Source organism: Prinia subflava, chromosome 3 (assembly GCF_021018805.1).
Source record: "Prinia subflava isolate CZ2003 ecotype Zambia chromosome 3, Cam_Psub_1.2, whole genome shotgun sequence".
Lineage (NCBI taxonomy): Eukaryota > Metazoa > Chordata > Aves > Passeriformes > Cisticolidae > Prinia > Prinia subflava.
This window is the reverse complement of record NC_086249.1, coordinates 43,120,207-43,228,833: the sequence shown is the minus strand read 5'-3', so window position 1 is coordinate 43,228,833 and position 108,627 is coordinate 43,120,207. Positions and strand designations below refer to the sequence as shown.

General features: G+C 42.4%; 1 protein-coding gene across 1 annotated transcript; it reads left to right on the top strand.

The window, feature by feature from the left end:
* The first annotated feature begins 10,090 nt into the window (after positions 1 to 10,090).
* Positions 10,091 to 71,312, top strand: FOXO1 (forkhead box O1). The gene is made up of 3 exons (XM_063392000.1): positions 10,091 to 10,986; positions 65,320 to 66,676; positions 67,067 to 71,312. The coding sequence occupies exons 1-2, from the start codon at positions 10,387 to 10,389 to the stop codon at positions 66,661 to 66,663; spliced, it is 1,944 nt and encodes a 647-aa protein (XP_063248070.1). The 5' UTR covers positions 10,091 to 10,386; the 3' UTR covers positions 66,664 to 66,676; positions 67,067 to 71,312.
* Positions 71,313 to 108,627: the final 37,315 nt, after the last annotated feature.

Below are 108,627 nucleotides of genomic sequence, written 5' to 3'. Positions count from 1 at the left end.
GTGTAACCAATGTGCTGGTGATCCCTAGCTCATGTTTTGCAAACCACCCATTTGGCCACTGAGCGACTCTGGCTGCTGATACCACCAGCAACCACTGAGTCTCCTTTCTCACCTGCAGCTGGATCAAGCTGAAGACAAAGAGGGGATGAAAATGACCTGCAGACTCCTTCTGCAGAGGCTTTCTTCTGGGCTATGTTTGGCCACAGAATACTGTCTTGTCCCTGGAGAAACAAGAATTGAAATGAAAGGTTATAGTGCAAATCTGTGATGCTGCAAAACTGCAGGAGGACCAAGACACATTCCTGAAGACCTGTTAGAAAAGCAAATAAAACTAAGATCTGTTCTGGTGAGCTGGAAATATTTGGTCATCCCTGTTTTCAAACTACAACCCTTGATAACCAGTCAGCTACAGTGAAATTCAGTTTACTCAGTGGTGAATTTTACAATCTCTCTGCTCAGCTACCAGATTATGGTAGCTTTTTAGGAACACGATAACGTTTTGGGCTTCTTTGCCATTGTCCTCTCTCTTTCTTGTCTTCTTTTCTTGTCCTTGCCACCCTTCACAGAGACCTCTACAAGATGACAGAAGACCACCTTCTTCACTCTTTCTCCACCTCTTCAAGCTGCCAGCTGTTCAGCACTGGTTGAAGTTGGTGGCCTGGAGAGGTCTGGATGATGTACCATAATAGAAGAGGTGTAAAACACAGTTATTGTCCATCTGTCAGTCTCCAGGATGAAAAACCTGGAGACTCTTGGTGACAGTCTAAGTCATCTCCCAGCCTTGGGCTTCTACTTCTGCAGCTTCCTTCTCCACAGCTTTGGGGCTCTGGAGAGTGTAAGTCCTTTCCTTTCCTCTGTGCTTTTCAGCAGGCTGAGGCTTGGAGTCCTGCTGGTTTGGGGACCTGACTTTGAATGGGTCACACACTGCTGGGCAGGATTTGGGGTGTTTCTCTGGAGGAGACTGGACATCTGCTTTGTGCCCTGGGTGCCCCTCTGCTAACAGGGGCTTGGGGACGAAGGGCCTAGACACAGTCAGACTGGTGCCTGTGTTTGCACTCCTGATTTAGTTCCAATCAAAAAACCCCACTCATTAGATTCACATGATGGAGCAGCAAAGAAAGTGTCTTTTTATGGAGGCTGAGGAAAATCCACAGAGATGTGGGTTGCATTCATTTGTCTGAATGGCGCCTCCTGACATCACGAGTGGCTGGAAAGTCTTGCTCAGGAACAACAGAGAAGGCAGCTCTGCCCAGCTTTGTTAAAGCCCAAACACTTTCAGCATCTGGAATTGCATTTCTTGTTTTTCATTATCAAAATCTGATTTTGCAGGAAGTTTGATGTGTAGAGAGGGTAATGCTTTTTGAGGCTTGTGAGAAAAGTGTCCTTCTTGCTTGTTTGCAAGGTGACTGCATCACAGATATTTTACAGAGATTAAGATGAGGTGTGCAAGTAGAAAAAATGGAAAAGGTTTTACTTTAAAAAAATACAGGAAGATATCAGCTGAAAGGAAAACCCATCTGACAGGTCTGGGAAGTAAAAAAGGACTCCTGCTTTTCTGCACTCAATTTCCTGTAATGTAAAAATTCAGTTGTACAACAGAACTATGAGAGGCTCAAGTCTTTAACAAACCCATATATGTTAAGGAATCCTTTAAAATTCAGTTTCATCCCTTGTCTATTTTGACTCTTGAGTTATTCTTCAAGTGTGTATCCACATTCAGTGGCCATCTCTGCTGGGTCCTTCTGGGTAGACAGCTTGCAAGAATTGTTGAGGGTGCCTTGGCATTTGTTCAGGTGGGTCAAGGAGGGAGCAGCTGGCTGCCTGATACAACACTTCATCAAGAGCTGTCAGTCCCTGAGCCCCCCTGGGCTGATCCCTGTGCCCAGGATAGAGCATCTCTGGGCAAGGACTCCTTTGTCAACTCCAGATCTTTCCTCTTCTTTCAGCACTGCCTGACTTTGCTGGAACACCACAGGGAATTGTAGTCTGGGGGTGCTTACTCCAGACTTGTGAGTGCTGCGGGGCCACGGCAGCCGTGCCCCAGGATTAAATGGAAAGGAAATGCTGACTGGCTCTTGCATGGCAGAAAGAGAGGCAGGACCAGCTTCCCAGCACACACTCGACCATGTGAACTTCACTGCAGGGCAGACTTTGGGAAAGCAAAGTTACTTCTGAGTGCACCAAGGGCAGAAGCTCTGGCTCCATTTGCCCACTAAATCACAATGCACACTGTGGTGGGGACATGGATGTGGCCAGGGTGAGCCCTCTGGAGGACACCCCTGCAGACCTGCCCTGGATGCCTGAGGAGACTGTCTTGTCCCTTGGAGCTCTGGAATGATAGCCCTTCAGTATCTTTTAAGTATATTTGTGGGTTTTTTGTTTTGCCAAAGTTTCAGTTTGTGGTGCTCTGATACACATTTTCTTTCTTCATACAAGGGACATTTCTCTCCTTGTGCCATGCTCATTTTCCTCCTTTCTATTTTTTTCCTTTTCCTTTTTGATAGTTTTTCCCTCATTGTGACTTATTTTTGTGATTTTCTAATCTTCCCCCCACCCTTTCCTTCTTCCCTTTTTTGCTCTGTTCTCATTCTTTCCCTTCATTATATTTCCCATTCTCCAGTGGCTCTGGTACCCTTGGAGGGGAAAGTGTATCCCTTGTGAATGCCTCAGTGAAGAGATCCCCACCCCAGCAAAGTGATACCAGAGAGTCCAGGTTCTGTATTAGACTCGTTTTTTGTTTGCTTATGTCTTCTTTCTTTGAGGTTTTGGATGGATATTTTGTTGCAAGATGTTTCATCAGCCAGCAAGGTTCATAGCCACAGTGGGAGCAAAGAGTGAAAGTTGGTGGCTCTTAGGGAGCCACTGCACAGTTCTGTGCAGCTGGAGCAGCATTTCTGTAATGTGTGGGTAGATGGATCTGAATAGCCCCACCATTTTCTCCTTTGCACCCCACACCTTTCTCTGTCTCAATGCCCCTCCTAAATATCATTGGAGATCCCCATCTTTAGGGATAAAACGAGAAGCCACCAAACTGCTGCCCAGCATGTGCCTTCCCATTAATGATCTTGTGGCAGGAGCTTGTCTGGTCGTGGTTGAGGTTCACTCTTTGGGGCTTGGCAGATGTACTTGTAAAATTGAAACTGCTGGTTGCTCTTCTTATCTGTTTGCAGGCCGGTGCGTGGTGTGCCTCTGCCTCTAGGCAGAACCTGCCGCTGGGACCGCGCCGGTTTCGCTTTCATCAGTGCATTCTCCTCCCTCACAGGCCAGGCATAAGCAAGGGTTGCGTTTGCAGCACCAGATCTCAAAGCACTCACGCAGTTAACCATCAGGGTTGCAGTGGGTGGACATTTTTATACCCGTTTTATGGAAAGGTGGAGGAGTGAAGCTGCCTGGGGTTGCCGTCTGTGGGCTGTGGGCATTTGCCCTATGGACAGGATTTGCTCACTACAGACCTTACCCTCTGAGTGTCCTGCCCAAGATTTGCCTTCTGTGGTGTGCTAGTCACCAGCAGCGTAGGAACATATGCATACGTGTCAAAATACTGTCTTCCCATTATTGCCTGGGCAAGTGTGCATCTATATAAATCTAGCATAAAATCATATAATGTTATCATGCATATGTATTTGTGTAGCATATACATAATCACCTCTTGTATGCAAATACAGTTATATCCATAAGTAAATGCGCTTTTCAAGCACAAATTCAACAATGGAAAAATATTTGCTTTTAAAAGTAAGCCTTTATTATGCCTTCATGCCTGTGAATTATTTTTCTTGTTGATAACAGGTAGCTATCAGTTTTCCAGGGAAACAAAGGAAAAGAAGATGAAACAGTTGTCAAGCATTGCATTGTGCCATGCCATGAATTTTCCTTCCTATGGGCTGAAAAGAAACCGCTGAATTATATCGTTACTGTCAAGTGTCCTGTTTTTAGTTTGTTGCTCAAACACAATAAAATTATTTAATATACAAAAGCTATCATGCGGAGCCAGTCAGTCTTTCCTTCAGCATGATATAGAGGAAAACAAGGAATGAGAAATGCACCTGAAAATGTTGAAACATTGACAGTAGAGTATTGGAGAATATTGTAATAGATCATATTTACGACAAAACAGAAACTCAACACCCTGGAAAACACACAGAGCACTTGAACTGTGTTTACTTCCAGGCACATTGGCCTTTGCATAGGGGTGGGCCGGGTGATTCAGCTGAATCTGAAACCTGATAAACTCTTGCCTTCTGTTTTTACATCACAGCCAGTGATTGCACATGACACATTAGGAGCAGATACCGCTATGCAGACACTACCTTTGGTATTTATTGTATCGATCCTGGGAAGGATCATTCCTTGGTCATGCTGCACTTCAGTCTTTCACTTATGGGGGTGTGTATGTGGGTGCCAGAGGATGTATCTTTAAATGGAGGGTCTTGAGCCTGGATTGTGAGTTGAAAGAAGAGCTTGTGTGAAATATTTTTTTCCTGTAGAGCTTCTGTTTACAAACTGTGACAGCAGACTCTGGTTCCTAGTAACTTATGCCTCATTTGAGCTCATTCAGAGAACATGCTTTTGCCCAAATATTAAGAATCATGCCTAGTAGGAATTTGAGCTGCATTAATAGCACCAACCAGTAAAGTTGTCTTATTATTTATTTTCTTTGATTGGAAAAACATGCAACTACTTCTGGCATAAGTGCTAGCACAAGAGAATTTTAAATTAAATTCTGATTCCTTATAAAATTCCCACTTAGAAATGGTTCTGTGAAACCTTGCCCTCAAATCTTCATTGCTTACATTTTTGCAGATATTGAAAGCAAATGAGGTATGAACAACACCAAAGGAAACTGTTCAAAAACATATTGTAAATATTTTGCTATCTATTTTTAGGAAAAAAAAAATTTTTAATACTATTTTTTTTTAATTCTGTAACTAAATATTTATTTCGGCACTTCTTTTAAGCCAGGGCCATCCAACGTCAGAGGCCTTTTAGTCTGCACCAAGATTTTGGTACCCAACACCAGCAGCTCTGTCTCCTAGCCTGGGAAGCACAACCCCACCTTTGTCCCGCTTGACAAGCCCTTTTCATCCTTCCTCCTGGCAGCAGTGCCTGGCAAGCACTCTGGCCACTCTCTGCCACCAAAGCTGCTGCAGAGAAACTGGGGGAGGAGGAAGGAGTTGGCTGCAGGTTGTTGCTCTCTGGTTTGAAGACTCACTGTCAATTGCTGGTGGTGAAGAAGAGGAAGAGGAGGAGGAGAAGAAGGAGGGTGAGGAGAAGAAGGTGAGGAGGATGCGGCCAGAGCTGTGTGAATCCCAGTCACAGCAGCCCAGCTCCCTGCAGCAGTCCGTGGGGAGATGAAGGGGGAGGCATTTGGCTGTTTGGGCAGCTTGGCCACCACCAACCACAGTTCCCCATCTCCTCTGAAAAGAAGGGATGGGCTGCCCGAAGGCTGTCTGGAGGCTGGAGATGGACCACTTTGTGCAAAGGTCTGTCAGTTTTTCAGCTCTGAAATATGTCGAGTGAGGTGGGCAACCAGTGCAGTTAGCATGTGGTCCCAGTTCCAGCCATATGGGTGTAAATCCAGAAGGGCCTTGCTGCTTCTATGGGAGCACTCAGGATTTTTTCTTGTGTGTATGAATGGACCTAAGACAAGATATCTTCAAGCCCCTCACCAGCAAGTGCCCTGACAACTCTGTGGTGACATGAATTTTTTTTATTTTAAGGACCTGGACCAAAGTTGGTCTCTGTCTATGCATCCTCTGAGAGGTCCTCTGCACATCATGTGAATTCACAGTGGGCATCTTTTCCCTCTGCAAAGCAGGACAGGCCATTTTGCCATTGCTTTGTCATCTCTCTGCAGCGCCCTGTTAGCCGGTAACCCTTTGTGTGCACAGCCTTTTTCTCACTGCTGATGCAATGGCAGAGGGGTCAGAGATTGTGCATTTTCCATGCACTATCAAGTGGGATGAGTGGGATTTGCTGGCCTAAAGTCATCTGGCTGAAAGTGACTGTGAACCACCTGGAGTAAGAGCTTGGCACCTCTGTGTCCGATCAGCTCCATCATCTGGGGTGGTGAATCATCCACGGGAAGAACAGATTTCTCTCAACTGACCATGGAGTGACCCTAAATGTGACACCCACCTCTCCCTGGGCCAGAAAGACCCTGACCTGCCTGTGGATGCTGCTGTCTGAGGTGGGAGGCAAAGGGCAGGTGCAAGGGAGTGGGCTCACCAAGTTGTGGCGAGGGATCAGCAGATTTTTAAATTCCATCTGTGGTTTATGTGGTTGGTGGGGAAAGATGTGCAGCCCCAGGAAGTAATTTGCAGCAGTGAAGCTCCTGCTCTGAAATGCCATGCAAGAGGGACTGCCTTTCTCCAGTGGCTCTGTAAGGAACCTCAGATGGGTTGGGAGAGCACCAGATGCTTTGAAGTCCCTTGGCAGGGCAGTGTAAACACCTTGTTCAGCCAGGACATGTCCAAAACCTTCTGTGGGGGGCAGCCCTCAGCTACCCTAGGCTGGGAGGGGAACTGAGGTGCTGTGCCAGCCTTCCGGCAACTTAGGCTGCTCAGAAACACGCACTGCTAATCATGTCCCCTCTGAGGTTCAGGGGAGGAAACTGGGGGTGCTGAACTTCCTCATACTTCCTCAGGACATAGGATTTCTCCCAGCTCTGATGACACCAGACACAACTCAGTATTTCATTGTTGCTTTTTATGCTGTAAAAACATTTGTACTCTCTCACTATGCACATATATGTAGAAGAAAAGAGCTGTACATAGAGTAAGAGTGCTTTCAACTTCATGTAATCTCCTGCTGAATTTGATCAAAAGCTCAGAATGTGAAATATACAGACAGTAGTAAAAAGACAGCACAGAGCCTTTATTTTGGCTGCTTCAAACCCAGAATATGAATAGAAGGCTCTGCTTTATTTCAGTGATGATAAAAAGCAATCTTCAGGTCTTAAACGAGAAAAAAAAATACAAGTTGATGCTAAGGTTGATAGGAGATATTGTATTGTAGAGAAGTAGAAAATGGGAGCAGGAGTAGGAGTAGAGAAATGAAAAGGTGGAGTGTAGGAGGAGGAGGGTGGGAGTAGAAAATGAATTGTGGTGCATCCATCAGCATTTCAGCATCGTGGAAGATAAGATAAACCTAATGCTGTCATTTGTAGATGCAGTAAAATTTCTTGTACTGAGCCATCAGTGTGCTGAGCTGTTTTAGGAGCAGGAAGCTCCCCTCAGCAGCTGAATGGGTTTGTTCACATGGCATTGCCTAAGGGTGGTCAGCAGTGTTGGAGTGCCCTAGGAGGACGGTACAGACAGGGTTAGACACTTTTATTGTGCATGGCATGTGTTGCTTGGACTCTACAATCTGTTGATTCAATCCCCAAATTCTTGATGGAGAGAAGAAAGTCTAAAAAGAAAATATGTCAGATCACATATGTGTGGACTGGGGCCCTACAGAAGAACTCTCTCACCTGGGTGGTTCTGGCAAAGTCAGAGCAAACTACCAGGATTACTCATCCCAGGAAAGGGCACAGCATTGTCTCATTGGCCTTCATCCCTCCTACAACCCTCAGCAGACCTGGTCCCAGATGTTGGCATGCAATAGCCAAAATCTCTGCAGCTCAGCTCTGCCTGTTGCATTATGAGTTATGGGTCCCCACTGGCTGAGCAAACGCAGCATTTGGAAGGTTCTGGTCTTATATTCTCCAGCTCCATGTCCCTCACATCTCATTGCAAACTGCTGTCTGCACTCTCTGTATTCGCTGCTAACTTTTGAGCTGCAAGAACATCAGTGACGTGGGGCACAAAGGTGGCAGAGCCCTGCCAAAAAGATTAGGGGAGCAACAGCAGTGTCATGTAAGGCCAAGAAAGGGGAATATGACCTCTATCCTGCAGAATTACCCCAGCCGAACTACAAATGCATCAGGCTTCCTAAAATCCCCCAGCAGTAGCTTTCGTCCCAGTTTTCACAGTTGGCACCTGACAAAAGAAAGGGTTTTTTTTCAACATCTGCATATACCAACAGAGTTCAGAGAATAGCATCTCTACTTTGGACAAAATAGAAGAGCAAGGACTGCAAGATTTAAAAAGAAACCTCCTTAGAAGAAAGCCTGGGTAATAAATCCACTTCCTTTAGCAGGATGGGTGCCAGTCTGGCTCTTAGACCTTTTTTTTTTTTTTTTTTCAGACACCAAGGAAAGAAAATGTTTCTGTATTCTCAAGCACTTCTTTTGTTTTGGCTCCCATTTAAACACATCCATTTGCTGGCTGCTTCTCACTATTATATAACCTCTGCTTCTCCAAGGCAGGGTGCTCTCCCTTAGTGCAGGGCAACTACTGCAGCCGAGTTGTGTAACACTGCCACATAAAGCTGTTCCAAGCTGAAACGTGGCATGAAAGTTATTAGGTTGAACTGGGACTACTTTGCTTTCTTTTCTTTTCTGTTTTTTTCTTAAACTGAAAAAAAAAAAAAACCACCCTGAAAAAAAGGTGTTTCCCAAAATCTTCGGGCTAAATAGTATAAATTTGTGGCTTGAATCTCTTAAAGGATTTACAAAACATAGAAATGACTTAAAGGCAAAGTAACTCTGAAATCTGATGAGCAGCCAACCAATAAGGTATAATCACCTCTGGCATTTGGTAAATAAACATCACAAAAACAGTGCTTTAAAATGCGATCAGTTACTATGCACTTATGTACATTTTGCACAAACTATATAGTTAGGTGTCACCGCGTATCTTAAAAAGTGTTTTCATAATAGACAGCATGAGTATATAGATGTGTGATCTGACACTAAATTACATGCCATGGCCTAAATCCAGTCTTGTGTTCTCTCCCCTTCATTATTGTTACTCATTTTCAGAAAATATTTTTATAGGAACAATGAACTGCATTTAAATAACATTAACACTTTCCGCCTTGATGCAGAGAGGAGGGAAGGGTAACAGGTTTTCTGGCTCAGCTTTGACAGTTACCCAGCTCCGGTGGTTCTTTGACAGGCAACGTCAAGTGCCATGGCTGGTTGTGAATTTTGTGACTTACGAAGCCATGTCTGAAATATGTTTTTTAAAAGCACTCCTCCTACTGAAAACAAAACAGATTTTCTAAAATGTAGGGTTTGCCAGTTTGAACAAGGTGTTGAGTCGTGTCTCATCCTTGGGATTATTTCCTGAGTTTAAGCAAATGTCTTCCTTTTAAGTTTAAACGGACTAACACTTCAGTGTTAAGTGGAACATATATATATATATATATATATACACATATCTTTGAATGTTGATAGACAGAGGAGGCAGAGGCGATGTGTCCTGTGCTGCCAGTCCAATGCTGTCTCATTGAAAGGGAAGAACACAAACGTTAATGAATTGAGTCGCCCTGGGGTTTGCCGGGAAAACTATAAAGTATGTTCAGTAGTTGACTTAGGATGAAATTATCCCGTGCTCCGTGCCTGCTCACGGAATAAAACACCAGTTCACGGTATGAAAACATGCTCAGCCGAAGGGGAGATTTATCACTTCGGGAGGTGCGGACACTTTCTGGCGAGGAGCCGGCCAGGAAAGGAGGGAGGGAAGGGGGGAGCGAGTCAGGGCAGCTGTCGCAGCCCCGGTCCGGTGTGCAGAGCTGCCAGGGCCCCCGCGGGGCGGGCAGCCGGACGGCAGCAGCGCTCCGCACGGAGCCAGCGCCGCCGGGATGCCGGTGGGAACGGGGAGACGCCTCCCGCTCCCGCGTCCTCCCCCAGCCCCGCTGCAGCCGAGGGATGCTCCCAGGTCCCCGCTCATCCCCGGCGGCGGGATCCCGCCGAGAGCGACTGAGGTAGAAACCCTGGCGGAGGGGTTTCCCGTGGCCAGCCCCCCGCGGCTCGCCGTGCGAGCACTTACTGCCTTTGGGCAGCCCTGGCCGCGGGGGGCACCGCCGGCTGCCCGCTCGCCGCTTCTCTCCCCGCTGCGCCGCCGGGAAACAAAAACCACCCAGAAGCAGCGCGGGGGCACCGGCACCCGCCTCTCGGAGCAGCCCCGCGGCGGGAGGCGGGCGGCGGCGCGGCCCTGCCATTGGCGCGGCGCGGGCCGGCCCTCCCCGCCGGGAGGAGGAGGAGGAGGAGGAGGAGGGCGGCCGGAGGCGGGCCCGCGCGGGGCGGTCGCTCCAGTCGGTGCGCGCCGGGCGGCCGGGTCGCTGCTGTTGCAGTCGCCGCGGAGGGCAGGGATCCGGGAGCCGGGCAGGGTTTAGGGCGGCGGGGCCAGGAGGTCAGGCCGGAGGTCTAGGGCGGCGGGGCCAGGAGAGCTGGCGGTCGCGCCGTCGGGACCGCGCCGATCCGCGCCCCGAGCCTGCATGGGGCGGCGGCGCTGAGCCCAAGCCGCCCCGCTCTCGCCGCGCTCCCGCCCCGGCCTCGCCATGGCCGAAGCACCGCAGCTGGTGGACATCGACCCCGACTTCGAGCCGCTGCCGCGGCCCCGCTCCTGTACCTGGCCTCTGCCGCGGCCGGAGTTCAACCCCCCCAGCTCGGCCACTTCCAGCCCGGCGCCGTCGTGCGGCGGGCAGCCCGATGGGGCGGCCGGAGCCGCGGCCGGGGCCGCCGCCTCGGGAGCGCTGAGCGCCGACTTCATCAGCAACCTCAGCCTGCTGGAGGAGAGCGAGGACTTCGCGCCGCTGGCCCCCGCCGCCGCCCCCCCGGAGGCTGCCGCCTGCCGCTGCGGGGACTTCCCGGCGCCCGAGGCCGGCTGCCGCCTCCACCCGCCGGGACCGCCGCCGGTGCCGCCGGTGCCGCCGCCCGTGGCCGGTCTGTCACCGGGCCCCGTGGCCGGGCAGCCCCGCAAGAGCAGCTCGTCGCGGCGCAACGCGTGGGGCAACCTGTCCTACGCAGACCTCATCACCAAGGCCATCGAGAGCTCCCCCGAGAAGCGGCTCACCCTCTCCCAGATCTACGAGTGGATGGTCAAGAGCGTCCCCTACTTCAAGGATAAGGGCGACAGCAACAGCTCGGCCGGCTGGAAGGTAAGAGGCGGGTGGTAGGGGACGCCCCGTCGGAGGGGGTCCCGGGAGGTTCCGCCGGCCTCGGGCAGGAGCCGCGGCGCTGCAGGCGGCCGGGCTCGCCGCCCTCCCCGGCTGCATGATGCCCGCTGCGCAGCCTGCAGTGCTCCGGCTCCGCGCGTTCAGTTTAACCTCACATTTTTACTTTTTTTCACCTTTCCAAAGGGAGAACTCCTAAGGGAGAAAAGCGATCTAGCCCTCCCGCCGCTGGAGGGACCGGGGCCGCCCCCCCGCTCTCCCCGTCCTCCAGCCCTGCCCTGCCCCGCCGAAAGCAAAAGTTCACGCGGTGTCACGGCGCCGTCCCCGGGCAGAGCCGGCAGGAGCGCCGCCGCCTCCTGCTCGCCCGCGGGGCCCGGGGTCAGCGCCCGAATGCTGCGGGTGCCGCGGGAGCTCCGCCGCGGCCCCGGCGCTGCCCGGCCCCGGAACGAGGGCGGTCCGTGCCGCCGTCCGCCCGGCGCTGCAGGGCTTTGCCGTCGGGCGGCGGAACGGGCACAGAGGCAAACAGGGATGGGGAAAGAGCGGAGGCAGAACAAGGGTTGCAGAAATACCGTGTGTTTAATGAGTAAGCCGCAGTATTTGACCCGACGGCTTTGTTAAACTTGGGTTGCGGGAGCGTCTTTCTTGTGTTAGGTGGGGGGACGGAGCTCCCTCCTTCCCTCTCTCCCGCAGCGCAGTCCCCGCCGTCTGAGCGGAGCGGTGGCAGCAACCTGTTGGCGGCCGGGATTTGTGCTGAGCCCCCCGCCGGCCGGAGCCGCAGGCGGTGCTGCCCGGAGCCCGGTGGGATGTGCTGCCGCCCCAGCGCCCGCGGGAGCCGCTCGCCGGGTCCCGGGGGCCCGCGGGCACCGGCGGCCCCCGACAGCTGCGGGGCGAGCGAGGGGAAGCGGCGCTTGGGGCTGGGTGGCTGCGGCGCCAGCCCAGGGTACCCTCCAGCTCTGCATCCCGGTGGGTGACAGAGGCTTAGCGCTGCTGCCAAGGAATTCTCCCTCTCCGAGGCCTCCGAGGAAGCGTCACCCACCCGTGTCCCCGTGCGCGGCGGAGGCACGGCGAGTTTTGTGACACTGTTGCGTGAGAACATTGTCGGAACGAGCTTGTGCCGTCTGCGTACGGGCAGAGCCTCCTCCGCCCTGTGAGGGATTAAATGATGGCAATAAATGCATGAGGTGCGCCCACCTAGCACGGCATCGGCGCACTCCAATGTGTTCGGGACTTAGTTCCAGTTAGGAGCAGTGAAACTCTTGAAACTCTTTGCTTTGCTTTCTAGTATTTGTATTATCTGTATTTTTTTTAATGTGTCAACTCAAATCCTGCATTTATGTATTTTTAATTGCACTGCTAGGAATGTTTGTTACATCAGCTTTTTGTAAATTTCTGGTTTTTTAGAGGTAAGCAACATCCTGCTAAGGAATTGCAGATTAATCTGTAACTCATGTTTAGCTGAAGACTTCTAGGGCATTTGAAAGTAGTTTGTTAATTTCTGTTGATGTGTTTGACTAAAAAATTTAAAGGATAATCGTCTGAAGACATCTGTCATGAAAAACTTTATTAGGAGTGAAGTGATTGATAGCTGACAGCTTTTAAGTAAGGTAACTTGTCACTTGAAAATGCCGCGCTTTTTTTCCGGTGGTATTTTTGTCTCCTTAAGTGCCTTTTCAGAATGAGTAGAAGAGAACTAAAAGCCAAACAAACCAAAATAAAATCAAATAGCTCCCAAGTTCAGGCGAGCAAGTAAGAAACATTGATAGCTGTGTAACTTCCTATTTTATTGCTGCTCGTCCCGTGGTGCTTCAGCAAGGAAGGAGTCTCGCACACCTCCTTCTAACAGACTGAGCACATCCTATGCCCACCTACCTCTGCTGTGACAAGACAGCCACTGCTGCTATGTTTTTTGGCTGCTCTGGTAAAGTGCAGTACATACTCTGCCGCTGCTGGTGGGGAAATACACATGGACTTTCCTTCCATAATTAAATAGTCACTGTGTTATGCACTGGACACGTGTTGCCCCCATCCCTTTGGCTGCATGACTGCCAGGCTGCTCTGAAAGTTGCATGCTTGCAGGTTTTACCACTTGAGGAGAGGAAGTGCAGAGTTTCTCAAACACACTTTCAAGTTTAGTTTCCAGCAGCCACTGCGTGTCAACGCCGTAACTGACCTGGCTGAGGCGTGCAGCGTTTGCCTTGTTTATCACCAGTTCTCCACGGCTCCGCTGGAGTGAGGATTACTTTTATTTTTTCCCCGTTTGGGAGCCATTGGTTTGCCTGTGGTCTGGGGACCCGCTGTAGGTGCAGGCGTAGGGCTGGGAGCGGAGCCTGAGTCAGCCCAGGGCCCCGCAGAGGAGGAGCAGCGCTCCAGAGATGAGCACAGATTAGTGAGTGACTTTTCTGCTGACAGAGGGAGCGCGGGTTCGCCTCAGAGCCTGGCACTGACTTAGGGCTGGGAGTACACTGTGCACTGCTGACACAGGCTGGGAAACGGGGGATATTTTTTTTTCCTTAAGTAAAGCTTTGAGACAAAGTGTCTCAAAGGGAGCAAAGTTCCCATGACCCCCCCATGGGGTGTCTGCCTTGAATGAAGCACTTGGGATGTGCTCTGCCAGACTTGCTGCATTGTTGGTTGTGAATGAGTGCTGATAGTGACCTGTGTTCCTCAGAGAAAGCCGAACCAAGAACAAGATCTGCTGCAGAGATAACAAAGAAGTTGCTGTGAAAGTCGCATGGAAGAATGAGACTTTTCTCGTAGTATAGTAGTCAAGTAAAAGCAACATTTTGCCTTACCTGTGATAGTAGGAGACACAAGGCTTAAAACAGAAGAGGCAAAACCTCTACTACAGCTGTAGATAACTATTTTTTGACACAAATATGATAGATTTTTGGCTAATCAGCATATATAAAATATAAAACATCTCTGTGATGAGCATATTTCATGATGTCTTTGCTTTATGGCAAGTGTTGAGATTTATTGTAAGGGAGCTGTCACTGTTAAACTTCCTTGAATGGTCTCATCCTTTCAGTCTGCTTTTGAAAATAGGTTCAAATGAAAACCATGTAACTTTTTTGAACAGGAAACACGGAGGTTTGATGTGAATGGGTTATTGATTTTTCTCAGTGGCAAGTGTTAAGGTCTCATGGGCACATACACCTCCTTGACTTCTAGTCCGAAGGAAGCTGGTTCACCCAAATTCATTCACTGCCATTATTGAAGGAATGTGAATAGATACCTAGCTGCGGGTGGGGGTGAACGGTTGTAAGCCTGAAAGCCTGAGGACAAAACAGGCATGGGACAGGTGCTTTGAGTGGCCTTATCATAGGAGCTCTCTGTGGTCAGCACTGTTTTGTAGTGAATTGGTCTCCATGCAAAATGAATTCTGGGTTGTTCTGGTTCTTTTGTATTTGGTTTGAAAATCACAGGTAGTAAAAAATACTGGAAAGACTGAAAAGTCAAGAATAATTTTCACTGATTTTTTTCAAACCTTTTGAATCTAGATCAGTAAACAGTTTAAATTGTGGAACTTTAGATGATTTATTTAAATTGAAATGAGTACATAGAATCACAGAGTCATGGAATAGTTTGGATTGGAAGGGACCTTAAAGATAATTTTTGTGAGGTGTTTTGTTTTAGGTGGGAAAAATCACAATTGAAGATTGCCTTTAACTCAGCCTGTATATTCCCTCAGTACTGCTTAGACACCTGTGGGCATTTACCTCTGCCCCTTAAGATGCTTCCCCAGGTGATTTATGGCCCTCCCAGCATCGTGTTATACATTTATACAGCTCACACATGCATATGCAGAGGTGTGGCTTTCTGTCTGTGGATTCTGTCAAGGTCAATACTACAGTCATACTTTTTCACATGTGGCAAATGGCCTCAAGAGCTGGCAGCTGCAGTTGAGTCTGCTCTGCCACGACATCTGGCCTCAGCCCACCCTGTGGTGAGAAAACAATTTGGTGTCTTGCGTACCTGCTGACTGCCACCAAAATGCCTCGTGTAGCAGCCGATGTTGTCTGTGAGTCACCAGCTTGCATTTTGCTTAGTTTCAGGTGTGAAAGTTCAGCTTCATCTTTACAGGTGCTCTTCTCACGGCCTGAATAACTCACGGCTGAGCTGCAGCAGTGGTTTGGAGCTTCCCATCAGGCCTTTGAATATTATTTTAATTTTATCTTAATTTTCTTCGCCCATTTTCTATTTGCTATGGTATCTGTTCAGTTACTTGTATGATTATAGGTTAAGACTAAACACCAAAATGAAATGTGTGAGTGGCTTTGTACACTAACATAATGAACTAAATTTTCCTGAAGTGCCTGACTTTAAAGAACTTCAATACAAAGATGAGGTAACTGCTCTCTGCCACCATATTTTTTATGGCACTCTCAGCTGCTTCCTTATTATCATTATTTTTGTATCACATGGTTTTACAAGTAGTTGGTGAAGTTGATTGTTTGGGGAACTGGAACCTTTGCTGCCTGTGATGGAAAGGGGAAGCAATGTGGTGCAAGGAGATAAAGATATTTAGGTGAGATATGTGAAATTTTTTTCTTTTTCTCTTTTTCCTTCTTTCTTTTTTATACAATAAAATAGGCAATACTTTTGGTGGTTTGGGTTTTTCAGTAAGGCACCAGAAACTGTGTAGTCTTGAGATGTCTGCTCATATCTTTCTAGTTTCCAAAGCATGATGCTGCCTAAATACGTGTGTCTCTGTTTACTCAACTGGTGAATCATTTTGTAAAATATGTGCTTGGCTCCTGGAATAAAAATGCAGATATATTTTGCAGCCACAGATTTGTGAAATATTGTGGGGTTGTGGCTACAGAAAATCAACCCTCAGCCCCTTCTGTTTTGGGAAGAAGTTTGTATATGAAACAAGGATTTCTGATGGAAATTGTTTTAAAACCTTGAGTAATGAATAATAATCTAAGACATAGTCACAATAACTTGAAATGTAGTTTATTCTTTTCCTCTTTCAGAAATATGTAAAAGATGGATATATTTACTTCATTGTCAGCTCCTGTGAGAAAGGAACTTCAAATTCACTGATTCTGGCTGCAGATAGTTACAGTTAAGCATATGGTAGTGCATACTAATATTTTAATGAATTTTGTAGCATTTTGTTTGTCAGTCTGATTGCTGAAATGGGTTTTAAATATTGGGGAAACACTGCTCTTGGTGATGATAGGTTGTGCTTCAGAAATTAAGTGCATTGGAAAGAGTCACATTTTGAAGAACAGCATCTCTGCTGCTCCATAGAGAGCTTCAGCATGAGTTGAATTGATCCGTGAAGATAAGTGCTGTTGACATTTAAGTGTTATTTTTAAATCTACTTAATAAACATTAATTGTGTGTTCATCAAAGAAAGGTGCATCATCCCTGCACTGTTGTTTGTGATATGCAGATGTGTCAAGAGCAGTGCAGCATCATGAGATTTCTTGGTAGGTCTCCATAATTAACGGAGAAGGAATAAAAAGAACTAAGATGCTTTTACTGGATTGGTTATTGTCTTCTGAGAACTTCATTAAGCCTCATCTTGTTCTAGATTTTGATAGGGGACACTGGTCTTTACTAGATTGCTTAAAATGATACTTAAAGAGGCACATGTGTTAAGTTTTGAACCACTTCTGTAATGAATGGTAAAGGCGTAGCAATAGTTTGGTTTGTGGTAGATGGGACCAGATGTGGCTCTAGCTTTAAAAATGTAGTTACTCCAAAGCTCCTGTGACTCTGACAGCTGCTGCATCAGACAGAGATGAGGAATTGCTGGAGGAGTGGAGGGCAGCATTCAGTTTGCTCAGACGACTTACTGAGTTGTTAAAGGCATCTTGCATCACTGCACAGCATCAATGATGTTACAGTTCTGTTTGAAACTACGACTTATTCTAGAGTTAATTAAATTTACAGGTACGTGTTTTCTCTTGTTCTGGTCTTAGAAATCTAGTTTTTGGGAATGCATCTGGAAGTGGATTCAGTCCTGTTGCTGCTTCAAGATAGCATAACAGGGATGGCTGTGATTGCATTTCTAAGTAGCCCATATTTCTCCAAGTGCTTTACTGCTGTGTGCAATGTAGGCTCATGTTGGTGTGCATGTGGGACTCCTTTTTAGCTTTGTCAAGGCTATTGCTGTGTAGGTTCACGGGGTGTAGGTTGTGGGGCCTGGCACAGATGGACTTGGGGGACACGGTCTCTGAAATAGTACATATTCAGATTTACATTTGGACTGATTACCAGAAAAGTGCTTGCAGCAAGCAGAGGTGCCCTTAACCATAATATTTGCTGACTAAATTATATCTTCTAGCTGTGCTCTGTAATATGTAAGAATTCTCATTTTATTAGCATCCTAATTTTTTTTGGTATCTCTTTCTCAGATGCCACTTAGTGCCAGGCCTCCATGCTGCTTGTGCACCAGGATGTGAAATGATGAAGTGGGCTGGGCTCTGCTTCTTGCATGTTGGTGTCTCTCTTAGAAAATGTTCAAAATGCCCCTCCTTTAATTTAGTTCCTACCAAAAATAAATTTTCATCACATGCAGAAATCAGAAAATTAAAACCTTTTCTTAATGAAATGAGCAATGTGTATACATGCAGGAATGATACATGGGTGTTTTTTATTTGTTTTGTTTTGGTTTTTGTGTGTTTTTGTTTGTTTGTTTGTTTGTTTGGGAAGAGGAGCTCTGGAGCATTGGAATATGGCCATTAATTTTTGTAGGAGAAACTCAAAAGTGCAAAGTGCATGCTTTTTTTCCCTCCTGAATAAGGGGTATACACACAATTCAGAATGTGGACTCTCAAAACTGTCAATTTACTGTTGGCTGTCTCACTTGCAATGGCAAGGTAGCAACTTCTTGAGTTTTCTTGTGCTTAACTCCAGAAACTGTGATGTGGGTGGGGTTTCACTTACCCATCACTGACTTTTCAAACTGTGCAGTTAGATAAGACTGAAGCAACTTGCTATAAATGTGGTGCCTTGTTAAACCACATTTATTGTGCAAATGAGTTTACATCCTGCAAGATCAGCAGAAATGCTTGGTGTTTGCCTGCATGGAAATTAATTAAATTTTGGCGACTGAAATTAAAGGAATGGATTTGTTGCCCATTGTGTTATATGAATCTGCTTTTCAGTTCCCACAGTGGGAATTAGCACAGTTGCAAATGTTTTTTTGGCATATGTGAGTTTTAAGCTGGTGCTAAGTTCTGGCATCTGTAGCCTTCTCAGATTTTTATTGCCCTTTAATATGTGTTAAATATATGTAAAGTCACTAATGGGAGTAAGGATACTAACAATCCAAAAATATACTGTTGTGGTGGTGGTGGTGTAGACTCATTTGCTTGTAGCTTGCATTTGCTTAAAACTGATATGAGTTAATCTGCTAATTTGATTGTAATTGTTAGAATAAAAAAAAAAGGTACTGGTGCCATACATATCTTGGATATATCTCCAGATTTGAATTTTGATTGCCAAAAGCATACTTAGAGACTGAGATCTTTAGTGTTTGCCAACTAAATTATATCTTATAGCAATGCTTTGCAATATATAGAAACTCCTAATTAGATATTCAAAAAATTAAGATGCTGGTATTCAGACATGCTTCATAGCAGGCCTCCGCAGTTCTACCCTGTCAGAATGTGAAAGGATTACGTGCTCTGTGCTCCTGCTCACTGTTAAACATGTTGATTTATCTTTCCAAAAATATGCTCTTCAAATCTGAACCTTCAAATTAAATGTAATTATTTGCCCCCAACCCCTTCTCCCAGAAAACCTGACTCTCTGAAGGCATGCTGGTGGTGCTCTGGGGCAAGAAAGCTTGTTATATGTGCTGTTGTTGTCTACACCTGGGAAAGTGCAGTAAGCAGGTGTAATTCGGAGCTGGTTAGACCCTCTCTTCTTTCCTTGCCTTTGGCACTGTTCCCCTGCAGGACTGCCCTGGGAGGCTCCAGCATCCGAGCCCTGTGGGGCTGAGGGCTGCTCCCAGTGCCCCTGGCTGCCGTCCTCGCGGGTACCGGCGTTGGAAGGCGTGGGGAGAGGTGAGCACAGGGCAGCGTGGGGAAGCCTGGAGCCTGCCTTCTGCCCCAGCGCTGCTCTGCAGGTTGCAGGGAGTGCTCGAGCCGTGACCTGGCCGCTGCCTGGCGCAGGAGCAGAGCTCGCCAGCCGAGTCCCGCCAAAATGCTTCCGTCTGCCTGGCCCAGTTGTGGCTGCTCTGCTGCTTACTGCTCAGGTGTGGAGAAGAGGTCAGGGAAAGTGATCATATTTCCTCTTTGCAGTTACCAGAGAAGTTTGTAGTGATTCACTGAATAGATTTCGCACTAAGATCAGTTAAGGTACATCCTTTGGCCTCTGCAGAGGATACCATGCTGCTGCCTTTGCTCCTCAGTGAGGTCTTTCAGTGTCTCTGGAGGCTCAGGTGAGGAAAGCAATGCTTGTGCTAACTTGGAAGATTTAAACTGAGAGAGAGTACACTTAGATCAGATATTGGGGAGAAATTTTTTATTGTGAGGGTGGTGAGGCACTGGCACAGTTTGCCAGGAGAAGTTGTGGATGCCCCATCCCTGGAAGTGTTCAAGGCCAGGGACTTTGAGCAACCTCGTCCAATGGAAATTGTCCCTGCCTGTAGTGGTGGGGTTGAAACATGATTATTCTTAAGGTTCCCTTCCAACCCAAACCATTTTATGATTCTATGAAATGTTGTTTCAAGGAAAAGAATGTTTATTGATTAGATTCATCATTACTACAAATAATTTTTTTAGATTGATTATTACTACTACTAACTTCTTAAAATTATGTGGGGTTAAGACAGGTTAAGTTGCCAGAGTCAGGTCAGGCTTAGATATTTGCAGCTGCTGCTATGCTTGTCCTGCTTCACCCCTGCTTCTTTGATATGAGCTGATGGGTCTGCAGCTCAAACCAGAAGCTATTTGAAATTCAGGATGAGGGTGCAGCCTTATGTGTGATCTAATCAAATTGTATTACATAAATTTAAAATAAATAAAAATTCTCTACACACTTCAATCTAGCTAGATATATTTAGATTAATACCTAGAAATCTATAGTGGAGGAAGATGTAAAAAAACCCCACTTTTTTATTTTAATGTGAAAACCCAGGGTGTGGCTGCATGCTTAACTTAGAGCAGCTTTAATTTTTCCTATCTTTTATGGTATCTTGGCCCTGCCATCATTGGGATGATATTAAGGCAGAGCTGGAAGGCAGTTCAGTGTTTTAAATGCTTGGAAGCCTCAGAGATGGATGGAGAGGGTTGAATGAGGAGCTTTTTCTTTTGGCTTAAATTGGGGGATTAGTTTTGCCTTTTTCTCTTTTTACCTTGATGAATATGTGCAGCCTCTGAGTAAAACTATGGTGTCAGGTTTTCAACACCATAGTTTGTCAGGTTTTTTTATGGCTGAGGGTTTACCTTTGTGGCAAGAGCATCTCTTCTGACATTGTGTGAGAGTATGTTCTGGCTGGTGGAGTTTTAGTGCTGATCTAAGGTCTGGTCCCTGGTACTGTTTGTGTTTTGTGTCCTTCTTATGCACACGTGTAGTGAATCCACTAAATGCTGCCTTGAAATACAAATGAGGGTGGGAGTTTAAAGCAGTGTTGTAAAGCGCAACCTGTTGCAATTGATTTTGGGAAAAATCAAGAGATGCTATCGTAATGCAGACTTCTCCATGCTTGTTAGGAACTTGAGTCACTCTTGAATAATCCAGTTTGTACAGTCTATGAAAACCTGATACTGCAATCTTGCCTATTTCTTCTTTACAGTTCTGTGGCAATGACATAGTCATAAGCATTAAAAGGAGAAACCATAATCTTCTCTGCTTGCAGCCCAAGCCAACACTAGTCATCCCCTGATGCTATGAAGTCATTCTTTGCCTTGAGGTTTCCAACTAAAACTCTATTCCAAATCTCTGCTCTGGGTGAGCAGTAGAGGCATTAGGGATGGAGTCCTGGTGCCCTCCCCACTGCCTTCAACCTCTCTTCAGACTATCCTCCTGTGGTCAAGGAGACCACTCCTGCAAAAATCCACTTTTTCCCTTGACAACAATCCCTCCTTCCCACTTCTGGAGCTCTGGAACAGAAGATGAAAATGAATTTGCAATGATTGCACAACCCGGTTATGCAACGAGGCTGACGTGGTAGCGTATACATATGTAGAAAACGCCTTTTTGAAGAGATGACATTAAGCACAGTTTCACCACCTTCTCCCCAAAGATGAGGGCAACTGCATTACTGGCTTCACCTGGTTAACCTGCATATTAAAGCACACCAAATACTCAGCTTCTGTCGACTGCTCGATCTGTTGATGGAGCAGAAAAATAAATCAGTTCATGGGGACTATTTATTTGGGAAGAAGCTTTTTAGCTTGGGGCCCAGAGCCCAGGCAATTGACTACACAGTCCTGGGGCAGTGGCCTGCACTGTAGTGCGTTTTTTACTGTCAGCATAATCTGAACCACCTAAGAATGTGTTTTGTTTCTTGCTTTCAGATGAGTGATGGTGTTTCAGTTGGAGGCATCCTGTGCTAGTCCGATAGGTCACTGAGTGAGTGCTCAGCATTCCTTGCATCTGGCAGCCCAGTTCCTTGATTCCTATACTTTTTAATTTCTCTGGAAGAAGACATGCAGCACTGCTGACTCCTGTCTTTTGCATGAATCAGAGGGACTCATGGCACGGTGCTTTTACTGCATTTTTGAGTCAGGCTGCCTGGTAAGGCTGCCCTACCACTGAATGTGATGCAGGCATTTGTTTTGTCACTTCCCTGGCAAGTTTACTCTGTGTGCCATGTGTGCTGATGGGTGTAATTACTGATGCCTTGGGGCAAGGACAGACTTCCTGAGGTCCCTTCTTCCGTGTTTTCCACTGAGCAGATTTGCATTCTGCTACTGGGCATGTGGAAAGTTGTTCTCCTAGGTAAGATGTGCACTCTCTAGAAACTGAATCTCTCCCGTCTCACCTGAAATGTCTGAGGCCATTGTTAATGTGATGGCCTGTTGCTCTTGGCCTGACTGTGGCTAGTACATTTTTACTTAGGTGTGGGAAAATAAATCTTTTTGTGCCCCAATTGCGTCCCTTCTGCAATAATTCCTGGTAGGTAGAAAAAGTAAGTGATGTTATCTTCATGTGTAGTGAATCTTGCTGATTGAAACGAAAATTCTGCAAACTAAGCAAGTAGACTGACCTGACGACTCCTCATGACAACTGCCTACTTTTAGTTAACATTCAGAATATTTTTATCCTAGTTTACTCTTTAGAGGCTAATAGAGTGCTGCTAAAGTAATTTTCAGATGAATCATGCCATCTGCCATGCATGCTTTGCTGTTTCAGCAGTAGGGGAGGAAAAGGAATATATACATACAGTGATTCGAAACAGTATGTTTGTATTCTCTGTAAAACTGATTTAAGTTTCAGAGGGTTTTTTTGTTTTATTTCTTTTTTATTGTTATTTGTTTGGATTCTTTTTTGTTTGTGTTTTGGGTTTTTTTTCCTACCAGGCATTTTATATTTCTTGCTTTGGCTGTAAGTTTAACATGGGGCTCCAGCATTGATACTGATCTGTTGGGTGGTCATTGCCAAACTTTGCAGAAGCACTCTGCACATGATCTGAATTGCTGGTGACTTAATGTGAACCATTTCAAAGTCCTTTTCTGAAAACACTGTTCAAATGTTGAGCATTCGGATTGCCAAACTGGGCCAGCTAGAATTTGCACCTCCCTAAAAATAAAATATAATAATAAAAAAATTGTAGAGCAATAGAACTGGGGGGTTTAGCCTGGGAGTTTGGAAGAAAAGGTCACTTGTAGAGTGAGTTCTGTGTGGCTCATGTTCAAGATTTGTCTAGAAGCTGTCCTGAGCCAGGGCAGGAATGTCCCCAGCATGCAGCCATTCTACCTGTGAGAACATGCAAACTGGTGCTTGAAACTAAAAGTTCATAACCACACTGGATGTGTCACGTACTGTGTTGTATTTTGTCCAGAAGCAATTTTTTGGGAGACTATCCAATCTGTTAGTAAGGTTCATGGGTTTGGGTTTGGTGAGGACTGGGATCATAATCTTGAGGAGTTTGTATTTCAACCCTATTCCATCTTTGAGAACCAGGCTGTAATATTAGATAATGCTTTAATTACTACCAGGCAGAGTAAATTGTTCTGTTCTAATATATTGAAAATCTTCCCTTGCTGGCTGTCCCAAAGATCTTATTTTCTTATAATATGATTTGAACCGTTTGCATGGAAAAGTACAAATAGATTGTGTGCTTTGTTCATGTCTTTACGCTTTTTTCAACAGTTTTAACTCACGTGCTTGGTATTAATGCCCTGACACTGTATTTAAAGAAACTGAGAGCAGAATATTGAAATGTGGAGCAATTAAACTGTTTTCTTCTCTTTTCAAGCATTTCACCCCCATTCCTCAACGGAATGATATGTCTGGTAAACTCCACTTAATTATGTGAGGTCAGTTGAAGGCTTGAGCAATAGCAGGCTCTCTTTTTCAGGCAAGAAAGACAATTTTTAAATGCCAGGAATCAAAAGCAAGGACTGCTTGCCAATGGAGAGGAGTTGTTGCACCAGATATCGAGCTGACATGCAAGCAGATCTCTGCTACCCTTGGATGAGGATTAGTTTATGCCCTGAAGCACACAGATTATTAACTCTTGTAATTTTATTTTAGCATGTTTAACAACAGATACTGTTGCTTATAAAACCCATTTAATCCTTTTTTAATCACTGCAAGTCATTTTTCCAGTAGTTATCCTGCAGGCGTGCAGGAACCATGGGTTCCAATGGTTAGTTATTTCTTGAGAAAAACATAGCAAATATTTGTTTGCCCGTGTACATTTAAGTCATTCTTTAGTGCCTTGGATTCAAGTTTAAAATAAAAAAGGAAAAGAAAAAGAAAAAAGTTTGGCCTCTACCTCTGTTGCCTTTCTTCCATCTTTAATCCCCAGCTCTTCAAGTACCTGCAGCATCTCCTTTCTTTGGCTCTTTACTCTCTATATGCTCTCTGCCATATCCTTAATTCCCCTTCAGTTTTCCCTGGCCACCGCTTTTGCTGATGTGAAACACCAGCAGATAATCCCAGCAGATTTTTGTTAGCTTGGGTTTTGCTCCACACCTCAAGGCATTTATTGATAAATAGCAGCCTTGTATTATGGGATGTATGAACAGGAGCATGTGACTACGTTGGATTTGAGAACATAGGGAATAGCAATGGTGGTGGTGGCATGATGCCTCTTAAAGGAGGCAGTGCCTTTTCTTAGAGCCAAGGGTGCCATGGGAAAAGGCTGGCAAACTTTCAGGTGTACAGGAGGTTCTTCCTGTGTGAAATCAAAGCTGTCAACATCAAAAACTATATGGTTGAGAAGAACTATTTCCATTTTCAAAGATGATGAGAGCAAGAACGTCATTGACAGGTGTAGAGAAGGGGCACCAGGGGAGGTGGAAGCCTGAATAGCTCTCCTAAGCAAGAGGGATGAAAGCTGTTGGAATTTAGAGAGGTTGGTAGAAGGAGAGGAAAAGAAAAACCTGCACAGTTACTGGTATCATTGCTTATCTTTTACCCCTGTTTCCTGTCTACTCCTGGAACAAGAGCTGGTATTTCCTGTACTTTTCATTGCCTGCTAGCTGTCGTGCTGTGCCGGGCAAGTGCCCAGCAAATAAACTGGTGCTGCAGCCTGTCCTTTAGTAACCAGGCTGAAGTGAAAGTGCACCAAACCTCTTAAATATCAAGTTATCATCCAGGTTGAGACAGAGGTAAGAAATAACTGAAACCAAAAATCCCTTACCAGGTTAGGCGTCTTTAGCTAGGCATGACATGTAAAAGTACCAGCATATGATGGATGCATGGCATACAACTCCCCCAGAAAGAGAGCCTCAAGTCTTTTCAGGTTTGTTGCTTAGTGCTGGGATCTTTCAGCATCTTGGAAAAACCTGTCCTCTCCAAGCCAGCCACTGGGATGCAATGTAGCAGTGCTGCCTTGTGTGTGAGAATAATTTCATGTTCTGTCTAGTGTGTGTCTGAAATGAGGGTGTGTGTCATAGAAACACAGAATTGTTCAGGCTGGAAAAGACCTTTATGTATATGTATAGAAGGCACTACCCAGCGCAGCGTGAAAGGTTAGGAGTGAGAATGAGACAGTGGTAACAGTTGTGTGTTTCTGACTGTAGGAGTTTTGTCTCTTGGCTCTGATTAAGCCAGTGTTTAGTCTGTGAAAATAATTTTTCCTCAAATGTTGGAAGATGTGCTATTACAAGCGATTTTGCTATCGGGGCTGGATGGCATAAAGTGAATACCTGACTGACTTGAAATAATTTGATGGATCTGTCTCTTGCTGGGGGAATCCCTTGCTTAGGCCTATCCCAGGGATAAATGAATAATGCTGAACAGAAGTTGAAATTGCCAATAAAGGCTTTAAGTTTGTTGCTCGTAAGTGACTGTTAGATGAGCGTTGCTGTAGGATATGTGCCTTTTCCTAGGAATGTCTTTAACATGGACTGAATCATACTGAAATACTAAACCTCCTTCCAAATTTAAGGAAAAAACCCAGAGGCTGGAATGCTTTCATAGTTAGAAACTTCTGACCAGGTTTATTGCTAATGCTGCTGATTTGCTTGAGTAGCACTTACACTAAATTTTATTACATGAGGAGTAGAAATAGAGTAGCAAAAAAATATCTCTACTGAATATTTCCTCTCTTCATTAACACCTGTTTTCCTCTGCCATGTAAATCATGTGTTAATGTTCACATAGGCAACACCAACAAGAAAACAGATATTGCTTACTGATTGAGGTTTGACTTTATCTCATACTGGTAACTTAAAGGTGTCATGTGTGTAACTGCTGATGCAAACCAGTTGTGTGAAAGTCCAGGAAGGTTCTGAGGTTCCTCTGCAGAGCTGCTTCCCATGCCGATTAGCTGATGTGGACAGCACAGTCCTCTTCTGAACAATGTGTGAGGTTTCCTGCAGGTTTCTTCCTACCTCAGAGGAACCTTTATTCAAGCCTAGTGGTTCCTATCCATTTGTTGACTTTTGTGATTCAAAGTACCTGTTGGTGTTGCAGGGAAAGTCCTTGGGTAGCTGTAGAAGGGAAAGAAGATAGCTGGATATGAAGAGGGTTATGTAGTCTGCTTTTAGTTTAGAAGGCTGATCTGTGTGAGATTGGTAGTCGGTGGAGGGGAATAGGTTCCTGTTCTAAATGTTCACAAGGAGGAACTTCATCAGGCACAGTAATTCCAGAGAAAGAAGGCAACCCTTGTGACCTTCCATAGAGGTCTTTTTAGACTCAAATTATGAGACACCATTAGTTTAGGGAAGAGGCCAAGGGACGGCTTCAAGTGTTGACAAAATAACCTCACCAAATTCAGGTCTGCAGCTCCAAGTGCATGGAACTAAGATGGTAATCTTGGACCATGTTGTTTCCTTGTCATGTGAGGAAATTCACATTTTGACTCGATGAGGCTCAATTTACCATGTTGTCCAGACACTGAGAGTTTAGGAACCTCTGGGGTTTTTTTTTATGTACAAGCTATAGTTTGGCGAACTGATTTGGTAACCAAGATCTGGGTATCTTCTTGCCCATACCACACTGGCGACTAAAGAACTGGAAAAAAGGTTCTGTAAGAAGGAGTAAAAAACCCAAGTATCTTCTAGTCTGTAGAGAAATCACAGGTTTAATTTGTGATAGTAACAGTCGTCCAAGGAGGTAGAAAGGTGACAGCCATACATGGGGTTTAATCCACACCTAACTCACTGCTTGCTGCCATGGGGAAGTCTTAACTGGTCTCTTAAATATTGAGCACAACCACACAACTTACACACAGCAGAAGTGGGGATTTTTCAGATAAATAGCATAACTTCCATGCATATGCAGTCCGAGAAGGTTGTCACCCTTTTCCCTTTTGAAAGCAAGGTGAGGGGTACACAGGAGCGCCATGTGGTTGCATATGATGAGATACATTCTTTGAGCCAGAGATGGCCATGACATCCATCAGTCTTGGGCTTGCCCCCTCCCAGGACAGATGTAGGGCATATCTGAACTGTGAGTTATGTGCTTTCTAGGAAGTCTGCAAAGGCTTGATGGTCTTCATATAGGAACAAAAGCTGTAAGACCCTGGTAGCCTCAGCGGATTGCAGAGAAATCTTCTTGTCTTTGGGAGTAGTAGAGTTTTGAAAATCAAAGCAAACAAATGTGTTTTGGTTGTGGTGTTTGTAAGAAAAGGCAAGAGAGGAAATGAGAAAGGCTTTGAAATGTGAGTTAAATCGCGAGTGCCGTGAGTTGTTGTGTTTTTCTGGTTTTTTTTCTCTGTAAAATCCTGCTTTCTGTCATTGAGGCTTAGTTAGGAAAGTTCTACTTTCTAAAGAGAAGACAATATGTGTCACAAAGAAAAGGAATATCTTAAAGGTACGTAATCTGCAACGTAATGGAAGGGTTTGTTATGGAGAAAAACTGCAACTGTAAGACCTTATAGGATTTCCTATCAGTTCAAAAAAACAATCTTTACCTGGAAGCATGAACTCTTCATTAACATTGTAAATGCAGCTGAGAATGAAAGAAGATACAGAATTAAATGGGTGTCAAAAAAAAGCTGCAATTAATAAGGAAGATAAAGTGCTATGAGTTGTATTTAAGGAAATAAATATAACCATTCAGAAAATTAATATAAAGAGTTGAAGGAAAAGCTTGTGTAATTCCAAGCTTGTGTACTTTGTCCAACTTTGTCATTCAGTACAAGGTATGACAACTGTCTGCAAATCTTGTCTTTAGACAAATATATTCTTTTCTGTGATCTTTGGGTCAGAAGGAGGAAATTTTTTTCTCTTACTGGTGTAGGACAGAAAAGAGCAGGCTTTTACTTTCAGAAGCAGTGCTGTGTAATGTCACTGAACAGATCTGTTCATATCACAAGCCAAAACGGAAATGAAATTAAAAAAAAAATAAGTCCAGAAGCTTAAAATGAACCATTCTTCCTGCATTTTTAAGGGTTGAAGTCCAAAGTGTGAAAGGGATTAAAAATTCTAAATGTATGTGGGAGATATTTATAAATCCCAATTTCTTGCCATTCCAAATGCTGAGTGTTTTGTTCTTCTTTGTAGTGTTGTCATCAAAATTGTTTTGATTTGTAACACTTCCTTGAAGTGTAGCTCTGATGTGAGATGTCGCCCAAAAAATATGGAAACTTTGCTCAGTTTAGAAAAAACCCTTAATGAGTCACAAGGCAGTAATGAATCCAGCTTCTGTGCTCATCACTGGAATATTCATTATTATGGATGTCAAAAAACATCCTTAAAAAAAAAGGTTCAATTCGAGAGTTAAGTGACCATGCTAACAGGGATTGCCTGTTTTCTTCCTGGTGGGTAGCAGCTTGCTGGCCAGTCCAAGCTCTTTTAGGGACCTGGCGGATACTTGAAGGAATGTTGTTTAGGAGGAGCTGAAGGATGCTCTGGAGTTTGGAGGCCTTTCACTTGGGGCTTGGCGGTATTTGGGGGCTGCTAAAGATAAGGGAGTGAAAGTAGGGAAGTTGGAGAGCGGGTGGAGATTGTGGGATTAAGGTTATGCCCATGGGAACCTCTGGGGTGTGTCGTGTGTGTGTGGGGTGATGGTGTGGGTTAATCTGCAGGAAAGCATGGCGTGGTTTGTTGTGCTTGCCTAGCTTCAGCGTGTCCACCTTTCACGTGCCAATATTTTCACCTGCTTTGGCGTGCACTTCTGCTGAAGGCAGTGGAGAGGAGAGGGTGCAAGGGGGACAGCCTTGAGTGTGAAGCCCAGAGACAGGCCCAGGAGGAGCCCCAGCGTCCTCGCTGGTGGTGGTGGGGCGCCCGAGGAGGAGCACGGGCCTGGAGCGCTGTGGGGGCTGGTGGTGGAACCTGGAGCTGGGACCATGAGTCAAAGTCCCATGACTCCATTGCAAGATCATTAGCCCTTTCAAGTAGCTGCCAAGAATTAGGGCTGATGGATAGCACCAGAACAGAACTCAAATTATTCGGGGTTTTCAGCTCGAAAACAGCACGGGGTGGAAACCAGCACTGCAGACTCTGGCGTGGCAAAACGTGCATGGGATGAAAATGCCTGCCCTGCTGCAGTTGCAGCTCTGAGTGCTGGCCACTGCTGCCCACAGGATGTTGAATTTTTAAAGGTCATCATAAAATTGAGTTACCAAAGCGTGCATAAGAAGCTGCAGAAGGGATATACAAGAAATGGAAATAGTTCATTTGTACATTTAAACTGTACATTTAGAGCGTTTGTCAAGAGACACCACTCTAACATTAATTGTATACTTTATTCTGCATTTTGGTATTGTATTGGTCATAAATAACTTAGTTATTGATTTAATTTTATTAGCAGCAGTACTCTGGGAATTAACATCTTTTTTTCCTACTGTAGTCTAAATTATTAATTTATAATTTGTTATTCTACATATAATGCAGAAAAATGTGACAATTTTTTCCCCTACAATAAAATACTGGAGAAATTTTATTTTCTTAGTGCATGTTATTTTAATGCAAAGAGTTTTGTATTCTTTGTAAGTCTAATGTCAATTGTTGTGTCTTTCAAATATGCAGAGTGCTAGAACTTGAAATCCTTTTGGCCAGATACTTCTCTGAAAACAATTAGGGCTGTCTTTGTGATATTCACTCCCATTTTTTTTCTTGATAATTTCTGAAAATGATCTCTATTCGTATTTTCTACTAATATAGGTCCTTTAATTTCTTTTTTAAGAATGGATGTTACAAAAAATGTAATAATTTGCTTATAGATTTTTCTATTTTATTCTAGTTTTTTATATATTATTCTGTTGTTTTAAGTATTTTACCATTCAGACCACTAAGTATATAGGCCACTCAGTGTGTGTATAAAAATACATGTGCTCCAAATTTGAGCTTGAAATAATCATCTTGATATATCTGTACTTTTTGGCTAAGTCCATAAAATAATGATGCTTATTTTCTTCCACTTGTTACTGTTCTTTCAGTTTGCAAAAAGTGTAAAGGATTGACTGCACCTTGCTTACAATACTCCTGCTGTTATATATTTCTGTATTAAGGAAAGGATGAGTTTTTTTGAGTTGCTGTTGTTTCATGGTTCTCTTAAGAACTTTTAAGGGGGACATTTTTGTGGTTTATGTGTAGTGTTGGGGCAGACCTGACAGAAGCAGAGCACTGTTTGCTTGCCAACAATGTGCAAAGCAAGAGATGGCACCGTTCTTCTGGAGTTTACAGCTAGAGGTCCTGAGTGTGCAAACACACCACTTGAGTTGTCATCCTGTTGTGAACATGGAGACCTGACTAAAGACAGCTTTTTGGGAGCAGAAGTGCCTCAAGCCTAGACCATTACCTCAGCTCAGGCAACCTGTTGTTTACGGGAGCCGAGTGTTGGAATCACTTTGGCAAAGGGACTTTTTGTCAAATTTTGTGTTCTTCAGCTGTTTGTGCAGTATTTTTCTTCAGTATTTTTTCCTAAGGTATTGTTTTTGAAGGCCATATTGAAAACACACAGTTTTTTCTTCTCTAATTTGATTGTAATAAGGGCCTTGTTAATCAAAAATAAGTGCAATAAGGCAGAATGGGTTGGTTATTTTTACATTTTCCTGTTTGAAAAAAAACCCCTCAGTAAGTGAGCCACAATGAGCCGTGATGTATTTCCTCCATCAGGATGGAGAATAAGCCATTTATTATTTCGGCTCTGACTCAGAGTGAACCTGCTGACACCGAGACATTTTATAATCATAAGGAACAGGTTAGGGCAGTAACTTGGACGCCAGGCTGGGGATTACCTGCTTATTACAGTGTTTTACAAACTGGATACTTTAGGTTTTCTGGCAGAATGTCCTAAACCTCACACTAAACATCACGTTGTTATTGTACAATTACTGCTTGCAGGTCTTGCTGTAGGTGGTGCCAGCTAGACAGATGCCTTCATTATAATTATCCTTTTTGCTATATATAAAGATTTCATCCCTTTAATCCATGTAAAATTTACTGCTCTTGAAAGTGACACTAATAGAAATACTTCTCACCCTTCCTCCTTGTCCTACGTTGTTCCCAAACTGACTAGGGCTGGGCTTGCTCAATCCAGAAATGAGAGCTTTCCAAGGAGAACCTGGGTTCTGTGGGAAGCAGCGTTGGTGACAATGGACAGTGCTGATGGTCACTGCATAGTCCCCTGACACAGTCTTTGGAAACAGCAGTGCAAACTCCAGTGTCCTGGCCAAACTCCAACTGAATAATTATTTTCTGGCTACCTTGAATTCCTCTACAGCTTTAGCTGGAGAAGTTGAGCTTCATTTCCCTTCTTGTAAACAATCCTGTGGTGCTGAAGCGAAGTGGTTGCTTCATGGCATCTTGGAGGTGACTGTATTTTGCCATCGGGTGAGTGGCTTTAACCTTGCACTTGTGGATAGCCTGAGAAAAGCTTGGGTTCATTTTTGGATGGTAAGTCCTGGCTTTTATTCTTTGCATTTGTAAAAGCATCTGTTCCATAATCTTTGATGCTTGTGTACGTCTTGGGAATAAAAATAACCAGAACTTGGGTTTGACTGGCCAAGCCAACTCCTAAAATGCTCCTTTTACTATGACGTGTGACATCATCTTGTACTCTGCTTTTTTGGTAACAGCCTGTTTATTGCATTTGCTGATAAATGAGGGCATCTATGAAATTCAGGGCCATGTGAGATATCTAGTGTTGAAAGGTGACTGGGAAGGGAATACTGAGATACTCTTTAGTGGATGAGCTAAGACTCCTGCCATGTAGCTATTAAAGCACAATGGTGTCTTGCTCTTTGATAAGCAAAACAGGAGGCAACCCATGGCTGGATGTCTCTTAGTCTGTTCAAACTCACAGATGTACAGAGTACATCAGAGTAAATCATAGAAGTAGGAAGCTAGGTCAGAGAATCATGTCTGTTTTGACAGTCTTCAAAAATAAGAGCATAGCCAGTGCCCTGCCTCTGGGCATTGGTGTTCAGGCAGCCTCATCTCCCCAAGCTGGGAGAAAGGCCGGCTTACTCAGTGAGAGGAACCAGTCCTGCTTGCAGGTGAGTACTGCAGCTCCTTCCACACACAGGAGCTCTGCTGGTATTTCACTGCTCTTTCGTTCAACTGCAGAGACCTGAGGTCTTGTGCTCCCGAGAGCGGAGGTCACTGGCGATTCTGTAGGTTGGTTTATGCTGGTGATTTGGTTTCATCTGAAATCTGGCTGAATGTTCCCTGAGCTGCATCGCTAATAGACCTTCATTTTGACTTGATTTTTGTCAGAGAGTGATAAATGGAGAGTGATTCAGATGTGCCCTTCCACATTTAACATATGCAAAGGACAGGAGTCTCTTGTCTTGCAAGAGACAAACTGCAGGCAGAATGGCTGAAGATTTTGGCCTCTTGATTTTCTGTGGGGTGCGTAAAAGTTGAATTGCTTTTTTATGAGGAAGATGGAGAAGTTAACCTCAGAGTTCAGCTTATGCTGAGGTTTGCTATTGAGTTAATCTTTTGTATAATATGTATAATTTTTTGTTGCCAGATACTGAGTACGTGTTTAAGTATAAGTACTAGATCAAGATTCCATGACTCTTCCTATACATATAAGAGCTAACTTTTTGCCACTTATTCTCCCAAAGAAGTTAGGCTTTGCATGATCCACTCTTAAACTGCCCTTTAGATTCATATACCCATCTCTTCTTCCTAAGGGGACTACTCATCATTGTCTTCCTGAAGCCTGCTCCTCTGTTCAACACATATTTTATTGTTTTGTCTCTTCCCTCCCTGGTTGCTCAGAAAGTCCACCAGTGTTATGGCATTTCTGTCTTGCAATATTGCATCTATTCAAAATCTGATAATTGGTAAGAGTCAGAATAACTGATTTCTTTATCTGTGCAGGTTGCCCACTTTGCTGTGCAGAGTGATTTGAGCAGGGGGTCCCAAAAACTGCTTCTAAAAACTGTTTGCTTAGCAAATTTTGCTTTTGTTTTCAGATCACCTTTAGGGAGTATGTGTTACTTCATGTGTTGTCATAATCAGGATGTAAGAAAGCACAAGGTTTAAAACTTAGTGGAGAGAGTCTCATGGCTTCAGGCTCCTTGGAAATGGCAAAATTGGGCTTACAAGCAGTTCATTGTAGGAGCCCAGGAATTTCACTAGCTGTGCTGAAGCTCCAGAGTGTGTAAAGAATGTATGATGGCTGGAGGCATAGATGACCTGGGGAAAAAATCTGATGGTGAACATGCAGTTTTCTTAATAAGTAAATAGTAATGCCAGGCTTCATAACTTGCTGTCTGTATGTTAAACTGCATCTTCATAAATCTTTGGATATTTGCATTTAGAAAAAACCGAAAGTATTCAACCACTGTAGTTCTCCTTAAATCATCCAAGGATTCCAAATAGTGCCTGTTTTTCTGTAGGGTTGTCAGCTCTCATGGGTTTGCACAGGTCTTCCAAGATGCAGAGGAAATAAAAGCTTCTAGGCTAAAATATCTAATTTGAAAAGTAACAGCAGGTAAAGATGTTGTGAAAAATACAGAAGTTGAAAGACAATGTAAGTTCAAGGGTAAATTTATATTACAAATCCCTTATTTATTGTGTAGACCATATTCCTTTAATGACTGGTTTTTGTTTTTGTTTTTCTTTTCAATCTCACCTGAACTTGTGTTCAAAGGAAAACTGGAAGGCCTAGGTTTTGAACAGACTTTGACTATGTTGTTTACAGAACCAGAGAGCTTCTCCCAGAGCAGGCTTAACATGTGAATGGTCTGGAGCTCCTGTTGAGAGATGGGTAGCAAGTTTGGAGATAGGATTGTAGTCAATCGGTGTTTTCACTGGGGCCATATGACTATGTATGTAGGAAGAGCTGCTTGATAATTTAAAGTAGAAATTACCTTTGTATGTCTGTGAAGAGGGAAGGTATAAGTAGCTGTTCCTTGGGTGTTACAAAGTGGCTTTTTGAAGTGAGATTTTTGTGTTGTCAAAGTACTATGTTTTTTCTCTGGTGTTGTTACTTGGTCTGGTGGTAGCACTGCATTAGGGTTGGTTAACACAGCCTTTATCTAGGCAAGCGAGGTCTCCAGCTGAGAGCGTTTTCTGCTTCATATTTTCCTTTAAACTTAAAAAGACAGACAAATAATTATTTATGAAATAGAAAAGATGTAACTGCACATGGGAGAAAAAGTGATAAAATAAAAATGAGAGTTACAGGACTAAATTCTAGGTACTTACATTGAGGTTAATAAAGAAACATACAGTGGTTACATGTCCCTTTAGATGGATAATGCTGGATAATGAGCATCTTTGTAATCATAAACCAGGAATGTACAGGTGATTAACTCTATGCATGCCAAGCATCTTTCTACTGCAGTTATTTAGTATTATTAGCTTCACACTTATTATCAAAGACTGGTTTAAGGCTAAGAATGAATTAAATCCTACTAACCTCATGTTTGCATCAATTTAGCAAGCTGGATTTGTATGAAGCTCAAGTATGTGTGCTTCCCTTGTCATTTGCTTTACAATAAGAATTTTTATTGAAAAGCTCCAGCTTTTTTATTCTAATTCTATTCTAAATTTCTGAGAAAAACTTGAGAATGTACACTAGTAAAAATTTGATCTTTTCCTTGAAGAGCAAGTACTTACAATTGGACGACTTCTAAATTTGCTCTCCATACATAGACACTAAAAGACTTCCATGAAAAGTATTCTGCTAGAGCCTATTTGTGGTAGTTATCCCAAATACTTAATAGCAAGGGTCTTTCTTGGAAGCATGTTATTTCATTTAAAAGATGACAGTAAGCTCACAGTGCAGAGAAAACCCATTCCATAGCGTTACAGAAACCATGGCGTGATCCTAACTGCCTTGGATCTTTGCTTATCTCATTTCTTTGAGCCATTGCTTCCTTTGTGAACCTACTAGTCAGTATCTGGCCAAGAAGCCCCTGTGTCCAAGGTAAACCATGGATAAATCAGAGAAGGCAGCAAAGAATTTTTAAGCTGTTGCATTGTTGAAAGTATTTAGGTGTGATTTTGAGTCTTTTTCCTTTCTGAGAGACGGAAACAATCCTCTTTTAAAAAGTGCATTACCTACACAGTTTTTCTTACTCTCCATTGCTTTGTACGACTGGATCCCACCCCTTTTGTTTTTTAAATTTTAAAATGGTTTATTCTTCCTTTTTACAGTATTCCTTTTACCTTCCATCTCTTACAAAATAGCTGCTCTCAGAAGGATGTTCTGCATGGCATCTAGTGACTTTTTCTTTACACCTATGGAGAATGGACCTTCTAATGATGGTTTCTGCAGAGCTGGGGCGAAGACACCTCCCTGCATCCTTGAACTCCAGCCCTTGTGCACGTCATGTGAGGGTGTCAAGGAATGTTACGGCGTGTGTGAAGCTGGCAGGGAGACGGCTGCCAGTGCTGCCTGGACCAGGGACTGCGAGGACTGATGTGGTGCCCAGATGGCTTATTGTATTCCCCTTCACACAGCCCTCTCTGCGCTGGGAGGAGCAGTCCACATTTTTGTGGGAGGGAAGCCCTCTTCACCAGCATCAGTCATCACTCTAGCCTTGTAGGTTTGTGGTGAAAGAAGAAAGTCTGATCCTCAGTCTATGTCCTTTTGCCCCATTCCACTGCCTCCTTTCCCCAAGGCGAAGAAAACTCCTGCCTACTTTCTTCCCTTTTGCAGCAGCCTGAAATGTGCCTGACCATGATTAAGGATTGCAGCACAACAAGGTGGAGGATTAACAGCTTTTATAGAAGGAATGAGGCTTGGATGGATCTGGTTAGTTGAGTCTGGGTTTGAGAAGATGGAGGATGGGTGTGCTGCAGTGGGAGTATATATGAGGTAAATGGATGGATGGAGGTCATACTGCAGGGAGTGGGAAACACCTTTTTGGGGCTGTTCTCAGCTTCCCACTTATGCACCTGGTAATGCCACCAGATTCAGTTTTGCCTACACTGTTGAGAAACCTTGAGCTGGTCCTAGGCAAGTATCAGTCACACATATTTTGTCTGGGTGAGGATTTGGTGCCAGAATTGCTAATCGGATCAGGACGTCTGGGTATGCTTTTTTCCACAGCAGTGTGTGGGCAGAATGCTGTGCCTCATGCTCCCGTGGGTGATTGAACTTGCTGGGTTTTATAGCTTTGAGACTTTGGCCTCTATCACATGCATCAGCATGAAATTGGTGCCAGGCTAGAGCTTCTAAAAGAGGTATTTATGTGGGGAGGCTGAGTTCAAAAAACAGCCTTGGAGTCACTGGCGGCAGTAACACACTAGTGGAGCTGTGAAATATAAGGGAAGCTGTATGAGAATATGCACAGCCAAAGCCCAGTGTTTCTGCTGTGAATGGCCAAATGGGAATTTTGACTGAAATGGGGTAGAGAAACACAAGTGAAAGTTGTATATTTATTCGGTGTATATATATATCTAGGTAAACAAATTAGAAAATCTTCTATTGCCAGAATGGACAGCTTTTAAGGGATCTTAAACTTTTATTTATATTGGAATTTCAAAACATAAATAAGTGGCATGAAGTTACAAACACCGAAAACAGGATAGACACATGACCGAGTGTTTACGAACATCTATCCTGTCACAGACCTGTAGCGCAGCATGTGATGTTGTTTCTCTCCAGCAGAAGGTGAGGGGGGAGTCACTAGAAAGAAGGGAGTATAACTTGGTTTAGTGTAATCTGAAATCCTTTCACTGGGAGTTTTTAACTTAGAGCACACAGTACTCTGAATCATCTAAAATAAACAGAGTTATTTTTCAAAGACACTTCTTAGTTCCTTAGTGCGTGATTTCTGTTGTTGCCAGTGTTTAGTGGTGTTGGAAGCTGCACAGCTCTCAAATGCACCCAAGTCCTTTGGAAGCTGCAGGTCCGTGTTTTGGTTTGGCAGATGCTTTTCTCTAATGGACTAACTTGTTGCCACTGTTGGAAGGCATCTTGGGATCCAGAGAAGTCCTTCTCTGAGAGGAGGCACTGAAATTTTTCCCAGCTCAAGCGAGGGTGATGCTGGAATTCCTTGTGTAGCACTCAAATGCTGCCGAGCGTGCTGCGAGCTGTGCTGCAGTGCAGAGCCATGCACAGCGGGCTTCCCTAAGTGCAAATCCTTGAGATCTTGTGTAAATGCAAACATCCTGCAGCCTGTACTGTTCAGTGGCTCTTTAGAACGGTAACAAGCAAATACATTTCCTGCTCCCAAACCCTGTAGCCCTGAGAGGCCTGTTGCCAGCGGGGCAGGGTCCTGGTGTCGGCATCGTTTCCTGCATGAACCTTTGCCCTCCCATCTCAGGGCACCGTAACTCTGCGGGCAGGCTGTCACAAACCCTCTTCCTGTGATTGTTATCCTGACATCTCCCTTCCAGTTTGTTTTACAGCACAATGATAGTGAAGGCAGGGAGGAAGAAGTGGGGAGGAACTCCAGTTGTAAAAAGATTTCTCCCCTCTTAGTATTGCTGTCTGTCCAGGGAAAGCTGTGCGTTCTTACCCTCTGCAAAGGAGGATGTGCTGAGAGGAGGCAGGCAGTGCCCTGTGGCAGGGGATCCATGAGATGTAGCTGGCAAGAACAGGGAATATTTGACCTGTCAGGCCCAATGTCAGGATTAAAACCAATAATTATGAATGTGCATAGCACTGCCTGCAGGCTCTTTTCATTACCCAGCCACAGTCAAATGATGTTTTAAAAGTGAATTTCAGAATATAGAAGTGGTCTTTTGGGAATAAGACCTAAGATCCTTCTGCTCCAGTCTTTTCTCTGCCTGAGATCTGTCCTAATTAAAGTTCAAGATGAAGGCATGAATCCATCCAGCTCAAGCAAGGGTTTTGAATTTATTTTGTTGAAAACATGTACATATGACTTAAAGTAGATGGATAACTGGAACACTGAATTTTCAAGTTGTGCATATATCTTCATAAATACTATGTTTTCATTTTTAAATTTGTCGTGTTAAATTAAATTAATAAGAAATAATACTACTGCTGTCACATTGTACTCCTAAAATATGATGTAGTGTTATTGTTATTTGTATGCAGAAAATACTTGTTAAATTTTGCAAGCTGAGAATTGTCGTCAGGAAGGTACTTGCTGCTGTTGAAGTTTTCGATCACATTTCTTGCTAAGAGGCAGAAACAAAAAAGTCATTAAATAAAAATCTGAATCGCATTGACTACCCAAAAAAAATCCAGTAAGGCTCCCTGGTCTTTTAGAATGCCTTTCACTAAAATCATTGCAAGCCTGCTTGGAAATGATGTCTTTTGCATACCACAAATCCTAGAAATAAGAAGGCAGAGTGAGGCTGCCTTGCATGTGCAGACATGTCTGCAAATAGCAGTAAGGACACAGTTCACTGTCAGCTGTGAATGGGGCTTGTAAAGGCACATTAAAACATTAGGGGTTATTTAAGTTAAACCTCTGGTTAAATATGAAGTCGAGGCAAATGTGATACAGAAAAAGCAATTGAAAACACATGCCAGGCAAAAATATTCAAGAATTTGTGTGTTGGTATGAGCCTTGGATGAAAGTAAGTTATGTGAGTTTGCTTCTGCTTATTCCTTTGGGAGTGGAACTATGGAAAAGGAGGTGTTACCAGCTGTTGTGCAACTTAAGACTGCCTCATCTTACATTACATTAACATGAGGGTTTCCTCATCTTAACATGTAAGGATTATAAATATAAAAACGCATATAAGGAAATACATATATATATTATACCTACCTGTAAAATTCAATATTTAAAACATAGTGTTTCTGTTGGTAATTTGTGTATGATGTGTCTATGTTTAAAAAAACCAGAACCATGTAAAATGGCCAAAACACAAATAATGGTGCTGCTGCAAAGGCAGATGCTGTTCTATGTGCTCAAATGCTATTTCTGCAGCAGTTATTTTCATGAGGTGATTTTAAAGCTGAAGCAAATGTGTTGTGCCATTGTCCAAAGATTGAGGTGACTCAGACATGAGACATTTCTACTTGTAATGAGGTCTTCCATTGTTGTAGTCTTACTGATTAGTTTCTATACAGACAGTTTCTTTCTAAATAGAAACTTCTGTTTCTCTCATTTTCTCTGTACCACGGGTCATAGTTATTTTGATTCTCCCAGCACATGGTTTAATAAAGCTCATTTATTATAGGAAGTAACTGAGTAGGAATTGCTGGTTGAAGGATAAGATTTAGACAGCTGTGGCATACAGGGGATTGTTTTCTCTTCTCATAGGGTTGCCACTAGGTTTAATGTGTACCCTGGGGGAACAACTTCTGGTAATATCTACGTAACCATCTTGGCGTTGGCAGGGTGAATGGAGTGGAGGTACCCCAAGACCTGATTTCGTGCGTAATCCGTTTCCTGTATTCACTTTTCACTTGGTTGTTAAGTATAAAAGATACTCTGAAATCAACAAAAACAGCATTCATAGAATCCTAGGTAGGAAGAGGGATTTTTTGCTGGATCACAGGTAAGAGTAAACTATAAATTTGGCAGATGGAACGATCTGCAACGGGAGAGCAATGTTTACATGCGTCTCTTCAGAGGAAACTGTGTGGGGAGCAAAACTTCAATGTGCGGTGCTGTTAATGAAGCCTTTAGCAGTTATGTCCAGAAAACTAATCTGCACTTGTATTTTGCCTCAAAATCCTGATTTTCAGAGATAAATGAATCTTCTCCACCATGAATGTCGCTGTGGTTTCTCAGCATGGTGGGAAGTTGCTGAAGTGTAGATCCTCCCAGTTTGAGGAGGATCAATTACTTGTAGGAGAAGCCTTAACGGATAGATGTAGGTGAACTGGGAGGAAGACTTGTTTCCAGTGTAGTACATGTGGTACGTACACTGCTCAGTCTGTTTTTTGTAGCCTGGTTGTCCTGGGTTGTTGGCTCTGTGGGTCACTGACTCGGTTACCCTCTGCTCCTGGCACAATGAGGCCCTTTCTGCTCAAGGTCTCTGGGTGCTACTGCAGTACAAATATTTAACGATAAAACATGCTTATCTCCCGCCAAAAATCTGGCAGCATCCTTATCAAGATATTATTAAATTGTCAGTTCAACCATATGCCAAGCGTTTTAGGCGAACAAATGTTCACACTGGCTCTCGCGCGGTACGTGAAGGCTCTAGAGAGAGACAGGTGGCCGTGTTTACACCATCGAGTACTGCCCGGTTCCTTACAAACAGAAACTTGCATTAAGTGCCTCTTGCTTTATAGCAGATTCAAAATTTATGGACTTGATATGCTTGAGACCATGTTAATTTGATTACACTTAAAAACGTTTAGTGCAGGTTGGTGGAACCTACACAGTTTGCATGTTAAAGATGTCTCTGCATTGACCATAGGAAAAAACATACGGGAGAAGTAAATTTATCAGACCCTCCCCACAAGAAAAAAAAGAAAACTTGGCAATGAAACAATAGTTTAAAGTTTATCAGTACTTTTTCTCTCTGAGTAATTAACAGAAAAATGCCTTTACCAATAAATTTGACAACCTCTAGTATTTGCCACTGATAAACACTCAGAAAAATCCTGGTGCCTTTTTAGGCACTCTTTTTCATCTTTTCATCCCCTTTCTCCAGATGACATTACTTATTATTGCACCTTGGTTTTTGGAATACTTGAGCCTAAGATCCACAAAGTAGTTGTCAACCTTTTCATTTTATCTTCAGATTGTCTCTTTTTTAGGAGTGAGAAGTAAGGATGTTGTTCTGTCACTGTACTAGCATTTTTTCCCACACTTTTATTCTTGGAAGGTAGCCTGTTTGGCAAAAAATCAAAATAGTCTGATTTTTGTGTTCATGCTTGGAATTTTCTTTCAGAAATCTGTAGTAATACTGCACACTCCTAGCTGTGGTACATCAAAAAGATGCATAGATTCATTTCACTGCTGAATTTTTTCCTCTCCTATGCTCTTGTTTTAAAAATAAATTAATAAATTAGTCCACTGTGAAAGCTGTCTACTAGGACAGCTATTTGCATTCTTTTCATTAGGAATTGTATTATGTTCTGAGGGACTGCTACAGCTTGTGGTGTTTGATTCCCTTTCCTTTTTTCTTCCCCTCCCTTCTTTTTCTTTTCTGTAAGGACAGACTTTGTACCAAACTTACATAATGATAAATGAGAGAAGAAGCAGATGATATTTCTTCTCTCTTGTCTTTTTTGATGGCGTTTGAATGCATCGGGAGGTAATGAGCTGAAAATGAATTAGAATTTATACTGAACACTTTCTTCAGAAAAATAAATGGAATTGGGAATGCTTAATGCAAATTAATTTCAAGGAAACTGCTTAGCTGTCTTTATTGATGGATATTATTTTGTAATAGTTGTGTTTGTTCTGCCTGTGTAATTTCTTCAGGAGAGAGAATTTCACAGGCCAATGAAAGTTTAAAAGTATAAACATCAAGAATATTAATACTTGCAATCTTTGATACAGTTTTAGGTGACCTTCCATTACTCAAAGCACTAGTTGCTTTGCCAATGACTTAATTATCTCTTTGACCTCTGTATTCCTTTCTTTGCAGTCTTTTTTTGCCAGAATGAGAGCCTCTGATGATAAAGCTGTCCTGCAGCTCCAGAGTACCACAGACATTGTCACCCAGCCTCTAGGTGCCTCCCAGCACCATCCTTGCAGGTTGAAGCTGGAAGAGCTGGACACCACAGATCCTTTCAGAGTAGCCTTATGACTGATGCATGTCCCTGGGGGCACAGAGGGAGTGAGGAGAGGCTTGTTGCTGTTTTGAGCAGAGCTCCTCAGATGCATGCTCTGGGCCTGTTAAGGGGGATTTAAACATTCAGTAGCTGAAGTACAGCTTACAGCAACTTTGTTTTCCAAAGCAGAGAAACAGTAATACCTCCTTAACCCATCTGTTCTTCAATCCATCCTGTTCTCTAGAGAGAAGTCATTATTTCTATACTATATTTTACAGGGAAATTCCACTGTCTCACCAAAACCTGCTGCCAGAGCAGTGTAAACCAAAGTTGTGCTGTGCCAACTCTGTTTCAAGGGGTGGATAGAGTACCTTGGAGCAGCAGTGATATCGTTTTGGAAACCTCCAACAGTGATGAGTCAGTGTCCAAGGTGGTTTGGGAACATGAGGCTGCTTGTAATCTTCCATTAAATATTTGAAAATATTTTATGTTTTCATAAAATACAGAGAGTGCAATTCCAAAGGAATTCCTGTGGGCCAAGTTGTCAAAGGAACAGAAGGCAGTGTGGGTCAAAGCAGTGTTTAAGACAGGGTAAATGGCCATCCCCCCATGGCCTCCAGGCTGTATAAGATGGCCAGCAGTGGAGACAGGCTAAGAGAGACACCACAGAATTAAAGAGCAATGGAAGCAGGAAGGTACCTCTGGGAGATTGTCTAGCTGGATCTGCTGAGGCTGTGCTCAGGACCAGATCCAGCTGCGTTCTGAATACCTCCAAAGATGAAGGCTCCACTGCTTCTCTGAGCAACTTGTGCTGCTGCTTGACCATGATCACGGTAAAGGTATTTCTTTTCTTAAGGCATGGGGTGATCTCCTAGAGAAAAGTGGAGATGGTGCTGGAGACCTGGTGAGGTCCTGTAAGAAAGCAGATGACTGGTTTCTTTTTTGCTAAAGGATATGAAGCATGTTTCAAACAAGTTGGAGATCACTGTTGAGAAGTAAGAAGCTGCTTTATGTTTGAACTCTGCCTCTAACCATGAGAAAAGCACCATGCTTGTATCCATTCACAGCGTGGTTGCAGAGTTAACACCCCATATCCCTAACTGGGCCACGCCGCATTCTTCCTAACCACCTCCTCCACCCTCCCCTGTCTGTCACATCTGATCTGAATGGCTCTTATTCACTTTCAGGGCCTCATTAAAGCTGCTGTTGTTTATCCTTCCACTTTTACTCACTCCTGTGATGTTCACACTAGGCTCTAGTGTGCCTGCAGTATCTGTTTCCATTGCCTACTTGATGCACCTGTACAAAACCCATTTCAGGGCTCTCCTGTTGGAGAGAAACTTTCTGCAAAACTGCTTAATTTTCAGTATTTAAAATCCTATTTCAGCTCTTTTTAGTGTTTTAAAGACACTGGTGACAGGCTGGGTTGCTTGTGTGCTTAAGCTACTCACTTGCAGATTGATATTCCCTCATTGATTTCCATGTCATACTGCTCCCATATCACTGGTTGTCTGTTCCTGTATTCTGCTGTGTCATTTTGACTGAGAGGCTGCTCGTTTCCCTCCTCTGCAGAAGGCCTTCTACAATGGGATGCAGTGCCTGGGTTGACAGGATAATCCACAACACAAGAAAATTGTAGTGGATCTATGATGTTGAGATGTGATTTGTTACGTAGGTGAACTTGGATGAACAGCTCCCTTTTGTATAGGGAACCCCATGGTCCAAAGGGTTCAGCCAGGTTTAAGCACTTAAGTGAAAACATATAAAAGGAGACAACAGAAAAACCCTTAGTAGTCTTGTAAGCTGAGCTTTGTTAGATGAAGAGGTCTGAACTCTTAAATAATTTGGGCTTGGTTTGCGTGTAGGGGTAGCAGTTGTGGGTTGATTTGTTTTTTTGCAGAGCTGCTCTGCATCAGTTTAGGCAGGGTTGTTGAGAAAGATCAGCCAGATGAAGCCCACAGAAAATAAACTGGAACAAGTTTGGTTGCTGGGAATTTTGGCTTAACTCCCTGTGTCTCTTCCCCAGTGTACTCTATGCCTGTTTTTTGGGCAATACACTGCCCAAGTCATCCTTGTGCTTGTGGTGGCAAGAAGCTGCCAGTGGTTGGGTTGGAGGCAGGGAGAAGTGATGTAGCTGCTGGTGGGTTGGTGTGGTCCTGTTGGCCTTGGTGCCATGATCAGCCCAATCTGGGCACCACTGGTGTTACCCTGTCCTGTCTGTGGGTGTGCTTGTAGTACAAAGCAGCCACCAGCTGAGAAGATTAGATGGCTGTGAGTCCAGTGACTGCTGTTATAAAGTTTCTAGAACATGCTTTTTCCCTCTTTTGAGAGATGTTATGTAGGTAACATCCCTATATAGAAAAAAAGTGAGATGTCTTGATGCATTCATACAGAGAATTATTTTTCATTCTTATAATGTGACATCTGTCTGTGGCCTAAAGCAGAAGCATGTTCTTGCCATGATTGAGATAGCACAGAAGTAAATGACACTGAAGTTAAATGAATCCATTTAAAAATAAAATTATCTTTATAATTGGATGCAGAAAGCTGTCTCATCACAGCTGTGCTTAAGAGTTTTACTAGCAGTAAATCAAACTTTGGGATATATTAGCAGTTGTAGGGACACAGCGACAGTTAAATGCTGGCTTTGAATATCTGAGCCCTTTTTTAAGGGATGCTCTGCATTATGGAATATCTGAACTGAGGATTAGTGGTGTTTCGTCACTGAGATTACTGTTACACTGATGGCTCTGAAATTCTATAATTCCCTATATACTCAGTATTTTTAAAAGGCTGGATTTTCTAAGAACTCTATTTGGTCTTGTTAGTTTTTTATTCTTATTGCAATGCCCAGATGCCCCGTGATTTGACCTGCTCAAAACAAATATATATTGGATGAACAATAATTCACACCTTCTTGTGTGTGTCTTTTTTTAAGATACATTTGCACCATGGCTTTAAAAAGTCTTAAATGTGTTGAGGCAACAAAAGTGGCACGTGACTGTCCAACACAAGTAAGTATATTTGGTTGAAGTAAGACGAATATGATGGAGAACCAGTTAAATGCTAAAAAGTGGTTGAATCTCTAAAGTCATCAGCTTGACTTGTTTTCTTTCTGGGGTTCTGAAAGTAAGTTTTGGTGTAATTGCCATTTGAACTAATTGTATACTGGGAATTGTGTATACTCTACATGGCTGCTCTAGTAACACCAACAGCTTTGATTTTTCTGGAAAACTCAAGATTGTAAGTTGTAAGTTTATGCTGTGTCAAAGAATGAACAAACTTCTGTGTGCGGCTTTGTCATTATTATAACCAAAAATATACATGTGTGCGGTGTCTGCTGATGTTATGAAGTTCTGAGTTTATTTTCTGTTCCCCTTATCATATTCCTTTGGATTATTGTGTACGACTCAGCTTTACGTTTAAGCCCTGATTTTTATGCTTAAAAAAAAAGTTCTGTTAATTTTATATATGAGAGAAATGTGGAGGGGAAGAAAGGAAAGGAAGGACACTGTTTTCTAATGTGCACCAGACTGTAATGCTCTCTGTTATCATGAAATGTCATTATCCCATTCTTGTTTCACTTCTCCTTCCCCCATATCCATATTACATTTTTTTAGTCTTTTATGCAAATCACTTCAAACCAGTTGTTTAGTCATCTTAACGGAAAAGTTTGGTCTCAGATGGGTGCCGAATTTCAAAAAAATTATGTTAACTTTTTTGTCTTAGGCTAGAGCTTTTAATGTGTGCCTGTCTCCTGCTGAACACCACTAGCTTTGCTTAGTCTTTATGAACAGTATTTATCTGTATGAAGTTAGCCATTGCTAAGGAGGACAAGCTATAGTGGAAATTTTGTTGAAGGGCCTAGATTGCACGGATCTGAAATATATTGACTAAATATGTCTTCTAAATCAAGGATCTGTTTTCATCCTCTCAGTGCAGAATATCCTGGCATTCCCTATCAGGTCAATATGTATTGACCATAAAAACAGCAAAAAAGTACAGTAAACATGACTGGATGAGTAAGGCTGTCAAAACCAAAAAAAGCAGTGTAGAAGCAGTGTGTCCCAAAGCCCAGGAATCTCTTAGGAAAGGTCACTACCATCCAGTGAACTTTGCTTTTGATTCCCCTTGTGAAAGGCGAGGTGGAGCAATAACGTGCAGGTTTTGAGTTTCTCCGTGGCTGTTTATGAGAGCAGCCTCAGCCATCTGTCTCCGCTGTGGTGCGGTCATGCCCCGGTGCCCCGCGCTGAAGCGAGGCGCGTCTCTGTGCCTCCGCGCACACGGGCTCCCTCGGGACAGCCGGTGCCTTGGAGGCCGTCCGAGCTGTGCCTTGGCAGGCTGAGAGACCCGACCAGCGCGCCCACATTCCAGCTGCAGGCAGAGATGTTCCTGGCCTTGCATGAGAGGATGATCTCTCTCCTGCCGCAGCTCAGACCCTTTGAGATGGTGGCAGTGGGTTTCGGGGCTGCCCTGATACTCAGGTCAAAGTCCATTGGCAGTGGGGTGGCTGACCACCGCCCTATAGCGTGCAATTTCTGGGTTATGCATCCAGGACGTTGACCTTGATTGCATTTCCCCAGCCTCATGTGCTTAGCTGAAGCTCAGACTTCAGACTCTTGTGGTTAGCAAGTGTCTTGTGTGTGGCAAGGGTGGGACCCTGGAGAGGGCCTGCAGTACCCTGCAAAGTGAACATCCAGTTTTTGTTTGAATTTAACTCTTATTTTTGGAACCATGGGTGACTTATTCTTGGAACCCCATTTTTCAGAAACCCATCTGCATGCAACGTTGCCAGGATTTCTGGTACAAATATTTTGTCATTTGCTCTTGAGACAATCTGTTGTTTCAGTCCTGGATGAAGTTTTGTAATATGTTACTTGAGAGATATCATGGAAAAATATCTAAGTGGAGGTATAATCTTCTAGGTAAAAATGCAAGGTTAAGATTTTTTTCCTTTTTTTTTTTAAAGAAAAAATGATTATTCAGGTTTAGCAATTAATAAAGTCTATAAATTAAACAACAAAACAAAACACAACCCAAGAGATTGGTGCATCTATTTTTTTCTGTCCTTGAAGCAGTTGAGTTAGAAGTGAGCCACTTTTACTTTTCTGAAAAATATTTGGAACTTTGATATTTGCTGGTCATTTTGCTCCATCCCTTCTCACCTATTTCACATGCTCAGAGCATTAATTGTGCTTGGACGCCTGTGTGTGTTTTCATTTGAATTTTTCCCTCTAGCAACAGAGCTCGTTCCCTTCACTAATACCTCTCTTAGTGTGTGTAAAAAATCCTGTTTTTGCCAGACAGTGAGGTACCAGAAGAGTTGCTGAGAACTATTAGAAGTTGGAGATTTAAAAACAAATTTTGGTCTTTACTTTTGAATGGCAATTCTTACTCTTTATCAGATTTGTGTGATGCTGCACAAATCTCTTAATGTGTACAGAGATAGATGGTACTTTGGTGTGCTGTGTTAATAAAAAATGGCAGTATGCCAGAAATACATTTCTTAGGGTGCCCATTCAGAATCATAGAATGATTTGGATTGGAAGGGACTCTAAAGATTGTCTAGTGCCAAATCCCCAGACGTGGTCAGGGACATGTTCCACAAGACCAGTTTGCTCAGAGCCTCCTCCAACTTGGCTTTGACTACTGCCAGGGATGGGGCATCCACAACTTATTTGAGCAACCTGTTCCAGTGCCTCACCCCCCTCACAGTGAAGAATTTTGTCCTACTGTCAAATCTAAACCTACTTCCACTCAGTTTGAAGCTGTTCCCCTTTGTCCTGTTGCTACGAAACCTTGTAAATAATTTCTCCCCATTTTTTTTGTTGGCTCACATGAATACTGAGTCTTACAATCAAGTGTTTGGTGTTAGTGTTGCCCCTTCTGATGTTGCTGGCACTGTGATCTTCCCTTGGGCGATGATAATAGGGGGCACAGGAGGATGTTGTAGGCTGGTTGCTCTTGATACCACCATGAGTAACTACATCAAAGGGGTAACTGCTGCAATTCTGTTTACTGGAATGACTTCTTTTCTTACTTTTCCATCTTTGGCAAATCTCATGAACCCTGCAGACAGATCCAAAAACTCAGGAAGCAGATCCAAGATGCTGTGGAAGAAAACTCTAATTGAGTTAGGTCGGCTTTGTGCATCTGGGAAAGCTGTTGCAGATGAAGTTTCTAAGTGTAAAGAGAGGAGAATCTCCTCCCACTCCAAAACTGGAGCATGAGTCGTGTGGTTGCCAGGTTTATTTTGGCAAAATAAGCATTGTAGGTGGTAGCTGATGCTAAAGGTATGCTAAGAAAAGCTCTTTTCTGTGATGAGCAGCTTTGAGTTTGAGAAGGCTTTGCGTACCTCAAAAAATTCACGTAGAGACTTTATGAATACTGCTCCTTTTGGCACTTGCCCTCTTCCCATTCCTATAGCTGTGCCTAGGAGCAGGCAAGTGGTGCTCCTTGCTTAGTCTCTGGCAAGAAATTCGTTTTCCTACTGCTTTGCTTCCTCTTGTTTTGCTCTCTGGATACCTTGCTAATGGCGAGCTTTCAAGTGCTTGTAGCTCCTTTGTGCAGGAGAGGTGGGCAGGTCTGACAGCACGTAGCTGTGCTGGTGTACTTAACTTTCACTTGTCTTCTCCCTGCAAAATAAATAAGTAATTGATGTGTGAAGGGGAAAAGCGTGGGAGGAAAAATGTCAGGAAATTCAAAGGTGAAGCTATTTCCTCCCTCAGTAATATTTTTCTTCTACGTGTTGTTTCTTCTCTTCAAACAATGGGGTGAGTTAAGAATGGATTCAAACTATCAGCCTTGCCATTGTTTATTTAAATTCTTTCATGTGTGTGACGAACCTCAGGAAAAGCCCACGCTTCCACTGCAAGCCCTTTGGGCAGCCTTTCTGTAGTGCAGTGCCAGTAAAAGAGGGCTCCAGTGTTCTTCTGGTGCCCAAGTGCCAATGAGTTAAAATAAATGGTGAAACATATAAGGTGTGTGATTTAAAGGTGTTGGTTGTGAAATCAGATACCTCTGGCAAAGCTTAATTTTTTTTAAAAAAAATCAATTCTATAGCCCACACACTCAGAACAAGGATTTCAGGTGTTAATTACTTAAGTATAAGGTGTTTTGAACTTTTTTTGTGTGCTCGTGTGTGTGTGTGCACACTTCCATTTAGGGGAGGGGGTGTTTTGCTGAAACAGGTGAAAGTCGGTTCTGTAGTATAAAACAGGAAGCAGATGGGTACTAATTAAAGCCCTGTTGATAAAAGCGTGACTGAGCTTTTGAAGCAGCTGCTTTCCTTATTTTATATATAGCTGGTGTGTGCTCATAGGAGAGCCAGGCTCCCCACACTTCATTGTTTTCGTGAAGCCGCAGGAAGTGCGTGTGCATGTGCGTGCGTGCTGCCATGGCTCAGGGATGGCGCTTGCTGTTTGCTTCCTTCTCTGCCCCGGAGAAAATGGTGTTTTCCAAACCTCCAACAAAAGTGCCAGGCACCTCTTTGTCTCCCTCCTCTTCTCCTTCCAGCCTTCCACCCTCAAGCAGGCACCAAGCTGGTGGGAATGCCTGTTTCTAATGGTGCTGTAGATAAGGGAGGGCAGCTTACTTTGTCTCACAGGTTTTTGTCTCCCAATTCATCGTGGAGAGCTGCATCTGGGAGAGAAACCAAAACTCCAATGAGTGTGTCAGCCTCCTCTGTGTGTGTGACTTCCCATTGTCATTATGGTCTTTAATCCAAACAGGTACTCTTTTACTGCCTTTTCTCTTACCTTGGGGCTTGTAGAATGGATAATAAAGTAATCTTCAGAAAAAAACCCCCGCCAACAACAAGATTTAAACATAATGTAGGCAAAGGAAAAATTCCACCAAAGCAGAGCAGATCTTCATATGGAAGAGCTATCACAGAATCATAGAAGGGTTGGCAGGGACCTTAATGATCCTTTAGTTCCAACCACCTCTGCCATGAGCAGGGATGCTTCTCACTAGATCAGGTTGCCCAGGGCACCATCCAATCTAGCCTTGAACTCTTCAGGGATGGGCATCCACAATTTTCCTGAACAGCCTGTTCTGTAGCCTTACCACCCTCTGGGTAAAGAATTTCTTCCTAACATCTAATCGAAATCTCTCCTCTTAGTTTAAAACTGTTCCCCCTTGTTCTACCACTGTCTGCTTGTGTAAAATGTCACTCTCCACCTTTTTTAAAAGTTCCCTTTCAGTACTGAAAGGCTGCAGTGAACCCTCCCTGGAGCCTTTTCTAACTAGCAGTATTAATTTTAGTATTTTAATGACATCAACAGAAAAATGTGTGTTGAACATAATGTTAAGTTTCTGGTGACTTGAGTCAGGTAAGTTTTGTCTGTATGAAACCTTTTACTGGTAGCTTTTTGGTATAGGGAAATTTGTTTTTCACTGAGGAAGATGCCAGTGTTCAGTCTTCATGTCTGGGATCTCAGCATTCCAGTAGAAATAAGCTAAATTTGGTGTGGGCAGGAGCAGAAAGAGGAGGAAAATTTTGGTCAGTGATGGACTTGAGTCCAGTAGTGTGCAGGTTTAGGGGATGTCCCCTGAGGTGTGGAGCAGTGTCTTCCACAAGGGGAAACTGTCCTTGTGTTGGCTGAGTTTCTTACTGGGTGATGTTTGGGAATTGGGGTTGTGTTCAGCTGAAGCTCTCTTGGGGTACTCTCTGGTCATCTGCTCGGAGCTGCAGCTTTCCTATTTTCAAGCTGCTGCTGAGGTAGCACATTCCTCATTTCATCTGAAGCAGAAACAGCTTAACTTGAGAGGCAGACCCTCTTTCCAGAGGCAGGTGCCCCTTGCACCCTGTGAGCCTATGACTGCCTCAGAAGAGCTGGACACCCCAGACTGCTCAGGGAAGCTTTTCCTGCTTTGGCACTCAATACTCCTTCCTGCCAAGAGTGACTGGTATCAGTCATCAGTGGCTTATCAAGTAGCTGTGATGAATCTGCTGTACAATACAAGCCAGTTTTAAAGCCGTGGTCTTCTCTGTTGACAGTGTTAGTGGGGATTATTCTCATCATGTCTTTTCACTCTCTTGGGAACACCACCAGAAGCTGGTAGAGCTTCTTGACCTGTGACCCGTTCTTGTTTGCTCCCTCAATATGAGGAGCTGATAGGTTTTACGTAGAAGTAATTCCAAAAGTCTTTTGCCCCTCATAGCAGGAGTGAGAGGAGGCAGCCAAAGCATCAGTCTCTTTACCTGTACCTTGCTAACATTGCTGATAGATGAACCGTGCACTTCTTTGCTACTGCATCTCTCCCTGACTACTGTCAGATGAAAGGAAAACTGGCTGGTCCCACAGTGCATGGAAGAATGGCAGTGTTACCTTCTCCATTAGACAGCATGTCTCTTGGAGGATTTTTTTTACTCTGAAGTTATCTGGGTTGTCTGCATTTCTGGTTATGGGCTCAGTGAGTTGTGCTGCATCATTACAACCTGAACCATTTGCTAGAGTTTGCCAGGTGTCAGAACTTGCGCTGGGAGAGCTTTCCTTCAGGCACAGACTGCAGGGTTATGAATCCTCCTCTTAAATGTTCTGGTTTTTACAACCCCCTCAGTGTTTGTCAAGAAGCTGTTGCTGTTTGAGTTAATCTTTGACATCGTGCTTGAGTTAATCTTCTTTGGCGTTATCCTTTAAGTCAGCCTTTTGACAAAGTCTGGGGACCAGATTTAATCTTAGATGGTTCTTGCTCTTTTTCTAGAGTCAGCAACTTAAAATTGTCTGTTTTCTTCCTGTGGTGCACGTGTGTTTAAGCCAGGATTACAGAAAAGCCCAGTGCAAACAGACAGGGGACATTTGACTGCCACTACCCTCCCCTGGCTGCATTGTGAGGGATTTTAAAAGTATTTTGGAGCCCTGAGGAGTATGTGGGCTTCAAGCTGAGAACAGCTACAATAGGAAGGATGTGAATTTGTCAATAGACTGGTTTCAAATAAAGTAAAATTAAAAAGAAATCCACGTGGTTAGGGATATTTGAGATGTGGGTAGCCTCCCTGACAGTGTAGAGGAGTCAAGCAAGCTAATGCAAAAGTTGTGGTGTGCCTTTAGCTGTGCCAGGAAGTAAATGCCTTGCCACTGCTGCTCTCTGGCAAGTTCTTTCTTAAGGTAAAAAGGCCTTTAAATCTACTTTAAATGGGTTTCTGTGGTGTTTGTTAACCATCTACCCTGCACAGAAATCACTGCAGCCAGGGGATTTGGACAGATGATAGACTTCTCTTCAATTCTCCTTAGAGGTGAATGTATCTTAATATTTTGGTTGGTTATGCTTAGTCTTGAGTGTTTTCATGTTTAAAAATTTAACACAAAAATAGATGGAAATAGGTGAGAATTAGGAAAAAAACCCAGTCTTTCAAGTTTAAAATATTACTTCATTTTAAAAAGAGCTGTGGAACACAGAGATTTGTATTTTCTTATCAAAATTACTCTGCTACTGCTCTCCTTGGAAAATCGGTCAAATGTGTTGAATATATACATGTGTGTGCATGGGATAGCTGTTGTTGTTATGAAAACTTTGAGCAAGATAACGCTGCACTTCCTTATCAGATGCCCCAGAAATGCTTGGCATTGAAGGAAGCAGACAGCAGTGGACAAGTGAATGTGGGGTCCTTGAATAATTGACAGAAGAGGAAAAAGAAGGATTAAGCCCATGGCTGCTTTGCCAGTTTCCATTACTTAAGGAATGTATTTTAAGGTGATAGGTCCTAAACGTCTCTGATGCTTTGAGAATTTTATTAAAAAGAGTGTCTAAGAGCTACTAAATGTTCTTAAAATTGCAGTTGGTATGTGGATATCTTCAAGGTACTATCTCCAGATTCTTCACTCCTTGCTCCAAAACTGAGTTTCAAAAGTATTTTTTACAAAGTCAGTCTTGGAAGAAATGTTCTTCTTTTCTTTGTCTCCCTCTCTCTCTTAGGTAAATGACAAATTCTTAAGACTTCGCTAACGAGAGAGATAGAAATCATTCTCCATGATAACTGAATACTTGAAATATAATGTTCAACTTAAACCTGTAGAAAAAAAATCCTTGAGAAATTTTTGAAATGTAGTTCTGTAATTTCTGCTTTGTCACAGAGACTGTTTTGTGTGAGTTGTGTGGTGTTTGGAATGATGCCTCTCTTTTTTCTAATCCATAGGGCATTTTCTAGAGGTCACGATGGGTTTAGTAATCACATCCACTGCAGACCATGATCCTGCTGAACAGCACTGATGGCACGTAGTTCAAAGTCTCTTTCCTAACTCTCTGTCATGGTGTCAGGGTGAATGTATGCAAACAGTGCCTTGCTGGGGCTCTGCCTCGTCCAACTGTGTCACCTGCAATGCCTGGGTGCATGTGAGCTGACTTCAGAAAAACTTTGTTGGCTTTCCTATGATTTCAAAACCAGCCTTTAGCAAATATGTTTGCTTTATATTCTGCCCCTCTTTTTTTTTTTCTTTTTTTTTTTTTTTTTGACGTCCTATTTCTTGCTCCTTTTTGTGTTTTGTTCTGAGCATGCTTGTAAGCCTGTGTTTTACAGTTTGCAAAACTGTAAAATTGTGAATTATCTTGCTGTTGTAAGCCAGCAGCAGACAGGAAGAAAGTGGAAAATACTGAATAGGCAGCATATTGCTGCGTAGGCATTTAATGTTGTTACAGTGTGATATAAGTTAAAATATTGCTTATTTCCTCTTTGCTGTTCAAAACAACCTGGAGCATGTTATGACCAGGATCTAAACAATAACTGAAAAAGTAAAAACAAATGTTTTAACAGAGAAAGGTATGGCCTGCCAAATACTCTGTGTAATTTATGATTATATGAATAACCAACAAACAAAATACTTGAAAACACCTGACTTTCGGGGGCAAAACTTTAATTCCTTTTAAAACAAAAGGAAAATGTGTGAAAATTCCCTGCAATATCTTCATAACGTAAAAGAATCCAAAAATTAAGCACGAGCAGCAAGGGCCTCAGTGTTTCCTGCAGTGGCCAGCAGTTAAACAGATCTGTGGACATAAGCACAAGTATATATTGATGGCAAATTATTATAAAATTTCATAAACAAAAATTGGCTAGATTGGAAAACAGGCTTCAATAAACATGCTTTCTTTTTTTTTTTTTGTTTCATCCTTGTTTTTAAAGAGGGCTTTATGTGACCTACAGAATAAATAACTTCCTGTGTCTTGATAGCTATTGCAAATGACAGCTCCTACTGCTGACATTCCTGCTATTTTTAATCTGATGTAAGTTAATGTCCTGTAAATTTTATTTTTTAAGTTATTTTGAAATGAGTGCCACATTCTGACCAGCTCAGTTTAAGCATTTGCACATCTTTGGAGCTGCACAGGGGGCTGAGTTGCTTTTCTCTCTGACTGTCTGCTAAACGGCGGTACTTGAAAGAAGGAAAAGCTGTCAGAAGACAAATACTGAGCAACTCCCTGTAGAGTAACTTAAGACTTCCTTGTTGCACCCCTTGGAATTGATTTACGGTGTCTTAGCTTCCAGTGTCAGCTGTGCTTTTGCCTTAATATGCTTTAATGCATATTTGGGGAAGGCTAGAGGGAGGCTCCACTGCTGCCTTCGTGTTTGGGCAAAAGGATGGGAGGCCGCTGGCAGGCTTTGTGATTGGGAATCTGACTGTGGCAGTCTTTAAATCTGGATATGGAGGCTGACAGGCTCAGGCTGCCCAGTTACACATGGGCTTCTCACTGAGGGGAATTGGGGTGATGATGGTGAAGATTCTGACCTCCAGGAGGAGGAAGCCTAATCTGGAAGTTGATAAGAGCTTTGAGGGATTATCATAGAAGAGGGGAGACTTTTCAAAAACAATGTTTTCTTCTCTGAACTGATAAGAGTGATACAGTGTCCTCCCTGGGACACCTCCTATTCCAGCTGGTAGAAGGCACCTTGTATCCAGAGCTTCCTTCTGTAAGGCTCTGTCCTGGGGAATGGGAGAATGAATGAGGTCTGATGTCTGAGCAGCTGTGCTAAGGCTAGATTCCTTGTGTATATCAAATGGAAAGAAAGAGTAATAAGGGGTAATTAATTAGACCTAGTTGGCAGGAGAAATCTAGCACCCAAAATGTCTAACAAAGCTTGTTTTTGCACAAAGCTCATCTGTGTAAAAGTCTAACAAAGCTCGTTTGCGCGTTTTTCCAGAGTGTCCCACTCTGGAAGCTGTCTTATTTTGTGTCCAGTGGGGTCCTGCACCTCTAGTAGCAGGTGTGTATGTAAAAGATCTCAAGCCACAATGGTGCTGCTAATTTTCCTTTTCATTGTCCTCATTGCAATATTCAACTGCTTAAAAAAAAAAAAGCCCAGACGTTTGGGTATTGCAATGAGTGCTGGTGCATCAGAGCTCTTGGGCTTTACTCTGTTAATTCCATTCTTCACATTAAAAACATGGGTTTTTCTTTTCCTTTTTACTTTCCTTGTTTATGAAGGAGAAAAGCAAATAAATACAGAGCTGAGATTTAAGTTGCTCTTGCCAGGTGACATTCTATGGGAATGTGGACTTGCCAGTATGTAGATTGTAAATAGTTCTTTGATTTAAAAAGGGTCTCTTAAGTACAGAGCACAGCCTACGGTAGTGAGGGACTAGGAATGCTTCCAAAATGGGTGTGAGGGAAGAAATTGCCTTTTAGATTTCCTCCTCTGGGTGCCCATCTTGCTCTGAGGAATAGTGCTCTGCCTCCCATAGCCTGCTGAAAACTGTGAGCGTGTCAGGGGTGTAACTGTTCAGAGTTAGTGCTACATGTTTTGCAAGATGGGACAACTCTGACTTTATAATATTGAGCAGATGTCATAAAACTCAGTCATGAGTGCCAGCGATTCTTAAATTGCAGGCCTGAAGAACATCACAGAAAGCAGCGTCTCAGAGGAAGACGTTGGCATGAACAGTGCAACCACCCAACAGGAGTCTTCAGAGTCTCAAGGAAATCAACTAAAATCCCTTCTAAGTACAAACTTCACCTTCTAAAAGAGGGTTGCTGCAAGTGGCCAGACAGTGGAGAGGGACAGTGCATGCTGGAGTATAGCCAAAGGATGTGTTGAAATTTGGATGAGGGTTTTTAGCTGGCTTTGGAGTAGTAAATTGTGTTACATAAAATCGAGTAGGCTGTGGGAGCGTACTTGAATCGGTGAGAGCTCTCCTGAAGAGAGTGTGCTGGTGGTCTGACCTGCTTCTGTGGTGTGGGGAAAATAAGTACCAAGGCAAACTGTGTTCTGAGAAGCTGAGGAGAAACATAATAGCTAGTTTATGTGGTGCCTCTTTGGGGTGTACTAAGAGGAGTAATTGAAAACATATAATTGCTTTTTGTGAATTTGGGGTATAAAAACACAAAGAGAAATGAACAAATAATGACTGTGTAAAGCAATATTTTTTCTATATTTGCAGATACGCAGGAGTTTAAAAAGAACGTGTATATTATTCTATTTAAGCTATTTTAATAAAAACATAAGAAATCAATTCTTTTCTGCTGCTACTTTGTTAACAGGAAAATTATATTTTATTTTCTTTTTATGTATGAGACAGATAAAGGGTAAATTGGCTAGAGGAAACATAAATAGTAAAACAGTCACTATGTACTGAACTGTATTCAGATGCAGAAGAAACTAAGGGAAAAAGAAATGTCCCTTTCTTTCCTCAGTTTCTCTTGTTTACTACATCAACATCAGATATTTACACTAGGTGAAATTCATGGGGTGGTTGTTATTTTTAAGCTGACACTGTCCCCTTACAAATATGAAAACTGCAGCATCTTAGCCATTAGATGCACTAGTTTCTAAACACACACTAAACCAAACAAAAAATTCCACTTAACTTTGTTTTGGTTTTCTTTTTGTAGTTTTCGTGACTATACTAAGATTTTGCTAGTGTATCCTTGCACTTGCTGTAGTCAAAATAAAGATCAAATGCATAGTGAGATGTAGCCTTAGATATCGTTCAGCCTGTAAATAAAAGGCTTTGCCCTCTTTTCACAAGCCTTGCAGCTTCCTCAAGCCAGGGATTTCCTGTGGGGCACAGCTAACCCTGCTGCAGAGGAAGCTTGCTGCTTTCATTGACTCTTTGTTTCTGAAAACTGGTATTCAGTGACATCCATGACCACAGAATGTGTCCTGTAGTACTTTGCTTGCTAAATGAAAAGACTGCCTCTGCTGTGCTAATACAAGTGTAATAAGGAGTTATATTTACTTTTTTTTATATTCTACACAAAGGCTCAGTCAAGAGAACGTTGTATACTGTTGGATGTGTACATCCCCTTTGGTATGTTCCTTCTCAGGGTGAGAAATAAGGACAGCCCTTGAGCTTCTCCATTCACAGGCAGCACAGTGGATGGGGCAAGTGTCGTGAACTTAGCTCGTGTCTCCAGTACATCCTACTTTGCTTTACCTGCCTCAGTTTTAACTCATTTTCAACTGTTCTGTGCAGCACATTGCTTATAAATCCATCAGGTCTTGACAATCGTTCCAACCCTTTAGGTTATCAGTGGTTTTGTGGAAACAATTTGTCTTAATTCATCAAAATGAGGATCTGCAGCTCCCTAGCAAAGTATCCAGGTGAAACCAAACATACAGTTCTAGATTTGCTTGTGCCTTTACCTAGACAAATGGCAGACGTCTGCTTTGGTCATTATGCAAGGATTTTAGTCTGCAAAACTTATGTGGCTTCTCATGCAGGGATCTTAACAGTTGTTTCACTTAACCAGTTAAAGCTTTGAGTAAACATATCTGGGGTTTTTGAGTTTGGTTTTTTTCTTGGAAGTTCTCTGTGTGCACTCAAAGGCCAATGCAAAAAATCAACTCTATTTTCTACTACAGTGGGTTTTCACCTCTGTAATTTGCACTTAAGACCTTGGCCTACTTCTGACCTTATTGCTTCTAATTGGTAAGAACATATTTCCAGTGTTCCTTTTAAGATGACCTGCTAGTCTAATTAGCATTGATATATTTAGCATGTAACACATTTGTACCTCTTCATTAGAGCTAACGAATGTCAATAAAACACAGCTTAGTTTTAGAAAGAAAAAGAGCTGGGGGTAAAGATTTCTATAAACAGTGCTGTAGTCTTTGTGATGAATTGGGTGTAACAGCGGAGAGCGGCAGAGGTGAAGCAGGCTGTCTGTTAAACAGGAAATGAGTGATTAACATTTTTTGTCCTACTGATCGTAATTATTCCCACTGGCTGAAAAAAAAATAAACACTGCTCTTTACTATAGCTACAGAGTAAAATTTTGAGTTATTAGTCATTTTGGCATTGTATGGATGAACTGCTGCTTTATTACTTTTTTTTTTCCGTTTAATGAACTTTGCCTATAATTGTGATTCCCATTTTCCTTGCTTTTGCAAGGAAAATAACCTGCTTTTGCTCTGCATTTGAGGACAGCTTTTCCTCACACCGTTGTGTCTGTGTGGTGCCTGCGTCTCTGTAGAGTCACATTCCTGGTCACTGCATTAGAGCCCACAGTGAATAATTGTAAAAGGACTATCTGCCCACCACTGGACACAGCAGCCTTCCTCAGGGCTTCATGGGCTACAGATGATTCCAGTGCCTTTAACCCCTTTGATGGGCACACCTTAGCAGTGGTGCACAGTGCCCCCCTTGCCTGCACTGTCATTCAATCGGTCTGGCCTTGGCATAATGTAGGTGTTCCTCACCTTTCCTGAACAAAAGATGCAGGCTTTTGTATGTGCAATGGCAGTATTTTGTGGAACTGATTTAAAAGACTGATTATTTCCCTGATCTCTGATGTTTTGATAATTGAATCCTTTACCAGCTTTTCTGTGATAGCACCTGGTCACTCAGGTTTTTCACAAGTCCCCCTGCTTTCCTGGTTTTGTGTTACTGATGTACTTGCACAGGCTACTTGTGAAGGCCAGAGGTGTGAGTGCTTAAGGAGAGCAGAGAGGAAGCCCTAGTTTGAAGGGCATCCTGACTTTGTAACATTTCTCTTCAGTGAGGTCTCCTTGTTGGCCTCCTGTGTCACTGGTGAACTCGCTTTATCATGAGCTGTATATGTTCAGACACATATATATGTTTCATGTTTGTGGAAAACGAAATGTTTATTTACAAATATAGAACCCTTATATTTGTCAAACACTTGTTTTCCATCTGTTGGAATAGAAAGCTTGTAGCATCAATTTTGTAAAGGCAGTATTAGAATTTGTCTGAATCACCAAAAATAGTTATCCCTGCGATCATTGAATTTTTTTATCTGATATTTATTTCTTCCCTTTTTTCTACACTTCACAATTTTCAATGATAAATGAAGTTAATAATTGAAGCCATCATTTATCCTGATGGCGGTTTGCCTTTTTTCTTTTTTTACTACATTGAGGAGCCTTCTTATTGCTACCTTTCTTTCATTTTTGAAAATGGATAGATTTTGGACAAAACTGTTGGCTGCCTTGGTTCTCCAGATGATTTTACCAGAGGGATGAAGGTCCATTCAACAAACTTCATTTAAAAATGTCATGTGAATTTTTGTCCCTTGTTTTTCCTAGCCAGTATCCCGTAGTTTCCTTGGCTTTGAAATCCTAGGAAATGTCTATATATTTGGTGTACACTGTGTAGATGATAGATCATGCCTGTATTGTGCTCACAGAAATAAGTGTAGTTATAAAACACAGTATTGACACTGATGTAGGTGATAATTAACGTGGCTGTGGCCCTGTCTCTCTCTCGGTGGTACAGAAAACGTAAGAGGGGTTGAAAGTTTTGTTTGGGGTCACCATATGTGGAACAGTCTCCAGGTGTGTGCTTGCCCTGTGCGCACACTTGACATACTGTGAACCTTGTAAAAGTTTTTACTTTTGTTCTTCCTAAATGCCAGTGTAGGGAGAGTAGGCGGTGTTATCATCTCGTTAGAAATGTCTGAACTGCCTTTACGGAAAAGTGCTTTCAAGGAGTCTACCTAAGATGGGGAAGAGGTTGTAGGGTATAGCAATTGGGAAATACTCAAATATATGTTAACAGAGTCGCTTGCTCTGGCATGTAGGCATGCGTAGCCACGTCTTAAACATGTATGTCTGAAGCTGGATATGCATTTTCTGTTCCTACATGTTACCAGAGAAGAAAACTCCAGTGGTTGAGAAGTCCCCTCCAGTCCCTGGTGGCAGCAGGATGCAACCTGGAGGATGGCCAAGCACCTTCAGTGTTCAAAGTTTTTTCGTCTTTGACAGCTATGAGAGGGAGTCACAGGATAGTATAAATCTGTGAACTTGAATGCAGAATGTATAGGACTTAGATTAATGCCACTGACATATGACCACAGGAAAGCCCCTCCCTGTTCAGGAGACACGTATAGCAACCATATAGCAATAGCACACACTCCATCCTGTTCTTGTACATTTATGCATGGAAAAAGGGGTGCATTGCTGAAATCTTACCACATGGAACACTTTATGGAAGCGTCTCGATGTTTGGAGGTGATGTTTCATGGGTGGTGGTCTGGGAAAGACTCCCCCTATGCTACCACATGTAATGAAAAGCATAGAGAAACAGTGGAAAGTCCCCCTAGGAAGAGAAAAGTATTTCTTCACTTTTTCCAGCTGGTACTTAAGTGTTTAACAGTGCAGGAGAAAAAATGAAGTCAAACAAAAGCACCTCCCCAAGAACAAAGGACCCAAAAAAGCATGACCTGTTTGGGAGGAAATCCTGCCCTTCCACCTTCATGCAGCTGCAGGTGGCAAGTTTCCAGCATCTTCTAAATATGACTCTTTGACCTGAGGCTAGGTGACATGCTTTCTGTCCATACTCTTATTGGACAATAGAGAAAGTTTTTGAGCTGTAATAAAAAAATACCACAACTGGGTGGCAAAACTAGCTGTTTCATTAGTGTCTGAGGTCTCTGACAATGCAGTGTGGTTGTGCTGGTGAACATTGTAGCATCAGGAAACTTTTTGAGAGAGAAATGTGTGGTGTCTGTAGACCAAGGGCTTATGACTGTCCAGCACTAGCTCTGAGGCAAATCCAAGCTCCATGTGCAGCATCAGCATCTGAACTTTCTGTATTTCATAGTTACCAGGTAAGACAAACAGGATTGCCTTACACCAGACTGTTGTACCAAAGGAAATTCTGGTAGGTCTGGAGTTACCAATGTTTTCTTTCCTCCTCAGCCTCTTCATCCAAGCCCCATAAACTTGGCAGCGCGGTTGGAAACCACAGCAAAACGGGTGCAGGCGGTGTAGCTATTGCAGGCAAACCTGGCTGTTTTGCCAGGCATGATCTAATTTAGCCTTGGACAGATGCCACATGGTGCCACTTGCCATGGATAGCCCCCGCTGCTGCTGTCCGGCTGTTAATGCCGAATGAGCTGTGAGCAAGTGTGCTGGAGAACTTCCTGGCTTCTGCACACTTTCCTGGGAGTGTTAATGACTTTTTTTTAGAGTGGTGTGTGCCACTGAGGCTCCAAGAGGAGGATGATGTGAACATCTGGACCTGCTGTAGAGTACAAAGACCTAGAGAGACAGGTTGAATGTCTTCTGTAGGAGCATATGGAAATCCTGGGGGGATGCGGTCTTTACTTCTGTGCTGCAAAACTTTTGCTTTGGTGTTGTCAGCACAAGGAGATTGTGCTGGCTCAGAAACCTGCTGTAAGTTGTCAGTAACAGGATGTGCAACCACAGCTGATGGTAGAACAAGCTGACAACTTGTGTACGCCATCCCATTGGAAGAGGTGTAGAAAGCAGTGGACTCCTGGGATGTCGTCTGAATGAAAACTTAGTGGGCAGTCATTAGACTGTTAATTTTAATTAAAATCCTTGACCTGTGTGTTATGGAAGCAGTGTTGCTCCTGGTGCCCCACAGTTTGTTATGACTACATCTGTTTCCAGAGGCCAACTCCTTCCTACCTGTGTTACTAGTTACTTGTGAATCTCCCTCAGATGGCATGCCATGCTTTATTGCAATGCTGTCAGCATATATGTCTCGATAACAAACAGACTTGTTTTAGTGAAGTGTGCTGACTGTCACATCCATTCCTCACTCTCCCTTTTGGTGGCTATCATGGCACCTTGGTGGGATGAGTGCTGCCTGTGCCCATGGATGAAAGTAGGAGGGTGGTAGAGACCATGAGCACTTGGAGGTGCTTTTACAGATTTGGGGTCGTAGAGCTCACCAGATAATCATAAATCCAGACCTAGGTCCTGCTTGGAGAGGTTTGCAGTTGGGTTGAGGAGGAGGTGCTCCAAGGTCTGGGAAGGAAGAAAGATGGCAAGTGTCACTGTATGTTCTCACTTCAGGAAGTACAATGTTGTCAAGTTTAACAGAGCAACTGAGTTTTCAGGTGTTTAGTAAAACAGCAAATTTACTAAAAAAATAATTAAATACCTCAGCTTCAATTGGGATAGGAATATAATTTTTCTCAGCAATTAGTCAAATTTAACTTAAGTTGCGTGTTTTGCTATTTATATCTTGGGTTTAAATGCTGTATTGGATATCGGTAGAGCTGTTGGAAATGTCAGAAGCACAGCTGAATGATATAAATATGTAGACTTGAAGGAATAATTATCTTGGCTTCATGAGTTTTATTAGCTGGGGTGTGCTCTTCACATTGCACGTAGCTGATACCGGGTTTGCATATTTTGAGTCTTAAATCAGAAAGTGGCTTAATAAGCATATGCCTAGTTCCTGGTCTGAATGCTGAAGTAAGTTTACTTTATCTCAGAGGCAAAAACTCAATCCCAGGAAGCACTCCACAGGTGGCAGCAGCTCTGCTGCCATCCTGACCCAGATTTTGATAAAATTCCAGTGCAGTTACTCTCAGTGCAATCTGGCATGAACTGCTGCTGTGCAAAGACCTTCTTCAAAATGCAGGCACTTGCTTTTGGAGTCATTCAGGCCAGGATTTGGGAGGCTTTGCTGTGAAGTCCAGGTGAAACCCATGGCTGAAGGCATCTCTGCAGTGTTGTGGGGCTGGCGGTGCCGCCGCACACCCCAGCCACTAACAGCTGCGCCATTCCTCCGGCTGCCAAGATCCACTGCTGAAACTATACTTTTTTATCAGGTCGTGTTTGCATCTGGCAAGGATTTGTAGACACAACATCATTAACAGCAGTGCATATTTTCACAAGATTTACCTCTTCAACACTTTTTCCAAGTTAGTAAATCATAGCTTCTTTAATGTCCTGCTGGCTGCATGAAAAACAGGAATTTATGTAACAAGCTCTGGGCCGCAAACCTTTTCCTGTTAGGAAAATTTTTTTTTCATTGCTGGCAGAGTTAGGAGACAGCTCTGTTACTCAAAGAGCGACCTCAAATGTCCTCAGTACAATAATACCAGATTATAGCGTTTTTGATGACTAAGGAATAGCAGCGATTTCTTAAATATTTAACACTTGTGTAGCAAAGAAGAGGGAGCTGAGCCTCATCACGGTGTTTTCCCTGACTGATGTTTTGTGTGTTTGATATGGCTATTTTGATACTAAACAGTGATCCTGAGCCAACTGGGTATGTTTACAAAATACAGTAAAAAAATGAACTGGCGCAGGAGGTTTTTTAATCAGCAGCCACACAGAGCAAGTTTGTTGCGACATTTGTAGAGCTGGACTTGTGTCAGCCACAGACTCATCTGTGGCCCTTGAGGGAAAACAATGGGCTGCGCCAGGCCAGCCTCACAAGGCTTCTCAGCCAGCCCCTGGGGCTGTGGGCAAGCCCAAAAATGGATTTCCAGGCTTACCCTCCCTGTGTGTTAGCTGCACCTGGTGCAAATAAAATTCCAAGGCCTTCCCTAGCACCCTGTTGCTAGATCAAAGATGATATTTTGATTGTAAGGTTACCTGAAGAGATACAGTCCTACTTCACAGTTTCTAGGAGAATTTTCTTTTGAAATTGAGTAAGTAAACACTCAAATGACAGAGTCATAGAATGCTTTGGGTTGAAAGGGATCTTAAAGATCATCTTTTTTCAATTGCTCCTGCCATGGGCAGGGATACCTTCCCTTGACCAGGTGGCTCCAAGCCCCATCCAGCCTGGCCTTGAACACTGCCAGGGATGGGGAATTTTTGATGGTATCTGTTTAACTGGGATAACGTGTAAAGATGGTTCTTTGGAGGAGAGGCTGGAAAGGCTTCTGAGTTTAGGCACATGGTTTGACTCAGTGCTGTGCTGGTTAAGCAGTTGGCCTTGAGGCTGTATTCTGCCATCCTCTGGTTGCAGGGAGTGTCTTGTGCTCCTGTTTGGGATGAAGCTGCACTTCTGGGGGCACAGTCTCAAGCCAGTAGCACCTGTAAGGTGTTACAGGGCTGTAACACCTCCTTACTGCCCTCATCTACTCATCTTCTCTTTGATCCCAGAGTAACCACTTCTGTTGCGCTCTGGAGATGGCCAGTCCTGCTTTGTTTGGCTTTCCATGGTCCAAAACATATCATGGCTCCTGCAGGGAATTTGAGCCTGTTGTCTCTGGTTTAAGACATGAGATGACTGTTTGCGCCTGGCATGCCTTCTTAAAATCTTTAGACAAGTTGCTAAAAATTACTATGAATGGAAGGCAGGTAGCAAATTACTGATTTCTCTGTCACTGAGATCTAGTTTCTGGTTTTACACATTTATTTCATGTGTTGTTTTGTGGTTCCCTCCTCCTTGTTCTGCATGAATTGCAGTCCCAGCATAGACCATGGTACTGTCTCACCCTTTTGTTAACATCTATGGCTGCCTGTTTCAGCACTCTTTGAACTTGTGGCCTTTTGTTAGCAATTGTGTCAAGATACAGGAAAACTTTTCTGTTGATACAATGTTTTTTACATGTGCTCAGCAGAAAATTATGTGAACAAAAATAGGTTTATTTAAAGCTTGGTAATGCAAAGATTAGTCTCTTGTTAACAGGTCAGCCCTTGGCCTTCCATTTTGGAATTTTTTTTATTCTTTGTCTGTATTTAAGAACAAAACATGAAACATTACTCATGACTGAGGAGGTAAAAAAAAGCTGCAGTACCTCTGGTCATTCTTGACACGAGATATCTGGTGCCCTCAGGTATTTAAAGAGTCAATTTTGCTTATTAAAATGTTGATTTTGAAAGAGAAAAATGGTTTTAAGACAGAGTTTCATTACAAGCTTGTAATTTACATTAGTTTATATTCTATGATTTCTTAGGCAATTTATGATGCTTACTTATAAAAATTAGAACTTAATCCTCAACTAGTTTTCTATATGTATTTTCTCATGTAACACAACTGGTTTTCTATGTGTATTTTCTCATGTATCTCATGTAGTGATATAAACCTCACTAATGCTCAGTGGCAGTAGTGACAGTTTGTGTGTCATGTGTCTGTAGGGATGTGCAGGATGAGAATCCATTATAAGGACCATAGAACAGGATCTAGCATTCCTGAACTTTGCATAAAATAATAATTTAAAAAAATCCATAAATACAGTCAGATTCATTCATTAGTCGACTCACTTTAGTTGTCTTCTTGATCTTCTGGCTTACTTTGTCTCCTTTATGTGGAATTTTTATTTCAGAACAGTTCCTGCAATTCTTTTTAACTTTTTATAATGTCAGATATGATGGAGGTAGATGACAGACAAATTGGCATGGCAACTCTTTGCAAGCTTATTTCAGCCAGTTCAGAGCCGTGAGCCGATAAAAGATCGGCTGTTCAGGCTGGCATGTTTTCTTATTTAATGACTACCCGTGTGTTTTCTAACAAAATGAGAGTATGCTTACAAAAGCAGGTGTTAGTATGCCATAAAAGATGCATGTCTTCTCCACTTCTTACATGCTGTTCTGTTTTTCAGAATTCAATCCGTCACAACTTGTCTCTGCACAGCAAGTTCATCAGAGTTCAGAATGAAGGAACAGGGAAGAGTTCCTGGTGGATGCTCAATCCTGAAGGAGGGAAGAGTGGCAAATCTCCTAGAAGGCGAGCAGCATCCATGGATAACAACAGCAAGTTCGCCAAAAGTAGAGGCAGAGCTGCCAAGAAAAAAACAGCCCTTCAGTCTGGTCAAGAGGGAAGTGGTGACAGCCCCGGATCACAGTTCTCAAAGTGGCCTGCAAGTCCCAGCTCTCACAGTAACGATGACTTTGATAACTGGAGTACATTTCGACCTAGAACGAGTTCTAATGCTAGCACAATTAGCGGAAGACTTTCTCCTATTTTGCCAGAGCAAGATGACCTTGGAGATGGGGATGTGCACTCCATGGTATACCCACCATCAACCACCAAAATGACTTCTACTCTACCGAGCCTTTCAGAGATGAGTAATTCTGAGAACATGGAAAATCTTTTGGATAATCTCAATCTCTTGTCACCTAATACGTCAATGACTGTGTCAACCCAGTCTTCATCTGCCACCCTGATGCAGCAAACACCAGGTTACTCATTTGCATCCTCGACCACAAGTATAGGTTCACCAAATCCTGACTACAGGAAGTTCACTTATGCTCAAGCTAGCATGAACTCTTTGTCCCAGATTCCTATGCAGACTCTCCAAGACGGTAAATCAAGCTACGGATCGATGAACCAATACAACTGCCCTGCGGGACTTCTGAAGGAGTTACTGACTTCCGATTCTCCGCCGCACAATGATATCTTGGCATCAGTGGACGCTGGTGTTTCCCAGGCTGGTGGCAGGGCGCTGGGCCAAAGCGTGCTGATGGTTGCCAACTCGGTGGTGCCAAACTACGGCAGCCAGCCACCGCACAACAAAATGATGAACCCCAATGCCCGCCCACACCAGGGACATAACCAGCCAGCGCCTGCAGTCAATGGCCGTGCCTTGTCACACACAGTGAACAGCATGTCGCACACATCAGGGCTAAACCGCCTGTCAACAGTGAAGACTTCGTTACAAGTGCCTATGAGTCACCCAATGCAGATGAATGCCATGAATCCGTATGCCCCTGTTAACAGTTGCAATGGCTACGGGAGGGTGGGAATTGTTTCCCTCCACCAGGAGAAGCTTCCCAGTGACTTAGATGACATGTTAATTGAACGGTTGGACTGTGACATGGAGTCGATTATCCGTAATGACCTCATGGATGGAGAAACGTTAGATTTTAACTTTGACAGTGTATTGCCTAACCAAAGTTTTCAGCACAGCGTAAAGACAACCACACACAGTTGGGTGTCAGGCTAGGATGTAGTAGGAGGTAAGCTGTGCTTTTTATAATAAATCTGCAAAACAGCTAAAGGGAAAAGAAAGAAATATCAAGATGATTAAAATTTGGGAGTTCTTCTGTGTTGGCATGTGAACTCCCTCGGTAACAGTCAGTCACTTTCCAGTCCTTTGTTAGTTTGAGAATCAGGTTTACACTGGTGCATAAGGACTGTCAAGTACCAACTTCTCTTACTTCATGTGGAGTGCTAATGTTTTGTCATTGATGTTTTAAAGAAAAAACTTGATGGTTACTAGCCAGTAATAAATACATTTTTTCCCCATTTAAAGTATCTTAAAGCTAGCTTGAGCATATTTTAATAGATTGATTCATCTATTGTGAATGTTAATTTATTCTTTTTGTTGTTTTTTTCTTTCTTCCTAGGCTATGGTCAAATTCTCCAGACTTGTCTGACAGCAGGAACTGAGAAAAGCAGTACAAAGATGTCCTTCACCTTTCTTTTTAATTTTCTTGACAAAGCTGTGCGCATGCACTAACTTTTTTTGGGGTCTTTTTTTTTTTTTCTTTTTTCTTCCTTTCATCAGAGTTGGCAGCAGAGAGAATATTTTCCTGTACAGGATGTTTGCCCAAGGTTTGCAGGTTATGTGCTGCTGTAGATAAGAACTGTGCCATTGGAAATTTCATTACTCTGAAGTGCCAAATTCACTACACCATATAATCACAGCAAAGACTCTTACTTACATCTTGTTGTGCTTTCGGTTTTGTACAGTATGATCTGTAGAAGAAGAATTGTTTTTTTAAGACTATCTGTTTTGGTCCAAGAAAAGTTTATAAACTTTTGTAAGAATACTGTGATGATCTCATGCCCTAAGTAAGTTTAACCTTCGTTGATGTTACCTGTGTTTTGATGAATTGAGATAACTGTGGACTTGCCTTGCAGCAGTATGAACTGCATTATTTTACTCAAAATTGCAACACATTTCATATGGGAATAGAATAGCCTGTTAAATATGATCCTACTTAACTCACTGACTATTCAAACAGTAGGTTAAATGCCATTTGATCAGTTACCTGTATGTGTGTAAATTTATGCAAGAATATATCTGGATTTCATTGTCAGATTAATCACTTTATTGTTGGGCTTAAGATAATTTTTGGAATACTTTCCAAGCTATTTTTCTTATAATTAAAATCTACTTTTGTTACATAGGCAACTTTAAAAAAAATAAATCTGAGATCTGGCAGCATTCATAACTTCTTCATTTTGTACAGTATTTTAACTGGATTAAGTACATGTTTTTATAAATTTCCCTAGCACTTGGGAGTGCTAATAAAGGAAAAACTTAATAAGGATCTTGAATACAAAACATTTCTGTCCCTTTTTTTGTTGTGTGATGTATAAATATAGACTTTATGTTTAGAAATATTTAATCAGTTTTATATATGCATTTTTAGAAATGTCATCTGCTTCTATTACCATTTTAACTACCACAAAGTGTTAAGTATTCATTTTTAAGATGCTTGTACAATGCTTCACATTTATATTTATTTCATGGAGGTCTCATAATGTTTGTGCGCTCAAGAGCAGCACCTTTTGCGGAAAATTTGTAATTGTAGTAAAATTAATCACAAAATTATCATTTGTCTTAATTAGCACTAGTTTTAGGGTTCATCTGTGTTTCTGTTGTAAAGCAGTAGATTTCAAGAGCCAGAAATGCTACTTTTGAGTGGGAATCTAAACCTTTGCAGCACGAAACATTACTTTTTTCACAAAGAAAGATAAAGTAAGTGGCAAAGTTATACAAATGCATGAGGTTTAGGGTAGGGGAGAGCATTACTAACAGAGATCTTGTTTCTGTGGTAAAACATGGTCTTGCTGGAGCAAGCACACTGACAACTACCTGAGCATTTTCAGGAGTGAGTCTTGGAATAAATGATTTCTGATTTTTTGTAATTGCATGATGCAGTTTTCATGGATGTCTGAATAACAGGCCCCACCTCTCTTTTCACTGGTTGCTACACAGCATTTGTGTTGCAGAAATCCTTGGATCTTTTTTAATGCACTGACAGAACTAACAGCTTTTTTTGCTAGGGTTGGCTGTTACGAAGAAGGGGAGAAACAAATATCTTCACAGTGATTTTTTTTTTGTCTAAATAGCTCATAACTAGAAAATGTCCTAATTGAAACTCATCTTCCCTGTAATGGTGGTGTATGGTGGAGAAGGAAACAGGACATGCCGAATAAATGAAGTTTAGTAGCAAGCCATATATTTAATGATGCTGTTATGACTTTCCTAAGGCTCTGCGATGTATTTATTGATGTGCTAGCATTTAGCTCCCTGTTGGGCCTAAATCACTACTAATTACAGCTGGTCCTACTTTTTTAGATACACTATTACAGTTGTCAGGCAGTTCCAGAGGCTGATGTGATACAGGATTTTCCCCAGCATGAAATTGGCCTTTGAACTTGTTTTGAGCAAAATTAAATGTTCTTAGTGCCAAAGCCTCAATAAAGCCACCTGCTTTTACAGGCAAATATCTCCAGGAGCATCTTCACCATCAAATGCCTAGTCTCTGAAACATGATAGTAAATCCTGGCAGTGGAGCAAGTGGAGGGCTCATACAGGGGTTTCTGAAGATCATTCTGTCTGCTGCATGTGCAAAAATGTTTGCTCCCAAATAGATACTGATACACATAGGCCAAAGTAATCATAAAATCCACCTCTGCATGCAAAGAAAGTAGTAATCAATGCTATACTGCATGGGGATGCAGCTGAACATGCTACATTTAACAATATACCTCCTGTTTATTATTTACTGCTACTGTATAACTTCCTGTAAACAGATATTTTATTCATTTCCTTTAATACCTATGAATAACACAAATGCATCCTTTCCTTAATTGCAACAGTCTGTAGAAAGCCCTTTTAATTACTGTAAGAAAACAGTTGTGGGTAATCAGAGATTTGGACTGTGTGGTCAATTCAGCATTTTTTGAGGTTTGTGGGTTTTTTTAATTTTGAGGGGTTTTTTTGTTCATTTGTATGGGATTTTTTTGGTTTTGGGATTTTTTTTTGTGGTGCCATTCTAATGTTTTTCAATTTTGTAATTCTGGAATACTGTGAAGTTGGTGAAGGAGCATGTTGTCTGTCTTGAAAACAAACATTATGTGACCTCTAGTTATAAATCCTTTTCCAGTAAAAGTATCAAGTTTCTGGAGTAACTTAGTTTGTCAGAATTGTTGTAAATGATTGGTTTGTGAATTGTGCAGATGATCTTACCTATGCAGCCTTGTTTTTGACTTTTCTCTGGTTTGTACTGTTATTAAAAGTTTATTGTATTATAGAGCTGTTCAGATATTTTAAATATAAAGATGTATTGTTTCCATAATATAGCTATATGATGTATGTTTAGGTAGTAGATGCATTAATTGGAAAGCTCTGCTTTGATAAACTGACAGTTTGCCTACACTTATAAGCAAAAGTCATATTGCTTATTATTGGCTTGAGTCAACAGAGCATCCCTAAGAAGTTAAAATTGGACCAATTGTAAAACAGTATAAAATTTGCACTTGTTAAACCACTGGATGTATGTTAGTACTTTTTTTATTTTTTTACTGATTTGAAATTCCTATTTTCATTATGAAATTGCGAGGATTCTTAATTTATGACTGATTTTAAATAAGGTATTCTCATTATTATTGTTGTTGTTATTATTATTATTTTGGTAATCGTAAGATGCAGCATAGTTTATGCAAGCCAAAAGCAAATTATTTGACATGAAAACTGGCCTCTTTTTTGAAGGTGTTCCACAAACCAGCAATATCTGAGAGATTGGCATGTACATACTGCTAGTTCTATTTGTGAGTGGTGTGACAGCTCTTCAACGCTTCACTGCTCTGACTTAGTCACATTGCAAAATTAAAATTCATATGTGGATATTTTCAGAAAAAGTGCCTGATGTACTTCTACAGACACATGAGAACAATCCCTGACAGTTCGTTGTATAAAGCCATAAATGTATATAAATTATGTTAAAAAGATTTTGTGTCCTTTCTTGTATACAGAGAATGAGATTTGTACCAGGATTCTACTTGTGATTAGTAATCCTTCTACTGAGATGTTGTCGTAATCACTTTCCTCACTGTGTAATCTTTTTAACGATGATGATCCCGTTTGGACAATCCTGATGGCATTAGCAATTTTATACAGAAAAATACCTCATGGTACCAAGTCTTGCCTGACGAGATGATAGCATATTAATGAGCAAACACTAACTGCAGAATAGTTAACAAATTTTCCATTACTTGATATAAAGGAATTTTTCTCTCTTGGCATTGCTTCTGGATTTGGAACCATAGCAAGTACAGGAACCTAACAGGGCTGTGTTACCAGTGTTTAATCACAACCTAGTGTGCTAAAAGTAACTTGTTTACAAGTCTTTGAGACTAAACGCAAGAAGAATCCATGCCTGACTCCTAGGGCTCACGAGACACCTTTGTGTAGAGATGTGTTGTTACTGGAAGGTGCACAAAGCAGCATCAGACCGTGTTGCCTGTGCTTCACCAGGCGTAGTTCAGAGAAAATGGCAAAAAGTCCTGAAATCGTTTCAAGAATGGGTATTTGTAAGTATAAGCGCTTAATAAAATTGCTATGTAATGAGATGGTAATTAGTGTATCAGAATGTTATGTGATACATTATTAAAGAATAATAAAAAAAGGGGATGTTAACATCCGTAAAACCACAGGAAAGAATTAGTCTTTTACTCCAAATTACATGTTGGCACCTAATGCTATTGAATGTGGAAGAGAGTGAGCCCAAGCCCTCTTGGTTCTCTTTCCCCTGGTTTTTGCCTCTGCCCCTCCTGAAGTCTGTACCTTTTCTTAGAGTAGGTTTTTTCCTTGCTGAACGTTTGCCAGGAGGTGCTGCTCCTTTTGCAGCCGTGCTTTAGGCTGTGGTGATGGGAGCGCTGCTGATGTGAGTGAGTAGGGAGAGCAGGAATGTCTAATTTTTTTTTTTTTTAATTTTTTTTTTTTTAATTTAGATTGTGTTTCAAAACAGAACTGGAAGAAAGGATGAGAGGCTGCCAAAACAGACAGCCAATAACACCCACGCCACAGTTGTCTTGTGAGGCCCAGATCCCTGCTTGCCTGCAGGTGGGGAGGGAAGGGGTAGCAGAGAACAGGCTCTAAATGAATTGCTGGCAAGAAAAAGGCAGTTTGATCTTAAAGTGAGCAGAGGTAAACCTAAAGAACATGAAAGAACTAATTGCATGTAAAAATAGAAATATTTAAAGATAGCTAAAAAATAATTTCTGCTTGTACCTTGCAGTTCCATCTTTATTTTAGCTTGGCCCTTTTTTCTTCAGTGTACATTTTGGAAGAGTTTTTGTGGGTTAGGGGAAGCTGAGGATATCTTCTCTGACATTTTCAAAAGCCTGACTTCTGGAATGAGAGGATTTTAAGATCCAAAGATACTCTATTTGGGTGTTCATGATGCTGTTTTTGGAAAGGATGCACATCTAATTGGTACATGACTAGTTACTGTTGTCAGGAGAGATAGTCAAAGCTTGTCTCTTGGGAAGGGACTGGCTAGCAATTTATGCCAATCTGGCAACAAGGGATTTGAATCTGCTGATCAAGCAGGAAAACCTCAAAGCATCTTTGTGCTCTGAGTCAGTTCTACATCATTGTAATAAACATGTTTTTGTGCAGAAACGTCTACTATGTCACCTCAGTTGATAATCCAGTTAAAACTACAAATGACATTAGGTCTTGCAGCCATTTATTGTGCAGCTCGTGTGCAAAGATGGGATTTGTGAAGATCCTTGGAAGGAATAACTTGCAGTGATCAGTGCCTGTGGTCATGCCCACTGCAGGAATTGCATGCAAATCCTGGTTCATTACCTGATTGTTTTGCTTGGGGTAATGTTCTGGCATGTGCCAAAATGATAGCTAAAATGAGGAGGCAGGGACGGTGCCCCATCCTATTTTATGTTCTTTTACTTGCTGTTGCACCCTGGGGCATGCAGAAATTTTGCATGTATTTTTTGCAAGTAAACTTCTTGTGGGGGTGTTTATCACTGAGATGATGGGAAAAGGGGTGAGGGCTTTGTGCAGTACAACTGGGAGAGCATTGCAGGAAGCTTCTGATGGGTATAATAGGGCCGTGGAGGTACGATTCAGACAAAGAACTCATTCATAACTTAGAACCTCAACATTTTATATCCTTCCTGTCTGCCCATCTGTAGTTGCTCATGCCATCCTTAAGTGAAGGGGCTTTTCCAAGAAAGATGAGTTTAGTGTTGGTCTCTTCTTCTAAGTAACAAGAAAAAAGAGGAAATGGGCTAAAGTTGCCCCAGGGGAGATTTAGTTTGGATATTAGGAAAAATTTCTTCACCATAAAGCTGTCAAGCATTGGAACAGGCTGTCCAGGGAAGTGGTTGAATCACCATCCCTGGAGGTATTTAAAAAGCCGTGTAGATGAGTCACTTAGGGACATGGTTCAGTGGTGGACTTGGCAGTGTTGAGTTAATGGTTGGGCTTGAGCATATTAAAGCTCTTTTCCAACCTAAACGAGTCTATGATTCTATGGTTATGTCTCTCTCAGCACCCTAGAGTGACACTACCTGAGCAGGCAACAGCCCAGACCTTTCACAAGAAGCTTACTGGGTTTCCAGGGAACCATGTTTGGCAGGAAATGTCTAAATTGTTTCTGAAATACTCAATCAACTTCAGTCAAGTCAGCAGAGTTCATGGAAAATCCCATTATAAAAGAGTATATGCATTGGAAAGAGCAGGGAGAGATGAGAGATTCTGGCATGAGGAAGTGTGGTAAGTGGTTGCTTTAAAGGCCAAAGAAGATGGGATTTTCTCTGGTGAAAGGGCTAATGTTGCAAGTAAAAGAGCTTTCTTTTTGTTGGATTTTGAAGTTGTGTCCAGGAGCAACCACAGACAGCACAAAATCCTGGCCTGAATTGTTGTTTCAGTTTTCTTGACTAGGTGAAAACAAGTGGTGAGCTGTGAAACCCTGTGAGTTTCATTTCAGGAGTCCAAATAAGTTACCACTTCCTGCTCCTCCCTTTCTTCCTCCATCTCCTCAACCAATTCACAGCAGTTGAGAAGAGTGTTCCTGTTTGGTTGGAGTTTTTTTATTCACGCTGCTGAGAGAAGCTGGACTAGGCAAGATTCTGTGTCCTTTCATTCTCCACAGTGATGGCTGAGCTGTGCTAAGGAAGTTATTTTCCTCCTCCCTTCTCAGCCCATAAAACAAATCTCTCCATTTAACTCCCAAATGACCCCCGAAGCCAAAGTTCATTCCCAGGAGCTTTCATCCATTCCTGGATGACTCCAGGAGCCCTTTGAGGTGGCAGGTTTTGTCTGCATGTGGCTCTCCTGCTGGGGTGCTTCTAAATTGAAGATAGCCTGGAAATGACAGGGGAGTCCCTAGGAAGGAGGCTTGTCTTGGAGCTATTCATCTGTACCACAGCTAGCCCTGTCTCACCCAGCCTCAGCATCCTGTAACCCTCTCACTGACCCCTGTTGGCCTGCAAGGCAAGGCTTTCACAAGAGGACTTTCTGACTAGGGCTTCCATGTCTTGTTCTGCCATGGGCAAACCCTTCTGATATAAGCACATCTGGAAGTTTATTTGTAGCATAAAATAAGAAATACAGCACTCTTTCCTGCAGACTCCTTGAGCAGCTGACTGTCTCCATCTCCGTGGTCCTGGTGTAGTAGGTACAGAAAGGCAAGAGCCTGCTGGTGACTGAGAAGAAGGCCAGGCAGATAGGGCTAGTAGTGACTCATTATATTGAATATGCTGCACTCCAACTGCTGGGGTCCGGTTGCTTAAATAGGTCCAGGCATATGAAGTTGAAAAAAATGATGATGCTGGTCTTTGCAAGAGGTTTCAGCATACTTTGTGACTATCTGATTAACCATCAGACATGATTGGTGATAAATGTGGAATAATGCACAGGGAGAAGGGGAAAGTTTAGCACATATGGATACATGATGAACTGTGGATGAGGTGTTACCATGAGAAGCATCTTAGAGTCGTTGAAAAGATTTCTTGCAAGCCTCAGCTCACAATTAGCTGTGGACAAAAAAAACCCCACAGGAGAAATAATAGTAGGACTGGCAGAATCCATAGCAGAGATTAAACAGCAGAAAAGATGAGTGAGGAGGAGTATAGTGAGGTGACAAGGGTTTGTAAAACTGGATGCTGTAGAGAAGGTGAATAGGACGTGATTAATTGTGACACAATTGGAGGCACCCAATGAAATGATCAGGCAGCAGGTTTAAAACAAGAGGAAGTACTCCACACACTGTATTATTAAAATCTGGAGCTCATTGCCATGGGATGTAGTGGTGGCCAAAAGTATAAATGGATTCAAAAAAAGATTACACAAATTAAAAGAAGATATGTCCATCAGTGGCTACTAAATACAATAATCCGGATGCAGCCTTTAGCTCAGGAGGCCTCTAAATGGCCAGTGCTTGGAAGCTTGGAGCACACACCAGGGAAGGGATTACTCAGTCTGTGGCCTGTCCCTTACGCCCTTGCACTGTTTTCTCTTCTGCATCTGCATCTGCTGCTGGCCACTATTACTGACTGGACATTGTTGTAAGTGGACCTTTTGATCTGACCTTACAGGGGTTGTCTTCAGAGTCTTAATTATGCTGGGATTAAGTACTGCCAGAAACATGCCTGACACCCTTCTGTGAAGAGCTTTCAAACCTCCACAAGTCCCTTTCCAATTCTCTGTCAATGGTCATGGACATTGTGCTGGGTGTCTTGCTTGATACCTCCCACTGGGAGGCATCAACTGAGATTATGCTCTCAATTTAGCTGTGATGTAACAAATTAAAATACCTGGTTAGATTTTTAAATGTTCAGGGCAGAAAAAAATGCTCAGATACTTGTCAAGAGGAAGACAGAGCAGGGAGAAACAAAATCTCTGCTCATCCCTAGCAGCTCATCCCTAGCAGCTCTATGGAGGCTGTGTTAAGGACAGGGATAAGTGTCACAAATCCATCCTTCCCCACACACATGACTAAAGAACTACTATTTTTTTTAGTTTTTTTTTAGTTTGTTTGTTGGCCAGTAAGGAGTTAAAGTCATTTGTGTGGGCATTTGAAAAGCATTTCAAAGAATACTCAGCAGTGACGCTGGACAGTGAGCTTGGCAGTACTGGTCTAGAAGTAGCGGTGTGTCAGTAGCAGGAGCTTCTCTGGTGCTGATAGCCGAGGTCAGCCAGAAGAGAAATGTGTGTGAATGTGCAGTTTTGCTGCTTTTTAAAGGTCCTAATGATGTAGAATGGAGTTCCAGTGGGGGACAGAATAGCATTTTCTTGCCAGATCCATAGTTTGAGCTCTTTCCTTTGGATCTTAACGGAATGACACCAGGATTGTTAACTCACAGGAATGCTGAGCTAAAGATGAAGGAAAGTCTTACCCTGCCCAAAGCTAAACCAGCCCATTATAGGACTTCATGTGAAGAGACACTGAGTAGACATTGCAACTGAGTCTTGAATGCCAGCAGCTATAAATATTGTGTGAGAGTGAATTTATGCTGTAGCTTACCAGTCAACATGCAGGAAATCACAGACTTCACTCAAGTGTTGAAAATATAATGCTAATGGACTGCCATATGCATTGCAAACGTAGCTTTCTTTCCTTAGATCTGTGTCCAAGGCTGCTTCCTCTGTGAAGCTTTGAAATGTGAAGTCTGATCAATGCTGACTGTTCTCAAAATATTCAAAAAGAATTTTTAAGAAAGCTGTCACCTCTGTATGTTCCTCTTCAAGAATGAGTGGTTATTTTCTCTAAATTTCCACTTTTAAAAGAAAAGGGAGATACCTGAGCTTCCATTAATGCAAATTGTAAGGTGTTTAAATTAACTTTATGTTTAGTACCTCAACTGACTGAAATCTGGAATTTTTAAAATGTATTTCAAATTGAATAACAGAGAACCATGCATTTTGCAAAGCAAAATGTTAGACTGTTAGACTTTATTATCAAGCAGATCCATTCTCTCTTCCCTGTCTTTTCTCCCTCACCTTCTCCTTGGTGATAGGTTTGGCAATGGTTTATGGACATCCAGATCATGGGTGCATTGTCAGCATCTGGGCATCCAGAGTTTCTTCCTGTTTGTATTGGCATCAGCTATTATTTAGCAGCTCTTCTTTTGTGTGTTTTGATTAGCAGCGTTCACAAGGTGTGGAGCACTTTCCAGACAGGATGAAATATTCCTATTTCTGAAGAAGGTTGCAACTGACAATTTGTAGTAAGAAATAATTTTGTATGACTGGTTCTGAAAGCTCCTATGTCTCTCCTAAAATTTTCCTAGTTTGTCTTGAACCCTGTTTTGACGGCATTGGCCATTAGCAATGTTAAGATGTGTTGAGGTCATTGTGAGAACTTCAGGAAGTTTTCTGCCACCCACTCCAGAAGCTGTGCAGATACTCTGAGGCTATTGCAAATGCAAAGTGAAACGTGAGCCAGCTCCCTCTGAGTAAAGTTAATTTGGAGGTGATGTGTATTAACTATATTTAAATTTTTTTTCTTTTTTCCCCTCATGTGCAATGATCTACTGGTATTTACTCAGTCAGTTACAGCAGCTTTGTGGAGAAGTTATGACTTCTTGCACCTTTGGCAGGCTAAAGGGAACCCAGAACACAGCTGACCATGACAGCTCCCTTATTCACTCTTACTGTGCATTCTCATAATGTGACCGAGGAAGGCTTCATAATTCCATAATTTAAGAGGCACTTGCATACCAACATCACAGTTGCTTTTTGTGCATTAGTTAAGTGAGTGATGATACAAAGCTGTTTCTGGCAGCCAAGGGGATACAATCCAGCTGGCAGATCTGCTGGCGCAGGGTCTCAGCCAGCCAGCCCTGCACGCTCTGCGTTCCTGGGGCTGCTGTGCTAATTGCTGGAATGTGACTCCTACCCACGGAGCAAGGGGAGAGCGTGAGCCCTGGCCAGCCAAGGCTTGCCTATCCCTTTGCCAAACCATCACTGCCCCCAGCTCCAAAGGCTGCTGTGCTATAGGTAAGTCACTGCTGCATAGCAGCAAGCACCCATAGAGAGCCCTGAACCCTCCCTGCTGATGGCTGCATGTGAGGCTCACAGTGGCACTGCTTTTATGGGGTTTTTAAAGGGTTTGGGTTACCCAGTTGGAAAATATGCATAAAAGAGAGGATGTAGTGAGGATGATCTGCGTGCTCAGGTTCTTAGAGGCTTTAGTGGTGTAGACATAATAAATTGTACTCAGCAGCTGCAAGAGCAACCACTAACCAGTGGCACTGAAAACTATAGTTAAACAGCATCTGTGTTTACTAGGGGTGTTCTCTATCTGTTGAAAAGACGATCCAGTTCTCTGAGAGACTGTCATGTTTTTTACAGCAGTAGCATTTTAAAAATTTGTAAGTTATTTCTTTTAAGGTCAAGATATATTTAACCATATTTGAAAATTATTTGCTTATTTCTCACTTGAGAAAGGATTCTGATATACCAATATGAACATATTTAATGACTTATTTGACTTTTTTTCCAAGGCAAGGCAAAAATACGGCTCTGATCGTTGAATTTAATTTTTTTAAAAAAATCTTTATTCCTTCATGCTCTTTTAGCTTATAGAAAACTTGGAAACACATTTTATCTATACATTTGATCAAGGCACATTTTACTTCCTAGGTTTGTGTGGAGAAATAATTGACTTGCTTTTAATATGACACAGTCCGAAGGAAATCCAGTGTTGTGGAGCATAGATATAAACATAGTCTTTGAAAGATGATGGAAATCAAGGAGGGCTGGGCTTCTGGGCACCTGTTTTTGTTACATCCCCCTGTGGTCCTCCACTCTTTGAAGAGTTCTATACTCCTGCCTATTATCATTGTGTGTGGCAGAATGGGGTCCCGCCTGCCTGAGTTTTGGAAAAACCTTCTCCAGGAAGCAATTTCTGCTTTGCAGTCTCTATGGTCTTTGTTATGAAAAGGGAAATAGACTGGGAAAAGGGGAAACAAACAAATGGATGGAATAGCATGCTGGCAATCAGTGTTACCATCCAAGCCTTTCATATTTGATTTTGATGGGTTTAGGAAGAAGAAAGCTAAGGAGAAGGAAAACCAAAAGGACATGGGTTGCAGAAAGGAAGGAGGTAAGCAAAAGGAGATTGGGAGAGGACAGGTGAAGCCCAGGTGGAGAAAGAAACAGCAAAGGACAGACTCAGTTGCTGGTCAGTGCAGAACAGAGAGAAAAGGGAGAGTTATCAGTCATTTGAACCAGTGGCTGGGCAAGATGTACTTGGTCTGAGAGTTGCTGTAGTGCAGAGAGCCAGCCAAAGCTGGGAGAGCATCTTCTCAGTCACATGTCCAGGCAAAGCAGTTTCTCGGCCTGTTTGTGCAATGTGACAGTGTGTGGTCTTTCTGCCAAAGCTGATAAAGTAAGCCAAATAATGAGCTTGGTGGAGATACTCATAGCTAAATGAATAACTACTTCATATTACGGAGTGTATTTAAAGTCTTGTATAAAATGAATTGTCTGGACTACATATGGAGAGTATTTGGTCACCAGGCTCGTGGGAAACAGCCTCTTGAGAAGTCATTAATGGAATTTGTGTAGCTGATCAGATGTGAAGCATAAATGTGAACATATTTTCAGTCACTGGGAGAGTCTGACATCAGGTAGAGATGTTGTCAGTGCAAACTTAGAACCAGCGGAATTGAAACAAGGCAGTTGGCAATGGAAATTGAGGTTTTTCAGAACCAAAAGCAGTCTTCAAAAGACTAAGTGTTTCCTGAATCCTTAGGGCTACAAACAGGGACACCCTGGGCTTTGTTTCCAAGACATCAAATCTGTTCTCAGTTTTTCCTAAATACATCTTTGCTTGGTTTATCAGCCTCTATGTCTATCACCTATTTGCTCATGGATTTGAGGTAAAGCAGATGAATTTGTGATGTGTGGACAGGCAGTCTCAAGAAAATGGTGGGTGCATGTGCACATCAAAGACCTGTTTTCAAGGCTGGTTTTCTCTAGGGAAACTGAAAATGGGATTCATCCAGCCAAGTGCTGAGTTTTGGGATGAGGCTGTTAGTTGTCTGCTAACCAGCAGTCACCTGCAAAAACAAACAGCTGGGACACACCTTTCAGCTCCAGCCAAACCCAGCATTGTCCGTGGCTCCACACGCTGGTGACTACAGAGCCTCAGAGACTCTGGCAACTTGTCCTGACCTTTCTGCTGACCCTGCAGGGGAGCTGCTCAGGAACCGGCTCAGGGAGCTGATTCAGCCAAAATTCAGCCAGAAAAGAGGTCTTGGAAATGACGGAGTTAGCAGCTGTGGCTAAGAGATGGAGCTGTGCTAGATCAGCACTTGCTCCAAAGAAAGGCATAGGGAAACCCAGGCACGACTATCCAGCCTGAAAGGCAGCTGCAGAGACCTACACCACTGACTGTGCCTGTGAACCCAAGTGAGAGAGACCCCTGGCCAAGCAAGAAAGCTTTTGCTTTTGTGAAAGCCTTGAAGGATCATGCTTTAAGTATTGTTTCTTCCATGTCAGTTCAATGTTTCTGTGCAAAGCTAGGTAATTTGATTTACAGAACTACAAACAGTGCTTCTGGTCTAGAAATAATATTTTGGAATAATTTCATCTTTTATCCTGTTGACAATCTATTTCCACTGAGAGTGACCTGGCTGCAGCTAAGCAAATGTGGAAGACAAAACCTTAAAACTGGAACATGGCTGTGGATTTAGCACCTTAAATTTTCCAACAAATGCAGTAAGGCATGTCTGATTTGGGATCTAAACTTATTCCTGGCGTGGAAAGTCCCCAGTACTTCTTTTTTTGATTCTGGTCTAGCCCCATTTACGATTCATTCCCCAATTCATCCCACACATTCCCATTTATCTGAGAGAGTTCATGACAATTGACATATCCTCTCTACTCACTTTCCCACCCTCTGGTAGCTCTGCTCTGCAGTTTAGGCCCCTACAGAAACTAGCAGAAACCAACATATTCTTTATTTGGATTATAGAAAGATTTCTAGGAGGCCCTTTAGTTTTAGACATGGATGGATCTGTGCAAAGTAAGACTGTCTGTACCACAGTCGGATGCGCAAATTTGCTCTTAGCTTCTCATAATAAATTTGAAGAAAAAAGTCTGTGTGGAGGAGAAAGTTGAGACTTTTTCCTTCTCCCATTACTTTCCTCTGGTTTTGGTCTGTGCAGTGTTGATAAAATTTTTGGAGCCTGTAAGGTTGGTGTAACTGTGGATTTTGCTGTTAGTGAGTTTGGCTTCTCCTTGTAATGGACAAGTGCTCCACAACCAGGTGGAGCAAGCTGCTCTTTTCAGTCCAACATCCTGTCCCAGCTTTGGCTCTCATGGCTTTGTGATAAGGCATGAGCACGCTCATAACACATGATACTTGAAATAGGTCACAGTTGAGATATTTTGCTGTGCTTTTATTAAACTGGCTGATGTCCCCAGTTTGAACTGTCTGGTTCTAGCAATAAAACCCAGCAGCTGCGAAGACTATCAGGTGCTGAGGGACCTTTAAGCATAGGTTAAGCCTGATGTCTTTAAGTCTGAGATGTTCAGCTTTGGAGACTTCATGCTATAAAATGGCATTTGTTGGAAAATTTAAGCTGCTAAATCCAGAAATGTGTTCCAGTTTTAAGGTCTCAGCTTCAGCATTTGTTTAGCTTCCAGCCATCTCACTTTTAACTGTAATGGGCTGGTAAAATAAAAGAAGAAAAGATTACTCTAGAGCTTCTATACCATGTCCCTAAAGCTATGAGGCTACCTATGTATTTCACAGGAAATGTTGGGAGGTTAGTTAATGGCAGTTTATAAATATTCTGTGTTCTTCAGATGAAAATACACAGGAATACCTAAATGTTGTTCCTACAGAGGCTGTTTACTTAGGCTAGAGTGTCCCTCTCACCTTTGTGCACACCGTAAAATGGAGGTCTGTATGTACAAAAGCCATGCACAGGAAAACTGGAGAAGCCTTTTGGCCATCCTCTGATTATTTTTGAGGAACTGGGCTGGTAAACACAACAGGTGCTTAAGCTAATTTGGAGTTTTGGACTCAGAGCAACCAGAGGGTTTAAAAAGTCTCTAAAAAACTCTTAATCTTGCAATCTTTTTTTTTTGTTGTTTTCTTTTGTTACCTGGCACTACAGAAAGTGACCAGACGTCCTCTATTCTGAGGACTTTTCTTAGTGACACTATCTTCTCTCCATGTGTCAACTCGACCATTTATCAGTGGATTGGATTCTTGTTAAGCAGCTGTTCTTATTTGGTTTAACAGTGACCCAACAAATCTGAGTTTTCTACTGTAGTGAAGAACAGATTTCACTTGATAGTCTGAAAATAGCCGTGTCACTTTCTATTTCTTTACCCATTGCTCTATTATCTTTGTTCCTAGGGCTGCCAGGACAGTGAGAGTACCAGAACCAAACTAGCATGGACAGGTTAAGCTAATTGTCTCCTTCTTGGTCACATATGGGACTGTAATAGCCCTTGGCTGGATTTCAGAAACCAAAGGTGTGCAATTCAGTGGCAGCTCCACCCCAGACAGAAATGAGGGAATTATTCTCCCTAATTTACAATAGCAAGAGCAAGCATTCCTTCCCACAAAGTTGCAATACAAGATGTGAACTGGCCCAGGTAACTCCTGCCTTTCATTCAGCCTCTGCTTCTCACCAAGGTGGAACTTCAAGAGCACAAAAACAAGCATCAGGTGTGAATGTTTTTATTAGAGATGCTAGGCCAGCATTTGTAGGTATCTTCTTAAAAAAATCTCCGTTTTTGCCCAGAGCATGGACAAACCAAGAGGAATTGCTGGCAATGCCTTATGTCTAGTTACTGAGCAAAACAATTTAAATAGTCTTTTTGGATATGTTTCTGCAGTTGCTCCCATCCCTCTGGGTTGAGGAAGATTGTCACTGCTTCACGGGATCAATAGACAGTATCAACTAACTTTGCTAATTTTTTAAAAAATTTTGTCAACAAACTGGTGACTCTTCACCACTCTAAGTGCCTAGATGTAGACTGCTGCTGTGCTAAAGCAAGAGTCTGCTTGGTAAATCATAGAATCACCCAATTATGGAATGGTTTGGGTTGGAAAGGACCTTAAAGATCATTAGGTTCCAACTCCTCTAACATGGGCAGGGATACATTCCACTAGACCAGGTTTCTCAGAGCCCCATCCAGTCTGGCCTTGAATACTTCCAGGGATCCACAACTTCCCTGGGCAACCTCTGTCAGTGTCTCACCACCCTCACAAGAATTTCTTCCTAATATCTAGTCCAAACCTACCCTCTTTCATTTTAAAGCCATTCTCCCTTGTTCTGTGGCTGCATGCCTTTATCAAAAATCCAGCTCCAACCTTCTTCTAGCCCCTCTATAAGATCTCCCTTGAGTTTTTTCTATGCTGAACAGCCCAAAGTGTCCCAAACAAAGATGTTCTTTACCTGACGCATGGCACCAACCCACACACCAAGGCAAGCTTTTTCTCTTTTCTGTTCTAGTTTGTGCAAAGTAGGGAGATGGGTGGTAACCCATAAAGTGTTGGCTCCCCAGTCATCACAAATTTACACCATTTATACATTTTATCAAATACATCAGCATTCCTTGGCTACACATTACATAACTTTTAAAACAATTACTGCTCACCTCCCCTATTTGTAGTTATATCCCTCACTTCTCAACCTAATTAGTCTGTATTTGTAATTCTTCCCTCCATCCCTCTGACTGATCATCTTCATGGCCCTCCTCTGGACTCACTCTAGCAGGCCCATACTCTTCTTTTCTTGATGCCCCTAGAGCTGGATGTAGCACTCCAGGTGGGATCTCACTAGAGCAGGGCAGTGGGGTAGAATCACCACCCTTGATCTGCTGGTCACCCAAGAAAGTGTCAGAAAGTCACCAAAAGCCTAGATCCAAGTACACTGTAGTGAACAGTGAACTGCTTGCTCATTTCTGGATCAAGATCCAGTCATAAATGTAAAATCTCTGTATAGATACACGCGTTATGCATTTACATATGTGTACACAAGCACACATACAACGTTTATTTAAGCCTGCATAGTGTAAGCATTCTTACATGACAGCAGTCAGTGAAACAAGACTGATGGTTTAAATAAATGGGACTGCTTGTGTGAAGAATTCAAACCACCTTGCAAGAAATTGAGGCAGGTGTAGATTGATGGAAATCCAGAAGGAAGCACTGCAGCAGCACTGCCTGACTGCCTGCATGATGCAGGCCATGGGACTTGTCACAATACCCTTGCACCCTCTGCCCTTGATTCAGATGGCTTTGCTGAAAGAAATCCACTCTGACTCTTGGTATGCTGTTCCAGTGCTGTCAAAAGTGAATCTGACCTCCAGTTAGGCTGGGTGGTTTATCTCCCTCCCAGCTTCAGATCTCCACGTAAGGGGTATTCAAGCTTGCTCCCCTCCACCCCAGACTGTCTCTCTGGAAAGCAAAGAGCCGTGGGAAATTTTGGTCTATGATTAATCTCATCGAAAGTTAGATATCTAAAATGAATGAAGATGAACTGCATCCTGCAAGAACCCTTTTTTTTTTTGTCTGTGGGCTATCAGGGGAGTCCAAAGTAACCAACTCACTGAAGGTGCTGCATCAGTTGCCTCTGCCTTCAGCTTGTGAATCTTGTCCTCGTATTTTGATAGAGTGGATGAACCTCTGCTCCTTGGTAAAGTTTTCTTTCTTTATCTTTTTGAGGAACAAAATGGAGTGATGGGTTGTAAACTTCATAAGGCACATCTTTAAAACCCCTTGGCCATTCTTTGGGGTCCTGTCTGATTTCCAGCGTTCCTCTTGACATCAGAAATAGGTGCATTGAAGCAGCATTAGTTCTATGATTCCCACAATGGATTTAGTACAGATCTGTTCAAAGATCCAAAGTTTGCATTTGTGCTTTGGCCAAAGTGCAGCACTGCAAGTTTGCTACCAAATCATGACCCGTGATTGGTTGGAGCCATAGATGCCTGAGGGGATTCTCTGCCTATGGAGCATCCCTTAAGACTGTTGCTTGATGACCATTGCGATTGAAATTTTGATAATATGGTTTTGATTAAACTTACCGCATTCTTTATTGATTTCTTCATCTTCTGTCTTTCTGGTGCAAATGTTGGTGCTCAACAAAATCCTTTATATGTATTTAAGCTGTTCTATCACCCATATTACTGCTGTGAAAAACCGTCATGATAGGATATCAATTTATTTGATAGGAGTTATTTTCCATAAATATATGTTGAGTATCATTATCCATATATTTTTCTATATAGTTCTCAATCCTTTTGTCAGTCGTGTTTATATTTTACTAGGGTCAGTGTCAGACTGATGGAATGGGGTTGACCTAGTTATTTATCCATTAGCCTAGGATACTAATTTGACATTACAATTTGTCCATGCTCTTCCTCATTTCCAATTTTCTTTCACCTTTGAGTGCTGAGGGTTTTTGAAGTCCTGATGCATGTCTGTCTTTACCTTGCCTAGCACCTTGCCTAGCACAGCACTAATATTCTGAATGGAGTCACACAGAAGTTATGGTACAAATGAATCAAGAACATAAGCTTTTGGACTGTCTTGATTATCCTACTCGACAAACATTTTTATTGCTTAAGAGTTGTAGTGTTAGAGGTTTTCTTCTTTTGGTAACCTGAAAATGCTGCATGGGAAGCTTGGAAACCTGGCTTTAGAATGTGAGCAGTGATTGTGAGAAAAGTTGTTTGCCTGCAGATCCATAAAAATGAAAAATTTAGACAAAAATTTTTAAGCCATATATGGGCTGTCTGTATTATTAAAGCCTCAGCTGGTGATTCTTATATTGCAGTTTGTGGATCTTAATGATCTCTGAGTCCATGGTAAGTACCCTTTGTATTTCACTGGCACATCAGGTTTGCCACTTGTAATGTGAGCTCTTCACTTCTGTCAGCTGGGAGTAGTTCACTTTCTTCAACCTCTGACCACAATCTCCCCTTGTGAACAGGATCCCAGCATACTAATTTCTTCTCTGAAATACTTCTCAGACCACCAGATATGGTGGACCCTGTTGCTACACTCCTCATGACTGAAATAGTCCATGGAAAAAAGACATCCAGGGACCTAGGTTTGCTTGGTGGTTGTCTTAGGACCTACAGATGAACTGGAATGAGTTGAGTGTCCTTAGCTGTTTGCAGCCCAGAGACTCCTGCAAAACAGGCTTAATTATTGCAGAACAGCCACTCAGAGGCATTAAAAGGCATTTCTGTTTGCTGTAAAAAAAGGGTGTGGACCAAGATGTGCTGCTTGATTTTTGTAGAGGTAATTAAGGGGCCATCTACAATGTAAACAGTCCAAATAAATTTGGCAGAGTCTCTGCCAGAAGCTAGATAGTGAAAACCAACCTAGCTGATGTTAGTCCACTGACTACATTTGTTTATTGTCTTGAATTTAAATCCTTTGCAAAGGATTTAATGATGTTGAGGATATTGGCTTTTAAGTTGTGCCTTTGGGTTATAAGGATGTATCAGACTAAAGGAAATTTTTACAGAAAGGAATAAACCTATAGACCTGTCTGTCTGGTTGATCCTGGAGACAGCACAACTATCTAAACGAAAAATATCCTTCTAAGGATATTTTTTGATGGAAATTGAGTTGTTTAGTGGGAGGAAATGGATATTATCCGGTGGAAGGTATTGCCAAGGTCCTTCTATTATTCACACAATCAACATATTCCTAGCTCTAGGGAAAGGTGCTCCACCAAGTAGGGCTATAATCCAGGAGTTACTTCTCTGGGAACAATAGGAAATTCAAAAATGTCGAGAAACCTGTAGAGGGAATGGAACATTTGCTCTCCAGGATAGTTGTTTGTGAACAGCTTGGGTGCTCTCTGTGGGAGGATCCAGGCATGTCTCTGCTGGCAGGAGCTAAAGCTCATGTCACCCTGAACACCTACGCAGCAGGATGTTCTTGCCAGCCAGGGACTCCAAGTCTGGAGTGAAGCCACTGAAGTTGGACTTGTGCTGTGTATGTGAATCAGGTAGACTCTTCCCATGGTTTGGCAGAAAGATTGAGGGATCAGGGAGAGCCTTTGTGTTCAGAGTTAGAACTTGCACCACCCGGGTCTCTTCCAGCTCACAATGTAAAGTGTTGGTTGCCACATCAACACCCTAAAGCAGATTTTAGCTCTGATGAAGAAGTGACGGAAAAAGCAAACCAGGCAATAGAAAGGTCATACAGGGCCTCCATATATCTTCTTTGAAGTGTGTGCTGGTGTCTGGTAGATAATACTTTGAAAGTTTACTTTTGCCCAAAGAGGAGTTTAAGACCACCTTGATACTGATTTTCAAATAGAGTATCAGCCAATAGTGCAATGCTGGGAAAGGCAAAATGAAAAAAATAAAACCCTAAAACACAGGAATACTTCTGAAACTGAGAGCTTGCTGGTGCACATATTGCTCTGCTGTGAATTTTGTGTCTGCCTGTAGATGAGAACAGGAAGCAAGGCTTTGAGAGCTTCTGTCAGAAAACCTCAAAGCTTTTGATGGTATTATAAATGTCAAGTATGTTTTAAAAAGGAGGAAAGTACCAGACTCTGTTCTGTTCAAGACAATAGGGACTTTATAGCATTACAGGAAGCTGCGTGTAAGAATTACAGGGAAGTTTAAGTCTGTGGTACTAATGCACTGTAGTAATGGAGGTCTCCTAGCATTCAGTTTATCCCTCTTTCAGTATATTCCCAGGCAGAAACAGTATCACACTGTGGAGTGTAGACTTGTCATTTTCAGAAGCACCTAAAGAGAATTTTCCCCCAAGTTTCAGTCTTCCTAAGTAAAAAGGTTGAAACAAAGTAATGAAAACCAAGCTCTTATGCTAAATTGTACATCAAATAAGTTTGTCAGTAGAAAGCATTGTCTGTAGCATCTGATCTTGAGAAAAAGACAGAACTAGTGCTGTTAGAAGGACAGAGAGTGGGAAGTCAGGCTATGTCTGGACCCTGCACAAGTGGTGAGCTGGTAACTATTCACATCTCAAAGATGTTTGAATTAGGCTGGAAAGTAAAAACTTCTACCTCAGACCTGGATATGTGCCGAACATAAAAGAGTAAGATTACTTTATGCTTGGACAAACTGTAGGAGGGTTAGAATAAGAAGTGACCCTGAAAATAGTTCAGCAATCTTCTACTCCTTTGCTGCTGGCCTTGTACCAACCATCTATGATTCTGTCTTGGCTGAACTGAAGCAGAACCTATTATAATCCACCCAAGACTAAATTGTCTGTAGATAATTAGACAGTGGGGAGACTGAATTATAAAGTACAAATATATCCATGGGAGAATACATCCAGGAGTCCTGAACAACTGTTCTATCTTATTCAGCAACCTTTTGTGTGTTTTTGTTCTTCCTTTCTTACCATTGATATTTTGCTGGGGATTTCTGAGTTGATCATATACATGGACCAATAGCACTATATTTAACATTTCAGGTTTTTTTTCCCCCTATTTTATACCAGTAGACAAATGTTGACTGTGTATAAAGATGGCTATGTGAAATTTTCAAAACAATCAAGTTGTCTTTTTAAGCTGAGAGAGAAATAATAAGCGATACAGACTACCAGAGCCCACTGGGGCAATTTCTAGAGTTTATTTTGTTGCTGCAAAATGTTTATCCAGTCTAATGAGTAGTAGGGGGACAAGTTATCCTGTAAACTTAAGTAAAATCTTGCCTTTCTAAAAATATTTATTCATGAGCCCAAGAAGAAAACCCCCCTTTTCACCTTTTTCAAGCATTGTTCCTTTCCACTAGCTTTGCTGGAACACGCCAGCTCTGCCACACCAGTAAATATGAGAACAGTAGATGTGGTGAGTATAAAATTTCCTGAATTACTGGTGAGCTGTAGGCTAAGCTGTTGCTTACAGCTGTCTTGTGTTCTCACCACAGGGATAAGTACCAATCTGCATGGCAGGCTGCAGCAGGGCTCTGGATCCCCAGTGCTCCTTTTCCTTGTATGAAGATTCTTCCTGACTATTGGCTTTTTCTGACCACATCCCTCTTTGTCATGGGACATGTCTCCTTGGTGGTCTCAGTTACCTGCTTTGCATGGCTTCCTGGTCACTTTTCTCTCCTCCTTGCTACTCCCTAGTGACCAAAACCATGCTCAGAAAGGGAGTTGCTGACAACTCTCCCAAAGCTTGCTTGTTTCTGCCTGCACTCATGGTAATTAATAGTATCACCAAATCCCAGAATAGTCTGAGTTAGAAGGCACCCACAAGAATCATCAAATGCAACTCCCAGTCCTGCACAGCACCATCCCAAGAATCACACCAGGTACCTGAAAGCATTGCTCAAATGCTCTTGGAGTTCTGTCAGGCTGGTGCTGAGAGCACTTCCCTGGGGAGCTGTGCCAGCACCCAGCTAACCTCTGGGTGAAGAGCCTTTTCCTGATATCCAACCTAAACCTCCACTGACAATTTCAGGCCGTTCCCTCAGGTCCTCTCACTGGTCATGAGATCAGTGACTGCCCCTCCTCTTCCTGTGATGAGGAAGATGCAGACTGGGATGAGATCTCCCTTCTGTCTCCTTTTCTTCAGGCTAAACAGACCAAGTGGCCTCAACTACCCCTCACACGGCTTCCTCTGAAGGACCTTAAGCATCCTTGCAGCCTTCTTTTGGACTCTCTCTGATAGTTTAATGTCTTTCTTACATTGTGGCACCCAAAACTGCACACAGCACTTGAGGTGAGGCTGTCCCAGTGCAGAGCAGAGCAGGACAATCCCCTCCTTGCCTGGCTGATGATGCTTTTCCCAGGTCTAAACCCAGTCGAAGGGGTAGTTTAGGGTGGTGTAATTTGAAATGCAGCTCCCAGCTGACAGTAGTGGGACTTGATAGTGGGACTCGATGTTGTCTCGTTGTACATGTATGTGTAAGTTCTTCTCTGAACTGTGTCTCTTGTTGGTAGGGAAGGAAGAGCAGAGAGTAGAAAAAAGAGCATAATTTCCAAAAGCTATTTTGAAGCCTTATAAAGCTAGCCTCCTTTTAAGTCCAAGAAATTGAACTTCACAGAAATATGATGATTTACAGTTGCAAATTGAGATTTATCTGTCAGCAGCTTGCACTTGCTTAATACTGCTTTACTAACTGTGCTGAATCTCTATCTTTAGTTTTTATTAGTTAGATCAAGATCCTGGTGCCTGGAGTAGGATTTGTGTAGCCAAAGAGTAAGGAAGTTTGAAGTCTGGATAATCATTATTATTTCAGCTCTGCTTTCATGCCTTTAGAGGTCATAAATATCATCCCTTGCCACAGATATTATTTTTCATACACTAAAAGGAGGGATTAAATGGGTGTTGTTGTGGGATTTTTTTTTTCTGTCCTGGCCTTAGCCAAAGATTTTCAGGAAGTATATTTCCCTTTCTTAAAACAAAAACATGGCATGATTGAAATGCAGGGTATCATTTTCATATTTTTAATTTCCTACTGCAGCTCACACTGCAACAACCATATTTTAGAGCTTGTCAGATGATAGAGATTTTGATAACACTAGAGATATGCTCAAGATCTAGTCACCCTTGAGTTAAAATGATGCAAATTGTGTCTAGCAAACATGGCATTTCCATAGAAGATTTGAATTAGTTTGCTTTCACAGTGCTGTTGCAAAACAGGCACACAGAACCACCTCACAAGCAAAACAGGGGCATCAGAAAGACAATATACCTTCCTTCCTTCCTGAGGCAGATATTTCAGGAGTTGGGGAAACACAGCTTCCTGTGTTCTCACATGGATTTAGATAATGAAACTCTTGACTGATTCAGAAAGAATAGAGCATTACACAGCTGCTTGAAAATATTACGATGTTGCTGTACAGTGTGCTGTAGCACTAAATGGCCAGATGCAGTGAAATCTTCCATGTAAATGTCCTAGTAAACAATCATAGCACTCAGGCTGTGACTGGTCTTTTCACGTTGTATTCAGGCTAGTGTGGGAGGAGTTGGAGATGGGTGGCATCTTACTTAGGTGGGAAAAAAAATAAAGGCATAGTAATAATGAACTTAAAGAGGTCAGAAATGGCTGGTTCATTTCTGTTCTTTTAAAGATGTGATTATAGGTGGATCTGGTAGGTTTGGTTATCATTAAAGTCATGTGATATGTGGCAGCTCAATACTGTGTTTTTAATTATCACTCATGTTCTCAAGGCTCAGCCAGGCAGGCTGAAATTTTCAATGCAGTGTCCTGTTATAAGGTAACAGGTGAATGAGGCTGGAAAGGCTTTTTTTTTTCACCCCAAAGAAGAGTTTAAGAAATAACTAAAAACAAAATAAAATTTATTATCACTCTAGTGATTTTTTTATGCTCTCATTTCCATTCTTTGCTCTGCATTGTAGGAGAGATTCAAAATACTGTAGGAGATTGTTGCTTTTCCATAAAAAATGGCTTTTTTCCATCCCTCTGAAAATCTCTCCAAGTTTATTCAAGTTACACGTCATGTGAAATATGCATGTTGCACAAATTTGCACAGTAGAAACTTGCAGGTCTTTTTAGAATTCAAATCTCCTGAAGACACCTTCCTGACTGGCCAACTTCCAGCCCTGGCGATGTCCTCACGCACAGACTCTATCCCTGCAGAGCATCTGCGTTTGTGGTGGGCTGGAAAGCATCTCCTGTTATGGTGTCATGAACTGCTCTGGACAGCTGCTGGAAGTGAGAACAGAATGGAGAATGGCTCTCCTGTGCATGATCTTTTCCTGATGGTGCAGTAGTATGGAGGAGAAAGCTGTCTTATCAAATATGGGGGAGATTTATATGGAGCTCAGCAGGTCAAGGTGGCAAGAGAGGAGACAAACAGTGGCATGGAGGTTGAGAAATTCAGTTTAAGTGGATGAAGGATTTAGCAAAGAGAGAAGTGCATGGGAAGACAGCTAGAGTCAGCTCTGTGGCAGAAGAGATGGAGAGGCTGGAACTGACTGAACAGGGAAAACTGTAGTCAGTGAAGTCCGGTGTCCAAGGCTGGGTATGTTCTTCTCCACGTGAATGAGAAGGGTGAGAGGCTTTTCTCTTCAGATAGTATCCTGACCAGGGAAATGTTTGCTCCTTCTCAGGGTCCTGATGAAAGATGCCCTAAGCAGGCATACTGGGCTGTTTCTACTTCAATGTAACCAACTTCTTTTTCCCAAGCATGTGGAGAACCATAACCATTCATATTAATGTGGATTTGGCAGTATGATTTCTGAACACCTGAGGGTTTCTCAGTGCAAGATGGCAGCATTACAGTACGTGGAGGAAAGAGCAGAAAAGGCAGTCTTTGACTGGAAATGAATTTCTGGACCTCTTGAAATATTTTCATTACTGCTGATGCATCTGTGTAAGAGAATTGGGAATTTTTGTCTTTCACTTGATTCACGTCAGAGTCTTGCTGGAAGCAAAGCACAACACAGCTGTTACCAAGAGTCTCGAGTTCCTATTCAGTGGGAACATTTGGTGTGCACGGGGGTGAGCAGTGCTGAGACAGCACTGCATCAATGGCACTGCTTGTGGAGCTCGCACCTTGCCTCTCAGCATCAGGCCGGAGGCAGCTTTTGGATGAGCAATTTGTCCTGTCTTTGAGGGCATTGCTGTGTCATGTTTCTACCTGAACAGAAGCAAGACCTTGCTGAAAAGCAGCTGCTGAACTTGGGTTAATGGCAAGATCACAGAACTTTAAAGTAACTGCAATCAAAAAATTGTCTCCAAACAAGTCAGCCAAGGTGAAGTAAGGCTGCAGCAGTGATTTTCTGGTGGGAAAGTGAGTTTATTGAAAACAGGGTACCTCTAATTCTAATGGGTGGTCCCTGTTTAAATTTTCTTCTCCCATTTCCTTTTTCCCATTTCAGCAGAATTAGAACTGATGTGTAAAGTGCTTATATTACTAGGAACAACAGTAGGAAACCCTTTGTTAACCTTAATTTCCCATCTAATATTTCTCTGCAGCGTCAGCCAGTCTCCAAGGCAATGGGGTTGTTGACAATAACTCCAAATTGCTGTGTAACTTTTAGACTGTGCAGCTTCTAAAGAGCAATTTGTTTATTTTGCCCCTGCTCATTTGTTGGTAGTTGGTAGGTGTTTTTCTTCTTTTCCCCAGAGTTTGTGGAATATACAGAACTTCTCACATTTCTCAAATGTTAAGTAAATGACAAACCTGAGCTTCCTACTTAAGAAACAGTACATTTTTATCAAGGGGTAAATCCAGCAGGTTGCTTAGACTCTACTAAAAAAGTAGATTAAAAAAGTATTAAAAAAATAAAGCACTGAGAATCCTGCACTTTTTAGAAAGCCAAGAGAATGTGAGAGCACTCAGTACCACAGGAATTACACAGTTATTTGCAGAATCTAGGCTTTGTCATTTAAGATGAAATAATAAGTAGAAACCCAGCTTAGCAGCACAAACCACTGAAGATGTCCAGCATGATGCATGGATCCATTTCTGGACAGTGTGATGGTGGGTTTGAGAGCCCACATGGCTCTACAGAATGGTAGAGAATGTGGTACCCAGAAGCACCACAAGTATCTGTGTCTGTAAAACTCCCTTGGTAGTTAAGAGACTCCAAAATGTTTGCTCAGTTTTGCTATTTTACACAGACATTTTGATGAAAGAACCACAACAGTTCATGATGGAAATGTTCAACTCAGTGAAATGTCAACTTTTCTAAATGTATCTGGTTCATCAATTGTAGTCTTCCAACAGAGCCTGTGTCATTTTCCTCACCACCTACCTATGACACCTGCTCTCCAAGGCTGTTGGTGTGATTTTTATTCTCCTGGCAGCAGGAAGTGTCAAGACTTTGAAACTATCATATTTATTTTTTCTTCAGGAATGATAAGAAGGTGATCTGCTCAAGATGTTTCACCCATTGCTAAGGTATGAAAGCAAAGCAGAACAGGTCTTATCTCTGTGTCAGAAGAGCTCTTCTACTTCATGGAAAAGTAGCAGGTGAAGGAGGAGTAAAGCATCTAAATTAAAGGTCTAAGTTGTCATTCAAGCTCCTTCCAGCTCCATGAAAAGAGTATAGCTCCCCAGGAGGAACATTTTTGGTGAAAGAAAACACAGCATTTTAGTATTTTATCTCTTCTTTGCCATTAAATAGATTTACGAAGGCTGGAAAATTCAGGTATAGGTTTTGAGACATCAACAAACTCTTGTCTAAGAGAAATAAAATAAATAATCTCAAAAGAAGAAGATTCAAGGTATGAAACATGACAAGACTGAAATGTCCATTTGCTTCACTCATGAAGAAAAAAAGTGAGGCATTGTGTAGAAACAGTGACTCAGAGCAGTAACAATTAGTGAAAGAAGTAATTAGCTTATGATTAGTCCTTTTTTCCTGTGTGTTCTCATGTTTAGGTAAAGTATATTGTTCTTACAAATGTTGGACGGACATTTATCACATCCTCTGCCATAATTACTAGTGACAAGTCAAGCCTGAATGAAAACAAATGGAAGAAGTAAGTGTTTATCTCACTATGAATTCTTTCTGATAATGTCTCATGAAATTCTTTCCATCCTGTACTTGCGGAAACTGGAGGAGCGTTTTGACCCTGGGACATACTGACTGTACTACCGCTGTTAATTGGAAAGAGCATCCCCTTTATTTCCCTCAACAGTACAAGAAAGAGGTCAGCTTCATTCCCAGGAACTTTGCATTTCTATTGTTGTCACACTTTTTTTTTAAAACAGTTGCACTCAGTTGAATTGTACAAAGCACAGAGTTGGCCCCTCTGATTTGTTCATAGAACACCCAAAATGCCATCAAGTTTTGTAGTTGGGGGAATTAAGCCTGGATGAATTTCCTCCCAGTATGACCTGGGTTTTTTTTCAGAAGAGGAAAAGTACAAGAGCAGGTCAGATTCCCTCTAATGGGCATTCAGACTGAGAGGTGTGGAACCATGTTTTGAGGATTACTCCAGTGCCCTAAAATTTGAGAGGAGCTGAAACCTCTGGAACCCCTGCTCATTGACAGCCTTTCCTTCTAGTGGTGAATTGATGCTGTGAGTTGTACTGGACATCAGCAGAGGACAGAAAACAAACCTGTTTGGCAGAAAAGGGTATTAATGATATTTCCACGTGTTTGCTTCTAGAGACTGGATTAAGAAAAGGATGTTTTAAAGGGGGGACCTTCAGGAGAGCCTTATAATGGTCACTCCTTTTGACCCTTCAGAAAAAATGCCTGTGGATTTCAGTCACAGCTTTATCCTAAAGATCCTGAATTGATCCTTCATTTCTGAAGCTAGCTGGCCCTAGCAACCTGAATCTCAAAGAAAAGGACCCCAATATTGCCTGAAATAGTTTTCTTAATGATTAAAATGATGAGGATTTTTTTTAATACTCCAAGAAGTTTTACATTAAGTACAGGCTGAAGCAACATTCTCCACACGTTTAAGAAACATGAACATAAGCATTAGGTAGTGTATCTAAAAACAAGGCTGTTGCATGAGAGCTGCTGGAGATCACTGTATGGAGCACTGGGATTCTGTAGGTATTTCACTGTGGGAGATTGGGTGCATTCATGTGGATCCTGTGAGCCCTCCTGGGCCTTCATTAACTCTTCATTGAAGGGCTACTCTCCAGAACATGCCTGTTGGACTGGGGGAGTGCAGAGATCAGGCAGAAGAAGCAACTTCAGAGGAGCAGCTGATGGTTTGGGCAAGCAGCCCCAGTGACTGGATGTTAAAGGCAGTCAGCTTTGAAATGGGAGGGACAAATTCACAGGCAGGCCTAAAAAAGCTGCTTTTCACGTACAAAACATGCCAAAAAGGTGTGTTACTTCCATCTGCTTTGAAATCTACCAGTCAACACAAAAAAAATTGCCAGATTAAAAGATGTCTGGCAAATGATCCACAGCCAAGTGCCTTAAACCCTCTATAGTTTTAAAGGTCCCACGAGCTTGGTTTGGGCTCCTAAATGTTGAGTACATTAATGGAAAAAAAAAAAGGTCTCTTCTCTCCTCAGCATGTTAAGAAATATACTTGGTATCCTTTCAGCATCTAGAAATCCTGACTTCTGATGCTTTGTTATTAGATGGGGTGGTTGAGATGGGGGTGAGAGGAAGCTTGAGTGTAGTCTGAAACTTCAAGGAAATCAAGCCAACAAGGCATGTGTGATTTACATGCCACTTTGAGCAGATTAGGTGGAGGTTATTTTCCCATAGCATGAACATAAAATCTGAGTCATACCCAGCACAGTGGGCTATTGTGTAGCAGCAGGATCAGGTAGGTCAGATAGTCTGTGCAAGATTGTGGTTGGACCCCATGAGGTGACTGTGGTAAGAGGAACCACCTCTGGTACTCAGTTGCTTGTCTTGCTGTTTAGGATCTCTGGATCACACTTCCCTGTTTTGGTGGGATCACTGGTTTGCAGAAATTTTGTGCCCTTCATACGCAAAGGCAGTGTGAACCTTATTGGATCTGGTTCTAATATTTTTTCTTGCATTTTTTTTCCTCTGCTTCTTCTTTCTTTGGGCTTGCTTGAGAGCAGCTCAGAGATTCCTCCCCTGGCATTCATTTGTTCTTGTATGCAGCATCTTGAAGGTGTGTTTATGCGATTGGTCATGAAGCTTTGCCAAGTCAAGGCTTGCACCTGCTCCTGGCCCAAATGTGGAGGGAAATGTACGGATGAATCCCTGGATGCTCATGTGGAAAGGGGCCCTCAAGGCTGGTAGCCAGCAGTTAGAGAGAGGTTCCATACAATTCTGAAGCAGTCACATGCACTTGGGGACAAGTGAGGGCTGAGCATGAACCTTTCATGTTTAAAAGCCAACTGCTATTTAGTTTGCTTGCTTTTTGGAGAGGTTTCCTCAGCAGACGAATTGCACTGGGAAAAGAAAACAGTCTTCTGGTTTAGGCCACAACCACTCTGGAAAAAAGAGAAAAGAGAACTACTTGATGGTGGACTGTGTGAGGCTGAACTCAAAGTAATTTGGGGAGCAACTAGTTCGGCAGTACCAGTGACCTTAGGTTGAGTCTGTGGAATCACACCGGTTTGAAACAGACAGATCCATATTTCAGATAATTTATTACATAACAGCCCTTAGTCAGACAACTTTCCTGAGGTGAATGAACAGAGATTACTTTTGGGACACACTGCTTTCTCTTTATTTTTCCAGTTCCTGCTGAGCTGAAAATACAGTAAAAAGGAGGGTTTTTTTCATGCAGTCTTTCAGTGTTTCCCTCCCAGTCTGAACAGAGGAAGCAAAGAAGAATGGGAAAATAAATAAATCAAGTAAGATATTCTGGAGGATCAAAAGAGTTTAATTTGAGTTTTGAGGTAGAAGTTTGAATTACTTTTTCTTTTCTATGGGTTTATTTTCCTTTCACCCTGGCTCTGAACACAGTGTACTTTCAAGAAAACATTGTACAAAACCTCATGAAATTTGCACATAAAGTCTCTTAAATGAAAGGGAATATTTAAGTTTGGAGATAGTTGTAGAGTGTCATGATCTAATTACAATAGCATTTTTGAAGGATAACAAACGTCAAAAGAAATAAACTGGATGTTATGGAAAATAAAAGTAGGGCCAAGAATCTAAGACTAGCCAGAGAAATTAAACATTGAGGCTTTTCCTCTGGAAGGTTTTAAATCAATTTATTGTTGGTGAAAAGTGCCAGGTTCATAGCAGAGGAAAATGATGCCTTTTATTTATTTACAGGCAAGGCTGGCATGTGCCTGTGACAGCATCTCTGCTTTAGACTATTGCTGTACTTTGACACTCAGCTGAACTGACCACCAGGAAAAGCAGCTGAAAAGTCCTTCTGTCTCTCTTTCCTTCTCTCCTCTAAGCTTGCCAGCAGCCTCACTACACTTTGCTTTGGAAAGTGGTTTTGATCATGTGGATCTATCCATCAAGAGCTACACTGGGACAAATGACTCCTCGTATTCAAGTCCAGAAACAACTGGTCAGACGGTTAAAAAAAATTCCCAACTTTTAAATTTTTTATTTGTTTACAAGTTTAAATGCTTGTGGATGAATAGATGCACTTAGGACAGAATTTCACTTTTTGGAGCACACAGTTTGTGCCGAAGATTATTCATGATGTATTTCCATCATGCTAAGTCACAGGCAAGAAGAACTTCCAAAGATATTAGCTGCTGTCCAGTGGGGGTTTAGCAAAAGAAAGTGTTGTTTTTCAAACTGGTTGTGAAGAGTATAGATTACTGATGGCAGTAAATTCATCTTTTCTTAGCTCTTTAGAGCAGTTTTTTTCATAGCTGAGCTTTCAGAATTGGCTTATATAGTAAGATATATAAACTTTGTACGGTGGGACTCCCTTGTGGGAGTCCTCAGGTGACAAGTTAAGAAGTAAAATTGGAAGATCAGGATCTATTCCATAAAATACAATTTTAAATGAGAATTTACCTCCTACTGAATGTAGAACTGAGGCTGAATGAAGGATTGGTTTGTTTTTTTTTAATGTTTGGTGAGTAACTGAATAGAGAGTCCATTCATAGGGCCCTGGTTCCAGCAGTGGGGCTTGATCACACAGTGAGGAGTGCCTAGGTACCTGGGGGCCTCTCTAAAACACACACTTCAAAGCATCCTACACCTCATGCAGGAGGTGTTAAGGTACCAAGCACATCTTCTTTCAAAGGAGATGCTGCAGCCTTGTAGTCTTAGTCTCCACATTGGTGGCTGCTAAGAAATCAGGTCAGAGATGCTAAATACCTTCATGCCATTTGGAGAGTTGCACACAGTGGAAAGGAAAAAGGCAGTGCCTGTCTGCAGCTGCAGATTACACAGCTTTGAATCACCGGGGCTAATGGGATCCACTGACTAACTGGGTGTTTCCAAGAGGCAGCTATTTGCCAAGAAAGTGACGGAAGGGAAGGTGTCTATCGGAATCTCTCTCTCTCTCTGGCATGTGGTGCCACAGATGCTGTGAAATTTGGCCTGAGATAAGACAAAAGTCACATAGAGCCAGTCTCATGTCTGGTTGTCTAGAGCCGGGGTGTTAAAACAAAGGCTGAAAAGGAAATAGTGATCTGGTTTGAAAATGAAATACAACAAGGCATGGCAAAGAAATTCTGGAGGGAAAACTAGTGCTCAGAAGGCTGTTCTTAGGCATCTGAAATCAAATTTGTAGGAAAGAGACAAAAAAAGAATGGCAGGGTGAGGAATCTCTGGGACCTGTTGTGGATGAGGGAAGAGAGGCTGGAGTCAGGTTTTGTGCTGCCCACTGTAATCAGTGGAAGGGGGATCCATACTGCCCAGGTGAGCAGCCCCCTCTGGTCACAGCCCCTTTCTGGAGAGTTTCTGTGCTGCAGCAACCTTGGCAAGTTCCCTGTGACTTGTAGCCTTGGGGAATTGCTTTGCTCTCTTAAGAAAAGAGCAAAGGTTTGCTGCAGGCAGCTCCCAGCTCCTGCAGGCACCATTGTCTACTTGGTATGGTGTCCCAGGGTGGCTGACTAGTCAGGGCTGCTGCTGGGAGCAGAAAGGGCTGACGCCTGGCAGCCTCCTGTGGGGGAAGAGTTTTCATGCAGAAATGTCACAGCTGGGTCTTTCAGGAGAGACAGATGGCTCCCTGCAGAATTCGAGAGGAAAACATGAAAATATTCCTCCCATATACGATAATAAACTTGAAATGGCCAAAGGAAAAAGTGCTTAGCACTCACAAATACATTTGGCTTACTGAAGAGCCCCAGAGACAACAGCACTTCACTGGTTTGTATGGAGGCTGTGCACTGGCAAAAGAACTTGCCAGCTTTTATGCACTGCCCCACCAATCTAAATTAATTTGAGATCTTTGGGACTGACTCCAAAGGTGATAAAGTCGGTCAGCTTTCATTTCCTCTTATTCTTTGATCTCTCTCCTGAGGCTGCCTTCAATGGAACATAATGAATTGATTTTATTGTTATTCTTGATGATGAGATGACACAACCCCAGTGGGAACAGAACAGAAATCGTGAGGGGTTTGTTGTTGTTGTTATTTGTTTTTTTTCCAAACAAGATTTCAAGAATTTAATTTATTGGAACTGTATTTTAGAGAGGTTGCACTGTGCTTTGCTGATCTCCATGCATCTGCATTTGGGAGGAATTTAGAAGTGGGTGGTGTGAATCTTTACCTCTGCAACTCTGCAGCTGCCTTTGTGATACACCTCTCCTTCTAGGACTGAAAGAGAAATTACAGAGTGATTATCAGACCCACAGTTGTGTGTTTCTGTGATGGGAGAAGCATATTTTTGTTAAGAAAAGAATGATTTGTGCATTACCTACACACACCAAAATAAAAATAATTTTAAGCAATCTTTACATGCATTTTTCCACACAACTTTTAGAAAATTGACATTATTTTTTCATATTTCGTATTTTCACATTGTAAAATTATTTAACAAGATCTACCAGTAGTCAGCTTCTAATCTTTGTCCTTCTGGACAGCAGGTTTTTTCCTGGGTGACTTTGGCACTAAAACACAGCATCACAACCACTGTCAAAAACCCTGGCAGCTGTTTGGCAGCTGAGGTAAAGAGAGTTTTACTGCATTAGTCTTACTCTTTTGAATTAGGGTTGCCAACTCTACTGGCAATTTACTAAAGAAGACTTTTACTTTCCCTGCCTGTGAGACAGGACCTCTTTGAGCATATGGAAATGATCCTCCCAGTTTTCTGACTTCCCAAGAGAAATGCCTTGAAACTGCTTTATACTTCTCTGAAATGTGTCTGTGTTATGCCAGTGTATGCAATATACCTTTGGCTGGTTAGCTTTCCAGCATGTATCCTCTAGTGTTTTAGTCACAAATCCACTGATAATTAAGACAGTGATCCTGAAGACTTCTGGCAGCTCTTAGTGGTTTTTTTCCCCCTCTCTTTAGTGTGGTGGTAGTCTGAGGTTTTATAAATGCTGAGATTGGTGAAAACAAAAAAGCCAAAAAACTACCAAAAAGCCTATATTCCAAACCAAATCAGTTTGGGTTTTTTTTTGTTGTCTATCTGGTGCCTAGTTACACACTTCTGTTATCTGACCTATAATAAAGTCTGCTATTTGCAGTAATGGTTACTCCAAGACTGTCAACACAAGGAACAATAAATGAGGGGAAGAAGAATTGCTTAAATGATTTAACTATTTAATAAGTATAGAATTATTTAAATGGTTAGGGATTATGCAGCCTGCTCTTCCCACCACATTGTTCTGCAGTAGGATTACTGTGGGTTTCTTACTCCCATATATCTGCTCAACCTAATTCTTTATCTCATAATGGCTTGTAACCCTAACCAGCAGCAAGCTTTACAGCCTTTCTTGCTTTCTCTGCCTTTTCTTCTCTGTAAATGCTTTTTGGTAGATCTCTGGATTCCTACGTGCAAAGAACTGTAGTCTGTCCTAAAAGGAAAGCAAGTAACATTGCCCTTGGGAAGGCCTAAATGCAGCCACAGAGGGAGCTGGTGTGAAGCACCTCATTTGTTATTAAATGCATACCTAGGTGGGGCCTTCCTGTGTTATGAGTCTCCCAGTACTGCAGGTAACCAACATTTCACAAATAACTCTGGCCCATCCTGAAACTAATTTCATTTTTTACCCTCTTTTCTGTTGGGAGGCTGTTTCAGAGTCTCCAGATTTTGTTCTAGTCAACAGTCTGATTATATCCAAGCCTCATTTACATCCAAACCAAATTTACATCTTTGTCCCAACACTGCCTTTCATTCTTAACAACTCTGCTCTTTTCCTGGTGCTTTGTGCAGAGAAGAATAGTAACTTTTCTTTTAAATTCAACTCATATGATGGACTCTTCATGTTACTCATTGTCTTAGTTTGATTTTGTACTTGAATTCCTCTTCAAGGTGAAGGTAATATTTCTTGGGCATGGATGACTGGATTAGACATACAAACAATTTATACCCATCAGAAAGCAAAATAAACATCCCTATCCACATCAAATGTAGAGCAGAAAGAGGACACATCTTCATGACACAATGTGTGACTTAACCAACCTTGTCCTGCTCTCCTTAGCTTAGAAAGGGTCTATTTAATCTGAAAGCAGGGCAGCAGGAATGATCAGGGGTACAAACTGACTGAATACATGAGACTTGTTTGGTCTGAAAGAGAGGTCTCTTGGGAACTTAGGACAGAAGATTACAAAATTTGGGAAAAGGTTGATGGGGATTGGCTACTCTGTGTTACACATGCAGAAGAATTAAGGGAAACATGAAATTATTTGAAAGTAGGCTCAAAACATTAAAAACAGGGAGTGATTATTCATATGATAAGTAGTAAATGTAAGGAAGTCCTTGCTGAAGGACAAAGTGGATTCAAGACATTTACACTGGAACATGAGTAGATTGAAAATAATTTAAAAGAAAAATCCATTGTGGGTTGCTTAACAGTCAAAGGACGATTAACAAAGGAAATCCCCTTCACTGAAAATGTTTCAAGGCTGTGAGAGTATCAGAAGGAAGTTTTAGATGTGCTTGTCCTATTCTTATTCTTCCTGTTCTTACTCTGGCCACAGTTGAAGAAAGGGTAAGGGGCTAGGAGAAGCTTTGGCCTGAACCAGTACAGCCATTTTTATGTTATTACCATTCCTTGTTGCACCACTGCTTTATGTCATGACAACCACTACCTTTCTTCTCTGGAAATATCTTGGCTGACATGTCCTAGGATCACATTTGCTTTTTCTCACGGTTGCATCACCTGGTAGCTGAAGTCATCCTATAATTAACTAATGCTCTCTGCTTCTTCTCCTCAGTCATCTCCAGTTAATGAGCTCTCAGCTTATGGTGGCAGTTCTCACTATTACTCCACAAAGGTATGATCTTGTGTTGAGTAGCCTTGAATTTCATCCTGTTTTAGTGTCTCCTGTCACCTTCTCCTCCAGTTCTTGGCTTTGCAAGCCTCTCCTAGAAAAATGGGGCCTGTCTCCTTCGCGCTATGAGCAAATACCAGCAGTGCACTTGTTTGCATATCAAAGTCACTTGCAAAAACATTGAAGACAGACCCAGGGCTGCTCCCTGAGTATTTCTATTGGTAGCTTCTCCACAGACTGATAGTTCCTCTTTCATCAAAACTCACTGCAGTCTCTTTTTCACCTACTTCCTTCCTGCTTGAAGTTCTGCTGTTTGGGCCCTGATTTTGCCAAGCCTTTGCACGTGGAGGACCCTCAGGGTTGGGTCTGGGTCTTTAAAGGCAGGCAGCACAGGTTTAACCTTGCTCTACTGAAATCAGCTGCTGTCTCCTCATGCCTTTGACTTCAGGGATGTAGGTAATAGGCCACCATAATACCACAAAAAGAAAGCCACTCACATTTTTTTGAAAGAACAGATCTACTTTTACAGTCAAATACTTGTTTTCTTTCATGAAAAACATGGAAAATTGCATTAGGTTAGGATTTTGGTGTTTGTTTCTCTCCCATTTAGAAAAATGATACAGTGACACTCGTCACCTTTGATTAAAACTTTATTTGCCTCTGAACTATGTTTACCTATGTAACATTAAGTGATGGAGTGTGGTTAAAACCAGAAGGTTTTGCTCTCTCATTGCTACAGTTCCATATAATGTGAAGTAAGTTACAGGGATGCTACTACGGTCTTGCAAGTTAAGAGGAATTTATAAGTAGAACATCTGACCCTCAAAAAAAAGGTGACCAGATTCTGGTTATTTTGCAGATGAAGATGAGGACAACACTTGTGAAGATGTCATTTCCCAGCAATTGAAGTTTGTCTAGGATCAGAGTTGCAGAAGTACCTAGCACCTGAAGGTGCACTTGAATACTGGAGATGAGGGTTCCAAGGACCTGATTTCACTGAGCAAGGAGCCCCTCCTGTGCTTTGGTACCTATTTCCTTCCTTCCAACCTTTTGGGTATTTTGTTGCGTGGTGAGAGACTTGAAGTTGCCTAAGAGGCAGTGCAGTTCTTTTTGTGCATATGGAGTAGTGCTACTCGGGAACTGGTACTCTCTGGGTTTGTGTCAGAGGAACACAGCACTGTAGATACTTCCAGATACTAAGCCAGGTTTTTCTGGAAGCTCATATCCATGTTCCTCTCCTGCAGGGTTGCTCCTAGCTAAGTTGCAATCCATCTTTAAGACTTGGTTTCTTAATCACCAACACTGGACTAAGAAGAATTTTAATATCAAGAAGTCTGTCAGCATCTCTGTCTCAGAAGAGTGTTCCCTGTTTCTTGAAAATCAGTTTCTAAAAGAGGAAAGTTGGCAGACCTGGAATCTGCCATCCAGGTGCTGACTCCCCAAATCTTTATTTACAGGAAATGAACACTTTACTATGAACTTATCAAGAAAAATAATGTGGGGCAGGATTAGCACTGTAGTCAGAGAGGAAATAGAATTCTTTAAAATTTCATCACGTGTCAGCTCCTTTTTTGGCAGGAGTGTGTAACGTAATCGTAGCTTTGAAAAGTGAGCTCAGTGGACATGTGATTAAGGAGGTGAATGTTCCAGAAACTCTGTTTGCATGCACGAGCAGGGCTGCTGGGTGGCTTCCCTCCCAGCCAGACCCTCACTGTCCTGCTGGCACCACTCTCTCTATGGACTCAACAGTGTGGCTGCGGGGGAAATTAAATTACTAGGAACTTATCAAGAGGTTGCTCGGTTATTTAATGGTTATAATGGCTCACTCGTAATTCCCTCCAGCCCGCGGTGTGTGTGTGTGTTGTACACAGACTCAAACAATGATGAGCACATTGATTATAATTGGATAGACTTCTCATTGACACAAATGGACAGAACACCACGGGTCTTAGGATGTGCACCTTCTAATAGCAGTGCCAGGTCTATGGTTGAAACCATCTGCTTGCACAGAAAGGGAATTTTTCTAATGTATAAACTCAGTAATCAGTTGCCTGTGGCTGTTCACTGAATGAATATAAACCCATCCCTTTGAGAGCACTTCCATTTAATTTTGCATTTAATTTGCAGAATAGAAGCTATTCAGTTACATTATCTGTCACTGCTGGTGTGCATGACAGGAACTGTAACTTTACTGTCCCCAGTTTAAAAACAACTGTTTGGGGCAATCTGTGCTAGTGACACTGATTTCTAAGCAACTTTGGATACAGCATTTCTTCCTCTCATGTCATCTGGTCAAGGCTGATTTACAATTATGCTTTCAGTGAGTGAACAAGAAGGAATGATATTTTCTTCCTCTACTCTAAGCAATGTCTTTTCCTCATTGCTAAGGAAATTCCATCATGGTGGCAATGTCTCTTTGAAGTGTTACAATCCCTCAGCTAATACTTAGCACTTATCTCATGCTTTTGTGTTTGTAGATTTCCAAAGAGGCTAAATATTTTCACCTCTGTAAATGAGGCTGACAGAGACCCAGCCAAGTGAAGTGATTTGTGCTGGAAAGAAAACACATTCTTCCTGGTATTTATGCAGTTACCATCACCTCCAGCTCATTGTGAATTGCAGCTCAACTCCTAAGTGTATTAAAGTGGATGAAGATCAGCACCTCAGAGGGAAGCATCGCATGGAAACAAGCTTTGCAAGTAGGCACAAAAGTAAATCTTACTTGTAAGGTAATACATAAGGTTTACACATCAAGACAATTAGGAAATAAATTGAGAACTTGAGGAACAGATGTAGTCTCTCAATAGGCTTGAGCTATAAACACAGAAACAATGGCCACACAGGAACTGCCCTGGTTAAAGTGTTATCAAGGGCTGACCCAGGTCCTGTCCTGTCCTGTGCTGTGCTGTCCTGTGCTGTGCTGTCCTGTGCTGTCCTGTGCTGTCCTGTGCTGTCCTGTCCTGTGCTGTCCTGTCCTCTCCTGTCCTGTCCTGTCCTGTCCTGTCCTGTCCTGTCCTCTCCTGTCCTCTCCTGTCCTCTCCTGTCCTCTCCTGTCCTGTCCTGTCCTGTCCTGTCCTGTCCTGTCCTGTCCTCTCCTCTCCTCTCCTCATTTCCAGAGAATGAGGCCTGGAGGATGCTGCGGGCGTTGTAACAGGAAAGCACAACCCAGCCAGGGACACCTTCTTGCTCTGAACAATCGCATTTGGTATCATCATCAGTCTGCACATCACTGTGGGTTCTGCTCCTTTATGTCCATTTAATCTGATTGTCTAAACCAGAGGAAAACTATGCTTAGAGGTAGGTAAAAGGATTTAATCCTCTCTGCTGATAGTGTTGTAAAAAAGCCAAATTCTCATCTGTCACTGGGTGAAATATGGTGCCCATTGATGTATCCCACTATGGAACAACTTCCTTTTTCTTTCAGTTAGTTAAGAGCATGCTGTCATTGTTTTTCTTTTGAAAAAGGCAGAATAAGAGAAAAAAAGCACCTCATGCCCATTCCCAATGCTGCCAAACCATCTTGCTAGTTCAGATTTTGCATAATAAAACAGACATTATTGTGCTCTACTGCTCTGGCCTTAGAGGTGGGAACCTGACTCATTGTAACATGGTCCCATTAAAGCTCAATTTTAATAAATTCTTGCAGTAATAACACAAATTAGGCACACCATTTTTTTCTACAAAGTATAGGATTAGCTGGGGAAAAAGAGAAAGTCAAGAATGAGCTTTGTAATGAATAATTTCATTCCATTCAAGGAAGTTGCAAGAATTATTGTTCCAGATTAGGTCTATGGCAAGCAGTTGTCAACACTAGGATTGCTAATGCCTGTTGGACCTATGCACCAAGAGGTCTGTGTATGCAGAAGAGAACCTTCCTTTCACATTTCCTAGTTATGCAGAGGCAGGATTTTATGGAAAAGTTCATCTATTCAAGACTATATTTGATGGAGTATTTCAGATCACTTATCAGAGCTCATTTGGCAGAAAATCTGCAGTTTCAGGTACTGAAAGAGAATAGCTCCTGGCTGATGCTATTAATATTGATTCTTCCAGTGTGTTCCCTTGTGGAGAAAGCCTTGAATCACAGGAACAGATGGTGCAAGCTCTTCACCAGTTCAGATGGGTCCTAGGCCTGACTCCAGGTCAGGTGGACCAGCCCTTTTCTGTTTCTTTGTTTCTTAAATGTTTCTAAATAAATTTCTGTGCAGGAAGGAGTCAGTGCTGTTGCTGGTACCAGCAGGAAATGCCTGTTTTCTCAGCAGTTAAATCCACCCAGATGAGGCTGTCCTTGGGTGATTCTCACAGAGCTTCTATGGCATGCAGATGGCGAGGGTGGAAAAATCTCTCTCAGCCCTGGGGTCTCTGCTTGCTGGTCAGTCATGTAAAAGCACTGCAGACACATCTTCAGGTGTTGGAAACAGGCCTGTCCATTCTTCTGTCACTGCAAAGAGGGAGGGTTGTGTGCATGCAGCTGCAATTGCATTCTGCCTGCCCAAAATAATATGGTACTTCTTTTTTCTACCATCACTTGTTCTCTGGACCTTTGTATTTCCATGTAAATACAGTTCAGTTTCTCTCACTAACACAGACCTTGAAAGCCAGAGCAGTAACTAGAAATACGTCACTGGGAGCTGCACTTTATTTTTCACCTCAGATGACACCTGCAGACCCTGCCCTTCCTGGGTAAGAGGCAGGAAGCCTTCAGAACCCAGCACACCATCCACACACTCACTTGTTCTGCACACTCTTAGTGTGACTTTCCCAGAAACATTTTTTATGATGGTTTAGTGCAGAGACATGGGGAGGATCTGGCTGTAGGCTGCAAGCAGAACCCATGAGATAAGTTTGCCCACAGTATTGAGGTTTGTGATGGTGTTCTTAGCAGTCTTGCAACCTCTAGGTTACGAAAGGTTTTGCACAGTAACTTGTCATAGGAGCTGGCATCAGAGGTGCTGATATTCACACAGATAGTATACCACATGTAAAAGCAGGTCCTTCACCAGATGTACCTCTTTTGTAACCAGCTCATCTCTGCTGCTTTTCCCAAGCTTGGGTTTGGCCTCTGAAAGCAGTTTTGTTACAGTACCATGCTATTCTCTGACTAGACTTTGTAATTTAGCAGCATCAAACAGCTGATGCCTTAATGGGGCCATTTTCTAATTTTCTCTTATTGCTGCATCTTCTTTTGTTCCTGACAGAAGCAAAGGTGCTTCCCTTGTGTATATCCCCTAACAGAAGTGGCTTATTTGTAGTCTCAAGAGATACAAACCCTCAACAACTTATGGCAACACATCTTTTAAGTGTCCTATATGATGCTCCTCACAATGTTCTGTGAAGGAATTTCTGTTTCTGCTCTGACCAGGACAGCAAAATTTGCTACAGCAGGTCAGTGCCATTGCCTAAAATGGTGAGGTGGCTGCTGGCAGTTTGATGGTCAGGAACACAGTACTGCAGACCAGGGTCTGCACTAGGCTTCCTCTCTTGTTCTTTCACAGGGATACCAAACAGGGATAAAATCTCAGGGCAGTGAGCCCAGTGCTATCAAAGCTGCAAGAGCACAGACCACTCTGGAGGAAACTTTTTGGATAGTACAATCTCTCTCAGGAGGCTCTTGAGTCAGGTGCAGGTGCCAGACCAGACTGCAGTGCAGAGGTTGCTCCGACAGTCCCTCCCAGCCCCACAGTTTGTGGTTTTTCAGGTTTGCTGACAGCAAGGGAGGAAATGCTCTTGCTGCTCTGCCTGCTGCTTCCCCAGAGCTTGCAGACCTGATTCTCAGACATAAAGTGTGTGTGTGTGTGTGTGTGTGTGTGCTCCAGATGGCACATTAGGATCTGTGTCCTCCAAAACTGGCCAAAGGATCACCCCAGGGCCTTGGCAGCTGCTTCTGCTGTGCAAGGGCTGTGTTTCAGCTCCCAGTAGTGCTCTCTTAGCAGCATAGGTGTTTGTCACAGACATGCCAAAGGGAGTTCATGGTCACAGGAGGAGAGCTTGTCTTTCCAGTAGCTTCCCTCTGTGAGATGAAGCTGGTCTTGTCAAGCAGGGGAGGGTGGAAAGTGTGGCACAGGCCCTTTTGGGAACCAGCAGCATTTACTCCTGAACTCCTAGGATGCAATGCCAGGAAGGGAAGGAGGAGTACTAGACAGAACTCGAGTTCTATTATGTTGACTGTCTCAATCATACTGAGGAAATCTGGCCCTTTTGTGACA

Excerpts from the sequence above, each read along its gene's own strand:
- FOXO1 (XM_063392000.1), top strand. The coding sequence starts at position 10,387 with ATGGCCGAAGCACCGCAGCTGGTGGACATCGACCCCGACTTCGAGCCG. Across the intron at positions 10,987-65,319 it reads ACAGCTCGGCCGGCTGGAAG|AATTCAATCCGTCACAACTT; the intron begins GTAAGAGGCGGG and ends TCTGTTTTTCAG.